Source organism: Calliopsis andreniformis, unplaced genomic scaffold, assembly GCF_051401765.1.
Source record: "Calliopsis andreniformis isolate RMS-2024a unplaced genomic scaffold, iyCalAndr_principal scaffold0047, whole genome shotgun sequence".
Taxonomy (NCBI): domain Eukaryota; kingdom Metazoa; phylum Arthropoda; class Insecta; order Hymenoptera; family Andrenidae; genus Calliopsis; species Calliopsis andreniformis.
Window position 1 is genome coordinate 2,634,012 of NW_027480456.1, and position 144,179 is coordinate 2,778,190.

Here is a 144,179-nt window from a genome sequence, read left to right on the forward strand (position 1 = left end):
AGCCATTGCCATAGCCATAGCAGCCATAGCCATGGCCATAGTAGCCATTGCCATAGCCATACCAGCCATAGCCATAGCCATAGCAGCCATATCCATAGCCATAGCCATAGCCATCGCATACATAGCCATCGCAGCCATACCCATAGCCATAGCAGCCATAGCCATAGCAAAAATGGCCATAGCCATAGCAGCCATAGCCATGGCCATAGCCATAGCAGTCATAGCCATAGCCATAGCCATAGCAGCCATAGCCATAGCCATAGCAGCCATAGCCATAGCAGCCATAGCCATTGCCATAGCAGCCATAGCCATAGCAGCCACAGACGTAACAATAGCCATAGCAGCCATAGCCATAGCCATAGCAGATATAGCCATAAACATAGCTATAGCAGCCATAGCCATAGCCATAGCAGCCATAGCCATAGCCATAGCAGCCATAACCATAGCCATTGCCATAGCAGCCATAGCCACAGCGATAGCCATAAAAGCCATAGCGATAGAAGCGATAGGCATAGCAGCCATAGCCATAGCCATAGCCATAGCAGCCATAGCCATAGCAGCCATTGCCATAGCCATAGCAGCCATAGCCATAGCAGCCATAGCCTTTGCCATAGCAGCTATAGCCATAACCATAGCCATAGCAGCCATAGCCATAACCATAGCAGCCTTAGCCATAGACATAGCCATAGAAGCCATAGCAATAGCCATAGCCTTAGCAGATGGACGCAATAGCCATAGCAACCATAGCCATAGCCATAGTCGCAATAGACATAGCCATAGCCATATCAGCCATAGCCGTAGCCATAGCAGCCATTGCCATAGCCGTTGCTGCCATAGCTATTTCCATAGCAGCCATAGCCATAGCCACAGCCATAGCAGCCATAGACATAGCCATAGCCACAGCAGCCAATGCAGCTAAAGCCATAGCCAAAGCAGCCATAGCCATAGCGATAGCCATAGAAGCCATAGCCATAAAAGGCATAGCCATGGCAGCCATAGCCATAGCCATTGCAGACATAGCCATAGCCATAGCCAGAGCAGCAGTAACCACAGCCATAGCAGCCATAGCCATAGCCACAGCAGCCATAGCCACAGCAGCCACAGCCATTGTCATAGCGATAGCAGCCAGAGCAATAGCAGCCATAGCCATAGCACTAGCAGCCATAGCCTTAGCAGCCATAGCCATAGCCATAGCAGTCAAAGCCATGGCCATAGTAGCCCTTGCCATAGCCATAGCAGCCATACCCATAGCCATAGCCATATCAGCCATAGCCAAAGCCATAGCAGCCATAGCCATAGCCATAGCCATTGCCATACCTGCCATAGCTATATCCATAGCACGCATAGTCATAGCCATAGCTGCCATAGCTATATCCATAGCAGCCATAGCCAGAGCCACAGCCATAGCAGCCATAGACATAGCCATAGCCACAGCAGCCAATGCAGCTATAGCCCTGGCGAAAGCAGCCATAGCCATAGCCATAGCAGCCATAGCCATAGCAGTCGCAGCTATAGCCATAGCCGAAGCACCCATAGCCATAGCCATAGCAGCCATAGCCATAGCCATAGCAGCCATAGATATTTTCATAGCCATAGCAGCCATAGCAGTATCCATAGCGATAGCCATAGCAGCCATAGGCATAGCCATAGCAGCCATGGCCATAGCCATAGCATATATAGCCATAGCAGCCATAGCCATAGCCATAGCCATAGCAACCATAGCCATAGCAGCCATAGGCATAGCAGCAATGGCCATAGCAGCCATAGCCATAGACATAGCAGCCAAAGCCATAGCCATAGCCATAGTAGCCATAGCAGCCATAGCCATTGCAGCCATAGCCATAGCCATAGCCATAGAAGACATAGCCACAGCAGCCATAGCCATTGCAGCCATAGCCATAGCCATAGCCATAGAAGACATAGCCACAGCAGCCATAGCCGTTGCCATAGCCATAGCAGCAATAGCCATAGCCATAGCCATAGCAGCTATAGCCATATCCAAACCAGTCACGGCCATAGCCATAGCACGCATAGCCATTGTCATGGCGGCCATAGCCATAGCCATAGCAGCCATACCTATAGCAGACGCAGCGATAGCCATAGCCATTGCAGACGTAGACATAGCCATAGCAGCCATAGAGGCGCCATAGAACCTATAGCCACAGCCACAGTAGTAGCCATAGCAGCCGTATCCATAGCCATAGTAGCCATAGCCATAGAAGCCATAGCCATAGCCATAGCAGCCATAGCCATAGCCATAGCAGCCATAGCCATAGCCAGAGCAGCCATAGCCATAGCCATAGCAGCCATAGCCAAGCCATAGCAGCCTTAGCCATAGACATAGCCATAGAAGCCATAGCCATAGCCATAGCGATATCCATAGCAGCCATAGGCATAGCCATAGCAGCCATAGCCATAACCATAGCCATAGCAGACATAGCCATGGCCATACCATACATAGCCGTGGCCATAGCAGCCAAATGCATTGCCATAGCCATAGCAGCCATAGCCATAGCCATAGCAGCCATCGTAGCCACAGCCAAAGCCACAGCAGCCATAGCCATAGCCATAGCAGCCATAGCTATAGCCAGAGCAGCCATAGCCATAGCCATAGCAGCCATAGCCATAGCCATAGCCATAGCAGCCATAGGCAAAGCCATAGCAGCCATAGCCATAGCAGCCACAGACGTAGCCATAGTCAGAACAGCCATAGCCACAGCCATAGCAGCCATAGACATAGCCATAGCCACAGCAGCCAATGCAGCTATAGCCATAGCCAAAGCAGCCATAGCCATTGCCATAGCAGCCATAGCCATAGACATAGCAGCCATAGCCATAGCCATAGCAGCCATAGCCTTAGCCATAGCCATAGCCATAGCAGCTATAGCCAGAGCCATAGCCGCCATAGATATTTCCATAGCAGCCATAGCCATAGCCACAGCCATAGCAGCCATAGACATAGCCATAGCCACAGCAGCCAATGTAGCTAAAGCCATAGCCAAAGCAGCCATAGCCATAGCGACAGCCATAGAAGCCATAGGCACAAAAGGCACAGCCATGGCAGCCATAGACATAGCCATAGCAGACATAGCCATAGCCATAGCCAGAGCAGCCGTATCCATAGCCATAGTAGCCATAGCCATAGCAATAACAGCCATAGTAGCCATAGCCAAAGCCAGAGCAGGGATAGCCATAGCCATAGTAGCCATAGCCATAGCAATAACAGCCATAGTAGCCATAGCCGAAGCCAGAGCAGCCATAGCCATGGCCATAGCAGACATAGCCATAGCCAGAGCAGCCATAGACATAGCCATAGAAGCCGTAACCACAGCCATAGCAGCCATAGCCATAGCCACAGCAGCCATAGCCATAGCAGCCATAGCCATGGCCATAGCCATTGCAGCCAGAGCAATAGCAGCCATAGCCATAGCCCTAGAAGCCATAGCTATAGCAGCCATAGCCATAGCCATAGCAGTCATAGCCATAGCAGCCACAGACGTAGCCATAGCCATAGCAGCCATAGCCATAGCCATAGCAGCTATAGCCATAACCATAGCTATAGCAGCCATTGCCATAGCCATAGCAGCCATAGCCATGGCCATAGTAGCCATTGCCATAGCCATACCAGCCATAGCCATAGCCATAGCAGCCATAGCCATAGCCATAGCCATAGCCATCGCATACATAGCCATCGCAGCCATAGCCATAGCCATAGCAGCCATAGCCATAGCAACCATAGCCATAGCCATAGCAGCCATAGCCATGGCCATAGCCATAGCAGTCATAGCCATAGCCATTGCCAGAGCAGCCATAGCCATAGCGATAGCCATAAAAGCCATAGCGATAGAAGCGATAGGCATAGCGGCCATAGCCATAGCCATAGCCATAGCAGCCATAGCCATAGCCATAGCAGCCATAGCCATAGCAGCCATAGCCATAGCCATAGCAGCTATAGCCATAAACATAGCTATAGCAGCCATTGCCATAGCCATAGCAGCCATAGCCATGGCCGTAGTAGCCATTGCCATAGCCATACCAGCCATAGCCATAGCCATAGCAGCTATAGCCATAAACATAGCTATAGCAGCCATTGCCATAGCCATAGCAGCCATAGCCATGGCCATAGTAGCCATTGCCATAGCCATACCAGCCATAGCCATAGCCATAGCAGCCATATCCATGGCCATAGCCATAGCCATCGCATACATAGCCATCGCAGCCATACCCATAGCCATAGCAGCCATAGCCATAGCAAAAATGGCCATAGCCATAGCAGCCATAGCCATGGCCATAGCCATAGCAGTCATAGCCATAGCCATAGCCATAGCAGCCATAGCCATAGCCATAGCAGCCATAGCCATAGCAGCCATAGCCATTGCCATAGCAGCCATAGCCATAGCAGCCACAGACGTAACAATAGCCATAGCAGCCATAGCCATAGCCATAGCAGATATAGCCATAAACATAGCTATAGCAGCCATAGCCATAGCCATAGCAGCCATAGCCATAGCCATAGCAGCCATAACCATAGCCATTGCCATAGCAGCCATAGCCACAGCGATAGCCATAAAAGCCATAGCGATAGAAGCGATAGGCATAGCAGCCATAGCCATAGCCATAGCCATAGCAGCCATAGCCATAGCAGCCATTGCCATAGCCATAGCAGCCATAGCCATAGCAGCCATAGCCTTTGCCATAGCAGCTATAGCCATAACCATAGCCATAGCAGCCATAGCCATAACCATAGCAGCCTTAGCCATAGACATAGCCATAGAAGCCATAGCAATAGCCATAGCCTTAGCAGATGGACGCAATAGCCATAGCAACCATAGCCATAGCCATAGTCGCAATAGACATAGCCATAGCCATAGCAGTCATAGACATAGCCAGAGCCATAGTAGCCATAGCCATAGCCATATCCAGAGCCATAGCAGCCATAGCCATAGCAGCCACAGACGTAGCCATAGCCATTAGAGCCATAGCCATAGCCATAGCAGCCATAGCCATTGCCACAGCCATAGCAGCCATAGCCATAGCAGCCATAGCCATAGCCATAGCAGCCATAGCCATAGCAGCCATAGCCATTGCCATAGCCATAGCATACATAGCCATCGCAGCCATAGCCAAAGCCACAGCAGCCACAGCCATAGCAACCACAGACGTAGCCATAGCCATAGCAGCCATAGCCATAGACATAGCAGCCATAGCCATAGCCATAGCAGTCATAGCCATGGCCATAGTAGCCATTGCCATAGCCATAGCAGTCATAGCCATAGCCATAGCAGCCAAAGCCATAGCCGCCATAGCCATAGCCATAGCCATAGCAGCAATAGTCATAGCCATAGCCATAGCCATAGCAGCCATAGCCATAGCAGCCATAGCCATTGCCATAGCCATAGCATACATAGCCATCGTAGCCATAGCCACAGCCATAGCAGGCATAGCCATAGCAGCCATGGCCATAGCCATAGCCATAGCCATAGCAGCCATAGCCATAGCCATAGCCATAGCAGCAATAGTCATAGCCATAGCCATAGCACCCATAAACATAGCCACAGCCATAGTAGCCATAGCCATAGCTATAGCCAATACAAGCCATAGCCAAAGCCATAGCAGCCATAGCCATAGCAGACATAGCCATAGCTACAGCAGTTATAGCCATACCCACAGCCATAGCAGCCATAGCCATAGCCATAGCAGTCATAGCCATGGCCATAGTAGCCATTGCCATAGCCATAGCAGCCATAGCCATAGCCATAGCAGCCAAAGCCATAGCCATAGCAGCCATACCCATAGCCATAGTCATAGCAGCCATAACCATAGCCATAGCAGCCATAGCCATAGCCATAGCCATAGCAGCCATAGCAGCCATAGCCATAGCAGTCATAGACATAGCCATAGCCATAGCTTATAGACGCAATAGCCATAGCCACCATAACCATAGCTATAGCAGCCATAGCCATAGCCATAGCCAGAGCCATAGCAGCCATAGCCATAGCCATAGCCATAGCAGTCATAGCCATAGCGATAGCCATAGAAGCCATAGCCATAGAAACCATAGCCATCGCAGCCATAGCCATAGCCATAGCAGCCATAGCCATAGCAGCCATAGCCATAGCAACCATAGCCATAGCCATAGCCATAGCAGCCATAGCCATGGCCATAGCCATAGCACCCATAACCATAGCCATTGCCATAGCAGCCATAGCCATAGCGATAGCCATAAAAGCCATAGCGATAGAAGCGATAGGCATAGCAGCCATAGCCATAGCCATAGCCATAGCAGCCATAGCCATAGCAGAGATAGCCACAGCCATAGCAGCCATAGCCATAGCAGCCATAGCCATAGCCACAGACGGCATAGACATAGCCATAGCAGGCTTAGTCACAGCCATAGCAGCCATATCCGTAGCCATAGCAGCCATAGACGTAGCAGCCGCAGCCATAGCCATAGCCATCGCAGCCATTGCCATAGCCGTAGCCATAGCCATAGCCATAGCAGACATAGCCATAGCTATAGCAGCCATAGCCATAGCCATAGCCATAGCCATAGCAGCCATAGCTATTTCCATGGCAGCCGTAGCCATAGGCACAGCCATAGCAGCGATAGACATAGCCATAGCCACAGCAGCCAATGCAGCTATAGCCATAGCCAAAGCAGACATAGCCATAGCCATAGCAGCCTTAGCCATAGACATAGCCATAGAAGCCATAGCCATATCCATAGGAGTCATAGCCATAGCCATAGAAGCCATAGCCATAGCCATAGCAGCCATAGCCATAGCCATAGCCAAAGCCATAGCAGCCATAGCCATAGTCATAGCCATAGCACTCATAGCCATAGCGATAGAAGCCATAGCCATAGCAGCCATAGCCATAGCAATAGCCATAGTAGCCATAGCAGCCATAGCCATAGCAGCCAGTGCCATAGCCATAGCAGCCATAGCCGTAGCCATAGCCATACCAGCCATAGCCATAGCAATAGCCATAGCAGTCATAGCCGTAGCGATAGCCATAAAAGCCATAGCCATAGCAGCCGCAGCCATAGCCATAGCCATAGCAGCCATAGCCAAGCCATAGCCATATCAGCCATAACCATAGCCATAGCAGCCATAGCCATAGCCATAGCAGCCATAGACATGGTCATAGCCATAGCAGCCATAGCTGTAGCCATGGCGGTAGCCATAGCAGCCATAGCCATAGCCATAGCAGGCATAGCCATAGCCATAGCAGCCATAGCCATAGCCATAGCGATATCCATAGCAGCTATAGGCATGGCCATAGCAGCCATAGCCATAACCATAGCCATAGCAGCCATAGCCATAGCCATTGCAGCCATAGACATTTTCATACCCATAGCAGCCATAGAAGTAGCAATAGCGATAGCCATAGCAGCCATAGGCATAGCCATAGCAGCCATGGCCATAGTCATAGCATACATAGCCATAGCAGTCATAGCCATAGCCATAGCAGTCACGGCCATAGCCATAGCACGCGTAGCCATTGTCATGGCGGCTATAGCCATAGCCGTAGCAGCCATAGCCATAGCAGACGCAGCGATAGCCATAGCCATAGCAGACGTAGACATAGCCATAGCAGCCATAGCCATAGCAATAGCCATAGCAGCCAGAGCCATAGCCATAGCCATAGCAGTCCTCGCGGTAGCCGTAGCAGCCATAGCCAAAGCCATAGCAGCCATAGCCATAGCCATAGCAGCCATAGCCATAGCCATAGCAGACATAGCCATGGCCATACCAGACATAGCCGTAGCCATAGCAGCCATATCCATAGCCATAGCAATAGCAGCCATAGCCATAGCCATAGCAGCCATAGTAGACATAGCCAAAGCCACAGCAGCTATAGCCATAGCAATAGCCATAGCAGTCATAGCCATAGCGAAAGCCATAAAAGCCATAGCCATAGAAGCCATAACCATAGCCAAAGCAGCCATAGCCATTGCAGCCGCAGCCATAGCCATAGCCATAGCAGCCATTGCCTTAGCCATGGTGGCCCTAGCAGCCATAGCCGTAGCCATAGCCATTGCCATAGCAGCCATAGCAATAGCCACAGCAGCCATGGCCATGGCCATACCAGCCATAGACTTAGCCATAGCCATATCAGAAATAGCCACAGCCACAGCAGCCATAGCAATAGCCATAGCCATAGCAGCTATAGCCATAGCCATAGCCGCCATAGATATTTCCATAGCAGACATAGCCATAGCCACAGCCATAGCAGCCATAGACATAGCCATAGCCATAGCAGCCAATGCAGCTATAGCCATAGCGATATCCGCCATAGTTATTTCCATAGAAGCCATAGTCATAACCACAGCCATAGCAGCCATAGACATAGCCATAGCCACAGCAGCCAATGTAGCTATAGCCATAGCCATAGCAGCCATAGCCAAGCCATAGCAGCCATAGACAATCCATAGCAGCCTTAGCCATAGACATAGCCATAGAAGCCATATCCACAGCCATAGCCATAGCAGATAGAAGCAATAGCCATTGCAACCACAACCATAGCCATAGCAGCCACAGCCATAGCCATAGCAGACATAGCCATAGCAGCCATAGCCATAGCCATAGCAGCCGTATCCATAGCCATAGTAGCCATAGTCATTGCCATAGCAGCCATAGTAGACATAGCCATAGCCATAGCAGACATAGGCATAGCCATAGCAGCCATAGCCATAGCCATAGCCATAGCAGCCATAGCCATAGCCATAGCCGTAGCCTTAGCCGCCATAGCTAATTCTATAGCAGACATAGCGATAGCCACAGCCATAGCAGCCATATACATAGCCATAGCCACAGCAGCCAATGCAGCTACAGCCATAGCCAAAGCAGCCATAGCCATAGCCATAGCAGCCATAGCCATAGCAGCCATAGCCATAGCCATAGCAGCAGTATCCATAGCCATAGTAGCCATAGTCATAGCCATAGCAGCCATAGTAGACATAGCCATAGCCATAGCAGACATAGCCATAGCCATAGCAGCCATAGCCGCAGCCATAGCAGCCAAAGCCATAGCCATAGCCATAGTAGCCATAGCAGCCATAGCCATAGCAGCCATAGCCATAGCCATAGCAGATAGACGCAATAGCCATAGCAACCATAGCCATAGCCATAGTAGCAATAGCCATAGCCGTAGCCATAGCAGCCATAGACATAGCCATAGCCATAGCAGCCACAGCCATAGCCATCGCCATAGCCATTGCAGCCATAGCCAAAGCCATAGCAGCCATAGCCATAGCAGCCACAGACGTAGCCATAGCCATAGCAGACATAGCTATAGCCATAGCAGCTATAGCCATAACCATAGCGATAGCAGACATAGCCATAGCCATAGCAGTCATAACCATAGCCATAGTAGCCATTGCCATAGCCATAGCAGCCATAGACATAGCCATAGCCATAGCAGCCATAGCAGTATCCATAGCGATAGCCATAGCAGCCATAGGCATAGCCATAGCAGCCATGGCCATAGCCATAGCATATATAGCCATAGCAGCCATAGCCATGGCCATAGCAACCATAGCCATAGCAGCCATAGGCATAGCAGCAATGGCCATAGCAGCCATAGCCATAGACATAGCAGCCAAAGCCATAGCCATAGCCATAGTAGCCATAGCAGCCATAGCCATTGCAGCCATAGCCATAGCCATAGCCATAGAAGACATAGCCACAGCAGCCATAGCCATTGCAGCCATAGCCATAGCCATAGCCATAGAAGACATAGCCACAGCAGCCATAGCCGTTGCCATAGCCATAGCAGCAATAGCCATAGCCATAGCCATAGCAGCTATAGCCATATCCAAACCAGTCACGGCCATAGCCATAGCACGCATAGCCATTGTCATGGCGGCCATAGCCATAGCCATAGCAGCCATACCTATAGCAGACGCAGCGATAGCCATAGCCATTGCAGACGTAGACATAGCCATAGCAGCCATAGAGGCGCCATAGAACCTATAGCCACAGCCACAGTAGTAGCCATAGCAGCCGTATCCATAGCCATAGTAGCCATAGCCATAGAAGCCATAGCCATAGCCATAGCAGCCATAGCCATAGCCATAGCAGCCATAGCCATAGCCAGAGCAGCCATAGCCATAGCCATAGCAGCCATAGCCAAGCCATAGCAGCCTTAGCCATAGACATAGCCATAGAAGCCATAGCCATAGCCATAGCGATATCCATAGCAGCCATAGGCATAGCCATAGCAGCCATAGCCATAACCATAGCCATAGCAGACATAGCCATGGCCATACCATACATAGCCGTGGCCATAGCAGCCAAATCCATTGCCATAGCCATAGCAGCCATAGCCATAGCCATAGCAGCCATCGTAGCCACAGCCAAAGCCACAGTAGCCATAGCCATAGCCATAGCAGCCATAGCTATAGCCAGAGCAGCCATAGCCATAGCCATAGCAGCCATAGCCATAGCCATAGCCATAGCAGCCATAGGCAAAGCCATAGCAGCCATAGCCATAGCAGCCTCAGACGTAGCCATAGTCAGAACAGCCATAGCCACAACCATAGCAGCCATAGACATAGCCATAGCCACAGCAGCCAATGCAGCTATAGCCATAGCCAAAGCAGCCATAGCCATTGCCATAGCAGCCATAGCCATAGACATAGCAGCCATAGCCATAGCCATAGCAGCCATAGCCTTAGCCATAGCCATAGCCATAGCAGCTATAGCCAGAGCCATAGCCGCCATAGATATTTCCATAGCAGCCATAGCCATAGCCACAGCCATAGCAGCCATAGACATAGCCATAGCCATAGCAGCCGATGCAGCTATAGCCATAGCGATATCCGCCATAGCTATTTCCATAGAAGCCGTAGCCATAACCACAGCCATAGCAGCCATAGACATAGCCATAGCCACAGCAGCCAATGTAGCTATAGCCATAGCCAAAGCAGCCATAGCCATAGCGACAGCCATAGAAGCCATAGGCACAAAAGGCACAGCCATGGCAGCCATAGACATAGCCATAGCAGACATAGCCATAGCCATAGCCAGAGCAGCCGTATCCATAGCCATAGTAGCCATAGCCATAGCAATAACAGCCATAGTAGCCATAGCCAAAGCCAGAGCAGGGATAGCCATAGCCATAGTAGCCATAGCCATAGCAATAACAGCCATAGTAGCCATAGCCGAAGCCAGAGCAGCCATAGCCATGGCCATAGCAGACATAGCCATAGCCAGAGCAGCCATAGACATAGCCATAGAAGCCGTAACCACAGCCATAGCAGCCATAGCCATAGCCACAGCAGCCATAGCCATAGCAGCCATAGCCATGGCTACAGCCATTGCAGCCAGAGCAATAGCAGCCATAGCCATAGCCCTAGAAGCCATAGCTATAGCAGCCATAGCCATAGCCATAGCAGTCATAGCCATGGCCATAGTAGCCATTGCCATAGCCATAGCAGCCATAGCCATGGCCATAGCCATTGCAGCCAGAGCAATAGCAGCCATAGCCATAGCCCTAGAAGCCATAGCTATAGCAGCCATAGCCATAGCCATAGCAGTCATAGCCATGGCCATAGTAGCCATTGCCATAGCCATAGCAGCCATACACGTAGGCATAGACATATCAGCCATAGCCAAAGCCTTAGCAGCCATAGACATAGACATAGCCATATCAGCCATAGCCATAGCCATACCTGCCATAGCTATATCCATAGCAGGCATAGTCATAGCTATAGCTGCTATAGCTATATCCATAGCAGCCATAGCCAGAGCCACAGCCATAGCAGCCATAGACATAGCCATGGTGGCCATAGCAGCCATAGCCATAGCCATAGCAGCCATAGCCATAGCCATTGCTGCCATAACTATTTCCATAGCAGCCATAGTCATAGCCATAGCCATAGCAGCCATAGCCATAGCCATAGCCATAGCAGTCATAGCCATAGCGATAGCTATTGTAGTCATAGCCATAGTAGACATAGCCATAGCAGCCGTAGCCATTGCCATAGCCATAGCAGCCATAGCCATAGCAGCCATACCCATAGCCATAGCAGCCATATCCATAGCAGCCATAGCCATTGCCATAGCCATAGCAAACATAGCCATCGCAGCCATAGCCATAGCCATAGCAGGCATAGCCATAGCAGCCATAGCCATAGCAACCATAGCCATAGCCATAGCCATAGCAGCCATAGCCATGGCCATAGCCATTGCGGCCATAGCCATAGCAGCCATTGCCATAGCCATAGCAGCCACAGCCATAGCGGCCACAGCCACAGCCATAGCAGCCATAGCCATAGCCATAGCCATAGCAGACATAGCTATAGCCATAGCAGCTATAGCCATAACCATAGCGATAGCAGACATAGCCATAGCCATAGCAGTCATAACCATAGCCATAGTAGCCATTGCCATAGCCATAGCAGCCATAGACATAGCCATAGCCATATCAGCCATAGCCGTAGCCATAGCAGCCATTGCCATAGCCGTTGCTGCCATAGCTATTTCCATAGCAGCCATAGCCATAGCCACAGCCATAGCAGCCATAGACATAGCCATAGCCACAGCAGCCAATGCAGCTAAAGCCATAGCCAAAGCAGCCATAGCCATAGCGATAGCCATAGAAGCCATAGCCATAAAAGGCATAGCCATGGCAGCCATAGCCATAGCCATTGCAGACATAGCCATAGCCATAGCCAGAGCAGCAGTAACCACAGCCATAGCAGCCATAGCCATAGCCACAGCAGCCATAGCCACAGCAGCCACAGCCATTGTCATAGCGATAGCAGCCAGAGCAATAGCAGCCATAGCCATAGCACTAGCAGCCATAGCCTTAGCAGCCATAGCCATAGCCATAGCAGTCAAAGCCATGGCCATAGTAGCCCTTGCCATAGCCATAGCAGCCATACCCATAGCCATAGCCATATCAGCCATAGCCAAAGCCATAGCAGCCATAGCCATAGCCATAGCCATTGCCATACCTGCCATAGCTATATCCATAGCACGCATAGTCATAGCCATAGCTGCCATAGCTATATCCATAGCAGCCATAGCCAGAGCCACAGCCATAGCAGCCATAGACATAGCCATAGCCACAGCAGCCAATGCAGCTATAGCCCTGTCGAAAGCAGCCATAGCCATAGCCATAGCAGCCATAGCCATAGCAGTCGCAGCTATAGCCATAGCCGAAGCACCCATAGCCATAGCCATAGCAGCCATAGCCATAGCCATAGCAGCCATAGATATTTTCATAGCCATAGCAGCCATAGCAGTATCCATAGCGATAGCCATAGCAGCCATAGGCATAGCCATAGCAGCCATGGCCATAGCCATAGCATATATAGCCATAGCAGCCATAGCCATAGCCATAGCAACCATAGCCATAGCAGCCATAGGCATAGCAGCAATGGCCATAGCAGCCATAGCCATAGACATAGCAGCCAAAGCCATAGCCATAGCCATAGTAGCCATAGCAGCCATAGCCATTGCAGCCATAGCCATAGCCATAGCCATAGAAGGTATAGCCACAGCAGCCATAGCCATTGCAGCCATAGCCATAGCCATAGCCATAGAAGACATAGCCACAGCAGCCATAGCCGTTGCCATAGCCATAGCAGCAATAGCCATAGCCATAGCCATAGCAGCTATAGCCATATCCAAACCAGTCACGGCCATAGCCATAGCACGCATAGCCATTGTCATGGCGGCCATAGCCATAGCCATAGCAGCCATACCTATAGCAGACGCAGCGATAGCCATAGCCATTGCAGACGTAGACATAGCCATAGCAGCCATAGAGGCGCCATAGAACCTATAGCCACAGCCACAGTAGTAGCCATAGCAGCCGTATCCATAGCCATAGTAGCCATAGCCATAGAAGCCATAGCCATAGCCATAGCAGCCATAGCCATAGCCATAGCAGCCATAGCCATAGCCAGAGCAGCCATAGCCATAGCCATAGCAGCCATAGCCAAGCCATAGCAGCCTTAGCCATAGACATAGCCATAGAAGCCATAGCCATAACCATAGCGATATCCATAGCAGCCATAGGCATAGCCATAGCAGCCATAGCCATAACCATAGCCATAGCAGACATAGCCAAGGCCATACCATACATAGCCGTGGCCATAGCAGCCAAATCCATTGCCATAGCCATAGCAGCCATAGCCATAGCCATAGCAGCCATCGTAGCCACAGCCAAAGCCACAGCAGCCATAGCCATAGCCATAGCAGCCATAGCTATAGCCAGAGCAGCCATAGCCATAGCCATAGCAGCCATAGCCATAGCCATAGCCATAGCAGCCATAGGCAAAGCCATAGCAGCCATAGCCATAGCAGCCACAGACGTAGCCATAGTCAGAACAGCCATAGCCACAGCCATAGCAGCCATAGACATAGCCATAGCCACAGCAGCCAATGCAGCTATAGCCATAGCCAAAGCAGCCATAGCCATTGCCATAGCAGCCATAGCCATAGACATAGCAGCCATAGCCATAGCCATAGCAGCCATAGCCTTAGCCATAGCCATAGCCATAGCAGCTATAGCCAGAGCCATAGCCGCCATAGATATTTCCATAGCAGCCATAGCCATAGCCACAGCCATAGCAGCCATAGACATAGCCATAGCCATAGCAGCCGATGCAGCTATAGCCATAGCGATATCCGCCATAGCTATTTCCATAGAAGCCGTAGCCATAACCACAGCCATAGCAGCCATAGACATAGCCATAGCCACAGCAGCCAATGTAGCTATAGCCATAGCCATAGCAGCCATAGCCAAGCCATAGCAGCCTTAGCCATAGACATAGCCATAGAAGCCATATCCACAGCCATAGCCATAGCAGATAGACGCAATAGCCATTGCAACCACAACCATAGCCATAGCAGCCATAGCCATAGCCGTAGCAGACATAGCCATTGCCATAGCCATAGCAGCCATAGCCATAGCCATAGCCATAGCTGCCATAGCCGTAGCCATAGCGATAGCCATAGCAGCCATAGCCATAGCCATAGCAGCAATAGCCATAGCCATAGCAGCCATAGCCATAGCCACAGCCATAGCAGCCATAGACATAGCCATAGCCACAGCAGCCAATGTAGCTAAAGCCATAGCCAAAGCAGCCATAGCCATAGCGACAGCCATAGAAGCCATAGGCACAAAAGGCACAGCCATGGCAGCCATAGACATAGCCATAGCAGACATAGCCATAGCCATAGCCAGAGCAGCCGTATCCATAGCCATAGTAGCCATAGCCATAGCAATAACAGCCATAGTAGCCATAGCCAAAGCCAGAGCAGGGATAGCCATAGCCATAGTAGCCATAGCCATAGCAATAACAGCCATAGTAGCCATAGCCGAAGCCAGAGCAGCCATAGCCATGGCCATAGCAGACATAGCCATAGCCAGAGCAGCCATAGACATAGCCATAGAAGCCGTAACCACAGCCATAGCAGCCATAGCCATAGCCACAGCAGCCATAGCCATAGCAGCCATAGCCATGGCCATAGCCATTGCAGCCAGAGCAATAGCAGCCATAGCCATAGCCCTAGAAGCCATAGCTATAGCAGCCATAGCCATAGCCATAGCAGTCATAGCCATGGCCATAGTAGCCATTGCCATAGCCATAGCAGCCATAGCCATGGCCATAGCCATTGCAGCCAGAGCAATAGCAGCCATAGCCATAGCCCTAGAAGCCATAGCTATAGCAGCCATAGCCATAGCCATAGCAGTCATAGCCATGGCCATAGTAGCCATTGCCATAGCCATAGCAGCCATACACGTAGGCATAGACATATCAGCCATAGCCAAAGCCTTAGCAGCCATAGACATAGACATAGCCATATCAGCCATAGCCATAGCCATACCTGCCATAGCTATATCCATAGCAGGCATAGTCATAGCTATAGCTGCTATAGCTATATCCATAGCAGCCATAGCCAGAGCCACAGCCATAGCAGCCATAGACATAGCCATGGTGGCCATAGCAGCCATAGCCATAGCCATAGCAGCCATAGCCATAGCCATTGCTGCCATAACTATTTCCATAGCAGCCATAGTCATAGCCATAGCCATAGCAGCCATAGCCATAGCCATAGCCATAGCAGTCATAGCCATAGCGATAGCTATTGTAGTCATAGCCATAGTAGACATAGCCATAGCAGCCGTAGCCATTGCCATAGCCATAGCAGCCATAGCCATAGCAGCCATACCCATAGCCATAGCAGCCATATCCATAGCAGCCATAGCCATTGCCATAGCCATAGCAAACATAGCCATCGCAGCCATAGCCATAGCCATAGCAGGCATAGCCATAGCAGCCATAGCCATAGCAACCATAGCCATAGCCATAGCCATAGCAGCCATAGCCATGGCCATAGCCATTGCGGCCATAGCCATAGCAGCCATTGCCATAGCCATAGCAGCCACAGCCATAGCGGCCACAGCCACAGCCATAGCAGCCATAGCCATAGCCATAGCCATAGCAGACATAGCTATAGCCATAGCAGCTATAGCCATAACCATAGCGATAGCAGACATAGCCATAGCCATAGCAGTCATAACCATAGCCATAGTAGCCATTGCCATAGCCATAGCAGCCATAGACATAGCCATAGCCATATCAGCCATAGCCGTAGCCATAGCAGCCATTGCCATAGCCGTTGCTGCCATAGCTATTTCCATAGCAGCCATAGCCATAGCCACAGCCATAGCAGCCATAGACATAGCCATAGCCACAGCAGCCAATGCAGCTAAAGCCATAGCCAAAGCAGCCATAGCCATAGCGATAGCCATAGAAGCCATAGCCATAAAAGGCATAGCCATGGCAGCCATAGCCATAGCCATTGCAGACATAGCCATAGCCATAGCCAGAGCAGCAGTAACCACAGCCATAGCAGCCATAGCCATAGCCACAGCAGCCATAGCCACAGCAGCCACAGCCATTGTCATAGCGATAGCAGCCAGAGCAATAGCAGCCATAGCCATAGCACTAGCAGCCATAGCCTTAGCAGCCATAGCCATAGCCATAGCAGTCAAAGCCATGGCCATAGTAGCCCTTGCCATAGCCATAGCAGCCATACCCATAGCCATAGCCATATCAGCCATAGCCAAAGCCATAGCAGCCATAGCCATAGCCATAGCCATTGCCATACCTGCCATAGCTATATCCATAGCACGCATAGTCATAGCCATAGCTGCCATAGCTATATCCATAGCAGCCATAGCCAGAGCCACAGCCATAGCAGCCATAGACATAGCCATAGCCACAGCAGCCAATGCAGCTATAGCCCTGTCGAAAGCAGCCATAGCCATAGCCATAGCAGCCATAGCCATAGCAGTCGCAGCTATAGCCATAGCCGAAGCACCCATAGCCATAGCCATAGCAGCCATAGCCATAGCCATAGCAGCCATAGATATTTTCATAGCCATAGCAGCCATAGCAGTATCCATAGCGATAGCCATAGCAGCCATAGGCATAGCCATAGCAGCCATGGCCATAGCCATAGCATATATAGCCATAGCAGCCTTAGCCATAGCCATAGCAACCATAGCCATAGCAGCCATAGGCATAGCAGCAATGGCCATAGCAGCCATAGCCATAGACATAGCAGCCAAAGCCATAGCCATAGCCATAGTAGCCATAGCAGCCATAGCCATTGCAGCCATAGCCATAGCCATAGCCATAGAAGGTATAGCCACAGCAGCCATAGCCATTGCAGCCATAGCCATAGCCATAGCCATAGAAGACATAGCCACAGCAGCCATAGCCGTTGCCATAGCCATAGCAGCAATAGCCATAGCCATAGCCATAGCAGCTATAGCCATATCCAAACCAGTCACGGCCATAGCCATAGCACGCATAGCCATTGTCATGGCGGCCATAGCCATAGCCATAGCAGCCATACCTATAGCAGACGCAGCGATAGCCATAGCCATTGCAGACGTAGACATAGCCATAGCAGCCATAGAGGCGCCATAGAACCTATAGCCACAGCCACAGTAGTAGCCATAGCAGCCGTATCCATAGCCATAGTAGCCATAGCCATAGAAGCCATAGCCATAGCCATAGCAGCCATAGCCATAGCCATAGCAGCCATAGCCATAGCCAGAGCAGCCATAGCCATAGCCATAGCAGCCATAGCCAAGCCATAGCAGCCTTAGCCATAGACATAGCCATAGAAGCCATAGCCATAACCATAGCGATATCCATAGCAGCCATAGGCATAGCCATAGCAGCCATAGCCATAACCATAGCCATAGCAGACATAGCCAAGGCCATACCATACATAGCCGTGGCCATAGCAGCCAAATCCATTGCCATAGCCATAGCAGCCATAGCCATAGCCATAGCAGCCATCGTAGCCACAGCCAAAGCCACAGCAGCCATAGCCATAGCCATAGCAGCCATAGCTATAGCCAGAGCAGCCATAGCCATAGCCATAGCAGCCATAGCCATAGCCATAGCCATAGCAGCCATAGGCAAAGCCATAGCAGCCATAGCCATAGCAGCCACAGACGTAGCCATAGTCAGAACAGCCATAGCCACAGCCATAGCAGCCATAGACATAGCCATAGCCACAGCAGCCAATGCAGCTATAGCCATAGCCAAAGCAGCCATAGCCATTGCCATAGCAGCCATAGCCATAGACATAGCAGCCATAGCCATAGCCATAGCAGCCATAGCCTTAGCCATAGCCATAGCCATAGCAGCTATAGCCAGAGCCATAGCCGCCATAGATATTTCCATAGCAGCCATAGCCATAGCCACAGCCATAGCAGCCATAGACATAGCCATAGCCATAGCAGCCGATGCAGCTATAGCCATAGCGATATCCGCCATAGCTATTTCCATAGAAGCCGTAGCCATAACCACAGCCATAGCAGCCATAGACATAGCCATAGCCACAGCAGCCAATGTAGCTATAGCCATAGCCATAGCAGCCATAGCCAAGCCATAGCAGCCTTAGCCATAGACATAGCCATAGAAGCCATATCCACAGCCATAGCCATAGCAGATAGACGCAATAGCCATTGCAACCACAACCATAGCCATAGCAGCCATAGCCATAGCCGTAGCAGACATAGCCATTGCCATAGCCATAGCAGCCATAGCCATAGCCATAGCCATAGCTGCCATAGCCGTAGCCATAGCGATAGCCATAGCAGCCATAGCCATAGCCATAGCAGCAATAGCCATAGCCATAGCAGCCATAGCCATAGCCACAGCCATAGCAGCCATAGACATAGCCATAGCCACAGCAGCCAATGTAGCTAAAGCCATAGCCAAAGCAGCCATAGCCATAGCGACAGCCATAGAAGCCATAGGCACAAAAGGCACAGCCATGGCAGCCATAGACATAGCCATAGCAGACATAGCCATAGCCATAGCCAGAGCAGCCGTATCCATAGCCATAGTAGCCATAGCCATAGCAATAACAGCCATAGTAGCCATAGCCAAAGCCAGAGCAGGGATAGCCATAGCCATAGTAGCCATAGCCATAGCAATAACAGCCATAGTAGCCATAGCCGAAGCCAGAGCAGCCATAGCCATGGCCATAGCAGACATAGCCATAGCCAGAGCAGCCATAGACATAGCCATAGAAGCCGTAACCACAGCCATAGCAGCCATAGCCATAGCCACAGCAGCCATAGCCATAGCAGCCATAGCCATGGCCATAGCCATTGCAGCCAGAGCAATAGCAGCCATAGCCATAGCCCTAGAAGCCATAGCTATAGCAGCCATAGCCATAGCCATAGCAGTCATAGCCATGGCCATAGTAGCCATTGCCATAGCCATAGCAGCCATAGCCATGGCCATAGCCATTGCAGCCAGAGCAATAGCAGCCATAGCCATAGCCCTAGAAGCCATAGCTATAGCAGCCATAGCCATAGCCATAGCAGTCATAGCCATGGCCATAGTAGCCATTGCCATAGCCATAGCAGCCATACACGTAGGCATAGACATATCAGCCATAGCCAAAGCCTTAGCAGCCATAGACATAGACATAGCCATATCAGCCATAGCCATAGCCATACCTGCCATAGCTATATCCATAGCAGGCATAGTCATAGCTATAGCTGCTATAGCTATATCCATAGCAGCCATAGCCAGAGCCACAGCCATAGCAGCCATAGACATAGCCATGGTGGCCATAGCAGCCATAGCCATAGCCATAGCAGCCATAGCCATAGCCATTGCTGCCATAACTATTTCCATAGCAGCCATAGTCATAGCCATAGCCATAGCAGCCATAGCCATAGCCATAGCCATAGCAGTCATAGCCATAGCGATAGCTATTGTAGTCATAGCCATAGTAGACATAGCCATAGCAGCCGTAGCCATTGCCATAGCCATAGCAGCCATAGCCATAGCAGCCATACCCATAGCCATAGCAGCCGTAGCCATTGCCATAGCCATAGCAGCCATAGCCATAGCAGCCATACCCATAGCCATAGCAGCCATATCCATAGCAGCCATAGCCATTGCCATAGCCATAGCAAACATAGCCATCGCAGCCATAGCCATAGCCATAGCAGGCATAGCCATAGCAGCCATAGCCATAGCAACCATAGCCATAGCCATAGCCATAGCAGCCATAGCCATGGCCATAGCCATTGCGGCCATAGCCATAGCAGCCATTGCCATAGCCATAGCAGCCACAGCCATAGCGGCCACAGCCACAGCCATAGCAGCCATAGCCATAGCCATAGCAGCCATAGCCATGACCATACTAGCCATTGCCATAGCCATAGCAGCCATACACGTAGGCATAGACATATCAGCCATAGCCAAAGCCATAGCAGCCATAGACATAGACATAGCCATATCAGCCATAGCAGCCATAGCCATTGCAGCCATAGCCATAGCCATAGCCATAGAAGACATAGCCACAGCAGCCATAGCCGTTGCCATAGCCATAGCAGCAATAGCCATAGCCATAGCCATAGCAGCTATAGCCATATCCAAACCAGTCACGGCCATAGCCATAGCACGCATAGCCATTGTCATGGCGGCCATAGCGATAGCCATAGCAGCCATACCTATAGCAGACGCAGCGATAGCCATAGCCATTGCAGACGTAGACATAGCCATAGCAGCCATAGAGGCGGCCATAGAACATATAGCCACAGCCACAGTAGTAGCCATAGCAGCCGTATCCATAGCCATAGTAGCCATAGCCATAGAAGCCATAGCCATAGCCATAGCAGCCATAGCCATAGCCATAGCAGCCATAGCCATAGCCAGAGCAGCCATAGCCATAGCCATAGCAGCCATAGCCAAGCCATAGCAGCCTTAGACATAGACATAGACATAGAAGCCATAGCCATAGCCATAGCGATATCCATAGCAGCCATAGGCATAGCCATAGCAGCCATAGCCATAACCATAGCCATAGCAGCCATAGCCATGGCCATACCATACATAGCCGTGGCCATAGCAGCCAAATCCATTGCCATAGCCATAGCAGCCATAGCCATAGCCATAGCAGCCATCGTAGCCACAGCCAAAGCCACAGCAGCCATAGCCATAGCCATAGCAGACATAGCTATAGCCAGAGCAGCCATAGCCATAGCCATAGCAGCCATAGCCATAGCCATAGCCATAGCAGCCATAGGCAAAGCCATAGCAGCCATAGCCATAGCAGCCACAGACGTAGCCATAGTCAGAACAGCCATAGCCACAGCCATAGCAGCCATAGACATAGCCATAGCCACAGCAGCCAATGCAGCTATAGCCATAGCCAAAGCAGCCATAGCCATAGCCATAGCAGCCATAGCCATAGCCATAGCAGCCATATCCATAGCCATAGCCATAGCAGCCATAGCCATAGCCATAGCAGCCATAGGCAAAGCCACAGCAGCCATAGCCAAAGCAGCCACAGACGTAGCCATTGCCATAGCAGCCATAGCCATAGACATAGCAGCCATAGCCATAGCCATAGCAGCCATAGCCTTAGCCATAGCCATAGCCATAGCAGCTATAGCCAGAGCCATAGCCGCCATAGATATTTCCATAGCAGCCATAGCCATAGCCACAGCCATAGCAGCCATAGACATAGCCATAGCCATAGCAGCCGATGCAGCTATAGCCATAGCCATAGCAGCCGATGCAGCTATAGCCATAGCGATATCCGCCATAGCTATTTCCATAGAAGCCGTAGCCATAACCACAGCCATAGCAGCCATAGACATAACCATAGCCACAGCAGCCAATGTAGCTATAGCCATAGCCATAGCAGCCATAGCCAAGCCATAGCAGCCTTAGCCATAGACATAGCCATAGAAGCCATATCCACAGCCATAGCCATAGCAGATAGACGCAATAGCCATTGCAACCACAACCATAGCCATAGCAGCCATAGCCATAGCCGTAGCAGACATAGCCATTGCCATAGCCATAGCAGCCATAGCCATAGCCATAGCCATAGCTGCCATAGCCGTAGCCATAGCGATAGCCATAGCAGCCATAGCCATAGCCATAGCAGCAATAGCCATAGCCATAGCAGCCATAGCCACAGCCATAGCAGCCATAGACATAGCCATAGCCACAGCAGCCAATGTAGCTAAAGCCATAGCCAAAGCAGCCATAGCCATAGCGACAGCCATAGAAGCCATAGCCACAAAAGGCACAGCCATGGCAGCCATAGACATAGCCATAGCAGACATAGCCATAGCCATAGCCAGAGCAGCCGTATCCATAGCCATAGTAGCCTTAGCCATAGCAATAACAGCCATAGTAGCCATAGCCAAAGCCAGAGCAGGGATAGCCATAGCCATAGTAGCCATAGCCATAGCAATAACAGCCATAGTAGCCATAGCCGAAGCCAGAGCAGCCATAGCCATGGCCATAGCAGACATAGCCATAGCCAGAGCAGCCATAGACATAGCCATAGAAGCCGTAACCACAGCCATAGCAGCCATAGCCATAGCCACAGCAGCCATAGCCATAGCAGCCATAGCCATGGCCATAGCCATTGCAGCCAGAGCAATAGCAGCCATAGCCATAGCCCTAGAAGCCATAGCTATAGCAGCCATAGCCATAGCCATAGCAGTCATAGCCATGGCCATAGTAGCCATTGCCATAGCCATAGCAGCCATACACGTAGGCATAGACATATCAGCCATAGCCAAAGCCTTAGCAGCCATAGACATAGACATAGCCATATCAGCCATAGCCATAGCCATACCTGCCATACCTATATCCATAGCAGGCATAGTCATAGCTATAGCTGCTATAGCTATATCCATAGCAGCCATAGCCAGAGCCACAGCCATAGCAGCCATAGACATAGCCATGGTGGCCATAGCAGCCATAGCCATAGCCATAGCAGCCATAGCCATAGCCATTGCTGCCATAACTATTTCCATAGCAGCCATAGTCATAGCCATAGCCATAGCAGCCATAGCCATAGCCATAGCCATAGCAGTCAGAGCCATAGCGATAGCTATTGTAGTCATAGCCATAGAAGACATAGCCATAGCAGCCGTAGCCATTGCCATAGCCATAGCAGCCATAGCCATAGCAGCCATACCCATAGCCATAGCAGCCATATCCATAGCAGCCATAGCCATTGCCATAGCCATAGCAAACATAGCCATCGCAGCCATAGCCATAGCCATAGCAGGCATAGCCATAGCAGCCATAGCCATAGCAACCATAGCCATAGCCATAGCCATAGCAGCCATAGCCATGGCCATAGCCATTGCGGCCATAGCCATAGCAGCCATTGCCATAGCCATAGCAGCCACAGCCATAGCGGCCACAGCCACAGCCATAGCAGCCATAGCCATAGCCATAGCAGCCATAGCCATGACCATACTAGCCATTGCCATAGCCATTGCAGCCGTAGCCATAGCCATAGCAGCCATAGCCATAGGCATAGCAGCGATAGCCATAACCATAGCCATAGCAGCCATAGCCATAGCCATAGGAGTCATAGCCATAGCCATAGAAGCCATAGCCATAGCCATAGGCATAGCAGCTATAGCCATAACCATAGCCATAGAAGCCATAGCCATAGAAGCCATAGCCAAAGCCACAGCAGCCACAGCCATAGCAACCACAGACGTAGCCATAGCCATAGCAGCCATAGCCATAGCCATAGCAGTTATAGCCATAACCATAGCCATAGCAGCCAATGCAGCTATAGCCATAGCCAAAGCAGACATAGCCATAGCCATAGCAGCCTTAGCCATAGACATAGCCATAGAAGCCATAGCCATATCCATCGGAGTCATAGCCATAGCCATAGAAGCCATAGCCATAGCCATAGCAGCCATAGCCATATCAGCCATAGCCATAGCCACAGTAGCCATAGCCATAGCCATAGCCATAGCAGCCATAGCCATAGCCATAGCTGCCATAGCTATTTCCATGGCAGCCGTAGCCATAGGCACAGCCATAGCAGCGATAGACATAGCCATAGCCACAGCAGCCAATGCAGCTATAGCCATAGCCAAAGCAGACATAGCCATAGCCATAGCAACCTTAGCCATAGACATAGCCATAGAAGCCATAGCCATATCCATAGGAGTCATAGCCATAGCCATAGAAGCCATAGCCATAGCCATAGCAGCCATAGCCATAGCAGCCATAGCCATAGCCATAGCCAAAGCCATAGCAGCCATACCCATAGCCATATCCATAGCACTCATAGCCATAGCGATAGAAGCCATAGCCATAGAAGCCATAGCCAAAGCCACAGCAGCCATAGCCATAGCAGCCACAGACGTAGCCATAGCCATAGCAGCCATAGCCATAGCCACAGCAGCCAAAGCCATAGCCATAGCAGCCATACCCATAGCGGTAGTCATAGCAGCCATAACCATAGCCATAGCAGCCATAGCCATAGCCATAGCAGATACAGCCATAGCAATAGCAGCCATAGCCATAACCATAGCCATAGCAGCCATAGCCATAGCAATAGCCATAGTAGCCATAGCAGCCATAGCCATGGCAGCCAGTGCCATAGCCATAGCAGCCATAGCCATAGCCATAGCCATAGCAGCCATAGCCATAGCAATAGCCATAGCAGTCATAGCCGTAGCGATAGCCATAAAAGCCATAGCCACAGCAGCGAATGCAGCTATAGCCATAGCCAATATAGCCATAGCCATAGCCACAGCAGCCAATGCAGCTATAGCCATATCCAAAGCAGCCATAGCAATAGCCATAGCAGCCTTAGCCATAGACATAGCCATAGAAGCCATAGCCATAGCCATAGCAGCTATAGCCATAACCATAGCCATAGCAGCCATAGCCATAGCCATAGCAGCCATAGCCATAGCCATAGCCAAAGCCATAGCAGCCATACCCATAGCCATATCCATAGCACTCATAGCCATAGCGATAGAAGCCATAGCCATAGAAGCCATAGCCAAAGCCACAGCAGCCATAGCCATGGCAGCCAGTGCCATAGCCATAGCAGCCATAGCCATAGCCATAGCCATAGCAGCCATAGCCATAGCAATAGCCATAGCAGTCATAGCCGTAGCGATAGCCATAAAAGCCATAGCCATAGCAGCCGCAGCCATAGCCATAGCCATAGCAGCCATAACCAAGCCATAGCCATATCAGCCATAGCCACAGCCACAGCAGCCATAGCCATAGTCATAGCCATAGCAGCCATAGCCCTAGCCATAGCCGCCATAGCTGTTTCCATAGCAGCTGAGCCATAGCCACAGCCATAGAAGCCATAGCCATAGCAGCCATAGCCATTGCCATAGCCATAGCAGCCATAGGCAAAGCCATAGCAGCCATAGCCATAGCAGCCACAGACGTAGCCATAGTCAGAACAGCCATAGCCACAGCCATAGCAGCCATAGACATAGCCATAGCCACAGCAGCCAATGCAGCTATAGCCATAGCCAAAGCAGCCATAGCCATAGCCATAGCAGCCATAGCCATAGCCATAGCAGCCATATCCATAGCCATAGCCATAGCAGCCATAGCCATAGCCATAGCAGCCATAGGCAAAGCCACAGCAGCCATAGCCAAAGCAGCCACAGACGTAGCCATTGCCATAGCAGCCATAGCCATAGACATAGCAGCCATAGCCATAGCCATAGCAGCCATAGCCTTAGCCATAGCCATATCAGCAATAGCCACAGCCACAGCAGCCATAGCCATAGCCATAGCCATAGCCATAGCAGCTATAGCCAGAGCCATAGCCGCCATAGATATTTCCATAGCAGCCACAGCCATAGCCACAGCCATAGCAGCCATAGACATAGCCATAGCCATAGCAGCCAATGCAGCTATAGCCATAGCGATATCCGCCATAGCTATTTCCATAGAAGCCGTAGCCATAACCACAGCCATAGCAGCCATAGACATAGCCATAGCCACAGCAGCCAATGTAGCTATAGCCATAGCCATAGCAGCCATAGCCAAGCCATAGCAGCCTTAGCCATAGACATAGCCATAGAAGCCATATCCACAGCCATAGCCATAGCAGATAGACGCAATAGCCATTGCAACCACAACCATAGCCATAGCAGCCATAGCCATAGCCGTAGCAGACATAGCCATTGCCATAGCCATAGCAGCCATAGCCATAGCCATAGCAGCCATAGCCATAGCAGCCATTGCCATAGCCATAGCAGCCATTGCCTTAGCCGTAGCAGCCATAGCCATAGCCATAGCCATAGCAGCCATAGCCATAGCCATAGCTGCCATAGCTACTTCCTTTGCAGCCATAGCCATAGCCACAGCCAAAGCAGCCATAGACATTGACATAGCCTCAGCAGACAATGCAGCTATAGCCATAGACAAAGCAGCCAGAGCCACAGACATAGCAGCCATAGACATAGCCATAGCCACAGCAGCGAATGCAGCTATAGCCATAGCCAATGCAGCCATAGCCATAGCCACAGCAGCCAATGCAGCTATAGCCATATCCAAAGCAGCCATAGCAATAGCCATAGCAGCCTTAGCCATAGACATAGCCATAGAAGCCATAGCCATAGCCATAGCAGCTATAGCCATAACCATAGCCATAGCAGCCATAGCCATAGCCATAGCAGCCATGGCCATAGCCATAGCTGCCATAGCCATAGCAGCCATAGCCATTGCCATAGCCATAGCATACATAACAATAGCAGCCATAGCCATAGCCATAGCAGTCATACCCATAGCGATAGCCATAAAAGCCATAGCCATAGCAGCCCCAGCCATAGCCATAGCCATAGCAGGCATTGCCATAGCAACGGTGGCGATAGCAGTCATGGCCGTAGCCATAGCCATAGCCATAGCAGCAATAGCCATAGCCATAGCAGCCATAGCCATAGCCATAGCAGCCATTGCCATGGCCATGGTGGCCATAGCAGCCATAGCCATAGCCATAGCAGAAATAGCCATAGCCATTGCTGCCATAGATATTTCCATAGCAGCCATAGCCATAGCCACAGCCATAGCAGCCATAGCCATAGCCATAGCCAGAGCAGCCGTATCCATAGCCATAGTAGCCATAGCCATAGCAATAACAGCCATAGTAGCCATAGCCAAAGCCATAGCAGCCATGGCCATAGCCATAGCTGCCATAGCCATAGCAGCCATAGCCATTGCCATAGCCATAGCATACATAACAATAGCAGCCATAGCCATAGCCATAGCAGTCATACCCATAGCGATAGCCATAAAAGCCATAGCCATAGCAGCCCCAGCCATAGCCATAGCCATAGCAGGCATTGCCATAGCAACGGTGGCGATAGCAGTCATGGCCGTAGCCATAGCCATAGCCACAGCAGCAATAGCCATAGCCATAGCAGCCATAGCCATAGCCATAGCAGCCATTGCCATGGCCATGGTGGCCATAGCAGCCATAGCCATAGCCATAGCAGAAATAGCCATAGCCATTGCTGCCATAGATATTTCCATAGCAGCCATAGCCATAGCCACAGCCATAGCAGCCATAGCCATAGCCATAGCCAGAGCAGCCGTATCCATAGCCATAGTAGCCATAGCCATAGCAATAACAGCCATAGTAGCCATAGCCAAAGCCAGAGCAGGGATAGCCATAGCCATAGTAGCCATAGCCATAGCAATAACAGCCATAGTAGCCATAGCCAAAGCCAGAGCAGCCATAGCCATAGCCATAGCAGACATAGCCATAGCCAGAGCAGCCATAGACATAGCCATAGAAGCCGTAACCACAGCCATAGCAGCCATAGCCATAGCCACAGCAGCCATAGCCATAGCAGCCATAGCCATTGCCATAGCCATTGCAGCCAGAGCAATAGCAGCCATAGCCATAGCCCTAGAAGCCATAGCTATAGCAGCCATAGCCATAGCCATAGCGGTCATAGCCATGGCCATAGTAGCCATTGCCATAGCCATAGCAGCCATACACGTAGGCATAGACATATCAGCCATAGCCAAAGCCATAGCAGCCATAGACATAGACATAGCCATATCAGCCATAGCCATAGCCATACCTGCCATAGCTATATCCATAGCAGGCATAGTCATAGCTATAGCTGCTATAGCTATATCCATAGCAGCCATAGCCAGAGCCACAGCCATAGCAGCCATAGACATAGCCATGGTGGCCATAGCAGCCATAGCCATAGCCATAGCAGCCATAGCCATAGCCATTGCTGCCATAACTATTTCCATAGCAGCCATAGCCACAGCCATAGCAGCCATAGCAGCCATAGACATAGCCATAGCCACAGCAGCCAATGCAGCTATAGCCATAGCTAATGCAGCCATAGCCATAGCAGCCATATCCATAGCCATAGCCATAGCCACCATAACCATAGCCAAAGCAGCCATAGCCATTGCAGCCGCAGCCATAGCCATAGCCATAGCAGCCATTGCCTTAGCCATGGTGGCCCTAGCAGCCATAGCCGTAGCCATAGCCATTGCCATAGCAGCCATAGCAATAGCCATAGCAGCCATGGCCATAGCCATAGCAGCCATAGCCTTAGCCATAGCCATATCAGCAATAGCCACAGCCACAGCAGCCATAGCCATTGCCATAGCCATAGCAGCTATAGCCATAGCCATAGCCGCCATAGATATTTCCTTAGCAGCCATAGCCATAGCCACATCCATAGCAGCCATAGCCATAGCAATAGCCATAGCAGTCATAGCCATAGCGATAGCCATAAAAGCCATAGCCGTAGAAGCCATAGCCATAGCAGCCATAGCCATTGCCATAGCAGGCATAGCCATAGCAGCCATAGCCATAGCAACCATAGCCATAGCCATAGCCATAGCAGCCATAGCCATGGCCATAGCCATAGCAGCCATAGCCATAGCCATTGCCATAGCAGCCATAGCTATAGCGATAGACATAAAAGCCATAGCGATAGAAGCGACAGGCATAGCAGCCATAGCCATAGCCATAGCCATTGCAGCCATAGCCATACCAGCCATAGCCATAGCAGCCACAGCCAAATCCATAGCAGCCATAGCCATAGCAGCCACAGACGTAGCCATAGCCATAGCAGCCATAGCCATAGCCATAGCAGCTATAGCCATAACCATAGCTATAGCAGCCATTGCCATAGCCATAGCAGCCATAGCCATGGCCATAGTAGCCATTGCCATAGCCATACCAGCCATAGCCATAGCCATAGCAGCCATAGCCATAGCCATAGCCATAGCCATCGCATACATAGCCATCGCAGCCATAGCCATAGCCATAGCAGCCATAGCCATAGCAACCATAGCCATAGCCATAGCAGCCATAGCCATGGCCATAGCCATAGCAGTCATAGCCATAGCCATTGCCAGAGCAGCCATAGCCATAGCGATAGCCATAAAAGCCATAGCGATAGAAGCGATAGGCATAGCGGCCATAGCCATAGCCATAGCCATAGCAGCCATAGCCATAGCCATAGCAGCTATAGCCATAAACATAGCTATAGCAGCCATTGCCATAGCCATAGCAGCCATAGCCATGGCCGTAGTAGCCATTGCCATAGCCATACCAGCCATAGCCATAGCCATAGCAGCTATAGCCATAAACATAGCTATAGCAGCCATTGCCATAGCCATAGCAGCCATAGCCATGGCCATAGTAGCCATTGCCATAGCCATACCAGCCATAGCCATAGCCATAGCAGCCATATCCATAGCCATAGCCATAGCCATCGCATACATAGCCATCGCAGCCATAGCCATAGCCATAGCAGCCATAGCCATAGCAAAAATGGCCATAGCCATAGCAGCCATAGCCATGGCCATAGCCATAGCAGTCATAGCCATAGCCATTGCCAGAGCAGCCATAGCCATAGCGATAGCCATAAAAGCCATAGCGATAGAAGCGATAGGCATAGCGGCCATAGCCATAGCCATAGCCATAGCAGCCGTAGCCATAGCCATAGCAGCCATAGCCATAGCAGCTATAGCCACACCCACAGCCATAGCAGCCATAGCCATTGCCATAGCAGCCATAGCCATGGCCATACTAGCCATTGCCATAGCCATAGCAGCCATAGCCATAGCCATAGCAGCCATAGCCATAGCCATAGCAGCCATAGCCATAGCAACCATAGCCATAGCAGCCATAGCCATAGCCATAGCCATAGCAGCCATAGCCATAGCAGCCATAGCCGTAGCAGCCATAGCCATAGCCATAGCAGCCATAGCCATAGCAGAAACAGCCATAGCCATAGCAGCCGTACCCATAGCCATAGTAGCCATAGTCGTAGCCATAGCAGTCATAGTAGACATAGCCATAGCCATAGCAGACATAGACGTAGCCATAGCAGCCATAGCCATAGCCATAGCAGCCATAGACATAGCCATAGCAGCCATAGACACAGCCATAGCAGCCATATCCATTGCCATAGCAGCCATAGCCGTAGCCATAGCCATATCAGTCATAGCCATAGCGATAGCATTAGAAGCCATAGCCATAGAAGCCATAGCCATCGCAGCCATAGTCATAGCCATAGCAGCCATAGCCATAGCAGCCATAGCCATAGCAACCATAGCCATAGCCATAGCCATAGCAGCCATAGCCATAGCAGCTGCAGCCATAGCCATAGCCATCGCAGCCATTGCCATAGCCGTAGCCATAGCCATAGCCATAGCAGTCATAGCCATAGCGATAGCCATAGTAGTCGTAGCCATAGAAGACATAGCCATAGCAGCCGTAGCCATTGCCATAGGCATAGCAGCCATAGCCATAGCAGCCATAGCCATAGCCGTAGCAGCCATAGCCATAGCAGCCATAGCCATTGCCATAGCCATAGCATACATAGCCATCGCAGCCATAGCCATAGCCATAGCAGGCATAGCCATAGCAGCCATAGCCATAGCAACCATAGCCATAGCCATAGCCATAGCAGCCATAGCCATGGCCATAGCCATAGCAGCCATAGCCATAGCCATTGCCATAGCAGCCATAGCCATAGCAGCCACAGACGTAACAATAGCCATAGCAGCCATAGTCATAGCCATAGCAGATATATCCATAAACATAGCTATAGCAGCCATTGCCATAGCCATAGCAGCCATAGCCATAGCCATAGCAGCCATAACCATAGCCATTGCCATAGCAGCCATAGCCACAGCGATAGCCATAAAAGCCATAGCGATAGAAGCGATAGACATAGCAGCCATAGCCATAGCCATAGCCATAGCATCCATAGCCATAGCAGCCATTGCCATAGCCATAGCAGCCATAGCCATAGCAGCCATAGCCTTTGCCATAGCAGCTATAGCCATAACCATAGCCATAGCAGCCATAGCCATAACCATAGCAGCCTTAGCCATAGACATAGCCATAGAAGCCATAGCAATAGCCATAGCCATAGCAGATGGACGCAATAGCCATAGCAACCATAGCCATAGCCATAGTCGCAATAGACATAGCCATAGCCATAGCAGACATAGACATAGCCAGAGCCATAGTAGCCATAGCCATAGCCATATCCAGAGCCATAGCAGCCATAGCCATAGCAGCCACAGACGTAGCCATAGCCATTAGAGCCATAGCCATAGCCATAGCAGCCATAGCCATTGCCACAGCCATAGCAGCCATAGCCATAGCAGCCATAGCCATAGCCATAGCAGCCATAGCCATAGCAGCCATAGCCATTGCCATAGCCATAGCATACATAGCCATCGCAGCCATAGCCAAAGCCACAGCAGCCACAGCCATAGCAACCACTGACGTAGCCATAGCCATAGCAGCCATAGCCATAGACATAGCAGCCATAGCCATAGCCATAGCAGTCATAGCCATGGCCATAGTAGCCATTGCCATAGCCATAGCAGCCATAGCCATAGCCATAGCAGCCAAAGCCATAGCAGCCATAGCCATAGCCATAGCCATAGCAGCAATAGTCATAGCCATAGCCATAGCCATAGCAGCCATAGCCATAGCAGCCATAGCCATTGCCATAGCCATAGCATACATAGCCATCGTAGCCATAGCCACAGCCATAGCAGGCATAGCCATAGCAGCCATAGCCATAGCCATAGCCATAGCCATAGCAGCCATAGCCATAGCCATAGCCATAGCAGCAATAGTCATAGTCATAGCCATAGCACCCATAAACATAGCCACAGCCATAGTAGCCATAGCCATAGCTATAGCCAATACAAGCCATAGCCAAAGCCATAGCAGCCATAGCCATAGCAGACATAGCCATAGCTACAGCAGTTATAGCCATACCCACAGCCATAGCAGCCATAGCCATAGCCATAGCAGTCATAGCCATGGCCATAGTAGCCATTGCCATAGCCATAGCAGCCATAGCCATAGCCATAGCAGCCAAAGCCATAGCCATAGCAGCCATACCCATAGCCATAGTCATAGCAGCCATAACCATAGCCATAGCAGCCATAGCCATAGCCATAGCCATAGCAGCCATAGCAGCCATAGCCATAGCAGTCATAGACATACCCATAGCCATAGCTTATAGACGCAATAGCCATAGCCACCATAACCATATCTATAGCAGCCATAGCCATAGCCATAGCCAGAGCCATAGCAGCCATAGCCATAGCCATAGCCATAGCAGTCATAGCCATAGCGATAGCCATAGAAGCCATAGCCATAGAAACCATAGCCATCGCAGCCATAGCCATAGCCATAGCAGCCATAGCCATAGCAGCCATAGCCATAGCAACCATAGCCATAGCCATAGCCATAGCAGCCATAGCCATGGCCATAGCCATAGCAGCCATAACCATAGCCATTGCCATAGCAGCCATAGCCATAGCGATAGCCATAAAAGCCATAGCGATAGAAGCGATAGGCATAGCAGCCATAGCCATAGCCATAGCCATAGCAGCCATAGCCATAGCAGCGATAGCCACAGCCATAGCAGCCATAGCCATAGCAGCCATAGCCATAGCCACAGACGCCATAGACATAGCCATAGCAGGCTTAGTCACAGCCATAGCAGCCATATCCGTAGCCATAGCAGCCATAGACGTAGCAGCCGCAGCCATAGCCATAGCCATCGCAGCCATTGCCATAGCCGTAGCCATAGCCATAGCCATAGCAGACATAGCCATAGCTATAGCAGCCATAGCCATAGCCATAGCCATAGCCATAGCAGCCATAGCTATTTCCATGGCAGCCGTAGCCATAGGCACAGCCATAGCAGCGATAGACATAGCCATAGCCACAGCAGCCAATGCAGCTATAGCCATAGCCAAAGCAGACATAGCCATAGCCATAGCAGCCTTAGCCATAGACATAGCCATAGAAGCCATAGCCATATCCATAGGAGTCATAGCCATAGCCATAGAAGCCATAGCCATAGCCATAGCAGCCATAGCCATAGCCATAGCCAAAGCCATAGCAGCCATAGCCATAGTCATAGCCATAGCACTCATAGCCATAGCGATAGAAGCCATAGCCATAGCAGCCATAGCCATAGCAATAGCCATAGTAGCCATAGCAGCCATAGCCATAGCAGCCAGTGCCATAGCCATAGCAGCCATAGCCGTAGCCATAGCCATACCAGCCATAGCCATAGCAATAGCCATAGCAGTCATAGCCGTAGCGATAGCCATAAAAGCCATAGCCATAGCAGCCGCAGCCATAGCCATAGCCATAGCAGCCATAGCCAAGCCATAGCCATATCAGCCATAACCATAGCCATAGCAGCCATAGCCATAGCCATAGCAGCCATAGCCATGGTCATAGCCATAGCAGCCATAGCTGTAGCCATGGCGGTAGCCATAGCAGCCATAGCCATAGCCATAGCAGGCATAGCCATAGCCATAGCAGCCATAGCCATAGCCATAGCGATATCCATAGCAGCTATAGGCATGGCCATAGCAGCCATAGCCATAACCATAGCCATAGCAGCCATAGCCATAGCCATTGCAGCCATAGACATTTTCATACCCATAGCAGCCATAGCAGTAGCAATAGCGATAGCCATAGCAGCCATAGGCATAGCCATAGCAGCCATGGCCATAGTCATAGCATACATAGCCATAGCAGTCATAGCCATAGCCATAGCAGTCACGGCCATAGCCATAGCACGCGTAGCCATTGTCATGGCGGCTATAGCCATAGCCATAGCAGCCATAGCCATAGCAGACGCAGCGATAGCCATAGCCATAGCAGACGTAGACATAGCCATAGCAGCCATAGCCATAGCAATAGCCATAGCAGCCAGAGCCATAGCCATAGCCATAGCAGTCCTCGCGGTAGCCGTAGCAGCCATAGCCAAAGCCATAGCAGCCATAGCCATAGCCATAGCAGCCATAGCCATAGCCATAGCAGACATAGCCATGGCCATACCAGACATAGCCGTAGCCATAGCAGCCATATCCATAGCCATAGCAATAGCAGCCATAGCCATAGCCATAGCAGCCATAGTAGACATAGCCAAAGCCACAGCAGCTATAGCCATAGCAATAGCCATAGCAGTCATAGCCATAGCGAAAGCCATAAAAGCCATAGCCATAGAAGCCATAACCATAGCCAAAGCAGCCATAGCCATTGCAGCCGCAGCCATAGCCATAGCCATAGCAGCCATTGCCTTAGCCATGGTGGCCCTAGCAGCCATAGCCGTAGCCATAGCCATTGCCATAGCAGCCATAGCAATAGCCACAGCAGCCATGGCCATGGCCATACCAGCCATAGACTTAGCCATAGCCATATCAGAAATAGCCACAGCCACAGCAGCCATAGCAATAGCCATAGCCATAGCAGCTATAGCCATAGCCATAGCCGCCATAGATATTTCCATAGCAGACATAGCCATAGCCACCGCCATAGCAGCCATAGACATAGCCATAGCCATAGCAGCCAATGCAGCTATAGCCATAGCGATATCCGCCATAGTTATTTCCATAGAAGCCATAGTCATAACCACAGCCATAGCAGCCATAGACATAGCCATAGCCACAGCAGCCAATGTAGCTATAGCCATAGCCATAGCAGCCATAGCCAAGCCATAGCAGCCATAGACAATCCATAGCAGCCTTAGCCATAGACATAGCCATAGAAGCCATATCCACAGCCATAGCCATAGCAGATAGAAGCAATAGCCATTGCAACCACAACCATAGCCATAGCAGCCACAGCCATAGCCATAGCAGACATAGCCATAGCAGCCATAGCCATAGCCATAGCAGCCGTATCCATAGCCATAGTAGCCATAGTCATTGCCATAGCAGCCATAGTAGACATAGCCATAGCCATAGCAGACATAGGCATAGCCATAGCAGCCATAGCCATAGCCATAGCCATAGCAGCCATAGCCATAGCCATAGCCGTAGCCTTAGCCGCCATAGCTAATTCTATAGCAGACATAGCGATAGCCACAGCCATAGCAGCCATATACATAGCCATAGCCACAGCAGCCAATGCAGCTACAGCCATAGCCAAAGCAGCCATAGCCATAGCCATAGCAGCCATAGCCATAGCAGCCATAGCCATAGCCATAGCAGCAGTATCCATAGCCATAGTAGCCATAGTCATAGCCATACCAGCCATAGTAGACATAGCCATGGCCATAGCAGACATAGCCATAGCCATAGCAGCCATAGCCGCAGCCATAGCAGCCAAAGCCATAGCCATAGCCATAGTAGCCATAGCAGCCATAGCCATAGCAGCCATAGCCATAGCCATAGCAGATAGACGCAATAGCCATAGCAACCATAGCCATAGCCATAGTAGCAATAGCCATAGCCGTAGCCATAGTAGCCATAGACATAGCCATAGCCATAGCAGCCACAGCCATAGCCATCGCCATAGCCATAGCAGCCATAGCCAAAGCCATAGCAGCCATAGCCATAGCAGCCACAGACGTAGCCATAGCCATAGCAGACATAGCTATAGCCATAGCAGCTATAGCCATAACCATAGCGATAGCAGACATAGCCATAGCCATAGCAGTCATAACCATAGCCATAGTAGCCATTGCCATAGCCATAGCAGCCATAGACATAGCCATAGCCATATCAGCCATAGCCATAGCCATAGCAGCCATTGCCATAGCCGTTGCTGCCATAGCTATTTCCATAGCAGCCATAGCCATAGCCACAGCCATAGCAGCCATAGACATAGCCATAGCCACAGCAGCCAATGCAGCTAAAGCCATAGTCAAAGCAGCCATAGCCATAGCGATAGCCATAGAAGCCATAGCCATAAAAGGCATAGCCATGGCAGCCATAGCCATAGCCATTGCAGACATAGCCATAGCCATAGCCAGAGCAGCAGTAACCACAGCCATAGCAGCCATAGCCATAGCCACAGCAGCCATAGCCACAGCAGCCACAGCCATTGTCATAGCGATAGCAGCCAGAGCAATAGCAGCCATAGCCATAGCACTAGCAGCCATAGCCTTAGCAGCCATAGCCATAGCCATAGCAGTCAAAGCCATGGCCATAGTAGCCCTTGCCATAGCCATAGCAGCCATACCCATAGCCATAGCCATATCAGCCATAGCCAAAGCCATAGCAGCCATAGCCATAGCCATAGCCATTGCCATACCTGCCATAGCTATATCCATAGCACGCATAGTCATAGCCATAGCTGCCATAGCTATATCCATAGCAGCCATAGCCAGAGCCACAGCCATAGCAGCCATAGACATAGCCATAGCCACAGCAGCCAATGCAGCTATAGCCCTGGCGAAAGCAGCCATAGCCATAGCCATAGCAGCCATAGCCATAGCAGTCGCAGCTATAGCCATAGCCGAAGCACCCATAGCCATAGCCATAGCAGCCATAGCCATAGCCATAGCAGCCATAGATATTTTCATAGCCATAGCAGCCATAGCAGTATCCATAGCGATAGCCATAGCAGCCATAGGCATAGCCATAGCAGCCATGGCCATAGCCATAGCATATATAGCCATAGCAGCCATAGCCATAGCCATAGCAACCATAGCCATAGCAGCCATAGGCATAGCAGCAATGGCCATAGCAGCCATAGCCATAGACATAGCAGCCAAAGCCATAGCCATAGCCATAGTAGCCATAGCAGCCATAGCCATTGCAGCCATAGCCATAGCCATAGCCATAGAAGACATAGCCACAGCAGCCATAGCCGTTGACATAGCCATAGCAGCAATAGCCATAGCCATAGCCATAGCAGCTATAGCCATATCCAAACCAGTCACGGCCATAGCCATAGCACGCATAGCCATTGTCATGGCGGCCATAGCCATAGCCATAGCAGCCATACCTATAGCAGACGCAGCGATAGCCATAGCCATTGCAGACGTAGACATAGCCATAGCAGCCATAGAGGCGGCCATAGAACCTATAGCCACAGCCACAGTAGTAGCCATAGCAGCCGTATCCATAGCCATAGTAGCCATTGCCATAGAAGCCATAGCCATAGCCATAGCAGCCATAGCCATAGCCATAGCAGCCATAGCCATAGCCAGAGCAGCCATAGCCATAGCCATAGCAGCCATAGCCAAGCCATAGCAGCCTTAGCCATAGACATAGCCATAGAAGCCATAGCCATAGCCATAGCAGCCATAGCCATAGCAGCCACAGACGTAGCCATAGTCAGAACAGCCATAGCCACAGGCATAGCAGCCATAGTAATAGCCATAGCCACAGCAGCCAATGCAGCTATAGCCATAGCCAAAGCAGCCATAGCCATAGCCATAGCAGCCATAGCCATAGCCATAGCAGCCATATCCATAGCCATAGCCATAGCAGCCATAGCCATAGCCATAGCAGCCATAGGCAAAGCCACAGCAGCCATAGCCAAAGCAGCCACAGACGTAGCCATTGCCATAGCAGCCATAGCCATAGACATAGCAGCCATAGCCATAGCCATAGCAGCCATAGCCTTAGCCATAGCCATATCAGCAATAGCCACAGCCACAGCAGCCATAGCCATAGCCATAGCCATAGCCATAGCAGCTATAGCCAGAGCCATAGCCGCCATAGATATTTCCATAGCAGCCATAGCCATAACCACAGCCATAGCAGCCATAGACATAGCCATAGCCATAGCAGCCGATGCAGCTATAGCCATAGCGATATCCGCCATAGCTATTTCCATAGAAGCCGTAGCCATAACCACAGCCATAGCAGCCATAGACATAGCCATAGCCACAGCAGCCAATGTAGCTATAGCCATAGCCAAAGCAGCCATAGCCATAGCCATAGCAGCCATAGCCATAGCCATAGCAGCCATAGCCATAGCCATAGCAGCCATAGCCATAGCCATAGCCATAGCAGCCATAGGCAAAGCCATAGCAGCCATAGCCATAGCAGCCACAGACGTAGCCATTGCCATAGCAGCCATAGCCATAGACATAGCAGCCATAGCCATAGCCATAGCAGCCATAGCCTTAGCCATAGCCATATCAGCAATAGCCACAGCCACAGCAGCCATAGCCATAGCCATAGCCATAGCCATAGCAGCTATAGCCAGAGCCATAGCCGCCATAGATATTTCCATAGCAGCCATAGCCATAACCACAGCCATAGCAGCCATAGACATAGCCATAGCCATAGCAGCCGATGCAGCTCTAGCCATAGCGATATCCGCCATAGCTATTTCCATAGAAGCCGTAGCCATAACCACAGCCATAGCAGCCATAGACATAGCCATAGCCACAGCAGCCAATGTAGCTATAGCCATAGCCAAAGCAGCCATAGCCATAGCCATAGCAGCCATAGCCATAGCCATAGCAGCCATAGCCATAGCCATAGCAGCCATAGCCATAGCCATAGCCATAGCAGCCATAGGCAAAGCCATAGCAGCCATAGCCATAGCAGCCACAGACGTAGCCATAGTCAGAACAGCCATAGCCACAGCCATAGCAGCCATAGACATAGCCATAGCCACAGCAGCCAATGCAGCTATAGCCATAGCCAAAGCAGCCATAGCCATAGCCATAGCAGCCATAGCCGTAGCCATAGCAGCCATATCCATAGCCATAGCCATAGCAGCCATAGCCATAGCAATAGCAGCCTTAGGCAAAGCCACAGCAGCCATAGCCAAAGCAGCCACAGACGTAGCCATTGCCATAGCAGCCATAGCCATAGACATAGCTGCCATAGCCATAGCCATAGCAGCCATAGCCTTAGCCATAGCCATATCAGCAATAGCCACAGCCACAGCAGCCATAGCCATAGCCATAGCCATAGCCATAGCAGCTATAGCCAGAGCCATAGCCGCCATAGATATTTCCATAGCTGCCATAGCCATAACCACAGCCATAGCAGCCATAGACATAGCCATAGCCATAGCAGCCGATGCAGCTATAGCCATAGCGATATCCGCCATAGCTGTTTCCATAGAAGCCGTAGCCATAACCACAGCCATAGCAGCCATAGACATAGCCATAGCCACAGCAGCCAATGTAGCTAAAGCCATAGCCATAGCAGCCATAGCCAAGCCATAGCAGCCTTAGCCATAGACATAGCCATAGAAGCCATATCCACAGCCATAGCCATAGCAGATAGACGCAATAGCCATTGCAACCACAACCATAGCCATAGCAGCCATAGCCATAGCCGTAGCAGACATAGCCATTGCCATAGCCATAGCAGCCATAGCCATAGCCATAGCCATAGCAGCCATAGCCGTAGCCATAGCGATAGCCATAGCAGCCATAGCCATAGCCATAGCCATAGCAGTCATAGCCATAGCGATAGCTATTGTAGTCATAGCCATAGAAGACATAGCCATAGCAGCCGTAGCCATTGCCATAGCCATAGCAGCCATAGCCATAGCAGCCATAGCCATAGCCATAGCAGCCATATCCATAGCAGCCACAGCCACAGCCATAGCAGCCATAGCCATAGCCATAGCAGCCATAGCCATGACCATACTAGCCATTGCCATAGCCATTGCAGCCGTAGCCATAGCCATTGCTGCCATAACTATTTCCATAGCAGCCATAGCCATAGCCATAGCCATAGCAGCCATAGCCATAGCCATAGCCATAGCAGTCATAGCCATAGCGATAGCTATTGTAGTCATAGCCATAGAAGACATAGCCATAGCAGCCGTAGCCATTGCCATAGCCATAGCAGCCATAGCCATAGCAGCCATAGCCATAGCCATTGCAGCCATATCCATAGCAGCCATAGCCATTGCCATAGCCATAGCATACATAGCCATCGCAGCCATAGCCATAGCCATAGCAGGCATAGCCATAGCAGCCATAGCCATAGCAACCATAGCCATAGCCATAGCCATAGCAGCCATAGCCATGGCCATAGCCATTGCAGCCATAGCCATAGCAGCCATTGCCATAGCCATAGCAGCCACAGCCATAGCAGCCACAGCCACAGCCATAGCAGCCATAGCCATAGCCATAGCAGCCATAGCCATGACCATACTAGCCATTGCCATAGCCATTGCAGCCGTAGCCATAGCCATAGCAGCCATAGCCACAGGCATAGCAGCTATAGCCATAACCATAGCCATATCAGCCATAGCCAAAGCCATAGCAGCCATAGCCATAGCCATAGCCATTGCCATACCTGCCATAGCTATATCCATAGCACGCATAGTCATAGCCATAGCTGCCATAGCTATATCCATAGCAGCCATAGCCAGAGCCACAGCCATAGCAGCCATAGACATAGCCATAGCCACAGCAGCCAATGCAGCTATAGCCCTGGCGAAAGCAGCCATAGCCATAGCCATAGCAGCCATAGCCATAGCAGTCGCAGCTATAGCCATAGCCGAAGCACCCATAGCCATAGCCATAGCAGCCATAGCCATAGCCATAGCAGCCATAGATATTTTCATAGCCATAGCAGCCATAGCAGTATCCATAGCGATAGCCATAGCAGCCATAGGCATAGCCATAGCAGCCATGGCCATAGCCATAGCATATATAGCCATAGCAGCCATAGCCATAGCCATAGCAACCATAGCCATAGCAGCCATAGGCATAGCAGCAATGGCCATAGCAGCCATAGCCATAGACATAGCAGCCAAAGCCATAGCCATAGCCATAGTAGCCATAGCAGCCATAGCCATTGCAGCCATAGCCATAGCCATAGAAGACATAGCCACAGCAGCCATAGCCGTTGCCATAGCCATAGCAGCAATAGCCATAGCCATAGCCATAGCAGCTATAGCCATATCCAAACCAGTCACGGCCATAGCCATAGCACGCATAGCCATTGTCATGGCGGCCATAGCCATAGCCATAGCAGCCATACCTATAGCAGACGCAGCGATAGCCATAGCCATTGCAGACGTAGACATAGCCATAGCAGCCATAGAGGCGGCCATAGAACCTATAGCCACAGCCACAGTAGTAGCCATAGCAGCCGTATCCATAGCCATAGTAGCCATAGCCATAGAAGCCATAGCCATAGCCATAGCAGCCATAGCCATAGCCATAGCAGCCATAGCCATAGCCAGAGCAGCCATAGCCATAGCCATAGCAGCCATAGCCAAGCCATAGCAGCCTTAGCCATAGACATAGCCATAGAAGCCATAGCCATAGCCATAGCGATATCCATAGCAGCCATAGGCATAGCCATAGCAGCCATAGCCATAACCATAGCCATAGCAGCCATAGCCATGGCCATACCATACATAGCCGTGGCCATAGCAGCCAAATCCATTGCCATAGCCATAGCAGCCATAGCCATAGCCATAGCAGCCATCGTAGCCACAGCCAAAGCCACAGCAGCCATAGCCATAGCCATAGCAGCCATAGCTATAGCCAGAGCAGCCACAGCCATAGCCATAGCAGCCATAGCCATAGCCATAGCCATAGCAGCCATAGGCAAAGCCATAGCAGCCATAGCCATAGCAGCCACAGACGTAGCCATAGTCAGAACAGCCATAGCCACAGGCATAGCAGCCATAGTAATAGCCATAGCCACAGCAGCCAATGCAGCTATAGCCATAGCCAAAGCAGCCATAGCCATAGCCATAGCAGCCATAGCCATAGCCATAGCAGCCATATCCATAGCCATAGCCATAGCAGCCATAGCCATAGCCATAGCAGCCATAGGCAAAGCCACAGCAGCCATAGCCAAAGCAGCCACAGACGTAGCCATTGCCATAGCAGCCATAGCCATAGACATAGCAGCCATAGCCATAGCCATAGCAGCCATAGCCTTAGCCATAGCCATATCAGCAATAGCCACAGCCACAGCAGCCATAGCCATAGCCATAGCCATAGCCATAGCAGCTATAGCCAGAGCCATAGCCGCCATAGATATTCCCATAGCAGCCATAGCCATAACCACAGCCATAGCAGCCATAGACATAGCCATAGCCATAGCAGCCGATGCAGCTATAGCCATAGCGATATCCGCCATAGCTATTTCCATAGAAGCCGTAGCCATAACCACAGCCATAGCAGCCATAGACATAGCCATAGCCACAGCAGCCAATGTAGCTATAGCCATAGCCAAAGCAGCCATAGCCATAGCCATAGCAGCCATAGCCATAGCCATAGCAGCCATAGCCATAGCCATAGCAGCCATAGCCATAGCCATAGCCATAGCAGCCATAGGCAAAGCCATAGCAGCCATAGCCATAGCAGCCACAGACGTAGCCATTGCCATAGCAGCCATAGCCATAGACATAGCAGCCATAGCCATAGCCATAGCAGCCATAGCCTTAGCCATAGCCATATCAGCAATAGCCACAGCCACAGCAGCCATAGCCATAGCCATAGCCATAGCCATAGCAGCTATAGCCAGAGCCATAGCCGCCATAGATATTTCCATAGCAGCCATAGCCATAACCACAGCCATAGCAGCCATAGACATAGCCATAGCCATAGCAGCCGATGCAGCTATAGCCATAGCGATATCCGCCATAGCTATTTCCATAGAAGCCGTAGCCATAACCACAGCCATAGCAGCCATAGACATAGCCATAGCCACAGCAGCCAATGTAGCTATAGCCATAGCCAAAGCAGCCATAGCCATAGCCATAGCAGCCATAGCCATAGCCATAGCAGCCATAGCCATAGCCATAGCAGCCATAGCCATAGCCATAGCCATAGCAGCCATAGGCAAAGCCATAGCAGCCATAGCCATAGCAGCCACAGACGTAGCCATAGTCAGAACAGCCATAGCCACAGCCATAGCAGCCATAGACATAGCCATAGCCACAGCAGCCAATGCAGCTATAACCATAGCCAAAGCAGCCATAGCCATAGCCATAGCAGCCATAGCCGTAGCCATAGCAGCCATATCCATAGCCATAGCCATAGCAGCCATAGCCATAGCAATAGCAGCCATAGGCAAAGCCACAGCAGCCATAGCCAAAGCAGCCACAGACGTAGCCATTGCCATAGCAGCCATAGCCATAGACATAGCTGCCATAGCCATAGCCATAGCAGCCATAGCCTTAGCCATAGCCATATCAGCAATAGCCACAGCCACAGCAGCCATAGCCATAGCCATAGCCATAGCCATAGCAGCTATAGCCAGAGCCATAGCCGCCATAGATATTTCCATAGCAGCCATAGCCATAACCACAGCCATAGCAGCCATAGACATAGCCATAGCCATAGCAGCCGATGCAGCTATAGCCATAGCGATATCCGCCATAGCTATTTCCATAGAAGCCGTAGCCATAACCACAGCCATAGCAGCCATAGACATAGCCATAGCCACAGCAGCCAATGTAGCTAAAGCCATAGCCATAGCAGCCATAGCCAAGCCATAGCAGCCTTAGCCATAGACATAGCCATAGAAGCCATATCCACAGCCATAGCCATAGCAGATAGACGCAATAGCAATTGCAACCACAACCATAGCCATAGCAGCCATAGCCATAGCCGTAGCAGACATAGCCATTGCCATAGCCATAGCAGCCATAGCCATAGCCATAGCCATAGCAGCCATAGCCGTAGCCATAGCGATAGCCATAGCAGCCATAGCCATAGCCATAGCCATAGCAGTCATAGCCATAGCGATAGCTATTGTAGTCATAGCCATAGAAGACATAGCCATAGCAGCCGTAGCCATTGCCATAGCCATAGCAGCCATAGCCATAGCAGCCATAGCCATAGCCATAGCAGCCATATCCATAGCAGCCACAGCCACAGCCATAGCAGCCATAGCCATAGCCATAGCAGCCATAGCCATGACCATACTAGCCATTGCCATAGCCATTGCAGCCGTAGCCATAGCCATTGCTGCCATAACTATTTCCATAGCAGCCATAGCCATAGCCATAGCCATAGCAGCCATAGCCATAGCCATAGCCATAGCAGTCATAGCCATAGCGATAGCTATTGTAGTCATAGCCATAGAAGACATAGCCATAGCAGCCGTAGCCATTGCCATAGCCATTGCAGCCGTAGCCATAGCCATAGCAGCCATAGCCACAGGCATAGCAGCTATAGCCATAACCATAGCCATAGCAGCCATAGCCATAGCCAATGGAGTCATAGCCATAGCCATAGAAGCCATAGCCATTGCCATAGGCATAGCAGCTATAGCCATAACCATAGCCATAGAAGCCATAGCCATAGAAGCCATAGCCAAAGCCACAGCAGCCACAGCCATAGCAACCACAGACGTAGCCATAGTCAGAACAGCCATAGCCACAGCCATAGCAGCCATAGTCATAGCCATAGCCACAGCAGCCAATGCAGCTATAGCCATAGCCAAAGCAGCCATAGCCATAGCCATAGCAGCCATAGCCATAGCCATAGCAGCCATATCCATAGCCATAGCCATAGCAGCCATAGCCATAGCCATAGCAGCCATAGGCAAAGCCACAGCAGCCATAGCCAAAGCAGCCACAGACGTAGCCATTGCCATAGCAGCCATAGCCATAGACATAGCAGCCATAGCCATAGCCATAGCAGCCATAGCCTTAGCCATAGCCATATCAGCAATAGCCACAGCCACAGCAGCCATAGCCATAGCCATAGCCATAGCCATAGCAGCTATAGCCAGAGCCATAGCCGCCATAGATATTTCCATAGCAGCCACAGCCATAGCCACAGCCATAGCAGCCATAGACATAGCCATAGCCATAGCAGCCAATGCAGCTATAGCCATAGCGTTATCCGACATAGCTATTTCCATAGAAGCCGTAGCCATAACCACAGCCATAGCAGCCATAGACATAGCCATAGCCACAGCAGCCAATGTAGTTATAGCCATAGCCATAGCAGCCATAGCCAAGCCATAGCAGCCTTAGCCATAGACATAGCCATAGAAGCCATATCCACAGCCATAGCCATAGCAGATAGACGCGATAGCCATTGCAACCACAACCATAGCCATAGCAGCCATAGCCATAGCCGTAGCAGACATAGCCATTGCCATAGCCATAGCAGCCATAGCCATAGCCATAGCAGCCATAGCCATAGCAGCCATTGCCATAGCCATAGCAGCCATTGCCATAGCCGTAGCAGCCATAGCCATAGCCATAGCCATAGCAGCCATAGCCATAGCCATAGCTGCCATAGCTACTTCCTTTGCAGCCATAGCCATAGCCACAGCCAAAGCAGCCATAGACATTGACATAGCCTCAGCAGACAATGCAGCTATAGCCATAGACAAAGCAGCCAGAGCCACAGACATAGCAGCCATAGACATAGCCATAGCCACAGCAGCGAATGCAGCTATAGCCATAGCCAATGCAGCCATAGCCATAGCCACAGCAGCCAATGCAGCTACAGCCATAGCCAAAGCAGCCATAGACATAGCCATAGCAGCCATAGCCATAGCAGCCATAGCCCTAGCCATAGCCGCCATAGCTATTTCCATAGCAGACGAGCCGTAGCCACAGCAATAGCAGCTATACACATAGCCATAGCCACAGCAGCCAATGTAGCTATAGCCATAGCCATAGCAGCCATAGCAGTAGCCATAGCGACAGCCATAGCAGCCATAGGCATAGCCATAGCAGCCATGGCCATAGCCATAGCATACATAGCCATAGCAGCCATAGCCACAGCCATAGCAGCCATAGACATAGCCATAGCCACAGCAGCCAATGCAGCTATAGCCATAGCTAATGCAGCCATAGCCATAGCAGCCATATCCATAGCCATAGCCATAGCCACCATAACCATAGCCAAAGCAGCCATAGCCATTGCAGCCGCAGCCATAGCCATAGCCATAGCAGCCATTGCCTTAGCCATGGTGGCCCTAGCAGCTATAGCCGTAGCCATAGCCATTGCCATAGCAGCCATAGCAATAGCCATAGCAGCCATGGCCATAGCCATAGCAGCCATAGCCTTAGCCATAGCCATATCAGCAATAGCCACAGCCACAGCAGCCATAGCCATTGCCATAGCCATAGCAGCTATAGCCATAGCCATAGCCGCCATAGATATTTCCTTAGCAGCCATAGCCATAGCCACATCCATAGCAGCCATAGCCATAGCAATAGCCATAGCAGTCATAGCCATAGCGATAGCCATAAAAGCCATAGCCGTAGAAGCCATAGCCATAGCAGCCATAGCCATTGCCATAGCCATAGCAGCCATAGCCATAGCCATAGCCGTAGCCTTAGCCGCCATAGCTAATTCTATAGCAGACATAGCGATAGCCACAGCCATAGCAGCCATATACATAGCCATAGCCACAGCAGCCAATGCAGCTACAGCCATAGCCAAAGCAGCCATAGCCATAGCCATAGCAGCCATAGCCATAGCAGCCATAGCCATAGCCATAGCAGCCGTATCCATAGCCATAGTAGCCATAGTCATAGCCATAGCAGCCATAGTAGACATAGCCATAGCCATAGCAGACATAGCCATAGCCATAGCAGCCATAACCGCAGCCATAGCAGCCAAAGCCATAGCCATAGCCATAGTAGCCATAGCAGCCATAGCCATAGCAGCCACAGACGTAGCCATAGCCATAGCAGACATAGCTATAGCCATAGCAGCTATAGCCATAACCATAGCGATAGCAGATATAGCCATAGCCATAGCAGTCATAACCATAGCCATAGTAGCCATTGCCATAGCCATAGCAGCCATAGACATAGCCATAGCCATATCAGCCATAGCCATAGCCATAGCAGCCATTGCCATAGCCGTTGCTGCCATAGCTATTTCCATAGCAGCCATAGCCATAGCCACAGCCATAGCAGCCATAGACATAGCCATAGCCACAGCAGCCAATGCAGCTAAAGCCATAGCCAAAGCAGCCATAGCCATAGCGATAGCCATAGAAGCCATAGCCATAAAAGGCATAGCCATGGCAGCCATAGCCATAGCCATTGCAGACATAGCCATAGCCATAGCCAGATTAGCCGTATCCATAGCCATAGTAGCCATAGCCATAGCAATAACAGCCATAGTAGCAATAGCCAAAGCCACAGCAGCCATAGCCATGGCCATAGCAGACATAGCCATAGCCAGAGCAGCCATAGCCATAGCCATAGCAGCAGTAACCACAGCCATAGCAGCCATAGCCATAGCCACAGCAGCCATAGCCACAGCAGCCACAGCCATTGTCATAGCGATAGCAGCCAGAGCAATAGCAGCCATAGCCATAGCACTAGCAGCCATAGCCATAGCAGCCATAGCCATAGCCATAGCAGTCAAAGCCATGGCCATAGTAGCCATTGCCATAGCCATAGCAGCCATACCCATAGCCATAGCCATATCAGCCATAGCCAAAGCCATAGCAGCCATAGCCATAGCCATAGCCATTGCCATACCTGCCATAGCTATATCCATAGCACGCATAGTCATAGCCATAGCTGCCATAGCTATATCCATAGCAGCCATAGCCAGAGCCACAGCCATAGCAGCCATAGACATAGCCATAGCCACAGCAGCCAATGCAGCTATAGCCCTGGCGAAAGCAGCCATAGCCATAGCCATAGCAGCCATAGCCATAGCAGCCGCAGCTATAGCCATAGCCGAAGCACCCATAGCCATAGCCATAGCAGCCATAGCCATAGCCATAGCAGCCATAGATATTTTCATAGCCATAGCAGCCATAGCAGTATCCATAGCGATAGCCATAGCAGCCATAGGCATAGCCATAGCAGCCATGGCCATAGCCATAGCATATATAGCCATAGCAGCCATAGCCATAGCCATAGCAACCATAGCCATAGCAGCCATAGGCATAGCAGCAATGGCCATAGCAGCCATAGCCATAGACATAGCAGCCAAAGCCATAGCCATAGCCATAGTAGCCATAGCAGCCATAGCCATTGCAGCCATAGCCATAGCCATAGCCATAGAAGACATAGCCACAGCAGCCATAGCCGTTGCCATAGCCATAGCAGCAATAGCCATAGCCATAGCCATAGCAGCTATAGCCATATCCAAACCAGTCACGGCCATAGCCATAGCACGCATAGCCATTGTCATGGTGGCCATAGCCATAGCCATAGCAGCCATACCTATAGCAGACGCAGCGTTAGCCATAGCCATTGCAGACGTAGACATAGCCATAGCAGCCATAGAGGCGGCCATAGAACCTATAGCCACAGCCACAGTAGTAGCCATAGCAGCCGTATCCATAGCCATAGTAGCCATAGCCATAGAAGCCATAGCCATAGCCATAGCAGCCATAGCCATAGCCATAGCAGCCATAGCCATAGCCAGAGCAGCCATAGCCATAGCCATAGCAGCCATAGCCAAGCCATAAAAGCCTTAGCCATAGACATAGCCATAGAAGACATAGCCATAGCCATAGCGATATCCATAGCAGCCATAGGCATAGCCATAGCAGCCATAGCCATAACCATAGCCATAGCAGCCATAGCCATGGCCATACCATACATAGCCGTGGCCATAGCAGCCAAATCCATTGCCATAGCCATAGCAGCCATAGCCATAGCCATAGCAGCCATCGTAGCCACAGCCAAAGCCACAGCAGCCATAGCCATAGCCATAGCAGCCATAGCTATAGCCAGAGCAGCCATAGCCATAGCCATAGCAGCCATAGCCATAGCCATAGCCATAGCAGCCATAGGCAAAGCCATAGCAGCCGTAGCCATAGCAGCCACAGACGTAGCCATAGTCAGAACAGCCATAGCCACAGCCATAGCAGCCATAGACATAGCCATAGCCACAGCAGCCAATGCAGCTATAGCCATAGCCAAAGCAGCCATAGCCATAGCCATAGCAGCCATAGCCATAGCCATAGCAGCCATATCCATAGCCATAGCCATAGCAGCCATAGCCATAGCCATAGCAGCCATAGGCAAAGCCACAGCAGCCATAGCCAAAGCAGCCACAGACGTAGCCATTGCCATAGCAGCCATAGCCATAGACATAGCAGCCATAGCCATAGCCATAGCAGCCATAGCCTTAGCCATAGCCATATCAGCAATAGCCACAGCCACAGCAGCCATAGCCATAGCCATAGCCATAGCCATAGCAGCTATAGCCAGAGCCATAGCCGCCATAGATATTTCCATAGCAGCCATAGCCATAACCACAGCCATAGCAGCCATAGACATAGCCATAGCCATAGCAGCCGATGCAGCTATAGCCATAGCGATATCCGCCATAGCTATTTCCATAGAAGCCGTAGCCATAACCACAGCCATAGCAGCCATAGACATAGCCATAGCCACAGCAGCCAATGTAGCTATAGCCATAGCCAAAGCAGCCATAGCCATAGCCATAGCAGCCATAGCCATAGCCATAGCAGCCATATCCATAGCCATAGCCATAGCAGCCATAGCCATAGCCATAGCAGCCATAGGCAAAGCCACAGCAGCCATAGCCAAAGCAGCCACAGACGTAGCCATTGCCATAGCAGCCATAGCCATAGACATAGCAGCCATAGCCATAGCCATAGCAGCCATAGCCTTAGCCATAGCCATATCAGCAATAGCCACAGCCACAGCAGCCATAGCCATAGCCATAGCCATAGCCATAGCAGCTATAGCCAGAGCCATAGCCGCCATAGATATTTCCATAGCAGCCATAGCCATAACCACAGCCATAGCAGCCATAGACATAGCCATAGCCATAGCAGCCGATGCAGCTATAGCCATAGCGATATCCGCCATAGCTATTTCCATAGAAGCCGTAGCCATAACCACAGCCATAGCAGCCATAGACATAGCCATAGCCACAGCAGCCAATGTAGCTATAGCCATAGCCATAGCAGCCATAGCCAAGCCATAGCAGCCTTAGCCATAGACATAGCCATAGAAGCCACATCCACAGCCATAGCCATAGCAGATAGACGCAATAGCCATTGCAACCACAACCATAGCCATAGCAGCCATAGCCATAGCCGTAGCAGACATAGCCATTGCCATAGCCATAGCAGCCATAGCCATAGCCATAGCCATAGCAGCCATAGCCGTAGCCATAGCGATAGCCATAGCAGCCATAGCCATAGCCATAGCAGCAATAGCCATAGCCATAGCAGCTATAGCCATAGCCACAGCCATAGCAGCCATAGACATAGCCATAGCCACAGCAGCCAATGTAGCTAAAGCCATAGCCAAAGCAGCCATAGCCATAGCGACAGCCATAGAAGCCATGGCCACAAAAGGCACAGCCATCGCAGCCATAGCCATAGCCATAGCAGACATAGCCATAGCCATAGCCAGAGCAGCCGTATCCATAGCCATAGTAGCCATAGCCATAGCAATAACAGCCATAGTAGCCATAGCCAAAGCCAGAGCAGGGATAGCCATAGCCATAGTAGCCATAGCCATAGCAATAACAGCCATAGTAGCCATAGCCGAAGCCAGAGCAGCCATAGCCATGGCCATAGCAGACATAGCCATAGCCAGAGCAGCCATAGACATAGCCATAGAAGCCGTAACCACAGCCATAGCAGCCATAGCCATAGCCACAGCAGCCATAGCCATAGCAGCCATAGCCATTGCCATAGCCATTGCAGCCAGAGCAATAGCAGCCATAGCCATAGCCCTAGAAGCCATAGCTATAGCAGCCATAGCCATAGCCATAGCAGTCATAGCCATGGCCATAGTAGCCATTGCCATAGCCATAGCAGCCATACACGTAGGCATAGACATATCAGCCATAGCCAAAGCCATAGCAGCCATAGACATAGACATAGCCATATCAGCCATAGCCATAGCCATAGCAGCCATACACGTAGGCATAGACATATCAGCCATAGCCAAAGCCATAGCAGCCATAGACATAGACATAGCCATATCAGCCATAGCCATAGCCATACCTGCCATAGCTATATCCATAGCAGGCATAGTCATAGCTATAGCTGCTATAGCTATATCCATAGCAGCCATAGCCATTGCCATAGCCATAGCATACATAGCCATAGCGATAGCTATTGTAGTCATAGCCATAGAAGACATAGCCATAGCAGCCGTAGCCATTGCCATAGCCATAGCAGCCATAGCCATAGCAGCCATAGCCATAGCCATAGCAGCCATATCCATAGCAGCCATAGCCATTGCCATAGCCATAGCATACATAGCCATCGCAGCCATAGCCATAGCCATAGCAGGCATAGCCATAGCAGCCATAGCCATAGCAACCATAGCCATAGCCATAGCCATAGCAGCCATAGCCATGGCCATAGCCATTGCAGCCATAGCCATAGCAGCCATTGCCATAGCCATAGCAGCCACAGCCATAGCAGCCACAGCCACAGCCATAGCAGCCATAGCCATAGCCATAGCAGCCATAGCCATGACCATGCTAGCCATTGCCATAGCCATTGCAGCCGTAGCCATAGCCATAGCAGCCATAGCCATAGGCATAGCAGCTATAGCCATAACCATAGCCGTAGCAGCCATAGCCATAGCCATAGGAGTCATAGCCATAGCCATAGAAGCCATAGCCATAGCCATAGGCATAGCAGCTATAGCCATAACCATAGCCATAGAAGCCATAGCCATAGAAGCCCTAGCCAAAGCCACAGCAGCCACAGCCATAGCAACCACAGACGTAGCCATAGCCATAGCAGCCATAGCCATAGCCATAGCAGTTATAGCCATAACCATAGCCATAGCAGCCAATGCAGCTATAGCCATAGCCAAAGCAGACATAGCCATAGCCATAGCAGCCTTAGCCATAGACATAGCCATAGAAGCCATAGCCATATCCATAGGAGTCATAGCCATAGCCATAGAAGCCATAGCCATAGCCATAGCAGCCATAGCCATATCAGCCATAGCCATAGCCACAGTAGCCATAGCCATTGCCATAGCCATAGCAGCCATAGCCATAGCCATAGCTGCCATAGCTATTTCCATGGCAGCCGTAGCCATAGGCACAGCCATAGCAGCGATAGACATAGCCATAGCCACAGCAGCCAATGCAGCTATAGCCATAGCCAAAGCAGACATAGCCATAGCCATAGCAGCCTTAGCCATAGACATAGCCATAGAAGCCATAGCCATATCCATAGGAGTCATAGCCATAGCCATAGAAGCCATAGCCATGGCCATAGCAGCCATAGCCATAGCCATAGCCAAAGCCATAGCAGCCATACCCATAGCCATAGCCATAGCACTCATAGCCATAGCGATAGAAGCCATAGCCATAGAAGCCATAGCCAAAGCCACAGCAGCCATAGCCATAGCAGCCACAGACGTAGCCATAGCCATAGCAGCCATAGCCATAGCCACAGCAGCCAAAGCCATAGCCATAGCAGCCATACCCATAGCGATAGTCATAGCAGCCATAACCATAGCCATAGCAGCCATAGCCATAGCCATAGCAGATACAGCCATAGCTATAGCAGCCATAGCCATAACCATAGCCATAGCAGCCATAGCCATAGCAATAGCCATAGTAGCCATAGCAGCCATAGCCATGGCAGCCAGTGCCATAGCCATAGCAGCCATAGCCATAGCCATAGCCATAGCAGCCATAGCCATAGCAATAGCCATAGCAGTCATAGCCGTAGCGATAGCCATAAAAGCCATAGCCATAGCAGCCGCAGCCATAGCCATAGCCATAGCAGCCATAACCAAGCCATAGCCATATCAGCCATAGCCACAGCCACAGCAGCCATAGCCATAGTCATAGCCATAGCAGCCATAGCCCTAGCCATAGCCGCCATAGCTGTTTCCATAGCAGCCGAGCCATAGCCACAGCCATAGAAGCCATAGCCATAGCAGCCATAGCCATTGCCATAGCCATAGCAGCCATAGGCATAGCCATAGCAGCCATAGCCATAGCAGCCACAGACGTAGCCATAGTCAGAACAGCCATAGCCACAGCCACAGCAGCCATAGACATAGCCATAGCCACAGCAGCCAATGCAGCTATAGCCATAGCCAAAGCAGCCATAGCCATAGCCATAGCAGCCATAGCCGTAGCCATAGCAGCCATATCCATAGCCATAGCCATAGCAGCCATAGCCATAGCCATAGCAGCCATAGGCAAAGCCACAGCAGCCATAGCCAAAGCAGCCACAGACGTAGCCATTGCCATAGCAGCCATAGCCATAGACAAAGCAGCCAGAGCCACAGACATAGCAGCCATAGACATAGCCATAGCCACAGCAGCGAATGCAGCTATAGCCATAGCCAATGCAGCCATAGCCATAGCCACAGCAGCCAATGCAGCTATAGCCATATCCAAAGCAGCCATAGCAATAGCCATAGCAGCCTTAGCCATAGACATAGCTGCCATAGCCATAGCAGCCATAGCCATTGCCATAGCCATAGCATACATAACAATAGCAGCCATAGCCATAGCCATAGCAGTCATACCCATAGCGATAGCCATAAAAGCCATAGCCATAGCAGCCCCAGCCATAGCCATAGCCATAGCAGGCATTGCCATAGCAACGGTGGCGATAGCAGTCATGGCCGTAGCCATAGCCATAGCCATAGCAGCAATAGCCATAGCCATAGCAGCCATAGCCATAGCCATAGCAGCCATTGCCATGGCCATGGTGGCCATAGCAGCCATAGCCATAGCCATAGCAGACATAGCCATAGCCATTGCTGCCATAGCTATTTCCATAGCAGCCATAGCCATAGCCACCGCCATAGCAGCCATAGCCATAGCCATAGCCAGAGCAGCCGTATCCATAGCCATAGTAGCCATAGCCATAGCAATAACAGCCATAGTAGCCATAGCCAAAGCCAGAGCAGGGATAGCCATAGCCATAGTAGCCATAGCCATAGCCATAACAGCCATAGCAGCCATAGCCATAGCCACAGCAGCCATAGCCATAGCAGCCATAGCCATTGCCATAGCCATTGCAGCCAGAGCAATAGCAGCCATAGCCATAGCCCTAGAAGCCATAGCTATAGCAGCCATAGCCATAGCCATAGCGGTCATAGCCATGGCCATAGTAGCCATTGCCATAGCCATAGCAGCCATACACGTAGGCATAGACATATCAGCCATAGCCAAAGCCATAGCAGCCATAGACATAGACATAGCCATATCAGCCATAGCCATAGCCATACCTGCCATAGCTATATCCATAGCAGGCATAGTCATAGCTATAGCTGCTATAGCTATATCCATAGCAGCCATAGCCAGAGCCACAGCCATAGCAGCCATAGACATAGCCATGGTGGCCATAGCAGCCATAGCCATAGCCATAGCAGCCATAGCCATAGCCATTGCTGCCATAACTATTTCCATAGCAGCCATAGCCATAGCAACAGCCATAGCAGACATAGACACAGCCATAGCCACAGCAGCCAATGCAGCTAAAGCCATAGCCAAAGCAGCCATAGCCATAGCAGCCATAGCCATAGCCATAGCAGCCATAGGCAAAGCCACAGCAGCCATAGCCAAAGCAGCCACAGACGTAGCCATTGCCATAGCAGCCATAGCCATAGACATAGCAGCCATAGCCATAGCCATAGCAGCCATAGCCTTAGCCATAGCCATATCAGCAATAGCCACAGCCACAGCAGCCATAGCCATAGCCATAGCCATAGCCATAGCAGCTATAGCCAGAGCCATAGCCGCCATAGATATTTCCATAGCAGCCATAGCCATAACCACAGCCATAGCAGCCATAGACATAGCCATAGCCATAGCAGCCGATGCAGCTATAGCCATAGCGATATCCGCCATAGCTATTTCCATAGAAGCCGTAGCCATAACCACAGCCATAGCAGCCATAGACATAGCCATAGCCACAGCAGCCAATGTAGCTATAGCCATAGCCATAGCAGCCATAGCCAAGCCATAGCAGCCTTAGCCATAGACATAGCCATAGAAGCCACATCCACAGCCATAGCCATAGCAGATAGACGCAATAGCTATTGCAACCACAACCATAGCCATAGCAGCCATAGCCATAGCCGTAGCAGACATAGCCATTGCCATAGCCATAGCAGCCATAGCCATAGCCATAGCCATAGCAGCCATAGCCGTAGCCATAGCGATAGCCATAGCAGCCATAGCCATAGCCATAGCAGCAATAGCCATAGCCATAGCAGCTATAGCCATAGCCACAGCCATAGCAGCCATAGACATAGCCATAGCCACAGCAGCCAATGTAGCTAAAGCCATAGCCAAAGCAGCCATAGCCATAGCGACAGCCATAGAAGCCATGGCCACAAAAGGCACAGCCATCGCAGCCATAGCCATAGCCATAGCAGACATAGCCATAGCCATAGCCAGAGCAGCCGTATCCATAGCCATAGTAGCCATAGCCATAGCAATAACAGCCATAGTAGCCATAGCCAAAGCCAGAGCAGGGATAGCCATAGCCATAGTAGCCATAGCCATAGCAATAACAGCCATAGTAGCCATAGCCGAAGCCAGAGCAGCCATAGCCATGGCCATAGCAGACATAGCCATAGCCAGAGCAGCCATAGACATAGCCATAGAAGCCGTAACCACAGCCATAGCAGCCATAGCCATAGCCACAGCAGCCATAGCCATAGCAGCCATAGCCATTGCCATAGCCATTGCAGCCAGAGCAATAGCAGCCATAGCCATAGCCCTAGAAGCCATAGCTATAGCAGCCATAGCCATAGCCATAGCAGTCATAGCCATGGCCATAGTAGCCATTGCCATAGCCATAGCAGCCATACACGTAGGCATAGACATATCAGCCATAGCCAAAGCCATAGCAGCCATAGACATAGACATAGCCATATCAGCCATAGCCATAGCCATAGCAGCCATACACGTAGGCATAGACATATCAGCCATAGCCAAAGCCATAGCAGCCATAGCCTTAGCCATAGCCATATCAGCAATAGCCACAGCCACAGCAGCCATAGCCATAGCCATAGCCATAGCCATAGCAGCTATAGCCAGAGCCATAGCCGCCATAGATATTTCCATAGCAGCCATAGCCATAACCACAGCCATAGCAGCCATAGACATAGCCATAGCCATAGCAGCCGATGCAGCTATAGCCATAGCGATATCCGCCATAGCTATTTCCATAGAAGCCGTAGCCATAACCACAGCCATAGCAGCCATAGACATAGCCATAGCCACAGCAGCCAATGTAGCTATAGCCATAGCCATAGCAGCCATAGCCAAGCCATAGCAGCCTTAGCCATAGACATAGCCATAGAAGCCACATCCACAGCCATAGCCATAGCAGATAGACGCAATAGCTATTGCAACCACAACCATAGCCATAGCAGCCATAGCCATAGCCGTAGCAGACATAGCCATTGCCATAGCCATAGCAGCCATAGCCATAGCCATAGCCATAGCAGCCATAGCCGTAGCCATAGCGATAGCCATAGCAGCCATAGCCATAGCCATAGCAGCAATAGCCATAGCCATAGCAGCTATAGCCATAGCCACAGCCATAGCAGCCATAGACATAGCCATAGCCACAGCAGCCAATGTAGCTAAAGCCATAGCCAAAGCAGCCATAGCCATAGCGACAGCCATAGAAGCCATGGCCACAAAAGGCACAGCCATCGCAGCCATAGCCATAGCCATAGCAGACATAGCCATAGCCATAGCCAGAGCAGCCGTATCCATAGCCATAGTAGCCATAGCCATAGCAATAACAGCCATAGTAGCCATAGCCAAAGCCAGAGCAGGGATAGCCATAGCCATAGTAGCCATAGCCATAGCAATAACAGCCATAGTAGCCATAGCCGAAGCCAGAGCAGCCATAGCCATGGCCATAGCAGACATAGCCATAGCCAGAGCAGCCATAGACATAGCCATAGAAGCCGTAACCACAGCCATAGCAGCCATAGCCATAGGCATAGCAGCTATAGCCATAACCATAGCCGTAGCAGCCATAGCCATAGCCATAGGAGTCATAGCCATAGCCATAGAAGCCATAGCCATAGCCATAGGCATAGCAGCTATAGCCATAACCATAGCCATAGAAGCCATAGCCATAGAAGCCCTAGCCAAAGCCACAGCAGCCACAGCCATAGCAACCACAGACGTAGCCATAGCCATAGCAGCCATAGCCATAGCCATAGCAGTTATAGCCATAACCATAGCCATAGCAGCCAATGCAGCTATAGCCATAGCCAAAGCAGACATAGCCATAGCCATAGCAGCCTTAGCCATAGACATAGCCATAGAAGCCATAGCCATATCCATAGGAGTCATAGCCATAGCCATAGAAGCCATAGCCATAGCCATAGCAGCCATAGCCATATCAGCCATAGCCATAGCCACAGTAGCCATAGCCATTGCCATAGCCATAGCAGCCATAGCCATAGCCATAGCTGCCATAGCTATTTCCATGGCAGCCGTAGCCATAGGCACAGCCATAGCAGCGATAGACATAGCCATAGCCACAGCAGCCAATGCAGCTATAGCCATAGCCAAAGCAGACATAGCCATAGCCATAGCAGCCTTAGCCATAGACATAGCCATAGAAGCCATAGCCATATCCATAGGAGTCATAGCCATAGCCATAGAAGCCATAGCCATGGCCATAGCAGCCATAGCCATAGCCATAGCCAAAGCCATAGCAGCCATACCCATAGCCATAGCCATAGCACTCATAGCCATAGCGATAGAAGCCATAGCCATAGAAGCCATAGCCAAAGCCACAGCAGCCATAGCCATAGCAGCCACAGACGTAGCCATAGCCATAGCAGCCATAGCCATAGCCACAGCAGCCAAAGCCATAGCCATAGCAGCCATACCCATAGCGATAGTCATAGCAGCCATAACCATAGCCATAGCAGCCATAGCCATAGCCATAGCAGATACAGCCATAGCTATAGCAGCCATAGCCATAACCATAGCCATAGCAGCCATAGCCATAGCAATAGCCATAGTAGCCATAGCAGCCATAGCCATGGCAGCCAGTGCCATAGCCATAGCAGCCATAGCCATAGCCATAGCCATAGCAGCCATAGCCATAGCAATAGCCATAGCAGTCATAGCCGTAGCGATAGCCATAAAAGCCATAGCCATAGCAGCCGCAGCCATAGCCATAGCCATAGCAGCCATAACCAAGCCATAGCCATATCAGCCATAGCCACAGCCACAGCAGCCATAGCCATAGTCATAGCCATAGCAGCCATAGCCCTAGCCATAGCCGCCATAGCTGTTTCCATAGCAGCCGAGCCATAGCCACAGCCATAGAAGCCATAGCCATAGCAGCCATAGCCATTGCCATAGCCATAGCAGCCATAGGCATAGCCATAGCAGCCATAGCCATAGCAGCCACAGACGTAGCCATAGTCAGAACAGCCATAGCCACAGCCACAGCAGCCATAGACATAGCCATAGCCACAGCAGCCAATGCAGCTATAGCCATAGCCAAAGCAGCCATAGCCATAGCCATAGCAGCCATAGCCGTAGCCATAGCAGCCATATCCATAGCCATAGCCATAGCAGCCATAGCCATAGCCATAGCAGCCATAGGCAAAGCCACAGCAGCCATAGCCAAAGCAGCCACAGACGTAGCCATTGCCATAGCAGCCATAGCCATAGACAAAGCAGCCAGAGCCACAGACATAGCAGCCATAGACATAGCCATAGCCACAGCAGCGAATGCAGCTATAGCCATAGCCAATGCAGCCATAGCCATAGCCACAGCAGCCAATGCAGCTATAGCCATATCCAAAGCAGCCATAGCAATAGCCATAGCAGCCTTAGCCATAGACATAGCTGCCATAGCCATAGCAGCCATAGCCATTGCCATAGCCATAGCATACATAACAATAGCAGCCATAGCCATAGCCATAGCAGTCATACCCATAGCGATAGCCATAAAAGCCATAGCCATAGCAGCCCCAGCCATAGCCATAGCCATAGCAGGCATTGCCATAGCAACGGTGGCGATAGCAGTCATGGCCGTAGCCATAGCCATAGCCATAGCAGCAATAGCCATAGCCATAGCAGCCATAGCCATAGCCATAGCAGCCATTGCCATGGCCATGGTGGCCATAGCAGCCATAGCCATAGCCATAGCAGACATAGCCATAGCCATTGCTGCCATAGCTATTTCCATAGCAGCCATAGCCATAGCCACCGCCATAGCAGCCATAGCCATAGCCATAGCCAGAGCAGCCGTATCCATAGCCATAGTAGCCATAGCCATAGCAATAACAGCCATAGTAGCCATAGCCAAAGCCAGAGCAGGGATAGCCATAGCCATAGTAGCCATAGCCATAGCCATAACAGCCATAGCAGCCATAGCCATAGCCACAGCAGCCATAGCCATAGCAGCCATAGCCATTGCCATAGCCATTGCAGCCAGAGCAATAGCAGCCATAGCCATAGCCCTAGAAGCCATAGCTATAGCAGCCATAGCCATAGCCATAGCGGTCATAGCCATGGCCATAGTAGCCATTGCCATAGCCATAGCAGCCATACACGTAGGCATAGACATATCAGCCATAGCCAAAGCCATAGCAGCCATAGACATAGACATAGCCATATCAGCCATAGCCATAGCCATACCTGCCATAGCTATATCCATAGCAGGCATAGTCATAGCTATAGCTGCTATAGCTATATCCATAGCAGCCATAGCCAGAGCCACAGCCATAGCAGCCATAGACATAGCCATGGTGGCCATAGCAGCCATAGCCATAGCCATAGCAGCCATAGCCATAGCCATTGCTGCCATAACTATTTCCATAGCAGCCATAGCCATAGCAACAGCCATAGCAGACATAGACACAGCCATAGCCACAGCAGCCAATGCAGCTAAAGCCATAGCCAAAGCAGCCATAGCCATAGCGATAGCCATAGAAGCCATAGCCACAAAAGGCAAAGCCATGGCAGCCATAGCCATAGCCATAGCAGACATAGCCATAGCCATAGCCAGAGCAGCCGTATCCATAGCCATAGTAGCCATAGCCATAGCAATAACAGCCATAGTAGCCATAGCCAAAGCCACAGCAGCCATAGCCATAGCAGCCATAGCCATAGCCAGAGCAGCCATAGCCATAGCCATAGCAGCCGTAACCACAGCCATAGCAGCCACAGCCATAGCCACAGCAGCCATAGCCATAGCAGCCATAACCATTGCCATAGCCATAGCAGCCAGAGCAATAGCAGCCATAGCCATAGCCCTAGCAGCCATAGCTATAGCAGCCATAGCCATAACCATACCAGTCATAGCCATGGCCATAGTAGCCATTGCCATAGCCATAGCAGCCATACCCATAGCCATAGCTATAGCAGCCATAGGCAGAGCCACAGCAGCCATAGCCATAGCCATAGCCATAGCAGCCATAGCCCTAGCCATAGCCGCCATAGCTATTTCCATAGCAGCCGAGCCATAGCCATAGCCATACCAGCTATACACATAGCCATAGCCACAGCAGCCAATGTAGCTATAGCCATAGCCGTATCAGCCATAGCCAAAGCTATAGCATACATAGCCATAGCACCCATAGCCATAGCCATAGCAACCATAGACATAGCAGCCATAGCCATAGCAGCAATGGCCATAGCACCCATAGCCATAGCCCTAGCAGCCACAGCCATAACCGTAGCCATAGCAGCCATAGCCATAGCAATAGCCATAGCAGACATAGCGGTAGCGATAGCCATAAAAGCCATAGCCATAGCAGCCGCAGCCATAGACATAGCCATAGCAGCCATAGCCATAGTCATAGCCATATCAGCAATTGCAATAGCCACAGCAGCCGTACCCATAGCCATAGCCATTGCAGCCATAGCCATAGCCTTAGCCGCCATAGCTAATTCTATAGCAGACATAGCGATAGCCACAGCCATACCAGCCATATACATAGCCATAGCCACAGCAGCCAATGCAGCTATAGCCATAGCCAAAGCAGCCATAGACATAGCCACAGCAGCCATAGCCATAGCAGCCATAGCCATAGCCATAGCAGCCGTATCCATAGCCATAGTAGCCATAGTCATAGCCATAGCAGCCATAGTAGACATAGCCATAGCCACAGCAGACATAGCCATAGCCATAGCAGCCGTAGCCATAGTCATAGCCATATCAGCCATAGCCACAGCCACAGCAGCAATAGCCATAGTCATAGCCACAGCAGCCATAGCCATAGCCATAGCCATAGCAGCCATAGCCCTAGCCATAGCCGCCATAGCTATTTCCATAGCAGCCGAGCCATAGCCATAGCCATACCAGCTATACACATAGCCATAGCCACAGCAGCCAATGTAGCTATAGCCATAGCCGTATCAGCCATAGCCAAAGCTATAGCATACATAGCCATAGCACCCATAGCCATAGCCATAGCAACCATAGACATAGCAGCCATAGCCATAGCAGCAATGGCCATAGCACCCATAGCCATAGCCCTAGCAGCCACAGCCATAACCGTAGCCATAGCAGCCATAGCCATAGCAATAGCCATAGCAGACATAGCGGTAGCGATAGCCATAAAAGCCATAGCCATAGCAGCCGCAGCCATAGACATAGCCATAGCAGCCATAGCCATAGTCATAGCCATATCAGCAATTGCAATAGCCACAGCAGCCGTACCCATAGCCATAGCCATTGCAGCCATAGCCATAGCCTTAGCCGCCATAGCTAATTCTATAGCAGACATAGCGATAGCCACAGCCATACCAGCCATATACATAGCCATAGCCACAGCAGCCAATGCAGCTATAGCCATAGCCAAAGCAGCCATAGACATAGCCACAGCAGCCATAGCCATAGCAGCCATAGCCATAGCCATAGCAGCCGTATCCATAGCCATAGTAGCCATAGTCATAGCCATAGCAGCCATAGTAGACATAGCCATAGCCACAGCAGACATAGCCATAGCCATAGCAGCCGTAGCCATAGTCATAGCCATATCAGCCATAGCCACAGCCACAGCAGCAATAGCCATAGTCATAGCCATAGCAGCCATAGCCCTAGCCATAGCCGCCATAGCTATTTCCATAGCAGACGAGCCGTAGCCACAGCAATAGCAGCTATACACATAGCCATAGCCACAGCAGCCAATGTAGCTATAGCCATAGCCATAGCAGCCATAGCAGTAGCCATAGCGACAGCCATAGCAGCCATAGGCATAGCCATAGCAGCCATGGCCATAGCCATAGCATACATAGCCATAGCAGCCATAGCCACAGCCATAGCAGCCATAGACATAGCCATAGCCACAGCAGCCAATGCAGCTATAGCCATAGCTAATGCAGCCATAGCCATAGCAGCCATATCCATAGCCATAGCCATAGCCACCATAACCATAGCCAAAGCAGCCATAGCCATTGCAGCCGCAGCCATAGCCATAGCCATAGCAGCCATTGCCTTAGCCATGGTGGCCCTAGCAGCCATAGCCGTAGCCATAGCCATTGCCATAGCAGCCATAGCAATAGCCATAGCAGCCATGGCCATAGCCATAGCAGCCATAGCCTTAGCCATAGCCATATCAGCAATAGCCACAGCCACAGCAGCCATAGCCATTGCCATAGCCATAGCAGCTATAGCCATAGCCATAGCCGCCATAGATATTTCCTTAGCAGCCATAGGCATAGCCACATCCATAGCAGCCATAGCCATAGCAATAGCCATAGCAGTTATAGCCATAGCGATAGCCATAAAAGCCATAGCCGTAGAAGCCATAGCCATAGCAGCCATAGCCATTGCCATAGCCATAGCAGCCATAGCCATAGCGGCCATAGCCATAGCCATAGCAGCCATAGCCATTGCCATAGCCATAGCAGCCATAGCCACAGCAGCCATAGCCATAGCCATAGCAGCTATAACCATAGCAGCCATAGCCATTGCCATAGCCATAGCATACATAGCCATAGCAGCCATAGCCATAGCCATAGCAGCCATAGCCATAGCAGCCATAGCCATAGCCACAGCAGCTATAGCCATCCCCACAGCCATAGCAGCCATAGCCATAGCCATAGCAGTCATAGCCACGGCCATAGTAGCCATTGCCATAGCCATAGCAGACATAGCCATAGCCATAGCAGTCATAGCCATAGCCATAGCAGCCATATCCATAGCCATAGCAATAGCAGCCATAACCATAGCCAAAGCAGCCATAGCCATTGCAGCCGCAGACATAGCCATACCCATAGCAGCCGTTGCCTTAGCCATGGTGGCCCTAGCAGACATAGCCGTATCCATAGCCATTGCCATAGCAGCCATAGCAATAGCCATAGCAGCCATGGCCATAGCCATAGCAGCCATAGCCTTAGCCATAGCCGTATCAGCCATAGACATAGCCATAGCCATAGCAGCCAATGCAGCTATAGCCATACCGATATCCGCCATAGTTAATTCCATAGAAGCCATAGCCATAACCACAGCCATGGCAGCCATAGACATAGCCATAGCCACAGCAGCCAATGCAGCTATAGCCATAGCCATAGCAGCCATAGCCATGCCATAGCAGCCTTTGGCATAGACATAGCCATAGAAGCCATATCCATAGCCATAGCCATAGCAGCCATAGCCATAGCCATAGCTGCCATAGCCATAACCATAGCCATAGCAGCCATAGCCATAGCAGCCATAGCCATGGCCATACCAGACATAGCCGTAGCCATAGCAGCCATATCCATAGCCATAGCCATAGCAGCCATAGCCATAGCCATAGCAGCCATAGTAGCCATAGCCAAAGCCACAGCAGCCATAGCCATAGCCATAGCAGCCATATCCATAGCCATAGCCATAGCAGCCATAACCAAAACCAAAGCAGCCATAGCCATTGCAGCCGCAGACATAGCCATAGCCATAGCAGCCATTGCCTTAGCCATGGTAGCCCTAGCAGCTATAGCCGTAGCCATAGCCATTGCCATAGCAGCCATAGCAATAGCCATAGCAGCCATGTCCATGGCCATACCAGCCATAGCCATAGCCATAGCCATATCAGCAATAGCCACAGCCACAGCAGCCATAGCCATAGCCATAGCCATAGCAGCTATAACCATAGCCATAGCCGCCATAGATATTTCCATAGCAGACATAGCCATAGCCACAGCAGCTATAGTCATACCCACAGCCATAGCAGCCATAGCCATAGCCATAGCAGTCGTAACCATGGCCATAGTAGCCATTGCCATAGCCATAGCAGCCATAGCCATAGCCATAGCAGCCAAAGCCATTGCCATAGCAGCCATACCCATAGCCATAGTCATAGCAGCCATAACCATAGCCATAGCAGACATATCCGAAGCCATAGCCATAGCCATAGCAGCCATAGCCATAGCCATTGCCATATCAGCCATTGCCATAGCCACAGCAGCCATAGCCATAGCAGCCATAGCCATAGCCACAGCAGCTATAGCCATACCCACAGCCATAGCAGCCATAGCCATAGCCATAGCAGTCATAGCCATGGCCATAGTAGCCATAGCCATAGCCACAGCAGCCTTAGCCATAGCCATAGCCATAGCAGTCATAGCGAGAGCCACAGCAGCCGTAGCTATTTCTATAGCAGCCATAGCGATAGCCACAGCCATAGCAGCCATAGCGATAGCCACAGCCATAGCAGCCATAGACATAGACATAGCCACAGCAGCCAATCCAGCTATAGCCATAGCCAAAGCAGCCAGAGCCATAGCCATAGCAGCCATAGACATAGCCATAGCCATAGCAGCCATAGCCATAGCCATAGCAGCCATAGCCATAGCCATAGCGATATCCATAGCAGACATAGGCATGGCAGCCTTAGCCATTGCCATAGCCATAGCCATAGCCATAGCAGCCATAGCCATAGCCATAGCAGCCATAGCCATAGCCATAGCAGCCATAGCCATAGCAGCCATAGCCATAGCAGCCATAGCCATAGCCATAGCCATAGCAGCCATAGCCATAGCAGCCATAGCCATAGCCATAGCAGCCAAAGCCATAGCAGCCATAGACATAGCCATAGTAGCCATAGTCATTGCCATAGCAGCCATAGTAGACATAGCCATAGCCATAGCAGACATAGCCATAGCCTTAGCAGCCTTAGCCATAGCCATAGCAGCCGTAGCCATAGCAGCCATAGCCATAGCAGCAATAGCCGTAGCAGCCATAGCCATAGCCATAGCAGCCGTAACCATAGCAGCCATAACCATTGCCATAGCCATAGCATACATAGCCATAGCAGCCATAGCCATAGCCACAGCAGCCATAGCCATAGCAGCCATGGCCATAGCCACAGCAGCTATAGCCGTACCCACAGCCATAGCAGCCATAGCCATAGCCATAGCAGCCATAGCCATAGCCATAGCAACGACAGCCATAGCCATAGCCATAGCAGTCATAGCCATAACCATAGCCATAGCAGCCATAGCCATAGTAATAGCCATAGTAGCCATAGCAGCCATAGCCATAGCAGCCAGTGCCATAGCCATAGCAGCCATAGCCATAGCCATAGCAGCCATAGCCATAGCCATAGCCATAGCAGTCATCGCGGTAGCCGTAGCAGCCATAGCCAAAGCCATAGCAGACATAGCCATAGCCATAGCAGCCATAGCCATGGCCATACCAGACATAGCCGCAGCCATAGCAGCCATATCCATAGCCATAGCCATAGCAGCCATAGCCATAGCCATAGCAGCCATAGTAGACATAGCCAAAGCTACAGCAGCCATAGCCATAGCCATAGCAGTCGTAGCCATAGCCGTAGCAGCCATATCCATAGCCATAGCCATAGCAGCCATAACCATAGCCAAAGCAGCCATAGCCATTGCAGCCGCAGCCATAGCCATAGCCATAGCAGCCATAGCCAAGCCATAGCAGCCTTAGCCATAGACATAGCCATAGAAGCCATAGCCATAGCCATAGCAGTCATAGCCGTAGCGATAGCCATAAAAGCCATAGCCATAGCAGCCGCAGCCATAGCCATAGCCATAGCAGCCATAGCCAAGCCATAGCCATATCAGCCATAACCATAGCCATAGCAGCCATAGCCATAGCCATAGCAGCCATAGCCATAGCCATAGCAGACATAGCCATAGCCATAGCAGCCATATCCATAGCCATAGCAATAGCAGCCATAACCATAGCCAAACAAGTCACGGCCATAGCAATAGCACGCGTAGCAATTGTCATGGCGGCTATAGCCATAGCCATAGCAGCCATAGCCATAGGAGACGCAGCGATAGCCATAGCCATAGCAGACGTAGACATAGCCATAGCAGCCATAGCCATAGCAATAGCATTAGCAGACATAGCCATAGCCATAGCCATAGCAGTCATCGCGGTAGCCGTAGCAGCCATAGCCATAGCCATAGCAGCCATAGCCAAGCCATAGCCATATCAGCCATAACCATAGCCATAGCAGCCATAGCCATAGCCATAGCAGCCATAGCCATGGTCATAGCCATAGCAGCCGTAGCTGTAGCCATGGCGGTAGCCATAGCAGCCATAGCCATAGCCATAGCAGCCATAACCATAGCAGCCATAGCCATTGCCATAGCCATAGCATACATAGCCATAGCAGCCATAGCCATAGCCATAGCAGCCATAGCCATAGCCATAGACATAGCAGCCATAACCATAGCCATAGCAGACATAACCGAAGCCATAGCCATAGCCATAGCAGCCATAGCCATAGCCATTGCCATATCAGCCATTGCCATAGCCACAGCAGCCATAGCCATAGCGATAGCCATAGCAGCCATACCCACAGCCATAGCAGCCATAGCCATAGCCATAGCAGTCATAGCCATGGCCATAGTAGCCATACCCATAGCCATAGCCATAGCAGCCATAACCATAGCCATAGCAGACATAGCCGAAGCCATAGCCATAGCCATAGCAGCCATAGCCAAGCCATAGCAGCCATAGCCATAGCCATAGCGATATCCATAGCAGCTATAGGCATGGCCATAGCAGCCATAGCCATAACCATAGCCATAGCAGCCATAGCCATAGCCATTGCAGCCATAGACATTTTCATACCCATAGCAGCCATAGCAGTAGCAATAGCGATAGCCATAGCAGCCATAGGCATAGCCATAGCCACAGCAGCCAATGCAGCTAAAGCCATAGTCAAAGCAGCCATAGCCATAGCGATAGCCATAGAAGCCATAGCCACAAAAGGCATAGCCATGGCAGCCATAGCCATAGCCATTGCAGACATAGCCATAGCCATAGCCAGAGCAGCAGTAACCACAGCCATAGCAGCCATAGCCATAGCCACAGCAGCCATAGCCACAGCAGCCACAGCCATTGTCATAGCGATAGCAGCCAGAGCAATAGCAGCCATAGCCATAGCACTAGCAGCCATAGCCTTAGCAGCCATAGCCATAGCCATAGCAGTCAAAGCCATGGCCATAGTAGCCCTTGCCATAGCCATAGCAGCCATACCCATAGCCATAGCCATATCAGCCATAGCCAAAGCCATAGCAGCCATAGCCATAGCCATAGCCATTGCCATACCTGCCATAGCTATATCCATAGCACGCATAGTCATAGCCATAGCTGCCATAGCTATATCCATAGCAGCCATAGCCAGAGCCACAGCCATAGCAGCCATAGACATAGCCATAGCCACAGCAGCCAATGCAGCTATAGCCCTGGCGAAAGCAGCCATAGCCATAGCCATAGCAGCCATAGCCATAGCAGTCGCAGCTATAGCCATAGCCGAAGCACCCATAGCCATAGCCATAGCAGCCATAGCCATAGCCATAGCAGCCATAGATATTTTCATAGCCATAGCAGCCATAGCAGTATCCATAGCGATAGCCATAGCAGCCATAGGCATAGCCATAGCAGCCATGGCCATAGCCATAGCATATATAGCCATAGCAGCCATAGCCATAGCCATAGCAACCATAGCCATAGCAGCCATAGGCATAGCAGCAATGGCCATAGCAGCCATAGCCATAGACATAGCAGCCAAAGCCATAGCCATAGCCATAGTAGCCATAGCAGCCATAGCCATTGCAGCCATAGCCATAGCCATAGCCATAGAAGACATAGCCACAGCAGCCATAGCCGTTGCCATAGCCATAGCAGCAATAGCCATAGCCATAGCCATAGCAGCTATAGCCATATCCAAACCAGTCACGGCCATAGCCATAGCACGCATAGCCATTGTCATGGCGGCCATAGCCATAGCCATAGCAGCCATACCTATAGCAGACGCAGCGATAGCCATAGCCATTGCAGACGTAGACATAGCCATAGCAGCCATAGAGGCGGCCATAGAACCTATAGCCACAGCCACAGTAGTAGCCATAGCAGCCGTATCCATAGCCATAGTAGCCATAGCCATAGAAGCCATAGCCATAGCCATTGCAGCCATAGCCATAGCCATAGCAGCCATAGCCATAGCCAGAGCAGCCATAGCCATAGCCATAGCAGCCATAGCCAAGCCATAGCAGCCTTAGCCATAGACATAGCCATAGAAGCCATAGCCATAGCCATAGCGATATCCATAGCAGCCATAGGCATAGCCATAGCAGCCATAGCCATAACCATAGCCATAGCAGCCATAGCCATGGCCATACCATACATAGCCGTGGCCATAGCAGCCAAATCCAATGCCATAGCCATAGCAGCCATAGCCATAGCCATAGCAGCCATCGTAGCCACAGCCAAAGCCACAGCAGCCATAGCCATAGCCATAGCAGCCATAGCTATAGCCAGAGCAGCCATAGCCATAGCCATAGCAGCCATAGCCATAGCCATAGCCATAGCAGCCATAGGCAAAGCCATAGCAGCCATAGCCATAGCAGCCACAGACGTAGCCATAGTCAGAACAGCCATAGCCACAGCCATAGCAGCCATAGTAATAGCCATAGCCACAGCAGCCAATGCAGCTATAGCCATAGCCAAAGCAGCCATAGCCATAGCCATAGCAGCCATAGCCATAGCCATAGCAGCCATATCCATAGCCATAGCCATAGCAGCCATAGCCATAGCCATAGCAGCCATAGGCAAAGCCACAGCAGCCATAGCCAAAGCAGCCACAGACGTAGCCATTGCCATAGCAGCCATAGCCATAGACATAGCAGCCATAGCCATAGCCATAGCAGCCATAGCCTTAGCCATAGCCATATCAGCAATAGCCACAGCCACAGCAGCCATAGCCATAGCCATAGCCATAGCCATAGCAGCTATAGCCAGAGCCATAGCCGCCATAGATATTTCCATAGCAGCCATAGCCATAACCACAGCCATAGCAGCCATAGACATAGCCATAGCCATAGCAGCCGATGCAGCTATAGCCATAGCGATATCCGCCATAGCTATTTCCATAGAAGCCGTAGCCATAACCACAGCCATAGCAGCCATAGACATAGCCATAGCCACAGCAGCCAATGTAGCTATAGCCATAGCCAAAGCAGCCATAGCCATAGCCATAGCAGCCATAGCCATAGCCATAGCAGCCATAGCCATAGCCATAGCAGCCATAGCCATAGCCATAGCCATAGCAGCCATAGGCAAAGCCATAGCAGCCATAGCCATAGCAGCCACAGACGTAGCCATAGTCAGAACAGCCATAGCCACAGCCATAGCAGCCATAGACATAGCCATAGTCACAGCAGCCAATGCAGCTATAGCCATAGCCAAAGCAGCCATAGCCATAGCCATAGCAGCCATAGCCGTAGCCATAGCAGCCATATCCATAGCCATAGCCATATCAGCAATAGCCACAGCCCCAGCAGCCATAGCCATAGCCATAGCCATAGCCATAGCAGCTATAGCCAGAGCCATAGCCGCCATAGATATTTCCATAGCAGCCATAGCCATAACCACAGCCATAGCAGCCATAGACATAGCCATAGCCATAGCAGCCGATGCAGCTATAGCCAAAGCGATATCCGCCATAGCTATTTCCATAGAAGCCGTAGCCATAACCACAGCCATAGCAGCCATAGACATAGCCATAGCCACAGCAGCCAATGTAGCTATAGCCATAGCCATAGCAGCCATAGCCAAGCCATAGCAGCCTTAGCCATAGACATAGCCATAGAAGCCATATCCACAGCCATAGCCATAGCAGATAGACGCAATAGCCATTGCAACCACAACCATAGCCATAGCAGCCATAGCCATAGCCGTAGCAGACATAGCCATTGCCATAGCCATAGCAGCCATAGCCATAGCCATAGCCATAGCAGCCATAGCCGTAGCCATAGCGATAGCCATAGCAGCCATAGCCATAGCCATAGCCATAGCAGTCATAGCCATAGCGATAGCTATTGTAGTCATAGCCATAGAAGACATAGCCATAGCAGCCGTAGCCATTGCCATAGCCGTAGCAGCCATAGCCATAGCAGCCATAGCCATAGCCATAGCAGCCATATCCATAGCAGCCACAGCCACAGCCATAGCAGCCATAGCCATAGCCATAGCAGCCATAGCCATATCAGCCATAGCCATAGCCACAGTAGCCATAGCCATAGCCATAGCCATAGCAGCCATAGCCATAGCCATAGCTGCCATAGCTATTTCCATGGCAGCCGTAGCCATAGGCACAGCCATAGCAGCGATAGACATAGCCATAGCCACAGCAGCCAATGCAGCTATAGCCATAGCCAAAGCAGACATAGCCATAGCCATAGCAGCCTTAGCCATAGACATAGCCATAGAAGCCATAGCCATATCCATAGGAGTCATAGCCATAGCCATAGAAGCCATTGCCATAGCCATAGCTGCCATAGCCATATCAGCCATAGCCATAGCCACAGTAGCCATAGCCATAGCCATAGCCATAGCAGCCATAGCCATAGCCATAGCTGCCATAGCTATTTCCATGGCAGCCGTAGCCATAGGCACAGCCATAGCAGCGATAGACATAGCCATAGCCACAGCAGCCAATGCAGCTATAGCCATAGCCAAAGCAGACATAGCCATAGCCATAGCAGCCTTAGCCATAAACATAGCCATAGAAGCCATAGCCATATCCATAGGAGTCATAGCCATAGCCATAGAAGCCATAGCCATGGCCATAGCAGCCATAGCCATAGCCATAGCCATAGCCATAGCAGCCACAGACGTAGCCATAGCCATAGCAGCCATAGCCATAGCCACAGCAGCCAAAGCCATAGCCATAGCAGCCATACCCATAGCGATAGTCATAGCAGCCATAACCATAGCCATAGCAGCCATAGCCATAGCCATAGCAGATACAGCCATAGCTATAGCAGCCATAGCCATAACCATAGCCATAGCAGCCATAGCCATAGCAATAGCCATAGTAGCCATAGCAGCCATAGCCATGGCAGCCAGTGCCATAGCCATAGCAGCCATAGCCATAGCCATAGCCATACCAGCCATAGCCATAGCAATAGCCATAGCAGTCATAGCCGTAGCGATAGCCATAAAAGCCATAGCCATAGCAGCCGCAGCCATAGCCATAGCCATAGCAGCCATAACCAAGCCATAGCCATATCAGCCATAGCCACAGCCACAGCAGCCATAGCCATAGTCATAGCCATAGCAGCCATAGCCCTAGCCATAGCCGCCATAGCTGTTTCCATAGCAGCCGAGCCATAGCCACAGCCATAGAAGCCATAGCCATAGCAGCCATAGCCATTGCCATAGCCATAGCAGCCATAGGCAAAGCCATAGCAGCCATAGCCATAGCAGCCACAGACGTAGCCATAGTCAGAACAGCCATAGCCACAGCCATAGCAGCCATAGTCATAGCCATAGCCACAGCAGCCAATGCAGCTATAGCCATAGCCAAAGCAGCCATAGCCATAGCCATAGCAGCCATAGCCATAGCCATAGCAGCCATATCCATAGTCATAGCCATAGCAGCCATAGCCATAGCCATAGCAGCCATAGGCAAAGCCACAGCAGCCATAGCCAAAGCAGCCACAGACGTAGCCATTGCCATAGCAGCCATAGCCATAGACATAGCAGCCATAGCCATAGCCATAGCAGCCATAGCCTTAGCCATAGCCATATCAGCAATAGCCACAGCCACAGCAGCCATAGCCATAGCCATAGCCATAGCCATAGCAGCTATAGCCAGAGCCATAGCCGCCATAGATATTTCCATAGCAGCCACAGCCATAGCCACAGCCATAGCAGCCATAGACATAGCCATAGCCATAGCAGCCAATGCAGCTATAGCCATAGCGTTATCCGACATAGCTATTTCCATAGAAGCCGTAGCCATAACCACAGCCATAGCAGCCATAGACATAGCCATAGCCACAGCAGCCAATGTACCTATAGCCATAGCCATAACAGCCATAGCCAAGCCATAGCAGCCTTAGCCATAGACATAGCCATAGAAGCCATATCCACAGCCATAGCCATAGCAGATAGACGCGATAGCCATTGCAACCACAACCATAGCCATAGCAGCCATAGCCATAGCCGTAGCAGACATAGCCATTGCCATAGCCATAGCAGCCATAGCCATAGCCATAGCAGCCATAGCCATAGCAGCCATTGCCATAGCCATAGCAGCCATTGCCATAGCCGTAGCAGCCATAGCCATAGCCATAGCCATAGCAGCCATAGCCATAGCCATAGCTGCCATAGCTACTTCCTTTGCAGCCATAGCCATAGCCACAGCCAAAGCAGCCATAGACATTGACATAGCCTCAGCAGACAATGCAGCTATAGCCATAGACAAAGCAGCCAGAGCCACAGACATAGCAGCCATAGACATAGCCATAGCCACAGCAGCGAATGCAGCTATAGCCATAGCCAATGCAGCCATAGCCATAGCCACAGCAGCCAATGCAGCTACAGCCATAGCCAAAGCAGCCATAGACATAGCCATAGCAGCCATAGCCATAGCAGCCATAGCCATAGCCATAGCAGCCGTATCCACAGCCATAGTAGCCATAGTCATAGCCATAGCAGCCATAGTAGACATAGCCATAGCCACAGCAGACATAGCCATAGCCATAGCAGCCGTAGCCATAGTCATAGCCATATCAGCCATAGCCACAGCCACAGCAGCAATAGCCATAGTCATAGCCATAGCAGCCATAGCCCTAGCCATAGCCGCCATAGCTATTTCCATAGCAGACGAGCCGTAGCCACAGCAATAGCAGCTATACACATAGCCATAGCCACAGCAGCCAATGTAGCTATAGCCATAGCCATAGCAGCCATAGCAGTAGCCATAGCGACAGCCATAGCAGCCATAGGCATAGCCATAGCAGCCATGGCCATAGCCATAGCATACATAGCCATAGCAGCCATAGCCACAGCCATAGCAGCCATAGACATAGCCATAGCCACAGCAGCCAATGCAGCTATAGCCATAGCTAATGCAGCCATAGCCATAGCAGCCATATCCATAGCCATAGCCATAGCCACCATAACCATAGCCAAAGCAGCCATAGCCATTGCAGCCGCAGCCATAGCCATAGCCATAGCAGCCATTGCCTTAGCCATGGTGGCCCTAGCAGCTATAGCCGTAGCCATAGCCATTGCCATAGCAGCCATAGCAATAGCCATAGCAGCCATGGCCATAGCCATAGCAGCCATAGCCTTAGCCATAGCCATATCAGCAATAGCCACAGCCACAGCAGCCATAGACATTGCCATAGCCATAGCAGCTATAGCCATAGCCATAGCCGCCATAGATATTTCCTTAGCAGCCATAGCCATAGCCACATCCATAGCAGCCATAGCCATAGCAGTCATAGCCATAGCGATAGCCATAAAAGCCATAGCCGTAGAAGCCATAGCCATAGCAGCCATAGCCATTGCCATAGCCATAGCAGCCATAGCCATAGCGGCCATAGCCATAGCCATAGCAGCCATAGCCATTGCCATAGCCATAGCAGCCATAGCCACAGCAGCCATAGCCATAGCCATAGCAGCTATAACCATAGAAGCCATAGCCATTGCCATAGCCATAGCATACATAGCCATAGCAGCCATAGCCATAGCCATAGCAGCCATAGCCATAGCAGCCATAGCCATAGCCACAGCAGCTATAGCCATCCCCACAGCCATAGCAGCCATAGCCATAGCCATAGCAGTCATAGCCACGGCCATAGTAGCCATTGCCATAGCCATAGCAGACATAGCCATAGCAGCCAAAGCCATAGCCATAGCAGCGATACGCATAGCCATAGTCATAGCAGCCATAACCATAGCCATAGCAGACATAGCCGTCGCCATAGCCATAGGCATAGCAGCCATAGCCATAGCCATAGCCATATCTGCCATTGCAATAGCCTCAGCAGCCATACCCATAGCCATAGCCATTGCAGCCATAGCCATAGCCTTAGCCGCCATAGCTATTTCTATAGCAGACATAGAGATAGCCACAGCCATAGCAGCCATATACATAGCCATAGCCACAGCAGCCAATGCAGCTACAGCCATAGCCAAAGCAGCCATAGCCATAGCCATAGCAGCCATAGCCATAGCTGCCATAGCCATAGCCATAGCAGCCGTATCGATAGCCATAGTAGCCTCAGTCATAGCCATAGCAGCCATAGTAGACATAGCCATAGCAATAGCAGACATAGCCATAGCCATAGCAGCCATAGCCGCAGCCATAGCAGCCAAAGCCATAGCCATAGCCATAGTAGCCATAGCAGCAATGGCCATAGCAGCCATAGCCATAGCCATAGCAGATAGACGCAACAGCCATAGCAACCATAGCCATAGCCATAGCAGCAATAGCCATAGCCGTAGCCATAGCAGCCATAGACATAGCCATAGCCATATCAGCCATAGCCATAGCCATAGCCATAGCCATAGCAGCCACAGCCAAAGCCATAGCAGCCATAGCCATAGCAGCCACAGACGTAGCCATAGCCATAGCAGACATAGCTATAGCCATAGCAGCTATTGCCATAACCATAGCATCAGCATCCATAGCCATAACCATAGCAGTCATAACCATAGCCATAGTAGCCATTGCCATAGCCATAGCAGACATAGCCATAGCAGCCAGTGCCATAGCCATAGCAGCCATAGCCATAGCCATAGCCATAGCAGCCATAGCCATAGCCATAGCAGCCATAGCCATAGCCATAGCGATATCCATAGCAGCTATAGGCATGGCCATAGCAGCCATAGCCATAACCATAGCCATAGCAGCCATAGCCATAGCCATTGCAGCCATAGACATTTTCATACCCATAGCAGCCATAGCAGTAGCAATAGCGATAGCCATAGCAGCCATAGGCATAGCCATAGCAGCCATGGCCATAGTCATAGCATACATAGCCATAGCAGTCATAGCCATAGCCATAGCAGCCATAGCCATAGCAGCCATAGCCATAGCAGCAATGGCCATAGCAGCCATAGCCATAGCCATGGCAGCCAAAGCCATAGCCATAGCCATAGTAGCCATAGCAGCCATAGCCATAGCAGCCATAGCCATAGCCATAGCCATAGCCATAGAAGCCATAGCCATAGCAGCCATGGCCATTGCCATAGCCATAGCAGCCATAGCCATAGCCATAGCCATAGCAGCTATAGCCATAGCCAAACCAGTCACGGCCATAGCCATAGCACGCGTAGCCATTGTCATGGCGGCTATAGCCATAGCCATAGCAGCCATAGCCATAGAAGACGCAGCGATAGCCATAGCCATAGCAGACGTAGACATAGCCATAGCAGCCATAGCCATAGCAATAGCCATAGCAGCCAGAGCCATAGCGATAGCCATAGCAGTCCTCGCGGTAGCCGTAGCAGCCATAGCCAAAGCCATAGCAGCCATAGCCATAGCCATAGCAGCCATAGCCATAGCCATAGCAGACATAGCCATGGCCATACCAGACATAGCCGTAGCCATAGCAGCCATATCCATAGCCATAGCAATAGCAGCCATAGCCATAGTCATAGCAGCCATAGTAGCCATAGCCAAAGCCACAGCAGCTATAGCCATAGCAATAGCCATAGCAGTCATAGCCATAGCGAAAGCCATAAAAGCCATAGCCATAGAAGCCATAACCATAGCCAAAGCAGCCATAGCCATTGCAGCCGCAGCCATAGCCATAGACATAGCAGCCATTGCCTTAGCCATGGTGGCCCTAGCAGCCATAGCCGTAGCCATAGCCATTGCCATAGCAGCCATAGCAATAGCCACAGCAGCCATGGCCATGGCCATACCAGCCATAGACTTAGCCATAGCCATATCAGAAATAGCCACAGCCACAGCAGCCATAGCAATAGCCATAGCGATAGCAGCTATAGCCATAGCCATAGCCGCCATAGATATTTCCATAGCAGACATAGCCATAGCCACAGCCATAGCAGCCATAGACATAGCCATAGCCATAGCAGCCAATGCAGCTATAGCCATAGCGATATCCGCCATAGTTATTTCCATAGAAGCCATAGTCATAACCACAGCCATAGCAGCCATAGACATAGCCATAGCCACAGCAGCCAATGTAGCTATAGCCATAGCCATAGCAGCCATAGCCAAGCCATAGCAGCCATAGCCAATCCATAGCAGCCTTAGCCATAGACATAGCCATAGAAGCCATATCCACAGCCATAGCCATAGCAGATAGAAGCAATAGCCATTGCAACCACAACCATAGCCATAGCAGCCACAGCCATAGCCATAGCAGACATAGCCATAGCAGCCATAGCCATAGCCATAGCAGCCGTATCCATAGCCATAGTAGCCATAGTCATTGCCATAGCAGCCATAGTAGACATAGCCATAGCCATAGCAGACATAGGCATAGCCATAGCAGCCATAGCCATAGCCATAGCCATAGCAGCCATAGCCATAGCCATAGCCGTAGCCTTAGCCGCCATAGCTAATTCTATAGCAGACATAGCGATAGCCACAGCCATAGCAGCCATATACATAGCCATAGCCACAGCAGCCAATGCAGCTACAGCCATAGCCAAAGCAGCCATAGCCATAGCCATAGCAGCCATAGCCATAGCAGCCATAGCCATAGCCATAGCAGCCGTATCCATAGCCATCGTAGCCATAGTCATAGCCATAGCAGACATAGTAGACATAGCCATAGCCATAGCAGACATAGCCATAGCCATAGCAGCCATAGCCGCAGCCATAGCAGCCAAAGCCATAGCCATAGCCATAGTAGCCATAGCAGCCATAGCCATAGCAGCCATAGCCATAGCCATAGCAGATAGACGCAATAGCCATAGCAACCATAGCCATAGCCATAGTAGCAATAGCCATAGCCGTAGCCATAGCAGCCATAGACATAGCCATAGCCATAGCAGCCACAGCCATAGCCATCGCCATAGCCATAGCAGCCATAGCCAAAGCCATAGCAGCCATAGCCATAGCAGCCACAGACGTAGCCATAGCCATAGCAGACATAGCTATAGCCATAGCAGCTATAGCCATAACCATAGCGATAGCAGACATAGCCATAGCCATAGCAGTCATAACCATAGCCATAGTAGCCATTGCCATAGCCATAGCAGCCATAGACATAGCCATAGCCATATCAGCCATAGCCATAGCCATAGCAGCCATTGCCATAGCCGTAGCTGCCATAGCTATTTCCATAGCAGCCATAGCCATAGCCACAGCCATAGCAGCCATAGCCATAGCCTTAGCCGCCATAGCTATTTCTATAGCAGACATAGAGATAGCCACAGCCATAGCAGCCATATACATAGCCATAGCCACAGCAGCCAATGCAGCTACAGCCATAGCCAAAGCAGCCATAGCCATAGCCATAGCAGCCATAGCCATAGCTGCCATAGCCATAGCCATAGCAGCCGTATCGATAGCCATAGTAGCCTCAGTCATAGCCATAGCAGCCATAGTAGACATAGCCATAGCAATAGCAGACATAGCCATAGCCATAGCAGCCATAGCCGCAGCCATAGCAGCCAAAGCCATAGCCATAGCCATAGTAGCCATAGCAGCAATGGCCATAGCAGCCATAGCCATAGCCATAGCAGATAGACGCAACAGCCATAGCAACCATAGCCATAGCCATAGCAGCAATAGCCATAGCCGTAGCCATAGCAGCCATAGACATAGCCATAGCCATATCAGCCATAGCCATAGCCATAGCCATAGCCATAGCAGCCACAGCCAAAGCCATAGCAGCCATAGCCATAGCAGCCACAGACGTAGCCATAGCCATAGCAGACATAGCTATAGCCATAGCAGCTATTGCCATAACCATAGCATCAGCATCCATAGCCATAACCATAGCAGTCATAACCATAGCCATAGTAGCCATTGCCATAGCCATAGCAGACATAGCCATAGCAGCCAGTGCCATAGCCATAGCAGCCATAGCCATAGCCATAGCCATAGCAGCCATAGCCATAGCCATAGCAGCCATAGCCATAGCCATAGCGATATCCATAGCAGCTATAGGCATGGCCATAGCAGCCATAGCCATAACCATAGCCATAGCAGCCATAGCCATAGCCATTGCAGCCATAGACATTTTCATACCCATAGCAGCCATAGCAGTAGCAATAGCGATAGCCATAGCAGCCATAGGCATAGCCATAGCAGCCATGGCCATAGTCATAGCATACATAGCCATAGCAGTCATAGCCATAGCCATAGCAGCCATAGCCATAGCAGCCATAGCCATAGCAGCAATGGCCATAGCAGCCATAGCCATAGCCATGGCAGCCAAAGCCATAGCCATAGCCATAGTAGCCATAGCAGCCATAGCCATAGCAGCCATAGCCATAGCCATAGCCATAGCCATAGAAGCCATAGCCATAGCAGCCATGGCCATTGCCATAGCCATAGCAGCCATAGCCATAGCCATAGCCATAGCAGCTATAGCCATAGCCAAACCAGTCACGGCCATAGCCATAGCACGCGTAGCCATTGTCATGGCGGCTATAGCCATAGCCATAGCAGCCATAGCCATAGCAGACGCAGCGATAGCCATAGCCATAGCAGACGTAGACATAGCCATAGCAGCCATAGCCATAGCAATAGCCATAGCAGCCAGAGCCATAGCGATAGCCATAGCAGTCCTCGCGGTAGCCGTAGCAGCCATAGCCAAAGCCATAGCAGCCATAGCCATAGCCATAGCAGCCATAGCCATAGCCATAGCAGACATAGCCATGGCCATACCAGACATAGCCGTAGCCATAGCAGCCATATCCATAGCCATAGCAATAGCAGCCATAGCCATAGCCATAGCAGCCATAGTAGCCATAGCCAAAGCCACAGCAGCTATAGCCATAGCAATAGCCATAGCAGTCATAGCCATAGCGAAAGCCATAAAAGCCATAGCCATAGAAGCCATAACCATAGCCAAAGCAGCCATAGCCATTGCAGCCGCAGCCATAGCCATAGACATAGCAGCCATTGCCTTAGCCATGGTGGCCCTAGCAGCCATAGCCGTAGCCATAGCCATTGCCATAGCAGCCATAGCAATAGCCACAGCAGCCATGGCCATGGCCATACCAGCCATAGACTTAGCCATAGCCATATCAGAAATAGCCACAGCCACAGCAGCCATAGCAATAGCCATAGCCATAGCAGCTATAGCCATAGCCATAGCCGCCATAGATATTTCCATAGCAGACATAGCCATAGCCACAGCCATAGCAGCCATAGACATAGCCATAGCCATAGCAGCCAATGCAGCTATAGCCATAGCGATATCCGCCATAGTTATTTCCATAGAAGCCATAGTCATAACCACAGCCATAGCAGCCATAGACATAGCCATAGCCACAGCAGCCAATGTAGCTATAGCCATAGCCATAGCAGCCATAGCCAAGCCATAGCAGCCATAGCCAATCCATAGCAGCCTTAGCCATAGACATAGCCATAGAAGCCATATCCACAGCCATAGCCATAGCAGATAGAAGCAATAGCCATTGCAACCACAACCATAGCCATAGCAGCCACAGCCATAGCCATAGCAGACATAGCCATAGCAGCCATAGCCATAGCCATAGCAGCCGTATCCATAGCCATAGTAGCCATAGTCATTGCCATAGCAGCCATAGTAGACATAGCCATAGCCATAGCAGACATAGGCATAGCCATAGCAGCCATAGCCATAGCCATAGCCATAGCAGCCATAGCCATAGCCATAGCCGTAGCCTTAGCCGCCATAGCTAATTCTATAGCAGACATAGCGATAGCCACAGCCATAGCAGCCATATACATAGCCATAGCCACAGCAGCCAATGCAGCTACAGCCATAGCCAAAGCAGCCATAGCCATAGCCATAGCAGCCATAGCCATAGCAGCCATAGCCATAGCCATAGCAGCCGTATCCATAGCCATCGTAGCCATAGTCAAAGCCATAGCAGACATAGTAGACATAGCCATAGCCATAGCAGACATAGCCATAGCCATAGCAGCCATAGCCGCAGCCATAGCAGCCAAAGCCATAGCCATAGCCATAGTAGCCATAGCAGCCATAGCCATAGCAGCCATAGCCATAGCCATAGCAGATAGACGCAATAGCCATAGCAACCATAGCCTTAGCCATAGTAGCAATAGCCATAGCCGTAGCCATAGCAGCCATAGACATAGCCATAGCCATAGCAGCCACAGCCATAGCCATCGCCATAGCCATAGCAGCCATAGCCAAAGCCATAGCAGCCATAGCCATAGCAGCCACAGACGTAGCCATAGCCATAGCAGACATAGCTATAGCCATAGCAGCTATAGCCATAACCATAGCGATAGCAGACATAGCCATAGCCATAGCAGTCATAACCATAGCCATAGTAGCCATTGCCATAGCCATAGCAGCCATAGACATAGCCATAGCCATATCAGCCATAGCCATAGCCATAGCAGCCATTGCCATAGCCGTTGCTGCCATAGCTATTTCCATAGCAGCCATAGCCATAGCCACAGCCATAGCAGCCATAGACATAGCCATAGCCACAGCAGCCAATGCAGCTAAAGCCATAGCCAAAGCAGCCATAGCCATAGCGATAGCCATAGAAGCCATAGCCATAAAAGGCATAGCCATGGCAGCCATAGCCATAGCCATTGCAGACATAGCCATAGCCATAGCCAGAGCAGCCGTATCCATAGCCATAGTAGCCATAGCCATAGCAATAACAGCCATAGCAGCAATAGCCAAAGCCACAGCAGCCATAGCCATGGCCATAGCAGACATAGCCATAGCCAGAGCAGCCATAGCCATAGCCATAGCAGCAGTAACCACAGCCATAGCAGCCATAGCCATAGCCACAGCAGCCATAGCCACAGCAGCCACAGCCATTGTCATAGCGATAGCAGCCAGAGCAATAGCAGCCATAGCCATAGCACTAGCAGCCATAGCCATAGCAGCCATAGCCATAGCCATAGCAGTCAAAGCCATGGCCATAGTAGCCATTGCCATAGCCATAGCAGCCATACCCATAGCCATAGCCATATCAGCCATAGCCAAAGCCATAGCAGCCATAGCCATAGCCATAGCCATTGCCATACCTGCCATAGCTATATCCATAGCACGCATAGTCATAGCCATAGCTGCCATAGCTATATCCATAGCAGCCATAGCCAGAGCCACAGCCATAGCAGCCATAGACATAGCCATAGCCACAGCAGCCAATGCAGCTATAGCCCTGGCGAAAGCAGCCATAGCCATAGCCATAGCAGCCATAGCCATAGCAGCCGCAGCTATAGCCATAGCCGAAGCACCCATAGCCATAGCCATAGCAGCCATAGCCATAGCCATAGCAGCCATAGATATTTTCATAGCCATAGCAGCCATAGCAGTATCCATAGCGATAGCCATAGCAGCCATAGGCATAGCCATAGCAGCCATGGCCATAGCCATAGCATATATAGCCATAGCAGCCATAGCCATAGCCATAGCAACCATAGCCATAGCAGCCATAGGCATAGCAGCAATGGCCATAGCAGCCATAGCCATAGACATAGCAGCCAAAGCCATAGCCATAGCCATAGTAGCCATAGCAGCCATAGCCATTGCAGCCATAGCCATAGCCATAGCCATAGAAGACATAGCCACAGCAGCCATAGCCGTTGCCATAGCCATAGCAGCAATAGCCATAGCCATAGCCATAGCAGCTATAGCCATATCCAAACCAGTCACGGCCATAGCCATAGCACGCATAGCCACTGTCATGGTGGCCATAGCCATAGCCATAGCAGCCATACCTATAGCAGACGCAGCGATAGCCATAGCCATTGCAGACGTAGACATAGCCATAGCAGCCATAGAGGCGGCCATAGAACCTATAGCCACAGCCACAGTAGTAGCCATAGCAGCCGTATCCATAGCCATAGTAGCCATAGCCATAGAAGCCATAGCCATAGCCATAGCAGCCATAGCCATAGCCATAGCAGCCATAGCCATAGCCAGAGCAGCCATAGCCATAGCCATAGCAGCCATAGCCAAGCCATAACAGCCTTAGCCATAGACATAGCCATAGAAGCCATAGCCATAGCCATAGCGATATCCATAGCAGCCATAGGCATAGCCATAGCAGCCATAGCCATAACCATAGCCATAGCAGCCATAGCCATGGCCATACCATACATAGCCGTGGCCATAGCAGCCAAATCCATTGCCATAGCCATAGCAGCCATAGCCATAGCCATAGCAGCCATCGTAGCCACAGCCAAAGCCACAGCAGCCATAGCCATAGCCATAGCAGCCATAGCTATAGCCAGAGCAGACATAGCCATAGCCATAGCAGCCATAGCCATAGCCATAGCCATAGCAGCCATAGGCAAAGCCATAGCCATAGCCATAGCAGCTATAGCCAGAGCCATAGCCGCCATAGATATTTCCATAGCAGCCATAGCCATAACCACAGCCATAGCAGCCATAGACATAGCCATAGCCATAGCAGCCGATGCAGCTATAGCCATAGCGATATCCACCATTGCTATTTCCATAGAAGCCGTAGCCATAACCACAGCCATAGCAGCCATAGACATAGCCATAGCCACAGCAGCCAATGTAGCTATAGCCATAGCCAAAGCAGCCATAGCCATAGCCATAGCAGCCATAGCCATAGCCATAGCAGCCATATCCATAGCCATAGCCATAGCAGCCATAGCCATAGCCATAGCAGCCATAGGCAAAGCCACAGCAGCCATAGCCAAAGCAGCCACAGACGTAGCCATTGCCATAGCAGCCATAGCCATAGACATAGCAGCCATAGCCATAGCCATAGCAGCCATAGCCTTAGCCATAGCCATATCAGCAATAGCCACAGCCACAGCAGCCATAGCCATAGCGATAGCCATAGCCATAGCAGCTATAGCCAGAGCCATAGCCGCCATAGATATTTCCATAGCAGCCATAGCCATAACCACAGCCATAGCAGCCATAGACATAGCCATAGCCATAGCAGCCGATGCAGCTATAGCCATAGCGATATCCACCATTGCTATTTCCATAGAAGCCGTAGCCATAACCACAGCCATAGCAGCCATAGACATAGCCATAGCCACAGCAGCCAATGTAGCTATAGCCATAGCCATAGCAGCCATAGCCATAGCCATAGCAGCCATAGCCATAGCCATAGCAGCCATATCCATAGCCATAGCCATAGCAGCCATAGCCATAGCCATAGCAGCCATAGGCAAAGCCACAGCAGCCATAGCCAAAGCAGCCACAGACGTAGCCATTGCCATAGCAGCCATAGCCATAGACATAGCAGCCATAGCCATAGCCATAGCAGCCATAGCCTTAGCCATAGCCATATCAGCAATAGCCACAGCCACAGCAGCCATAGCCATAGCGATAGCCATAGCCATAGCAGCTATAGCCAGAGCCATAGCCGCCATAGATATTTCCATAGCAGCCATAGCCATAACCACAGCCATAGCAGCCATAGACATAGCCATAGCCATAGCAGCCGATGCAGCTATAGCCATAGCGATATCCACCATTGCTATTTCCATAGAAGCCGTAGCCATAACCACAGCCATAGCAGCCATAGACATAGCCATAGCCACAGCAGCCAATGTAGCCACATCCACAGCCATAGCCATAGCAGATAGACGCAATAGCCATTGCAACCACAACCATAGCCATAGCAGCCATAGCCATAGCCGTAGCAGACATAGCCATTGCCATAGCCATAGCAGCCATAGCCATAGCCATAGCCATAGCAGCCATAGCCGTAGCCATAGCGATAGCCATAGCAACCATAGCCATAGCCATAGCAGCAATAGCCATAGCCATAGCAGCCATAGCCATAGCCACAGCCATAGCAGCCATAGACATAGCCATAGCCACAGCAGCCAATGTAGCTAAAGCCATAGCCAAAGCAGCCATAGCCATAGCGACAGCCATAGAAGCCATAGCCACAAAAGGCACAGCCATGGCAGCCATAGCCATAGCCATAGCAGACATAGCCACAGCCATAGCCAGAGCAGCCGTATCCATAGACATAGTAGCCATAGCCATAGCAATAACAGCCATAGTAGCCATAGCCAAAGCCAGAGCAGGGATAGCCGTAGCCATAGTAGCCATAGCCATAGCAATAACAGCCATAGTAGCCATAGCCGAAGCCAGAGCAGCCATAGCCATGGCCATAGCAGACATAGCCATAGCCAGAGCAGCCATAGACATAGCCATAGAAGCCGTAACCACAGCCATAGCAGCCATAGCCATAGCCACAGCAGCCATAGCCATAGCAGCCATAGCCATTGCCATAGCCATTGCAGCCAGAGCAATAGCAGCCATAGCCATAGCCCTAGAAGCCATAGCTATAGCAGCCATAGCCATAGCCATAGCAGTCATAGCCATGGCCATAGTAGCCATTGCCATAGCCATAGCAGCCATACACGTAGGCATAGACATATCAGCCATAGCCAAAGCCATAGCAGCCATAGACATAGACATAGCCATATCAGCCATAGCCATAGCCATAGCAGCCATACACGTAGGCATAGACATATCAGCCATAGCCATAGCCATAGCAGCCATAGACATAGACATAGCCATATCAGCCATAGCCATAGCCATACCTGCCATAGCTATATCCATAGCAGGCATAGTCATAGCTATAGCTGCTATAGCTATATCCATAGCAGCCATAGCCAGAGCCACAGCCATAGCAGCCATAGACATAGCCATGGTGGCCATAGCAGCCATAGCCATAGCCATAGCAGCCATAGCCATAGCCATTGCTGCCATAACTATTTCCATAGCAGCCATAGCCATAGCAACAGCCATAGCAGACATAGACACAGCCATAGCCACAGCAGCCAATGCAGCTAAAGCCATAGCCAAAGCAGCCATAGCCATAGCGATAGCCATAGAAGCCATAGCCACAAAAGGCAAAGCCATGGCAGCCATAGCCATAGCCATAGCGCACATAGCCATAGCCATAGCCAGAGCAGCCGTATCCATAGCCATAGTAGCCATAGCCATAGCAATAACAGCCATAGTAGCCATAGCCAAAGCCACAGCAGCCATAGCCATAGCAGCCATAGCCATAGCCAGAGCAGCCATTGCCATAGCCATTGCAGCCAGAGCAATAGCAGCCATAGCCATAGCCCTAGAAGCCATAGCTATAGCAGCCATAGCCATAGCCATAGCAGTCATAGCCATGGCCATAGTAGCCATTGCCATAGCCATAGCAGCCATACACGTAGGCATAGACATATCAGCCATAGCCAAAGCCATAGCAGCCATAGACATAGACATAGCCATATCAGCCATAGCCATAGCCATAGCAGCCATACACGTAGGCATAGACATATCAGCCATAGCCAAAGCCATAGCAGCCATAGACATAGACATAGCCATATCAGCCATAGCCATAGCCATACCTGCCATAGCTATATCCATAGCAGGCATAGTCATAGCTATAGCTGCTATAGCTATATCCATAGCAGCCATAGCCATTGCCATAGCCATAGCATACATAGCCATAGCGATAGCTATTGTAGTCATAGCCATAGAAGACATAGCCATAGCAGCCGTAGCCATTGCCATAGCCATAGCAGCCATAGCCATAGCAGCCATAGCCATAGCCATAGCAGCCATATCCATAGCAGCCATAGCCATTGCCATAGCCATAGCATACATAGCCATCGCAGCCATAGCCATAGCCATAGCAGGCATAGCCATAGCAGCCATAGCCATAGCAACCATAGCCATAGCCATAGCCATAGCAGCCATAGCCATGGCCATAGCCATTGCAGCCATAGCCATAGCAGCCATTGCCATAGCCATAGCAGCCACAGCCATAGCAGCCACAGCCACAGCCATAGCAGCCATAGCCATAGCCATAGCAGCCATAGCCATGACCATACTAGCCGTTGCCATAGCCATTGCAGCCGTAGCCATAGCCATAGCAGCCATAGCCATAGGCATAGCAGCTATAGCCATAACCATAGCCATAGCAGCCATAGCCATAGCCATAGGAGTCATAGCCATAGCCATAGAAGCCATAGCCATAGCCATAGGCATAGCAGCTATAGCCATAACCATAGCCATAGAAGCCATAGCCATAGAAGCCCTAGCCAAAGCCACAGCAGCCACAGCCATAGCAACCACAGACGTAGCCATAGCCATAGCAGCCATAGCCATAGCCATAGCAGTTATAGCCATAACCATAGCCATAGCAGCCAATGCAGCTATAGCCATAGCCAAAGCAGACATAGCCATAGCCATAGCAGCCTTAGCCATAGACATAGCCATAGAAGCCATAGCCATATCCATAGGAGTCATAGCCATAGCCATAGAAGCCATAGCCATAGCCATAGCAGCCATAGCCATATCAGCCATAGCCATAGCCACAGTAGCCATAGCCATAGCCATAGCCATAGCAGCCATAGCCATAGCCATAGCTGCCATAGCTATTTCCATGGCAGCCGTAGCCATAGGCACAGCCATAGCAGCGATAGACATAGCCATAGCCACAGCAGCCAATGCAGCTATAGCCATAGCCAAAGCAGACATAGCCATAGCCATAGCAGCCTTAGCCATAGACATAGCCATAGAAGCCATAGCCATATCCATAGGAGTCATAGCCATAGCCATAGAAGCCATAGCCATGGCCATAGCAGCCTTAGCCATAGCCATAGCCAAAGCCATAGCAGCCATACCCATAGCCATAGCCATAGCACTCATAGCCATAGCGATAGAAGCCATAGCCATAGCCATAGCAGCCATACCCATAGCGATAGTCATAGCAGCCATAACCATAGCCATAGCAGCCATAGCCATAGCCATAGCAGATACAGCCATAGCTATAGCAGCCATAGCCATAACCATAGCCATAGCAGCCATAGCCATAGCAATAGCCATAGTAGCCATAGCAGCCATAGCCATGGCAGCCAGTGCCATAGCCATAGCAGCCATAGCCATAGCCATAGCCATAGCAGCCATAGCCATAGCAATAGCCATAGCAGTCATAGCCGTAGCGATAGCCATAAAAGCCATAGCCATAGCAGCCGCAGCCATAGCCATAGCCATAGCAGCCATAACCAAGCCATAGCCATATCAGCCATAGCCACAGCCACAGCAGCCATAGCCATAGTCATAGCCATAGCAGCCATAGCCCTAGCCATAGCCGCCATAGCTGTTTCCATAGCAGCCGAGCCATAGCCACAGCCATAGAAGCCATAGCCATAGCAGCCATAGCCATTGCCATAGCCATAGCAGCCATAGGCATAGCCATAGCAGCCATAGCCATAGCAGCCACAGACGTAGCCATAGTCAGAACAGCCATAGCCACAGCCACAGCAGCCATAGACATAGCCATAGCCACAGCAGCCAATGCAGCTATAGCCATAGCCAAACCAGCCATAGCCATAGCCATAGCAGCCATAGCCATAGCCATAGCAGCCATATCCATAGCCATAGCCATAGCAGCCATAGCCATAGCCATAGCAGCCATAGGCAAAGCCACAGCAGCCATAGCCAAAGCAGCCACAGACGTAGCCATTGCCATAGCAGCTATAGCCATAGACAAAGCAGCCAGAGCCACAGACATAGCAGCCATAGACATAGCCATAGCCACAGCAGCGAATGCAGCTATAGCCATAGCCAATGCAGCCATAGCCATAGCCACAGCAGCCAATGCAGCTATAGCCATATCCAAAGCAGCCATAGCAATAGCCATAGCAGCCTTAGCCATAGACATAGCTGCCATAGCCATAGCAGCCATAGCCATTGCCATAGCCATAGCATACATAACAATAGCAGCCATAGCCATAGCCATAGCAGTCATACCCATAGCGATAGCCATAAAAGCCATAGCCATAGCAGCCCCAGCCATAGCCATAGCCATAGCAGGCATTGCCACAGCAACGGTGGCGATAGCAGTCATGGCCGTAGCCATAGCCATAGCCATAGCAGCAATAGCCATAGCCATAGCAGCCATAGCCATAGCCATAGCAGCCATTGCCATGGCCATGGTGGCCATAGCAGCCATAGCCATAGCCATAGCAGACATAGCCATAGCCATTGCTGCCATAGCTATTTCCATAGCAGCCATAGCCATAGCCACCGCCATAGCAGCCATAGCCATAGCCATAGCCAGAGCAGCCGTATCCATAGCCATAGTAGCCATAGCCATAGCAATAACAGCCATAGTAGCCATAGCCAAAGCCAGAGCAGGGATAGCCATAGCCATAGTAGCCATAGCCATAGCCATAACAGCCATAGTAGCCATAGCCAAAGCCAGAGCAGCCATAGCCATAGCCATAGCAGACATAGCCATAGCCAGAGCAGCCATAGACATAGCCATAGAAGCCGTAACCACAGCCATAGCAGCCATAGCCATAGCCACAGCAGCCATAGCCATAGCAGCCATAGCCATTGCCATAGCCATTGCAGCCAGAGCAATAGCAGCCATAGCCATAGCCCTAGAAGCCATAGCTATAGCAGCCATAGCCATAGCCATAGCGGTCATAGCCATGGCCATAGTAGCCATTGCCATAGCCATAGCAGCCATACACGTAGGCATAGACATATCAGCCATAGCCAAAGCCATAGCAGCCATAGACATAGACATAGCCATATCAGCCATAGCCATAGCCATACCTGCCATAGCTATATCCATAGCAGGCATAGTCATAGCTATAGCTGCTATAGCTATATCCATAGCAGCCATAGCCAGAGCCACAGCCATAGCAGCCATAGACATAGCCATGGTGGCCATAGCAGCCATAGCCATAGCCATAGCAGCCATAGCCATAGCCATAGCGATATCCATAGCAGACATAGGCATGGCAGCCTTAGCCATTGCCATAGCCATAGCATACATAGCCATAGCAGCCATAGCCATAGCCATAGCAGCCATAGCCATAGCCATAGCAGCCATAGCCATAGCAGCCATAGCCATAGCCATAGCCATAGCAGCCATAGCCATAGCAGCCATAGCCATAGCCATAGCAGCCAAAGCCATAGCAGCCATAGACATAGCCATAGTAGCCATAGTCATTGCCATAGCAGCCATAGTAGACATAGCCATAGCCATAGCAGACATAGCCATAGCCTTAGCAGCCTTAGCCATAGCCATAGCAGCCGTAGCCATAGCAGCCATAGCCATAGCAGCAATAGCCGTAGCAGCCATAGCCATAGCCATAGCAGCCGTAACCATAGCAGCCATAACCATTGCCATAATCATAGCATACATAGCCATAGCAGCCATAGCCATAGCCACAGCAGCCATAGCCATAGCAGCCATGGCCATAGCCACAGCAGCTATAGCCGTACCCACAGCCATAGCAGCCATAGCCATAGCCATAGCAGTCATAGCCATGGCCATAGTAGCCATTGCCATAGCCATTGCAGCCATAGCCATGGCCATAGCCACAGCAGCTATAGCCATACCCACAGCCATAGCAGCCATAGCCATAGCCATAGCAGTCATAGCCATGGCCATAGTAGCCATTGCCATAGCCATAGCAGCCATGGCCATAGCCATAGCAGCCAAAGCCATAGCCATAGCAGCCGTACCCATAGCCATAGCCATTGCAGCCATAGCCATAGCCTTAGCCGCCATAACTATTTCTATAGCAGCCATAGCGATAGCCACAGCCATAGCAGCCATAGACATAGACATAGCCACAGCAGCCAATCCAGCTATAGCCATAGCCAAAGCAGCCAGAGCCACAGCCATAGCAGCCATAGACATAGCCACAGCAGTCTTAGCCATAGCCATAGCCATAGCAGCCATAGCGAGAGCCACAGCAGCCGTAGCCATAGCCACAGCAGTCATAGTCATAGCGATAGCCATAGAATCCATAGCCATAAAGGGCATAGCCATAGCAGCCGTATCCATAGCCATAGCAGCTGTAGCCATTGCGATAGCCATAGAAGCCATAGCCATAAAAGGCACAGCCATGGCAGCCATTGCCATAGCCATTGCAGCCATAGCCATAGCCATAGCCATACCAGCCATAGCCATAGCCATAGCAGCCATTGCCTTAGCCATGGCGGCCCTAGCAGACATAGCCGTATCCATAGCCATTGCCATAGCAGCCATAGCAATAGCCATAGCAGCCATGGCCATAGCCATAGCAGCCATAGCCTTAGCCATAGCCATATCAGCCATAGACATAGCCATAGCCATAGCAGCCAATGCAGCTATAGCCATACCGATATCCGCCATAGTTATTTCCATAGAAGACATAGCCATAACCACAGCCATAGCAGCCATAGACATAGCCATAGCCACAGCAGCCAATGCAGCTATAGCCATAGCCATAGCAGCCATAGCCAAGCCATAGCAGCCTTTGGCATAGACATAGCCATAGAAGCCATGTCCACAGCCATAGCCATAGCAGATAGACGCAATAGCCATTGCAACCACAACCATAGCCATAGCAGCCATAGCCATAGCCATAGCAGCCATAGCCATAGCCATAGCAGACATAGCCATAGCCATAGCAGCCATATCCATAGCCATAGCAATAGCAGCCATAACCATAGCCAAACAAGTCACGGCCATAGCAATAGCACGCGTAGCCATTGTCATGGCGGCTATAGCCATAGCCATAGCAACCATAGCCATAGGAGACGCAGCGATAGCCATAGCCATAGCAGACGTAGACATAGCCATAGCAGGCATAGCCATAGCAATAGCATTAGCAGACTTAGCCATAGCCATAGCCATAGCAGTCATCGCGGTAGCCGTAGCAGCCATAGCCATAGCCATAGCAGCCATAGCCATGGCCATACCAGACCTAGCCGTAGCCATAGCAGCCATATCCATAGCCATAGCCATAGCAGCCATAGCCATAGCCATAGCAGCCATAGTAGCCATAGCCAAAGCCACAGCAGCCATAGCCATAGCCATAGCAGTCATAGCCATAGCCATAGCAGCCATAGCCATAGCCATAGCAGACATAGCCATTGCCATAGCAATCATTGCCATAGCCATAGCAGCCGTAGCCATAGCCATAGCCATAGCAGCCATAGCCATAGCCATAGCTGCCATAGCTACTTCCATAGCAGCCATAGACATAGGCATAGCCACAGCAGCCAATGCAGCTATAGCCATAGACAAAGCAGCCAGAGCCACAGCCATAGCAGCCATAGACATAGCCAAAGCCACAGCAGCCAATGCAGCTATAGCCATAGCCAATGCAGCCATAGCCATAGCAGCCATAGACATAGCCATAGCAGCCATAGCCATAGCCATAGCCATAGCAGCCATAGCCATTGCAGCCATAGCCATAGCCGTAGCAGCCATAGCCATAGCAGCCATAGCCATAGCCATAGCAACGACAGCCATAGCCATAGCCATAGCAGTCATAGCCATAACCATAGCCATAGCAGCCATAGCCATAGTAATAGCCATAGTAGCCATAGCAGCCATAGCCATAGCAGCCAGTGCCATAGCCATAGCAGCCATAGCCATAGCCATAGCAGCCATAGCCATAGGCATAGCCATAGCAGTCATCGCGGTAGCCGTAGCAGCCATAGCCAAAGCCATAGCAGACATAGCCATAGCCATAGCAGCCATAGCCATGGCCATACCAGACATAGCCGCAGCCATAGCAGCCATATCCATAGCCATAGCCATAGCAGCCATAGCCATAGCCATAGCAGCCATAGTAGACATAGCCAAAGCTACAGCAGCCATAGCCATAGCCATAGCAGTCGTAGCCATAGCCGTAGCAGCCATATCCATAGCCATAGCCATAGCAGCCATAACCATAGCCAAAGCAGCCATAGCCATTGCAGCCGCAGCCATAGCCATAGCCATAGCAGCCATAGCCAAGCCATAGCAGCCTTAGCCATAGACATAGCCATAGAAGCCATAGCCATAGCCATAGCAGTCATAGCCGTAGCGATAGCCATAAAAGCCATAGCCATAGCAGCCGCAGCCATAGCCATAGCCATAGCAGCCATAGCCAAGCCATAGCCATATCAGCCATAACCATAGCCATAGCAGCCATAGCCATAGCCATAGCAGCCATAGCCATAGCCATAGCAGACATAGCCATAGCCATAGCAGCCATATCCATAGCCATAGCAATAGCAGCCATAACCATAGCCAAACAAGTCACGGCCATAGCAATAGCACGCGTAGCAATTGTCATGGCGGCTATAGCCATAGCCATAGCAGCCATAGCCATAGGAGACGCAGCGATAGCCATAGCCATAGCAGACGTAGACATAGCCATAGCAGCCATAGCCATAGCAATAGCATTAGCAGACATAGCCATAGCCATAGCCATAGCAGTCATCGCGGTAGCCGTAGCAGCCATAGCCATAGCCATAGCAGCCATAGCCAAGCCATAGCCATATCAGCCATAACCATAGCCATAGCAGCCATAGCCATAGCCATAGCAGCCATAGCCATGGTCATAGCCATAGCAGCCGTAGCTGTAGCCATGGCGGTAGCCATAGCAGCCATAGCCATAGCCATAGCAGCCATAACCATAGCAGCCATAGCCATTGCCATAGCCATAGCATACATAGCCATAGCAGCCATAGCCATAGCCATAGCAGCCATAGCCATAGCCATAGCCATAGCAGCCATAACCATAGCCATAGCAGACATAGCCGAAGCCATAGCCATAGCCATAGCAGCCATAGCCATAGCCATTGCCATATCAGCCATTGCCATAGCCACAGCAGCCATAGCCATAGCCATAGCCATAGCAGCCATACCCACAGCCATAGCAGCCATAGCCATAGCCATAGCAGTCATAGCCATGGCCATAGTAGCCATACCCATAGCCATAGCCATAGCAGGCATAACCATAGCCATAGCAGACATAGCCGAAGCCATAGCCATAGCCATAGCAGCCATAGCCAAGCCATAGCAGCCATAGCCATAGCCATAGCGATATCCATAGCAGCTATAGGCATGGCCATAGCAGCCATAGCCATAACCATAGCCATAGCAGTCATAGCCATAGCCATTGCAGCCATAGACATTTTCATACCCATAGCAGCCATAGCAGTAGCAATAGCGATAGCCATAGCAGCCATAGGCATAGCCATAGCAGCCATGGCCATAGTCATAGCATACATAGCCATAGCAGTCATAGCCATAGCCATAGCAGTCACGGCCATAGCCATAGCACGCGTAGCCATTGTCATGGCGGCTATAGCCATAGCCATAGCAGCCATAGCCATAGCAGACGCAGCGATAGCCATAGCCATAGCAGACGTAGACATAGCCATAGCAGCCATAGCCATAGCAATAGCCATAGCAGCCAGAGCCATAGCCATAGCCATAGCAGTCCTCGCGGTAGCCGTAGCAGCCATAGCCAAAGCCATAGCAGCCATAGCCATAGCCATAGCAGCCATAGCCATAGCCATAGCAGACATAGCCATGGCCATACCAGACATAGCCGTAGCCATAGCAGCCATATCCATAGCCATAGCAATAGCAGCCATAGCCATAGCCATAGCAGCCATAGTAGACATAGCCAAAGCCACAGCAGCTATAGCCATAGCAATAGCCATAGCAGTCATAGCCATAGCGAAAGCCATAAAAGCCATAGCCATAGAAGCCATAACCATAGCCAAAGCAGCCATAGCCATTGCAGCCGCAGCCATAGCCATAGCCATAGCAGCCATTGCCTTAGCCATGGTGGCCCTAGCAGCCATAGCCGTAGCCATAGCCATTGTCATAGCAGCCATAGCAATAGCCACAACAGCCATGGCCATGGCCATACCAGCCATAGACTTAGCCATAGCCATATCAGAAATAGCCACAGCCACAGCAGCCATAGCAATAGCCATAGCCATAGCAGCTATAGCCATAGCCATAGCCGCCATAGATATTTCCATAGCAGACATAGCCATAGCCACAGCCATAGCAGCCATAGACATAGCCATAGCCATAGCAGCCAATGCAGCTATAGCCATAGCGATATCCGCCATAGTTATTTCCATAGAAGCCATAGTCATAACCACAGCCATAGCAGCCATAGACATAGCCATAGCCACAGCAGCCAATGTAGCTATAGCCATAGCCATAGCAGCCATAGCCAAGCCATAGCAGCCATAGACAATCCATAGCAGCCTTAGCCATAGACATAGCCATAGAAGCCATATCCACAGCCATAGCCATAGCAGATAGAAGCAATAGCCATTGCAACCACAACCATAGCCATAGCAGCCACAGCCATAGCCATAGCAGACATAGCTATAGCAGCCATAGCCATAGCCATAGCAGCCGTATCCATAGCCATAGTAGCCATAGTCATTGCCATAGCAGCCATAGTAGACATAGCCATAGCCATAGCAGACATAGGCATAGCCATAGCAGCCATAGCCATAGCCATAGCCATAGCAGCCATAGCCATAGCCATAGCCGTAGCCTTAGCCGCCATTGCTAATTCTATAGCAGACATAGCGATAGCCACAGCCATAGCAGCCATATACATAGCCATAGCCACAGCAGCCAATGCAGCTACAGCCATAGCCAAAGCAGCCATAGCCATAGCCATAGCAGCCATAGCCATAGCAGCCATAGCCATAGCCATAGCAGCAGTATCCATAGCCATAGTAGCCATAGTCATAGCCATAGCAGCCATAGTAGACATAGCCATAGCCATAGCAGACATAGCCATAGCCATAGCAGCCATAGCCGCAGCCATAGCAGCCAAAGCCATAGCCATAGCCATAGTAGCCATAGCAGCCATAGCCATAGCAGCCATAGCCATAGCCATAGCAGATAGACGCAATAGCCATAGCAACCATAGCCATAGCCATAGTAGCAATAGCCATAGCCGTAGCCATAGCAGCCATAGACATAGCCATAGCCATAGCAGCCACAGCCATAGCCATCGCCATAGCCATAGCAGCCATAGCCAAAGCCATAGCAGCCATAGCCATAGCAGCCACAGACGTAGCCATAGCCATAGCAGACATAGCTATAGCCATAGCAGCTATAGCCATAACCATAGCGATAGCAGACATAGCCATAGCCATAGCAGTCATAACCATAGCCATAGTAGCCATTGCCATAGCCATAGCAGCCATAGACATAGCCATAGCCATATCAGCCATAGCCATAGCCATAGCAGCCATTGCCATAGCCGTTGCTGCCATAGCTATTTCCATAGCAGCCATAGCCATAGCCACAGCCATAGCAGCCATAGACATAGCCATAGCCACAGCAGCCAATGCAGCTAAAGCCATAGTCAAAGCAGCCATAGCCATAGCGATAGCCATAGAAGCCATAGCCACAAAAGGCATAGCCATGGCAGCAATAGCCATAGCCATTGCAGACATAGCCATAGCCATAGCCAGAGCAGCAGTAACCACAGCCATAGCAGCCATAGCCATAGCCACAGCAGCCATAGCCACAGCAGCCACAGCCATTGTCATAGCGATAGCAGCCAGAGCAATAGCAGCCATAGCCATAGCACTAGCAGCCATAGCCTTAGCAGCCATAGCCATAGCCATAGCAGTCAAAGCCATGGCCATAGTAGCCCTTGCCATAGCCATAGCAGCCATACCCATAGCCATAGCCATATCAGCCATAGCCAAAGCCATAGCAGCCATAGCCATAGCCATAGCCATTGCCATACCTGCCATAGCTATATCCATAGCACGCATAGTCATAGCCATAGCTGCCATAGCTATATCCATAGCAGCCATAGCCAGAGCCACAGCCATAGCAGCCATAGACATAGCCATAGCCACAGCAGCCAATGCAGCTATAGCCCTGGCGAAAGCAGCCATAGCCATAGCCATAGCAGCCATAGCCATAGCAGTCGCAGCTATAGCCATAGCCGAAGCACCCATAGCCATAGCCATAGCAGCCATAGCCATAGCCATAGCAGCCATAGATATTTTCATAGCCATAGCAGCCATAGCAGTATCCATAGCGATAGCCATAGCAGCCATAGGCATAGCCATAGCAGCCATGGCCATAGCCATAGCATATATAGCCATAGCAGCCATAGCCATAGCCATAGCAACCATAGCCATAGCAGCCATAGGCATAGCAGCAATGGCCATAGCAGCCATAGCCATAGACATAGCAGCCAAAGCCATAGCCATAGCCATAGTAGCCATAGCAGCCATAGCCATTGCAGCCATAGCCATAGCCATAGCCATAGAAGACATAGCCACAGCAGCCATAGCCGTTGCCATAGCCATAGCAGCAATAGCCATAGCCATAGCCATAGCAGCTATAGCCATATCCAAACCAGTCACGGCCATAGCCATAGCACGCATAGCCATTGTCATGGCGGCCATAGCCATAGCCATAGCAGCCATACCTATAGCAGACGCAGCGATAGCCATAGCCATTGCAGACGTAGACATAGCCATAGCAGCCATAGAGGCGGCCATAGAACCTATAGCCACAGCCACAGTAGTAGCCATAGCAGCCGTATCCATAGCCATAGTAGCCATAGCCATAGAAGCCATAGCCATAGCCATAGCAGCCATAGCCATAGCCATAGCAGCCATAGCCATAGCCAGAGCAGCCATAGCCATAGCCATAGCAGCCATAGCCAAGCCATAGCAGCCTTAGCCATAGACATAGCCATAGAAGACATAGCCATAGCCATAGCGATATCCATAGCAGCCATAGGCATAGCCATAGCAGCCATAGCCATAACCATAGCCATAGCAGCCATAGCCATGGCCATACCATACATAGCCGTGGCCATAGCAGCCAAATCCATTGCCATAGCCATAGCAGCCATAGCCATAGCCATAGCAGCCATCGTAGCCACAGCCAAAGCCACAGCAGCCATAGCCATAGCCATAGCAGCCATAGCTATAGCCAGAGCAGCCATAGCCATAGCCATAGCAGCCATAGCCATAGCCATAGCCATAGCAGCCATAGGCAAAGCCATAGCAGCCATAGCCATAGCAGCCACAGACGTAGCCATAGTCAGAACAGCCATAGCCACAGCCATAGCAGCCATAGTAATAGCCATAGCCACAGCAGCCAATGCAGCTATAGCCATAGCCAAAGCAGCCATAGCCATAGCCATAGCAGCCATAGCCATAGCCATAGCAGCCATATCCATAGCCATAGCCATAGCAGCCATAGCCATAGCCATAGCAGCCATAGGCAAAGCCACAGCAGCCATAGCCAAAGCAGCCACAGACGTAGCCATTGCCATAGCAGCCATAGCCATAGACATAGCAGCCATAGCCATAGCCATAGCAGCCATAGCCTTAGCCATAGCCATATCAGCAATAGCCACAGCCACAGCAGCCATAGCCATAGCCATAGCCATAGCCATAGCAGCTATAGCCAGAGCCATAGCCGCCATAGATATTTCCATAGCAGCCATAGCCATAACCACAGCCATAGCAGCCATAGACATAGCCATAGCCATAGCAGCCGATGCAGCTATAGCCATAGCGATATCCGCCATAGCTATTTCCATAGAAGCCGTAGCCATAACCACAGCCATAGCAGCCATAGACATAGCCATAGCCACAGCAGCCAATGTAGCTATAGCCATAGCCAAAGCAGCCATAGCCATAGCCATAGCAGCCATAGCCATAGCCATAGCAGCCATAGCCATAGCCATAGCAGCCATAGCCATAGCCATAGCCATAGCAGCCATAGGCAAAGCCATAGCAGCCATAGCCATAGCAGCCACAGACGTAGCCATAGTCAGAACAGCCATAGCCACAGCCATAGCAGCCATAGACATAGCCATAGCCACAGCAGCCAATGCAGCTATAGCCATAGCCATAGCAGCCATAGCCATAGACATAGCTGCCATAGCCATAGCCATAGCAGCCATAGCCTTAGCCATAGCCATATCAGCAATAGCCACAGCCACAGCAGCCATAGCCATAGCCATAGCCATAGCCATAGCAGCTATAGCCAGAGCCATAGCCGCCATAGGTATTTCCATAGCAGCCATAGCCATAACCACAGCCATAGCAGCCATAGACATAGCCATAGCCATAGCAGCCGATGCAGCTATAGCCAAAGCGATATCCGCCATAGCTATTTCCATAGAAGCCGTAGCCATAACCACAGCCATAGCAGCCATAGACATAGCCATAGCCACAGCAGCCAATGTAGCTATAGCCATAGCCATAGCAGCCATAGCCAAGCCATAGCAGCCTTAGCCATAGACATAGCCATAGAAGCCATATCCACAGCCATAGCCATAGCAGATAGACGCAATAGCCATTGCAACCACAACCATAGCCATAGCAGCCATAGCCATAGCCGTAGCAGACATAGCCATTGCCATAGCCATAGCAGCCATAGCCATAGCCATAGCCATAGCAGCCATAGCCGTAGCCATAGCGATAGCCATAGCAGCCATAGCCATAGCCATAGCCATAGCCATAGCAGTCATAGCCATAGCGATAGCTATTGTAGTCATAGCCATAGAAGACATAGCCATAGCAGCCGTAGCCATTGCCATAGCCATAGCAGCCATAGCCATAGCAGCCATAGCCATAGCCATAGCAGCCATATCCATAGCAGCCACAGCCACAGCCATAGCAGCCATAGCCATAGCCATAGCAGCCATAGCCATGACCATTCTAGCCATTGCCATAGCCATTGCAGCCGTAGCCATAGCCATTGCTGCCATAACTATTTCCATAGCAGCCATAGCCATAGCCATAGCCATAGCAGCCATAGCCATAGCCATAGCCATAGCAGTCATAGCCATAGCGATAGCTATTGTAGTCATAGCCATAGAAGACATAGCCATAGCAGCCGTAGCCATTGCCATAGCCATAGCAGCCATAGCCATAGCAGCCATAGCCATAGCCATAGCAGCCATATCCATAGCAGCCATAGCCATTGCCATAGCCATAGCATACATAGCCATCGCAGCCATAGCCATAGCCATAGCAGGCATAGCCATAGCAGCCATAGCCATAGCAACCATAGCCATAGCCATAGCCATAGCAGCCATAGCCATGGCCATAGCCATTGCAGCCATAGCCATAGCAGCCATTGCCATAGCCATAGCAGCCACAGCCATAGCAGCCACAGCCACAGCCATAGCAGCCATAGCCATAGCCATAGCAGCCATAGCCATGACCATACTAGCCATTGCCATAGCCATTGCAGCCGTAGCCATAGCCATAGCAGCCATAGCCACAGGCATAGCAGCTATAGCCATAACCATAGCCATAGCAGCCATAGCCATAGCCAATGGAGTCATAGCCATAGCCATAGAAGCCATAGCCATAGCCATAGGCATAGCAGCTATAGCCATAACCATAGCCATAGAAGCCATAGCCATAGAAGCCATAGCCAAAGCCACAGCAGCCACAGCCATAGCAACCACAGACGTAGCCATAGCCATAGCAGCCATAGCCATAGCCATAGCAGTTATAGCCATAACCATAGCCATAGCAGCCAATGCAGCTATAGACATAGCCAAAGCAGACATAGCCATAGCCATAGCAGCCTTAGCCATAGACATAGCCATAGAAGCCATAGCCATATCCATAGGAGTCATAGCCATAGCCATAGAAGCCATTGCCATAGCCATAGCTGCCATAGCCATATCAGCCATAGCCATAGCCACAGTAGCCATAGGCATAGCCATAGCCATAGCAGCCATAGCCATAGCCATAGCTGCCATAGCTATTTCCATGGCAGCCGTAGCCATAGGCACAGCCATAGCAGCGATAGACATAGCCACAGCCACAGCAGCCAATGCAGCTATAGCCATAGCCAAAGCAGACATAGCCATAGCCATAGCAGCCTTAGCCATAGACATAGCCATAGAAGCCATAGCCATATCCATAGGAGTCATAGCCATAGCCATAGAAGCCATAGCCACAGCCATAGCAGCCATAGCCATAGACATAGCAGCCATAGCCATAGCCATAGCAGCCATAGCCTTAGCCATAGCCATATCAGCAATAGCCACAGCCACAGCAGCCATAGCCATAGCCATAGCCATAGCCATAGCAGCTATAGCCAGAGCCATAGCCGCCATAGATATTTCCATAGCAGCCGTAGCCATAACCACAGCCATAGCAGCCATAGACATAGCCATAGCCACAGCAGCCAATGTAGCTATAGCCATAGCCATAGCAGCCATAGCCAAGCCATAGCAGCCTTAGCCATAGACATAGCCATAGAAGCCATATCCACAGCCATAGCCATAGTAGATAGACGCGATAGCCATTGCAACCACAACCATAGCCATAGCAGCCATAGCCATAGCCGTAGCAGACATAGCCATTGCCATAGCCATAGCAGCCATAGCCATAGCCATAGCAGCCATAGCCATAGCAGCCATTGCCATAGCCATAGCAGCCATTGCCATAGCCGTAGCAGCCATAGCCATAGCCATAGCCATAGCAGCCATAGCCATAGCCACAGCTGCCATAGCTACTTCCTTTGCAGCCATAGCCATAGCCACAGCCAAAGCAGCCATAGACATTGACATAGCCTCAGCAGACAATGCAGCTATAGCCATAGACAAAGCAGCCAGAGCCACAGACATAGCAGCCATAGACATAGCCATAGCCACAGCAGCGAATGCAGCTATAGCCATAGCCAATGCAGCCATAGCCATAGCCACAGCAGCCAATGCAGCTACAGCCATAGCCAAAGCAGCCATAGACATAGCCATAGCAGCCATAGCCATAGCAGCCATAGCCATAGCCATAGCAGCCGTATCCACAGCCATAGTAGCCATAGTCATAGCCATAGCAGCCATAGTAGACATAGCCATAGCCACAGCAGACATAGCCATAGCCATAGCAGCCGTAGCCATAGTCATAGCCATATCAGCCATAGCCACAGCCACAGCAGCAATAGCCATAGTCATAGCCATAGCAGCCATAGCCCTAGCCATAGCCGCCATAGCTATTTCCATAGCAGACGAGCCGTAGCCACAGCAATAGCAGCTATACACATAGCCATAGCCACAGCAGCCAATGTAGCTATAGCCATAGCCATAGCAGCCATAGCAGTAGCCATAGCGACAGCCATAGCAGCCATAGGCATAGCCATAGCAGCCATGGCCATAGCCATAGCATACATAGCCATAGCAGCCATAGCCACAGCCATAGCAGCCATAGACGTAGCCATAGCCACAGCAGCCAATGCAGCTATAGCCATAGCTAATGCAGCCATAGCCATAGCAGCCATATCCATAGCCATAGCCATAGCCACCATAACCATAGCCAAAGCAGCCATAGCCATTGCAGCCGAAGCCATAGCCATAGCCATAGCAGCCATTGCCTTAGCCATGGTGGCCCTAGCAGCTATAGCCGTAGCCATAGCCATTGCCATAGCAGCCATAGCAATAGCCATAGCAGCCATGGCCATAGCCATAGCAGCCATAGCCTTAGCCATAGCCATATCAGCAATAGCCACAGCCACAGCAGCCATAGCCATTGCCATAGCCATAGCAGCTATAGCCATAGCCATAGCCGCCATAGATATTTCCTTAGCAGCCATAGCCATAGCCACATCCATAGCAGCCATAGCCATAGCAATAGCCATAGCAGTCATAGCCATAGCGATAGCCATAAAAGCCATAGCCGTAGAAGCCATAGCCATAGCAGCCATAGCCATTGCCATAGCCATAGCAGCCATAGCCATAGCGGCCATAGCCATAGCCATAGCAGCCATAGCCATTGCCATAGCCATAGCAGCCATAGCCACAGCAGCCATAGCCATAGCCATAGCAGCTATAAAAATAGAAGCCATAGCCATTGCCATAGCCATAGCATACATAGCCATAGCAGCCATAGCCATAGCCATAGCAGCCATAGCCATAGCAGCCATAGCCATAGCCACAGCAGCTATAGCCATCCCCACAGCCATAGCAGCCATAGCCATAGCCATAGCAGTCATAGCCACGGCCATAGTAGCCATTGCCATAGCCATAGCAGACATAGCCATAGCCATAGCAGCCAAAGCCATAGCCATAGCAGCGATACGCATAGCCATAGTCATAGCAGCCATAACCATAGCCATAGCAGACATAGCCGTCGCCATAGCCATAGGCATAGCAGCCATAGCCATAGCCATAGCCATATCTGCCATTGCAATAGCCTCAGCAGCCATACCCATAGCCATAGCCATTGCAGCCATAGCCATAGCCTTAGCCGCCATAGCTATTTCTATAGCAGACATAGAGATAGCCACAGCCATAGCAGCCATATACATAGCCATAGCCACAGCAGCCAATGCAGCTACAGCCATAGCCAAAGCAGCCATAGCCATAGCCATAGCAGCCATAGCCATAGCTGCCATAGCCATAGCCATAGCAGCCGTATCGATAGCCATAGTAGCCTCAGTCATAGCCATAGCAGCCATAGTAGACATAGCCATAGCAATAGCAGACATAGCCATAGCCATAGCAGCCATAGCCGCAGCCATAGCAGCCAAAGCCATAGCCATAGCCATAGTAGCCATAGCAGCAATGGCCATAGCAGCCATAGCCATAGCCATAGCAGATAGACGCAACAGCCATAGCAACCATAGCCATAGCCATAGCAGCAATAGCCATAACCGTAGCCATAGCAGCCATAGACATAGCCATAGCCATATCAGCCATAGCCATAGCCATAGCCATAGCCATAGCAGCCACAGCCAAAGCCATAGCAGCCATAGCCATAGCAGCCACAGACGTAGCCATAGCCATAGCAGACATAGCTATAGCCATAGCAGCTATTGCCATAACCATAGCATCAGCATCCATAGCCATAACCATAGCAGTCATAACCATAGCCATAGTAGCCATTGCCATAGCCATAGCAGACATAGCCATAGCAGCCAGTGCCATAGCCATAGCAGCCATAGCCATAGCCATAGCCATAGCAGCCATAGCCATAGCCATAGCAGCCATAGCCATAGCCATAGCGATATCCATAGCAGCTATAGGCATGGCCATAGCAGCCATAGCCATAACCATAGCCATAGCAGCCATAGCCATAGCCATTGCAGCCATAGACATTTTCATACCCATAGCAGCCATAGCAGTAGCAATAGCGATAGCCATAGCAGCCATAGGCATAGCCATAGCAGCCATGGCCATAGTCATAGCATACATAGCCATAGCAGTCATAGCCATAGCCATAGCAGCCATAGCCATAGCAGCCATAGCCATAGCAGCAATGGCCATAGCAGCCATAGCCATAGCCATGGCAGCCAAAGCCATAGCCATTGCCATATCAGCCATTGCCATAGCCACAGCAGCCATAGCCATAGCCATAGCCATAGCAGCCATACCCACAGCCATAGCAGCCATAGCCATAGCCATAGCAGTCATAGCCATGGCCATAGTAGCCATACCCATAGCCATAGCCATAGCAGGCATAACCATAGCCATAGCAGACATAGCCGAAGCCATAGCCATAGCCATAGCAGCCATAGCCAAGCCATAGCAGCCATAGCCATAGCCATAGCGATATCCATAGCAGCTATAGGCATGGCCATAGCAGCCATAGCCATAACCATAGCCATAGCAGTCATAGCCATAGCCATTGCAGCCATAGACATTTTCATACCCATAGCAGCCATAGCAGTAGCAATAGCGATAGCCATAGCAGCCATAGGCATAGCCATAGCAGCCATGGCCATAGTCATAGCATACATAGCCATAGCAGTCATAGCCATAGCCATAGCAGTCACGGCCATAGCCATAGCACGCGTAGCCATTGTCATGGCGGCTATAGCCATAGCCATAGCAGCCATAGCCATAGCAGACGCAGCGATAGCCATAGCCATAGCAGACGTAGACATAGCCATAGCAGCCATAGCCATAGCAATAGCCATAGCAGCCAGAGCCATAGCCATAGCCATAGCAGTCCTCGCGGTAGCCGTAGCAGCCATAGCCAAAGCCATAGCAGCCATAGCCATAGCCATAGCAGCCATAGCCATAGCCATAGCAGACATAGCCATGGCCATACCAGACATAGCCGTAGCCATAGCAGCCATATCCATAGCCATAGCAATAGCAGCCATAGCCATAGCCATAGCAGCCATAGTAGACATAGCCAAAGCCACAGCAGCTATAGCCATAGCAATAGCCATAGCAGTCATAGCCATAGCGAAAGCCATAAAAGCCATAGCCATAGAAGCCATAACCATAGCCAAAGCAGCCATAGCCATTGCAGCCGCAGCCATAGCCATAGCCATAGCAGCCATTGCCTTAGCCATGGTGGCCCTAGCAGCCATAGCCGTAGCCATAGCCATTGTCATAGCAGCCATAGCAATAGCCACAACAGCCATGGCCATGGCCATACCAGCCATAGACTTAGCCATAGCCATATCAGAAATAGCCACAGCCACAGCAGCCATAGCAATAGCCATAGCCATAGCAGCTATAGCCATAGCCATAGCCGCCATAGATATTTCCATAGCAGACAAAGCCATAGCCACAGCCATAGCAGCCATAGACATAGCCATAGCCATAGCAGCCAATGCAGCTATAGCCATAGCGATATCCGCCATAGTTATTTCCATAGAAGCCATAGTCATAACCACAGCCATAGCAGCCATAGACATAGCCATAGCCACAGCAGCCAATGTAGCTATAGCCATAGCCATAGCAGCCATAGCCAAGCCATAGCAGCCATAGACAATCCATAGCAGCCTTAGCCATAGACATAGCCATAGAAGCCATATCCACAGCCATAGCCATAGCAGATAGAAGCAATAGCCATTGCAACCACAACCATAGCCATAGCAGCCACAGCCATAGCCATAGCAGACATAGCTATAGCAGCCATAGCCATAGCCATAGCAGCCGTATCCATAGCCATAGTAGCCATAGTCATTGCCATAGCAGCCATAGTAGACATAGCCATAGCCATAGCAGACATAGGCATAGCCATAGCAGCCATAGCCATAGCCATAGCCATAGCAGCCATAGCCATAGCCATAGCCGTAGCCTTAGCCGCCATTGCTAATTCTATAGCAGACATAGCGATAGCCACAGCCATAGCAGCCATATACATAGCCATAGCCACAGCAGCCAATGCAGCTACAGCCATAGCCAAAGCAGCCATAGCCATAGCCATAGCAGCCATAGCCATAGCAGCCATAGCCATAGCCATAGCAGCAGTATCCATAGCCATAGTAGCCATAGTCATAGCCATAGCAGCCATAGTAGACATAGCCATAGCCATAGCAGACATAGCCATAGCCATAGCAGCCATAGCCGCAGCCATAGCAGCCAAAGCCATAGCCATAGCCATAGTAGCCATAGCAGCCATAGCCATAGCAGCCATAGCCATAGCCATAGCAGATAGACGCAATAGCCATAGCAACCATAGCCATAGCCATAGTAGCAATAGCCATAGCCGTAGCCATAGCAGCCATAGACATAGCCATAGCCATAGCAGCCACAGCCATAGCCATCGCCATAGCCATAGCAGCCATAGCCAAAGCCATAGCAGCCATAGCCATAGCAGCCACAGACGTAGCCATAGCCATAGCAGACATAGCTATAGCCATAGCAGCTATAGCCATAACCATAGCGATAGCAGACATAGCCATAGCCATAGCAGTCATAACCATAGCCATAGTAGCCATTGCCATAGCCATAGCAGCCATAGACATAGCCATAGCCATATCAGCCATAGCCATAGCCATAGCAGCCATTGCCATAGCCGTTGCTGCCATAGCTATTTCCATAGCAGCCATAGCCATAGCCACAGCCATAGCAGCCATAGACATAGCCATAGCCACAGCAGCCAATGCAGCTAAAGCCATAGTCAAAGCAGCCATAGCCATAGCGATAGCCATAGAAGCCATAGCCACAAAAGGCATAGCCATGGCAGCAATAGCCATAGCCATTGCAGACATAGCCATAGCCATAGCCAGAGCAGCAGTAACCACAGCCATAGCAGCCATAGCCATAGCCACAGCAGCCATAGCCACAGCAGCCACAGCCATTGTCATAGCGATAGCAGCCAGAGCAATAGCAGCCATAGCCATAGCACTAGCAGCCATAGCCTTAGCAGCCATAGCCATAGCCATAGCAGTCAAAGCCATGGCCATAGTAGCCCTTGCCATAGCCATAGCAGCCATACCCATAGCCATAGCCATATCAGCCATAGCCAAAGCCATAGCAGCCATAGCCATAGCCATAGCCATTGCCATACCTGCCATAGCTATATCCATAGCACGCATAGTCATAGCCATAGCTGCCATAGCTATATCCATAGCAGCCATAGCCAGAGCCACAGCCATAGCAGCCATAGACATAGCCATAGCCACAGCAGCCAATGCAGCTATAGCCCTGGCGAAAGCAGCCATAGCCATAGCCATAGCAGCCATAGCCATAGCAGTCGCAGCTATAGCCATAGCCGAAGCACCCATAGCCATAGCCATAGCAGCCATAGCCATAGCCATAGCAGCCATAGATATTTTCATAGCCATAGCAGCCATAGCAGTATCCATAGCGATAGCCATAGCAGCCATAGGCATAGCCATAGCAGCCATGGCCATAGCCATAGCATATATAGCCATAGCAGCCATAGCCATAGCCATAGCAACCATAGCCATAGCAGCCATAGGCATAGCAGCAATGGCCATAGCAGCCATAGCCATAGACATAGCAGCCAAAGCCATAGCCATAGCCATAGTAGCCATAGCAGCCATAGCCATTGCAGCCATAGCCATAGCCATAGCCATAGAAGACATAGCCACAGCAGCCATAGCCGTTGCCATAGCCATAGCAGCAATAGCCATAGCCATAGCCATAGCAGCTATAGCCATATCCAAACCAGTCACGGCCATAGCCATAGCACGCATAGCCATTGTCATGGCGGCCATAGCCATAGCCATAGCAGCCATACCTATAGCAGACGCAGCGATAGCCATAGCCATTGCAGACGTAGACATAGCCATAGCAGCCATAGAGGCGGCCATAGAACCTATAGCCACAGCCACAGTAGTAGCCATAGCAGCCGTATCCATAGCCATAGTAGCCATAGCCATAGAAGCCATAGCCATAGCCATAGCAGCCATAGCCATAGCCATAGCAGCCATAGCCATAGCCAGAGCAGCCATAGCCATAGCCATAGCAGCCATAGCCAAGCCATAGCAGCCTTAGCCATAGACATAGCCATAGAAGACATAGCCATAGCCATAGCGATATCCATAGCAGCCATAGGCATAGCCATAGCAGCCATAGCCATAACCATAGCCATAGCAGCCATAGCCATGGCCATACCATACATAGCCGTGGCCATAGCAGCCAAATCCATTGCCATAGCCATAGCAGCCATAGCCATAGCCATAGCAGCCATCGTAGCCACAGCCAAAGCCACAGCAGCCATAGCCATAGCCATAGCAGCCATAGCTATAGCCAGAGCAGCCATAGCCATAGCCATAGCAGCCATAGCCATAGCCATAGCCATAGCAGCCATAGGCAAAGCCATAGCAGCCATAGCCATAGCAGCCACAGACGTAGCCATAGTCAGAACAGCCATAGCCACAGCCATAGCAGCCATAGTAATAGCCATAGCCACAGCAGCCAATGCAGCTATAGCCATAGCCAAAGCAGCCATAGCCATAGCCATAGCAGCCATAGCCATAGCCATAGCAGCCATATCCATAGCCATAGCCATAGCAGCCATAGCCATAGCCATAGCAGCCATAGGCAAAGCCACAGCAGCCATAGCCAAAGCAGCCACAGACGTAGCCATTGCCATAGCAGCCATAGCCATAGACATAGCAGCCATAGCCATAGCCATAGCAGCCATAGCCTTAGCCATAGCCATATCAGCAATAGCCACAGCCACAGCAGCCATAGCCATAGCCATAGCCATAGCCATAGCAGCTATAGCCAGAGCCATAGCCGCCATAGATATTTCCATAGCAGCCATAGCCATAACCACAGCCATAGCAGCCATAGACATAGCCATAGCCATAGCAGCCGATGCAGCTATAGCCATAGCGATATCCGCCATAGCTATTTCCATAGAAGCCGTAGCCATAACCACAGCCATAGCAGCCATAGACATAGCCATAGCCACAGCAGCCAATGTAGCTATAGCCATAGCCAAAGCAGCCATAGCCATAGCCATAGCAGCCATAGCCATAGCCATAGCAGCCATAGCCATAGCCATAGCAGCCATAGCCATAGCCATAGCCATAGCAGCCATAGGCAAAGCCATAGCAGCCATAGCCATAGCAGCCACAGACGTAGCCATAGTCAGAACAGCCATAGCCACAGCCATAGCAGCCATAGACATAGCCATAGCCACAGCAGCCAATGCAGCTATAGCCATAGCCATAGCAGCCATAGCCATAGACATAGCTGCCATAGCCATAGCCATAGCAGCCATAGCCTTAGCCATAGCCATATCAGCAATAGCCACAGCCACAGCAGCCATAGCCATAGCCATAGCCATAGCCATAGCAGCTATAGCCAGAGCCATAGCCGCCATAGGTATTTCCATAGCAGCCATAGCCATAACCACAGCCATAGCAGCCATAGACATAGCCATAGCCATAGCAGCCGATGCAGCTATAGCCAAAGCGATATCCGCCATAGCTATTTCCATAGAAGCCGTAGCCATAACCACAGCCATAGCAGCCATAGACATAGCCATAGCCACAGCAGCCAATGTAGCTATAGCCATAGCCATAGCAGCCATAGCCAAGCCATAGCAGCCTTAGCCATAGACATAGCCATAGAAGCCATATCCACAGCCATAGCCATAGCAGATAGACGCAATAGCCATTGCAACCACAACCATAGCCATAGCAGCCATAGCCATAGCCGTAGCAGACATAGCCATTGCCATAGCCATAGCAGCCATAGCCATAGCCATAGCCATAGCAGCCATAGCCGTAGCCATAGCGATAGCCATAGCAGCCATAGCCATAGCCATAGCCATAGCCATAGCAGTCATAGCCATAGCGATAGCTATTGTAGTCATAGCCATAGAAGACATAGCCATAGCAGCCGTAGCCATTGCCATAGCCATAGCAGCCATAGCCATAGCAGCCATAGCCATAGCCATAGCAGCCATATCCATAGCAGCCACAGCCACAGCCATAGCAGCCATAGCCATAGCCATAGCAGCCATAGCCATGACCATACTAGCCATTGCCATAGCCATTGCAGCCGTAGCCATAGCCATTGCTGCCATAACTATTTCCATAGCAGCCATAGCCATAGCCATAGCCATAGCAGCCATAGCCATAGCCATAGCCATAGCAGTCATAGCCATAGCGATAGCTATTGTAGTCATAGCCATAGAAGACATAGCCATAGCAGCCGTAGCCATTGCCATAGCCATAGCAGCCATAGCCATAGCAGCCATAGCCATAGCCATAGCAGCCATATCCATAGCAGCCATAGCCATTGCCATAGCCATAGCATACATAGCCATCGCAGCCATAGCCATAGCCATAGCAGGCATAGCCATAGCAGCCATAGCCATAGCAACCATAGCCATAGCCATAGCCATAGCAGCCATAGCCATGGCCATAGCCATTGCAGCCATAGCCATAGCAGCCATTGCCATAGCCATAGCAGCCACAGCCATAGCAGCCACAGCCACAGCCATAGCAGCCATAGCCATAGCCATAGCAGCCATAGCCATGACCATACTAGCCATTGCCATAGCCATTGCAGCCGTAGCCATAGCCATAGCAGCCATAGCCACAGGCATAGCAGCTATAGCCATAACCATAGCCATAGCAGCCATAGCCATAGCCAATGGAGTCATAGCCATAGCCATAGAAGCCATAGCCATAGCCATAGGCATAGCAGCTATAGCCATAACCATAGCCATAGAAGCCATAGCCATAGAAGCCATAGCCAAAGCCACAGCAGCCACAGCCATAGCAACCACAGACGTAGCCATAGCCATAGCAGCCATAGCCATAGCCATAGCAGTTATAGCCATAACCATAGCCATAGCAGCCAATGCAGCTATAGACATAGCCAAAGCAGACATAGCCATAGCCATAGCAGCCTTAGCCATAGACATAGCCATAGAAGCCATAGCCATATCCATAGGAGTCATAGCCATAGCCATAGAAGCCATTGCCATAGCCATAGCTGCCATAGCCATATCAGCCATAGCCATAGCCACAGTAGCCATAGGCATAGCCATAGCCATAGCAGCCATAGCCATAGCCATAGCTGCCATAGCTATTTCCATGGCAGCCGTAGCCATAGGCACAGCCATAGCAGCGATAGACATAGCCACAGCCACAGCAGCCAATGCAGCTATAGCCATAGCCAAAGCAGACATAGCCATAGCCATAGCAGCCTTAGCCATAGACATAGCCATAGAAGCCATAGCCATATCCATAGGAGTCATAGCCATAGCCATAGAAGCCATAGCCACAGCCATAGAAGCCATAGCCATAGCAGCCATAGCCATTGCCATAGCCATAGCAGCCATAGGCAAAGCCATAGCAGCCATAGCCATAGCAGCCACAGACGTAGCCATAGTCAGAACAGCCATAGCCACAGCCATAGCAGCCATAGTCATAGCCATAGCCACAGCAGCCAATGCAGCTATAGCCATAGCCAAAGCAGCCATAGCCATAGCCATAGCAGCCATAGCCATAGCCATAGCAGCCATATCCATAGCCATAGCCATAGCAGCCATAGCCATAGCCATAGCAGCCATAGGCAAAGCCACAGCAGCCATAGCCAAAGCAGCCACAGACGTAGCCATTGCCATAGCAGCCATAGCCATAGACATAGCAGCCATAGCCATAGCCATAGCAGCCATAGCCTTAGCCATAGCCATATCAGCAATAGCCACAGCCACAGCAGCCATAGCCATAGCCATAGCCATAGCCATAGCAGCTATAGCCAGAGCCATAGCCGCCATAGATATTTCCATAGCAGCCACAGCCATAGCCACAGCCATAGCAGCCATAGACATAGCCATAGCCATAGCAGCCAATGCAGCTATAGCCATAGCGTTATCCGACATAGCTATTTCCATAGAAGCCGTAGCCATAACCACAGCCATAGCAGCCATAGACATAGCCATAGCCACAGCAGCCAATGTAGCTATAGCCATAGCCATAGCAGCCATAGCCAAGCCATAGCAGCCTTAGCCATAGACATAGCCATAGAAGCCATATCCACAGCCATAGCCATAGTAGATATACGCGATAGCCATTGCAACCACAACCATAGCCATAGCAGCCATAGCCATAGCCGTAGCAGACATAGCCATTGCCATAGCCATAGCAGCCATAGCCATAGCCATAGCAGCCATAGCCATAGCAGCCATTGCCATAGCCATAGCAGCCATTGCCATAGCCGTAGCAGCCATAGCCATAGCCATAGCCATAGCAGCCATAGCCATAGCCACAGCTGCCATAGCTACTTCCTTTGCAGCCATAGCCATAGCCACAGCCAAAGCAGCCATAGACATTGACATAGCCTCAGCAGACAATGCAGCTATAGCCATAGACAAAGCAGCCAGAGCCACAGACATAGCAGCCATAGACATAGCCATAGCCACAGCAGCGAATGCAGCTATAGCCATAGCCAATGCAGCCATAGCCATAGCCACAGCAGCCAATGCAGCTACAGCCATAGCCAAAGCAGCCATAGACATAGCCATAGCAGCCATAGCCATAGCAGCCATAGCCATAGCCATAGCAGCCGTATCCACAGCCATAGTAGCCATAGTCATAGCCATAGCAGCCATAGTAGACATAGCCATAGCCACAGCAGACATAGCCATAGCCATAGCAGCCGTAGCCATAGTCATAGCCATATCAGCCATAGCCACAGCCACAGCAGCAATAGCCATAGTCATAGCCATAGCAGCCATAGCCCTAGCCATAGCCGCCATAGCTATTTCCATAGCAGACGAGCCGTAGCCACAGCAATAGCAGCTATACACATAGCCATAGCCACAGCAGCCAATGTAGCTATAGCCATAGCCATAGCAGCCATAGCAGTAGCCATAGCGACAGCCATAGCAGCCATAGGCATAGCCATAGCAGCCATGGCCCATAGCCATAGCATACATAGCCATAGCAGCCATAGCCACAGCCATAGCAGCCATAGACGTAGCCATAGCCACAGCAGCCAATGCAGCTATAGCCATAGCTAATGCAGCCATAGCCATAGCAGCCATATCCATAGCCATAGCCATAGCCACCATAACCATAGCCAAAGCAGCCATAGCCATTGCAGCCGAAGCCATAGCCATAGCCATAGCAGCCATTGCCTTAGCCATGGTGGCCCTAGCAGCTATAGCCGTAGCCATAGCCATTGCCATAGCAGCCATAGCAATAGCCATAGCAGCCATGGCCATAGCCATAGCAGCCATAGCCTTAGCCATAGCCATATCAGCAATAGCCACAGCCACAGCAGCCATAGCCATTGCCATAGCCATAGCAGCTATAGCCATAGCCATAGCCGCCATAGATATTTCCTTAGCAGCCATAGCCATAGCCACATCCATAGCAGCCATAGCCATAGCAATAGCCATAGCAGTCATAGCCATAGCGATAGCCATAAAAGCCATAGCCGTAGAAGCCATAGCCATAGCAGCCATAGCCATTGCCATAGCCATAGCAGCCATAGCCATAGCGGCCATAGCCATAGCCATAGCAGCCATAGCCATTGCCATAGCCATAGCAGCCATAGCCACAGCAGCCATAGCCATAGCCATAGCAGCTATAAAAATAGAAGCCATAGCCATTGCCATAGCCATAGCATACATAGCCATAGCAGCCATAGCCATAGCCATAGCAGCCATAGCCATAGCAGCCATAGCCATAGCCACAGCAGCTATAGCCATCCCCACAGCCATAGCAGCCATAGCCATAGCCATAGCAGTCATAGCCACGGCCATAGTAGCCATTGCCATAGCCATAGCAGACATAGCCATAGCCATAGCAGCCAAAGCCATAGCCATAGCAGCGATACGCATAGCCATAGTCATAGCAGCCATAACCATAGCCATAGCAGACATAGCCGTCGCCATAGCCATAGGCATAGCAGCCATAGCCATAGCCATAGCCATATCTGCCATTGCAATAGCCTCAGCAGCCATACCCATAGCCATAGCCATTGCAGCCATAGCCATAGCCTTAGCCGCCATAGCTATTTCTATAGCAGACATAGAGATAGCCACAGCCATAGCAGCCATATACATAGCCATAGCCACAGCAGCCAATGCAGCTACAGCCATAGCCAAAGCAGCCATAGCCATAGCCATAGCAGCCATAGCCATAGCTGCCATAGCCATAGCCATAGCAGCCGTATCGATAGCCATAGTAGCCTCAGTCATAGCCATAGCAGCCATAGTAGACATAGCCATAGCAATAGCAGACATAGCCATAGCCATAGCAGCCATAGCCGCAGCCATAGCAGCCAAAGCCATAGCCATAGCCATAGTAGCCATAGCAGCAATGGCCATAGCAGCCATAGCCATAGCCATAGCAGATAGACGCAACAGCCATAGCAACCATAGCCATAGCCATAGCAGCAATAGCCATAACCGTAGCCATAGCAGCCATAGACATAGCCATAGCCATATCAGCCATAGCCATAGCCATAGCCATAGCCATAGCAGCCACAGCCAAAGCCATAGCAGCCATAGCCATAGCAGCCACAGACGTAGCCATAGCCATAGCAGACATAGCTATAGCCATAGCAGCTATTGCCATAACCATAGCATCAGCATCCATAGCCATAACCATAGCAGTCATAACCATAGCCATAGTAGCCATTGCCATAGCCATAGCAGACATAGCCGTAGCAGCCAGTGCCATAGCCATAGCAGCCATAGCCATAGCCATAGCCATAGCAGCCATAGCCATAGCCATAGCAGCCATAGCCATAGCCATAGCGATATCCATAGCAGCTATAGGCATGGCCATAGCAGCCATAGCCATAACCATAGCCATAGCAGCCATAGCCATAGCCATTGCAGCCATAGACATTTTCATACCCATAGCAGCCATAGCAGTAGCAATAGCGATAGCCATAGCAGCCATAGGCATAGCCATAGCAGCCATGGCCATAGTCATAGCATACATAGCCATAGCAGTCATAGCCATAGCCATAGCAGCCATAGCCATAGCAGCCATAGCCATAGCAGCAATGGCCATAGCAGCCATAGCCATAGCCATGGCAGCCAAAGCCATAGCCATAGCCATAGTAGCCATAGCAGCCATAGCCATAGCAGCCATAGCCATAGCCATAGCCATAGCCATAGAAGCCATAGCCATAGCAGCCATGGCCATTGCCATAGCCATAGCAGCCATAGCCATAGCCATAGCCATAGCAGCTATAGCCATAGCCAAACCAGTCACGGCCATAGCCATAGCACGCGTAGCCATTGTCATGGCGGCTATAGCCATAGCCATAGCAGCCATAGCCATAGCAGACGCAGCGATAGCCATAGCCATAGCAGACGTAGACATAGCCATAGCAGCCATAGCCATAGCAATAGCCATAGCAGCCAGAGCCATAGCGATAGCCATAGCAGTCCTCGCGGTAGCCGTAGCAGCCATAGCCAAAGCCATAGCAGCCATAGCCATAGCCATAGCAGCCATAGCCATAGCCATAGCAGACATAGCCATGGCCATACCAGACATAGCCGTAGCCATAGCAGCCATATCCATAGCCATAGCAATAGCAGCCATAGCCATAGCCATAGCAGCCATAGTAGCCATAGCCAAAGCCACAGCAGCTATAGCCATAGCAATAGCCATAGCAGTCATAGCCATAGCGAAAGCCATAAAAGCCATAGCCATAGAAGCCATAACCATAGCCAAAGCAGCCATAGCCATTGCAGCCGCAGCCATAGCCATAGACATAGCAGCCATTGCCTTAGCCATGGTGGCCCTAGCAGCCATAGCCGTAGCCATAGCCATTGCCATAGCAGCCATAGCAATAGCCACAGCAGCCATGGCCATGGCCATACCAGCCATAGACTTAGCCATAGCCATATCAGAAATAGCCACAGCCACAGCAGCCATAGCAATAGCCATAGCCATAGCAGCTATAGCCATAGCCATAGCCGCCATAGATATTTCCATAGCAGACATAGCCATAGCCACAGCCATAGCAGCCATAGACATAGCCATAGCCATAGCAGCCAATGCAGCTATAGCCATAGCGATATCCGCCATAGTTATTTCCATAGAAGCCATAGTCATAACCACAGCCATAGCAGCCATAGACATAGCCATAGCCACAGCAGCCAATGTAGCTATAGCCATAGCCATAGCAGCCATAGCCAAGCCATAGCAGCCATAGCCAATCCATAGCAGCCTTAGCCATAGACATAGCCATAGAAGCCATATCCACAGCCATAGCCATAGCAGATAGAAGCAATAGCCATTGCAACCACAACCATTGCCATAGCAGCCACAGCCATAGCCATAGCAGACATAGCCATAGCAGCCATAGCCATAGCCATAGCAGCCGTATCCATAGCCATAGTAGCCATAGTCATTGCCATAGCAGCCATAGTAGACATAGCCATAGCCATAGCAGACATAGGCATAGCCATAGCAGCCATAGCCATAGCCATAGCCAAAGCAGCCATAGCCATAGCCATAGCCGTAGCCTTAGCCGCCATAGCTAATTCTATAGCAGACATAGCGATAGCCACAGCCATAGCAGCCATATACATAGCCATAGCCACAGCAGCCAATGCAGCTACAGCCATAGCCAAAGCAGCCATAGCCATAGCCATAGCAGCCATAGCCATAGCAGCCATAGCCATAGCCATAGCAGCCGTATCCATAGCCATCGTAGCCATAGTCATAGCCATAGCAGCCATAGTAGACATAGCCATAGCCATAGCAGACATAGCCATAGCCATAGCAGCCATAGCCGCAGCCATAGCAGCCAAAGCCATAGCCATAGCCATAGTAGCCATAGCAGCCATAGCCATAGCAGCCATAGCCACAGCCATAGCAGATAGACGCAATAGCCATAGCAACCATAGCCATAGCCATAGTAGCAATAGCCATAGCCGTAGCCATAGCAGCCATAGACATAGCCATAGCCATAGCAGCCACAGCCATAGCCATCGCCATAGCCATAGCAGCCATAGCCAAAGCCATAGCAGCCATAGCCATAGCAGCCACAGACGTAGCCATAGCCATAGCAGACATAGCTATAGCCATAGCAGCTATAGCCATAACCATAGCGATAGCAGACATAGCCATAGCCATAGCAGTCATAACCATAGCCATAGTAGCCATTGCCATAGCCATAGCAGCCATAGACATAGCCATAGCCATATCAGCCATAGCCATAGCCATAGCAGCCATTGCCATAGCCGTTGCTGCCATAGCTATTTCCATAGCAGCCATAGCCATAGCCACAGCCATAGTAGCCATAGACATAGCCATAGCCACAGCAGCCAATGCAGCTAAAGCCATAGCCAAAGCAGCCACAGCCATAGCGATAGCCATAGAAGCCATAGCCATAAAAGGCATAGCCATGGCAGCCATAGCCATAGCCATTGCAGACATAGCCATAGCCATAGCCAGAGCAGCCGTATCCATAGCCATAGTAGCCATAGACATAGCAATAACAGCCATAGCAGCAATAGCCAAAGCCACAGCAGCCATAGCCATGGCCATAGCAGACATAGCCATAGCCAGAGCAGCCATAGCCATAGCCATAGCAGCAGTAACCACAGCCATAGCAGCCATAGCCATAGCCACAGCAGCCATAGCCACAGCAGCCACAGCCATTGTCATAGCGATAGCAGCCAGAGCAATAGCAGCCATAGCCATAGCACTAGCAGCCATAGCCATAGCAGCCATAGCCATAGCCATAGCAGTCAAAGCCATGGCCATAGTAGCCATTGCCATAGCCATAGCAGCCATACCCATAGCCATAGCCATATCAGCCATAGCCAAAGCCATAGCAGCCATAGCCATAGCCATAGCCATTGCCATACCTGCCATAGCTATATCCATAGCACGCATAGTCATAGCCATAGCTGCCATAGCTATATCCATAGCAGTAATAGCCAGAGCCACAGCCATAGCAGCCATAGACATAGCCATAGCCACAGCAGCCAATGCAGCTATAGCCCTGGCGAAAGCAGCCATAGCCATAGCCATAGCAGTCATAGCCATAGCAGCCGCAGCTATAGCCATAGCCGAAGCACCCATAGCCATAGCCATAGCAGCCATAGCCATAGCCATAGCAGCCATAGATATTTTCATAGCCATAGCAGCCATAGCAGTATCCATAGCGATAGCCATAGCAGCCATAGGCATAGCCATAGCAGCCATGGCCATAGCCATAGCATATATAGCCATAGCAGCCATAGCCATAGCCATAGCAACCATAGCCATAGCAGCCATAGCCATAGCCATAGCAGCCATATCCATAGCCATAGCCATAGCAGCCATAGCCATAGCCATAGCAGCCATAGGCAAAGCCACAGCAGCCATAGCCAAAGCAGCCACAGACGTAGCCATTGCCATAGCAGCCATAGCCATAGACATAGCAGCCATAGCCATAGCCATAGCAGCCATAGCCTTAGCCATAGCCATATCAGCAATAGCCACAGCCACAGCAGCCATAGCCATAGCCATAGCCATAGCCATAGCAGCTATAGCCAGAGCCATAGCCGCCATAGATATTTCCATAGCAGCCATAGCCATAACCACAGCCATAGCAGCCATAGACATAGCCATAGCCATAGCAGCCGATGCAGCTATAGCCATAGCGATATCCGCCATAGCTATTTCCATAGAAGCCGTAGCCATAACCACAGCCATAGCAGCCATAGACATAGCCATAGCCACAGCAGCCAATGTAGCTATAGCCATAGCCAAAGCAGCCATAGCCATAGCCATAGCAGCCATAGCCATAGCCATAGCAGCCATATCCATAGCCATAGCCATAGCAGCCATAGCCATAGCCATAGCAGCCATAGGCAAAGCCACAGCAGCCATAGCCAAAGCAGCCACAGACGTAGCCATTGCCATAGCAGCCATAGCCATAGACATAGCAGCCATAGCCATAGCCATAGCAGCCATAGCCTTAGCCATAGCCATATCAGCAATAGCCACAGCCACAGCAGCCATAGCCATAGCCATAGCCATAGCCATAGCAGCTATAGCCAGAGCCATAGCCGCCATAGATATTTCCATAGCAGCCATAGCCATAACCACAGCCATAGCAGCCATAGACATAGCCATAGCCATAGCAGCCGATGCAGCTATAGCCATAGCGATATCCACCATAGCTATTTCCATAGAAGCCGTAGCCATAACCACAGCCATAGCAGCCATAGACATAGCCATAGCCACAGCAGCCAATGTAGCTATAGCCATAGCCATAGCAGCCATAGCCAAGCCATAGCAGCCTTAGCCATAGACATAGCCATAGAAGCCACATCCACAGCCATAGCCATAGCAGATAGACGCAATAGCCATTGCAACCACAACCATAGCCATAGCAGCCATAGCCATAGCCGTAGCAGACATAGCCATTGCCATAGCCATAGCAGCCATAGCCATAGCCATAGCCATAGCAGCCATAGCCGTAGCCATAGCGATAGCCATAGCAACCATAGCCATAGCCATAGCAGCAATAGCCATAGCCATAGCAGCCATAGCCATAGCCACAGCCATAGCAGCCATAGACATAGCCATAGCCACAGCAGCCAATGTAGCTAAAGCCATAGCCAAAGCAGCCATAGCCATAGCGACAGCCATAGAAGCCATAGCCACAAAAGGCACAGCCATGGCAGCCATAGCCATAGCCATAGCAGACATAGCCACAGCCATAGCCAGAGCAGCCGTATCCATAGACATAGTAGCCATAGCCATAGCAATAACAGCCATAGTAGCCATAGCCAAAGCCAGAGCAGGGATAGCCATAGCCATAGTAGCCATAGCCATAGCAATAACAGCCATAGTAGCCATAGCCGAAGCCAGAGCAGCCATAGCCATGGCCATAGCAGACATAGCCATAGCCAGAGCAGCCATAGACATAGCCATAGAAGCCGTAACCACAGCCATAGCAGCCATAGCCATAGCCACAGCAGCCATAGCCATAGCAGCCATAGCCATTGCCATAGCCCTAGAAGCCATAGCTATAGCAGCCATAGCCATAGCCATAGCAGTCATAGCCATGGCCATAGTAGCCATTGCCATAGCCATAGCAGCCATACACGTAGGCATAGACATATCAGCCATAGCCAAAGCCATAGCAGCCATAGACATAGACATAGCCATATCAGCCATAGCCATAGCCATAGCAGCCATACACGTAGGCATAGACATATCAGCCATAGCCAAAGCCATAGCAGCCATAGACATAGACATAGCCATATCAGCCATAGCCATAGCCATACCTGCCATAGCTATATCCATAGCAGGCATAGTCATAGCTATAGCTGCTATAGCTATATCCATAGCAGCCATAGCCAGAGCCACAGCCATAGCAGCCATAGACACAGCCATGGTGGCCATAGCAGCCATAGCCATAGCCATAGCAGCCATAGCCATAGCCATTGCTGCCATAACTATTTCCATAGCAGCCATAGCCATAGCAACAGCCATAGCAGACATAGACACAGCCATAGCCACAGCAGCCAATGCAGCTAAAGCCATAGCCAAAGCAGCCATAGCCATAGCGATAGCCATAGAAGCCATAGCCACAAAAGGCAAAGCCATGGCAGCCATAGCCATAGCCATAGCAGACATAGCCATAGCCATAGCCAGAGCAGCCGTATCCATAGCCATAGTAGCCATAGCCATAGCAATAACAGCCATAGTAGCCATAGCCAAAGCCACAGCAGCCATAGCCATAGCAGCCATAGCCATAGCCAGAGCAGCCATTGCCATAGCCATTGCAGCCAGAGCAATAGCAGCCATAGCCATAGCCCTAGAAGCCATAGCTATAGCAGCCATAGCCATAGCCATAGCAGTCATAGCCATGGCCATAGTAGCCATTGCCATAGCCATAGCAGCCATACACGTAGGCATAGACATATCAGCCATAGCCAAAGCCATAGCAGCCATAGACATAGACATAGCCATATCAGCCATAGCCATAGCCATAGCAGCCATACACGTAGGCATAGACATATCAGCCATAGCCAAAGCCATAGCAGCCATAGACATAGACATAGCCATATCAGCCATAGCCATAGCCATACCTGCCATAGCTATATCCATAGCAGGCATAGTCATAGCTATAGCTGCTATAGCTATATCCATAGCAGCCATAGCCATTGCCATAGCCATAGCATACATAGCCATAGCGATAGCTATTGTAGTCATAGCCATAGAAGACATAGCCATAGCAGCCGTAGCCATTGCCATAGCCATAGCAGCCATAGCCATAGCAGCCATAGCCATAGCCATAGCAGCCATATCCATAGCAGCCATAGCCATTGCCATAGCCATAGCATACATAGCCATCGCAGCCATAGCCATAGCCATAGCAGGCATAGCCATTGCAGCCATAGCCATAGCAGCCATTGCCATAGCCATAGCAGCCACAGCCATAGCAGCCACAGCCACAGCCATAGCAGCCGTAGCCATAGCCATAGCAGCCATAGCCATAGGCATAGCAGCTATAGCCATAACCATAGCCATAGCAGCCATAGCCAAAGCCATAGGAGTCATAGCCATAGCCATAGAAGCCATAGCCATACCCATAGGCATAGCAGCTATAGCCATAACCATAGCCATAGAAGCCATAGCCATAGAAGCCCTAGCCAAAGCCACAGCAGCCACAGCCATAGCAACCACAGACGTAGCCATAGCCATAGCAGCCATAGCCATAGCCATAGCAGTTATAGCCATAACCATAGCCATAGCAGCCAATGCAGCTATAGCCACAGCCAAAGCAGACATAGCCATAGCCATAGCAGCCTTAGCCATAGACATAGCCATAGAAGCCATAGCCATAGCAGCCATAGCCATTGCCATAGCCATAGCAGCCATAGGCATAGCCATAGCAGCCATAGCCATAGCAGCCACAGACGTAGCCATAGTCAGAACAGCCATAGCCACAGCCACAGCAGCCATAGACATAGCCATAGCCACAGCAGCCAATGCAGCTATAGCCATAGCCAAAGCAGCCATAGCCATAGCCATAGCAGCCATAGCCATAGCCATAGCAGCCATATCCATAGCCATAGCCATAGCAGCCATAGCCATAGCCATAGCAGCCATAGGCAAAGCCACAGCAGCCATAGCCAAAGCAGCCACAGACGTAGCCATTGCCATAGCAGCCATAGCCATAGCCACCGCCATAGCAGCCATAGCCATAGCCATAGCCAGAGCAGCCGTATCCATAGCCATAGTAGCCATAGCCATAGCAATAACAGCCATAGTAGCCATAGCCAAAGCCAGAGCAGGGATAGCCATAGCCATAGTAGCCATAGCCATAGCCATAACAGCCATAGTAGCCATAGCCAAAGCCAGAGCAGCCATAGCCATAGCCATAGCAGCCATAGCCATTGCCATAGCCATAGCAGCCATAGCCACAGCAGCCATAGCCATAGCCATAGCAGCTATAACCATAGCAGCCATAGCCATTGCCATAGCCATAGCATACATAGCCATAGCAGCCATAGCCATAGCCATAGCAGCCATAGCCATAGCAGCCATAGCCATAGCCACAGCAGCTATAGCCATCCCCACAGCCATAGCAGCCATAGCCATAGCCATAGCAGTCATAGCCACGGCCATAGTAGCCATTGCCATAGCCATAGCAGACATAGCCATAGCCATAGCAGTCATAGCCATAGCCATAGCAGCCATATCCATAGCCATAGCAATAGCAGCCATAACCATAGCCAAAGCAGCCATAGCCATTGCAGCCGCAGACATAGCCATACCCATAGCAGCCGTTGCCTCAGCCATGGTGGCCCTAGCAGACATAGCCGTATCCATAGCCATTGCCATAGCAGCCATAGCAATAGCCATAGCAGCCATGGCCATAGCCATAGCAGCCATAGCCTTAGCCATAGCCGTATCAGCCATAGACATAGCCATAGCCATAGCAGCCAATGCAGCTATAGCCATACCGATATCCGCCATAGTTAATTCCATAGAAGCCATAGCCATAACCACAGCCATGGCAGCCATAGACATAGCCATAGCCACAGCAGCCAATGCAGCTATAGCCATAGCCATAGCAGCCATAGCCATGCCATAGCAGCCTTTGGCATAGACATAGCCATAGAAGCCATATCCATAGCCATAGCCATAGCAGCCATAGCCATAGCCATAGCTGCCATAGCCATAACATAGCCATAGCAGCCATAGCCATAGCAGCCATAGCCATGGCCATACCAGACATAGCCGTAGCCATAGCAGCCATATCCATAGCCATAGCCATAGCAGCCATAGCCATAGCCATAGCAGCCATAGTAGCCATAGCCAAAGCCACAGCAGCCATAGCCATAGCCATAGCAGCCATATCCATAGCCATAGCCATAGCAGCCATAACCAAAACCAAAGCAGCCATAGCCATTGCAGCCGCAGACATAGCCATAGCCATAGCAGCCATTGCCTTAGCCATGGTAGCCCTAGCAGCTATAGCCGTAGCCATAGCCATTGCCATAGCAGCCATAGCAATAGCCATAGCAGCCATGTCCATGGCCATACCAGCCATAGCCATAGCCATAGCCATATCAGCAATAGCCACAGCCACAGCAGCCATAGCCATAGCCATAGCCATAGCAGCTATAACCATAGCCATAGCCGCCATAGATATTTCCATAGCAGACATAGCCATAGCCACAGCAGCTATAGTCATACCCACAGCCATAGCAGCCATAGCCATAGCCATAGCAGTCGTAACCATGGCCATAGTAGCCATTGCCATAGCCATAGCAGCCATAGCCATAGCCATAGCAGCCAAAGCCATTGCCATAGCAGCCATACCCATAGCCATAGTCATAGCAGCCATAACCATAGCCATAGCAGACATATCCGAAGCCATAGCCATAGCCATAGCAGCCATAGCCATAGCCATTGCCATATCAGCCATTGCCATAGCCACAGCAGCCATAGCCATAGCAGCCATAGCCATAGCCACAGCAGCTATAGCCATACCCACAGCCATAGCAGCCATAGCCATAGCCATAGCAGTCATAGCCATGGCCATAGTAGCCATTGCCATAGCCATAGAAGCCATAGCCATAGCCATAGCAGCCAAAGCCATTGCCATAGCAGCCATACCCATAGCCATAGTCATAGCAGCCATAACCATAGCCATAGCAGACATAGCCGAAGCCATAGCCATAGCCATAGCAGCCATAGACATAGACATAGCCACAGCAGCCAATCCAGCTATAGCCATAGCCAAAGCAGCCAGAGCCACAGCCATAGCAGCCATAGACATAGTCATAGCCACAGCAGCCAATGCAGCTATAGCCGTAGCCAATGCAGCCATAGCCATAGCCAAAGCAGCCTTAGCAATAGCCATAGCCATAGCAGTCATAGCGAGAGCCACAGCAGCCGTAGCTATTTCTATAGCAGCCATAGCGATAGCCACAGCCATAGCAGCCATAGCGATAGCCACAGCCATAGCAGCCATAGACATAGACATAGCCACAGCAGCCAATCCAGCTATAGCCATAGCCAAAGCAGCCAGAGCCATAGCCATAGCAGCCATAGACATAGCCATAGCCATAGCAGCCATAGCCATAGCCATAGCAGCCATAGCCATAGCCATAGCGATATCCATAGCAGACATAGGCATCGCAGCCTTAGCCATTGCCATAGCCATAGCATACATAGCCATAGCAGCCATAGCCATAGCCATAGCAGCCATAGCCATAGACATAGCAGCCATAGCCATAGCAGCCATAGCCATAGCAGCCATAGCCATAGCCATAGCCATAGCAGCCATAGCCATAGCAGCCATAGCCATAGCCATAGCAGCCAAAGCCATAGCAGCCATAGACATAGCCATAGTAGCCATAGTCATTGCCATAGCAGCCATAGTAGACATAGCCATAGCCATAGCAGACATAGCCATAGCCTTAGCAGCCTTAGCCATAGCCATAGCAGCCGTAGCCATAGCAGCCATAGCCATAGCAGCAATAGCCGTAGCAGCCATAGCCATAGCCATAGCAGCCGTAACCATAGCAGCCATAACCATTGCCATAGCCATAGCATACATAGCCATAGCAGCCATAGCCATAGCCATAGCAGCCATAGCCATAGCAGCCATGGCCATAGCCACAGCAGCTATAGCCGTACCCACAGCCATAGCAGCCATAGCCATAGCCATAGCAGTCATAGCCATGGCCATAGTAGACATTGCCATAGCCATTGCAGCCATAGCCATGGCCATAGCCACAGCAGCTATAGCCATACCCACAGCCATAGCAGCCATAGCCATAGCCATAGCAGTCATAGCCATGGCCATAGTAGCCATTGCCATAGCCATAGCAGCCATGGCCATAGCCATAGCAGCCAAAGCCATAGCCATAGCAGCCGTACCCATAGCCATAGTCATAGCAGCCATAACCATAGCCATAGCAGACATAGCCGAAGCCATAGCCATAGCCATTGCAGCCATAGCCATAGCCATTGCCATATCAGCCATTGCCATAGCCACAACAGCCATACCCATAGCCATAGCCATTGCAGCCATAGCCATAGCCATAGCCGTCATAGCCATGGCCATAGTAGCCATTGCTATAGCCATAGCAGCCATAGACAAGCCATAGCAGCCATAGCCATAGCCATAGCAGCCATAGCCATGGTCATAGCCATAGCAGCCATAGCTGTAGCCATAGCGGTAGCCATAGCAGCCAAAGCCATTGCCATAGCAGCCATACCCATAGCCATAGTCATAGCAGCCATAACCATAGCCATAGCAGACATAGCCGAAGCCATAGCCATAGCCATAGCAGCCATAGCCACAGCCATTGCCATATCAGCCATTGCCATAGCCACAGCAGCCATACCCATAGCCATAGCCATTGCAGCCATAGCCATAGCCTTAGCCGCCATAGCTATTTCTATAGCAGCCATAGCGATAGCCACAGCCATAGCAGCCATAGACATAGACATAGCCACAGCAGCCAATCCAGTATAGCCATAGCCAAAGCAGCCAGAGCCACAGCCATAGCAGCCATAGACATAGTCATAGCCACAGCAGCCAATGCAGCTATAGCCGTAGCCAATGCAGCCATAGCCATAGCCACAGCAGCCTTAGCCATAGCCATAGCCATAGCAGTCATAGCGAGAGCCACAGCAGCCGTAGCTATTTCTATAGCAGCCATAGCGATAGCCACAGCCATAGCAGCCATAGACATAGACATAGCCACAGCAGCCAATCCAGCTATAGCCATAGCCAAAGCAGCCAGAGCCATAGCCATAGCAGCCATGGACATAGCCATAGCCATAGCAGCCATAGCCATAGCCATAGCAGCCATAGCCATAGCCATAGCGATATCCATAGCAGACATAGGCATGGCAGCCTTAGCCATTGCCATAGCCATAGCATACATAGCCATAGCAGCCATAGCCATAGCCATAGCAGCCATAGCCATAGCCATAGCAGCCATAGCCATAGCAGCCATAGCCATAGCAGCCATAGCCATAGCCATAGCCATAGCAGCCATAGCCATAGCAGCCATAGCCATAGCCATAGCAGCCAAAGCCATAGCAGCCATAGACATAGCCATAGTAGCCATAGTCATTGCCATAGCAGCCATAGTAGACATAGCCATAGCCATAGCAGACATAGCCATAGCCTTAGCAGCCTTAGCCATAGCCATAGCAGCCGTAGCCATAGCAGCCATAGCCATAGCAGCAATAGCCGTAGCAGCCATAGCCATAGCCATAGCAGCCGTAACCATAGCAGCCATAACCATTGCCATAGCCATAGCATACATAGCCATAGCAGCCATAGCCATAGCCATAGCAGCCATAGCCATAGCAGCCATGGCCATAGCCACAGCAGCTATAGCCGTACCCACAGCCATAGCAGCCATAGCCATAGCCATAGCAGTCATAGCCATGGCCATAGTAGCCATTGCCATAGCCATTGCAGCCATAGCCATGGCCATAGCCACAGCAGCTATAGCCATACCCACAGCCATAGCAGCCATAGCCATAGCCATAGCAGTCATAGCCATGGCCATAGTAGCCATTGCCATAGCCATAGCAGCCATGGCCATAGCCATAGCAGCCAAAGCCATAGCCATAGCAGCCGTACCCATAGCCATAGCCATTGCAGCCATAGCCATAGCCTTAGCCGCCATAACTATTTCTATAGCAGCCATAGCGATAGCCACAGCCATAGCAGCCATAGACATAGACATAGCCACAGCAGCCAATCCAGCTATAGCCATAGCCAAAGCAGCCAGAGCCACAGCCATAGCAGCCATAGACATAGCCACAGCAGTCTTAGCCATAGCCATAGCCATAGCAGCCATAGCGAGAGCCACAGCAGCCGTAGCCATAGCCACAGCAGTCATAGTCATAGCGATAGCCATAGAATCCATAGCCATAAAGGGCATAGCCATAGCAGCCGTATCCATAGCCATAGCAGCTGTAGCCATTGCGATAGCCATAGAAGCCATAGCCATAAAAGGCACAGCCATGGCAGCCATTGCCATAGCCATTGCAGTCATGGCCATAGCCATAGCCATACCAGCCATAGCCATAGCCATAGCAGCCATAGCCATAGCGATATCCATAGCAGCCATAGGCATGGCCACAGCAGCCATAGCCATAACCATAGCCATAGCAGGCATAGCCATAGCCATAGCCATAGAAGCCATAGCCATAGCAGCCATAGCCATTGCCATAGCCATAGCAGCCATAGCCGTAGCCATAGCCATAGCAGCTATTGCCATAGCCAAACAAGTCACGGCCATAGCAATAGCACGCGTAGCCATTGTCATTTCGACTATAGCCATAGCCATAGCAGCCATAACCATAGCAGCCATAGCCATTGCCATAGCCATAGCATACACAGCCATAGCAGCCATAGCCATAGCCATAGCAGCCATAGCCATAGCCATAGCCATAGCAGCCATAACCATAGCCATAGCAGACATAGCCGAAGCCATAGCCATAGCCATAGCAGCCATAGCCATAGCCATTGCCATATCAGCCATTGCCATAGCCACAGCAGCCATAGCCATAGCCATAGCCATAGCAGCCATACCCACAGCCATAGCAGCCATAGCCATAGCCATAGCAGTCATAGCCATGGCCATAGTAGCCATTGCCATAGCCATAGCAGCCATAGCCATAGCCATAGCAGCCAAAGCCATTGCCATAGCAGCCATACCCATAGCCATAGCCATAGCAGCCATAGCCATAGCCATAGCAGACATAGCCGAAGCCATAGCCATAGCCATAGCAGCCATAGCCATAGCCATTGCCATATCAGCCATTGCCATAGCCACAGCAGCCATACCCATAGCCATAGCCATTGCAGCCATAGCCATAGTCTTAGCCATCATAGCTATTTCTATAGCAGCCATAGCGATAGCCACAGCCATAGCAGCCATAGACATAGACATAGCCACAGCAGCCGATCCAGCTAAAGCCATAGCCAAAGCAGCCAGAGCCACAGCCATAGCAGCCATAGACATAGCCATAGCCACAGCAGCCAATGCAGCTATAGCCGTAGCCAATGCAGCCATAGCCATAGCCACAGCAGCCTTAGCCATAGTCATAGCCATAGCAGCCATAGCGAGAACCACAGCAGCCGTAGCCATAGCCACAGCAGTCATAGCCATAGCGATAGCCATACAAGCCATAGCCATAAAAGGCATTGCCATGGCAGCCATAGCCATAGCCATAGCAGTCATAGCCATGGCCATAGTAGCCATTGCCATAGCCATTGCAGCCATAGCCATAGCCATAGCCATAGCAGCCATAGCCATAGCCATAGCAGACATAGCCATAGCCATAGCGATATCCATAGCAGCCATAGGCATGGCCATAGCAGCCATAGCCATAACCATAGCCATAGCAGCCATAGCCATAGCCATTGCAGCCATAGACATTTTCATACCCATAGGAGCCATAGCAGTAGCCATAGCGATAGCCATAGCAGCCATAGGCATAGCCATAGCAGCCATGGCCATAGTCATAGCATACATAGCCATAGCAGCCATAGCCATAGCCATAGCAGCCATAGCCATAGCAGCCATAGCCATAGCCATGGCAGCCAAAGCCATAGCCATAGCCATAGTAGCCATAGCAGCCATAGCCATAGCAGCCATAGCCATAGCCATAGCCATAGAAGCCATAGCCATAGCAGCCATGGCCATTGCCATAGCCATAGCAGCCATAGCCATAGCCATAGGCATAGCAGCTATAGCCATAGCCAAACCAGTCACGGCCATAGCCATAGCACGCGTAGCCATTGTCATGGCGGCTATAGCCATAGCCATAGCAGCCATAGCCATAGCAGACGACGCGATAGCCATAACCATAGCAGACGTAGACATAGCCACAGCAGCCATAGCCATAGCAATAGCCATAGCAGCCAGAGCCATAGCCATAGCCATAGCAGTCCTCGCGGTAGCCGTAGGAGCCATAGCCAAAGCCATAAAAGCCATAGCCATAGCCATAGCAGCCATAGCCATAGCCATAGCAGACATAGCCATAGCTATAGCAGCCATATCCATAGCCATAGCAATAGCAGCCATAACCATAGCCAAACAAGTCACGGCCACAGCAATAGCACGCGTAGCCATTGTCATGGCGGCTATAGCCATAGCCATAGCAGCCATAGCCATAGGAGACGCAGCGATAGCCATAGCCATAGCAGACGTAGACATAGCCATAGCAGCCATAGCCATAGCAATAGCCATAGCAGACATAGCCATAGCCATAGCCATAGCAGTCATCGCGGTAGCCGTAGCAGCCATAGCCATAGCCATAGCAGCCATAGCCATGGCCATACCAGACCTAGCCGTAGCCATAGCAGCCCTATCCATAGCCATAGCCATAGCAGCCATAGCCATAGCCATAGCAGCCATAGTAGCCATAGCCAAAGCCACAGCAGCCATAGCCATAGCCATAGCAGCCATAGCCATAGCCATAGCAGCCATATCCATAGCCATAGCAATAGCAGCCATAACCATAGCCAAAGCAGCCATAGCCATTGCAGCCGCAGCCATAGCCATAGCCATAGCAGCCATTGCCTTAGCCATGGCGGCCCTAGCAGACATAGCCGTATCCATAGCCATTGCCATAGCAGCCATAGCAATAGCCATAGCAGCCATAGCCAATCCATAGCAGCCTTAGCCATAGACATAGCCATAGAAGCCATATCCACAGTCATAGCCATAGCAGATAGACGCAATAGCCATTGCAACCACAACCATAGCCATAGCAGCCACAGCCATAGCCATAGCAGACATAGCCATTGCCATACCCATAGCAGCCATAGCCATAGCAATAGCCATAGCAGTCATAGCCATAGCGATAGCCATAAAAGCCATAGCCATAGAAGCCATAGCCATAGCAGCCATAGCCGTAGCCATAGCCATAGCAGCCATAGCCATAGCAGCCATAGCCATAGCCATAGCAGCCATAGCCATAGCAGCCATAGCCATAGCCATAGCAGCCATTGCCATAGCCATAGCAGCCATAGCCATAGCAATAGCCATAGCAGCCATAGCCATAGCCATAGCTGCCATATCTACTTCCATAGCAGCCATAGCCATAGCCGGAGCCATAGCAGCCATAGACATAGACATAGCCACAGCAGCCAATGCAGCTATAGCCATAGACAAAGCAGCCAGAGCCACAGCCATAGCAAAAATAGACATAGCCATAGCCACAGCAGCCAATGCAGCTATAGCCATAGCCAATGCAGCCATAGCCATAGCAGCCATAGACATAGCCATAGCAGCCGTATCCATAGCCATAGTAGCCATAGCAGCCGTATCCATAGCCATAGTAGCCATAGTCATTGCCATAGCAGCCATAGTAGACATAGCCATAGCCATACCAGACATAGCCATAGCCATAGCAGCCATAGCCATAGCCATAGCAGCCATAGCCATAGTCATTGCCATAGCAGCCATAGTAGACATAGCCATAGCCATGCCAGACATAGCCATAGCCGTAGCAGCCATAGCCAAAGCCATAGCAGCCATAGCCATAGCCATAGCAGCCGTAGCCATGGCCATACCAGACATAGCCGTAGCCATAGCAGCCATATCCGTATCCATAGCCATAGCAGCCATAGTCATAGCCATAGCAGCCATAGTAGCCATAGCGAAAGCCACAGCAGCCATAGCCACAGCCATAGCAGACATAGCCATAGCCATAGCCAGAGCAGCCGTATCCATAGCCATAGTAGCCATAGCCATAGCAATAACAGCCATAGTAGCCATAGCCAAAGCCAGAGCAGCCATAGCCATAGCAGCCATAGCCATAGCCATAGCAATCATTGCCATAGCCATAGCAGCCGTAGCCATAACCATAGCCATAGCAGCCATAGCCATAGCCATAGCAGCCATAGCCATGGTCATAGCCATAGCAGCCATAGCTGTAGCCATGGCGGTAGCCAGAGCAGCCATAGCCATAGCCATAGCAGCCATAACCATAGCAGCCATAGCCATTGCCATAGCCATAGCATACATAGCCATAGCAGCCATAGCCATAGCCATAGCAGCCATAGCCATAGCCATAGCCATAGCATCCATAACCATAGCCATAGCAGACATAGCCGAAGCCATAGCCATAGCCATAGCAGCCATAGCCATAGCCATTGCCATATCAGCCATTGCCATAGCCACAGCAGCCATAGCCATAGCCATAGCCATAGCAGCCATACCCACAGCCATAGCAGCCATAGCCATAGCCTTAGCAGTCATAGCCATGGCCATAGTAGCCATTGCCATAGCCATAGCAGCCATAGCCATAGCCATAGCAGCCAAAGCCATTGCCATAGCAGCCATACCCATTGCCATAGCCATAGCAGCCATAACCATAGCCATAGCAGACATAGCCGAAGCCATAGCCATAGCCATAGCAGCCATAGCCATAGCCATTGCCATATCAGCCATTGCCATAGCCACAGCAGCCATACCCATAGCCATAGCCATTGCAGCCATAGCCATAGTCTTAGCCATCATAGCTATTTCTATAGCAGCCATAGCGATACCCACAGCCATAGCAGCCATAGACATAGACATAGCCACAGCAGCCAATCCAGCTATAGCCATAGCCAAAGCAGCCAGAGCCACAGCCATAGCAGCCATAGACATAGCCATAGCCACAGCAGCCAATGCAGCTATAGCCGTAGCCAATGCAGCCACAGCCATAGCCACAGCAGCCTTAGCCATAGCCATAGCCATAGCAGCCATAGCGAGAGCCACAGTAGCCGTAGCCATAGCCACAGCAGTCATAGCCATAGCGATAGCCATAGAAGCCATAGCCATAAAAGGCATAGCCATGGCAGCCATAGCCATAGCCATAGCAGTCATAGCCATGGCCATAGTAGCCATTGCCATAGCCATTGCAGCCATAGCCATAGCCATAGCCATAGCAGCCATAGCCATAGCCATAGCAGACATAGCCATAGCCATAGCGATATCCATAGCAGCCATAGGCATGGCCATAGCAGCCATAGCCATAACCATAGCCATAGCAGCCATAGCCATAGCCATTGCAGCCATAGACATTTTCATACCCATAGCAGCCATAGCAGTAGCCATAGCGATAGCCATAGCAGCCATAGGCATAGCCATAGCAGCCATGGCCACAGTCATAGCATACATAGCCATAGCAGCCATAGCCATAGCCATAGCAGCCATAGCCATAGTAGCCATAGCCATAGCAGCAATGGCCATAGCAGCCATAGCCATAGCCATGGCAGCCAAAGCCATAGCCATAGCCATAGTAGCCATAGCAGCCATAGCCATAGCAGCCATAGCTATAGCCATTGCCATAGAAGCCATAGCCATAGCAGCCATGGCCATTGCCATAGCCATAGCAGCCATAGCCATAGCCATAGCCATAGCAGCTATAGCCATAGCCAAACCAGTCACGGCCATAGTCATAGCACGCGTAGCCATTGTCATGGCGGCTATAGCCATAGCCATAGCAGCCATAGCCATAGCAGACGCAGCGATAGCCATAGCCATAGCAGACGTAGACATAGCCATAGCAGCCATAGCCATAGCAATAGCCATAGCAGCCAGAGCCATAGCTATAGCCATAGCAGTCCTCGCGGTAGACGTAGCAGCCATAGCCAAAGCCATAGCAGCCATAGCCATAGCCATAGCAGCCATAGCCATAGCCATAGCAGACATAGCCATGGCCATACCAGACATAGCCGGAGCCATAGAAGCCATATCCATAGCCATAGCAATAGCAGCCATAGCCATAGCCATAGCAGCCATAGTAGCCATAGCCAAAGCCACAGCAGCCATAGCCATAGCCATAGCAGTCATAGCCATAGCCATAGCAGCCATATCCAAAGCCATAGCCATAGCAGCCATAACCATAGCCAAAGCAGCCATAGCCATTGCAGCCGCAGCCATAGCCATAGCCATAGCAGCCATTGCCTTAGCCATGGTGGCCCTAGCAGCCATAGCCGTAGCCATAGCCATTGCCATAGCAGCCATAGCAATAGCCACAGCAGCCATGGCCATGGCCATACCAGCCATAGCCTTAGCCATAGCCATATCAGCAATAGCCACAGCCACAGCAGCCATAGCAATAGCCATAGCCATAGCAGCCATAGCCATAGCCATAGCCATAGCAGCTATAGCCATAGCCAAACCAGTCACGGCCATAGTCATAGCACGCGTAGCCATTGTCATGGCGGCTATAGCCATAGCCATAGCAGCCATAGCCATAGCAGACGCAGCGTTAGCCATAGCCATAGCAGACGTAGACATAGCCATAGCAGCCATAGCCATAGCAATAGCCATAGCAGCCAGAGCCATAGCTATAGCCATAGCAGTCCTCGCGGTAGACGTAGCAGCCATAGCCAAAGCCATAGCAGCCATAGCCATAGCCATAGCAGCCATAGCCATAGCCATAGCAGACATAGCCATGGCCATACCAGACATAGCCGTAGCCATAGAAGCCATATCCATAGCCATAGCAATAGCAGCCATAGCCATAGCCATAGCAGCCATAGTAGCCATAGCCAAAGCCACAGCAGCCATAGCCATAGCCATAGCAGTCATAGCCATAGCCATAGCAGCCATATCCAAAGCCATAGCCATAGCAGCCATAACCATAGCCAAAGCAGCCATAGCCATTGCAGCCGCAGCCATAGCCATAGCCATAGCAGCCATTGCCTTAGCCATGGTGGCCCTAGCAGCCATAGCCGTAGCCATAGCCATTGCCATAGCAGCCATAGCAATAGCCACAGCAGCCATGGCCATGGCCACACCAGCCATAGCCTTAGCCATAGCCATATCAGCAATAGCCACAGCCACAGCAGCCATAGCAATAGCCATAGCCATAGCAGCTATAGCCATAGCCATAGCCGCCATAGATATTTCCATAGCAGACATAGCCATAGCCACAGCCATAGCAGCCATAGACATAGCCATAGCCATAGCAGCCAATGCAGCTATAGCCATAGCGATATCCGCCATAGTTATTTCCATAGAAGCCATAGTCATAACCACAGCCATAGCAGCCATAGACATAGCCATAGCCACAGCAGCCAATGCAGCTATAGCCATAGCCATAGCAGCCATAGCCAAGCCATAGCAGCCATAGCCAATCCATAGCAGCCTTAGCCATAGACATAGCCATAGAAGCCATATCCACAGCCATAGCCATAGCAGATAGACGCAATAGCCATTGCAACCACAACCATAGCCATAGCAGCCACAGCCATAGCCATAGCAGACATAGCCATTGCCATACCCATAGCAGCCATAGCCATAGCAATAGCCATAGCAGTCATAGCCATAGCGATAGCCATAAAAGCCATAGCCATAGAAGCCATAGCCATAGCAGCCATAGCCGTAGCCATAGCCATAGCAGCCATAGCCATAGCAGCCATAGCCATAGCCATAGCCATAGCCATAGCAGCCATAGCCATAGCCATAGCAGCCATAGCCATAGCCATAGCAGCCATAGTAGCCATAGCCAAAGCCACAGCAGCCATAGCCATAGCCATAGCAGTCATAGCCATAGCCATAGCAGCCATAGCCATAGCCATAGCAGACATAGCCATTGCCATAGCCATAGCAGCCATAGCCATAGCAATAGCCATAGCAGTCATAGCCATAGCGATAACCACAAGAGCCATAGCCTTAGAAGCCATAGCCATAGCAACCATAGCCATAGCCATAGCCATAGCAGCCATAGCCATAGCAGCCATAGCCATAGCCATAGCAGCCATAGCCATAGCAGCCATAGCCATAGCCATAGCAATCATTGCCATAGCCATAGCAGCCGTAGCCATAGCCATAGCCATAGCAGCCATAGCCATAGCCATAGCTGCCATAGCTACTTCCATAGCAGCCATAGCCATAGCCACAGCCATAGCAGCCATAGACATAGGCATAGCCACAGCAGCCAATGCAGCTATAGCCATAGACAAAGCAGCCAGAGCCACAGCCATAGCAGCCATAGACATAGCCATAGCCACAGCAGCCAATGCAGCTATAGCCATAGCCAATGCAGCCATAGCCATAGCAGCCATAGACATAGCCAAAGCAGCCATAGCCATAGCCATAGCAGCCATAGCCATTGCAGCCATAGCCATAGCCGTAGCAGCCATAGCCATAGCAGCCATAGCCATAGCCATAGCAGCGACAGCCATAGCCATAGCCATAGCAGCCATAGCCATAACCATAGCCATAGCAGCCATAGCCATAGTAATAGCCATAGTAGCCATAGCAGCCATAGCCATAGCAGCCAGTGCCATAGCCATAGCAGCCATAGCCATAGCCATAGCAGCCATAGCCATAGCCATAGCCATAGCAGTCATCGCGGTAGCCGTAGCAGCCATAGCCAAAGCCATAGCAGACATAGCCATAGCCATAGCAGCCATAGCCATGGCCATACCAGACATAGCCGCAGCCATAGCAGCCATATCCATAGCCATAGCCATAGCAGCCATAGCCATAGCCATAGCAGCCATAGTAGACATAGCCAAAGCCACAGCAGCCATAGCCATAGCCATAGCAGTCGTAGCCATAGCCGTAGCAGCCATATGCATAGCCATAGCCATAGCAGCCATAACCATAGCCAAAGCAGCCATAGCCATTGCAGCCGCAGCCATAGCCATAGCCATAGCAGCCATAGCCAAGCCATAGCAGCCTTAGCCATAGACATAGCCATAGAAGCCATAGCCATAGCCATAGCAGTCATAGCCGTAGCGATAGCCATAAAAGCCATAGCCATAGCAGCCGCAGCCATAGCCATAGCCATAGCAGCCATAGCCAAGCCATAGCCATATCAGCCATAACCATAGCCATAGCAGCCATAGTCATAGCCATAGCAGCCATAGCCATGGTCATAGCCATAGCAGCCATAGCTGTAGCCATGGCGGTAGCCATAGCAGCCATAGCCATAGCCATAGCAGCCATAACCATAGCAGCCATAGCCATTGCCATAGCCATAGCATACATAGCCATAGCAGCCATAGCCATAGCCATAATAGCCATAGCCATAGCCATAGCCATAGCAGCCATAACCATAGTCATAGCAGACATAGCCGAAGCCATAGCCATAGCCATAGCAGCCATAGCCATTGCCATTGCCATATCAGCCATTGCCATAGCCACAGCAGCCATAGCCATAGCCATAGCCATAGCAGCCATACCCACAGCCATAGCAGCCATAGCCATAGCCATAGCAGCCATAACCATAGCCATAGCAGACATAGCCGAAGCCATAGCCATAGCCATAGCAGCCATAGCCATAGCCATTGCCATATCAGCCATTGCCATAGCCACAGCAGCCATACCCATAGCCATAGCCATTGCAGCCATAGCCATAGTCTTAGCCATCATAGCTATTTCTATAGCAGCCATAGCGATACCCACAGCCATAGCAGCCATAGACATAGACATAGCCACAGCAGCCAATCCAGCTATAGCCATAGCCAAAGCAGCCAGAGCCACAGCCATAGCAGCCATAGACATAGCCATAGCCACAGCAGCCAATGCAGCTATAGCCGTAGCCAATGCAGCCACAGCCATAGCCACAGCAGCCTTAGCCATAGCCATAGCCATAGCAGCCATAGCGAGAGCCACAGCAGCCGTAGCCATAGCCACAGCAGTCATAGCCATAGCGATAGCCATAGAAGCCATAGCCATAAAAGGCATAGCCATGGCAGCCATAGCCATAGCCATAGCAGTCATAGCCATGGCCATAGTAGCCATTGCCATAGCCATTGCAGCCATAGTAGACATAGCCAAAGCCACAGCAGCCATAGCAATAGCCATAGCAGTCGTAGCCATAGCCGTAGCAGCCATATCCATAGCCATAGCCATAGCAGCCATAACCATAGCCAAAGCAGCCATAGCCATTGCAGCCGCAGCCATAGCCATAGCCATAGCAGCCATAGCCAAGCCATAGCAGCCTTAGCCATAGACATAGCCATAGAAGCCATAGCCATAGCCATAGCAGTCATAGCCGTAGCGATAGCCATAAAAGCCATAGCCATAGCAGCCGCAGCCATAGCCATAGCCATAGCAGCCATAGCCAAGCCATAGCCATATCAGCCATAACCATAGCCATAGCAGCCATAGCCATAGCCATAGCAGCCATAGCCATGGTCATAGCCATAGCAGCCATAGCTGTAGCCATGGCGGTAGCCATAGCAGCCATAGCCATAGCCATAGCAGCCATAACCATAGCAGCCATAGCCATTGCCATAGCCATAGCATACATAGCCATAGCAGCCATAGCCATAGCCATAGCAGACATAGCCATAGCCATAGCCATAGCAGCCATAACCATAGCCATAGCAGACATAGCCGAAGCCATAGCCATAGCCATAGCAGCCATAGCCATAGCCATTGCCATATCAGCCATTGCCATAGCCACAGCAGCCATAGCCATAGCCATAGCCATAGCAGCCATACCCACAGCCATAGCAGCCATAGCCATAGCCATAGCAGTCATAGCCATGGCCATAGTAGCCATTGCCATAGCCATAGCAGCCATAGCCATAGCCATAGCAGCCAAAGCCATTGCCATAGCAGCCATACCCATAGCCATAGCCATAGCAGCCATAACCATAGCCATAGCAGACATAGCCGAAGCCATAGCCATAGCCATAGCAGCCATAGCCATAGCCATTGCCATATCAGCCATTGCCATAGCCACAGCAGCCATACCCATAGCCATAGCCATTGCAGCCATAGCCATAGTCTTAGCCATCATAGCTATTTCTATAGCAGCCATAGCGATACCCACAGCCATAGCAGCCATAGACATAGACATAGCCACAGCAGCCAATCCAGCTATAGCCATAGCCAAAGCAGCCAGAGCCACAGCCATAGCAGCCATAGATATAGCCATAGCCACAGCAGCCAATGCAGCTATAGCCGTAGCCAATGCAGCCACAGCCATAGCCACAGCAGCCTTAGCCATAGCCATAGCCATAGCAGCCATAGCGAGAGCCACAGCAGCCGTAGCCATAGCCACAGCAGTCATAGCCATAGCGATAGCCATAGAAGCCATAGCCATAAAAGGCATAGCCATGGCAGCCATAGCCATAGCCATAGCAGTCATAGCCATGGCCATAGTAGCCATTGCCATAGCCATTGCAGCCATAACCATAGCCATAGCCATAGCAGCCATAGCCATAGCCATAGCAGACATAGCCATAGCCATAGCGATATCCATAGCAGCCATAGCCATAGCCATAGCAGCCATAGCCATTGCAGCCATAGCCATAGCCGTAGCAGCCATAGCCATAGCAGCCATAGCCATAGCCATAGCAGCGACAGCCATACGCATAGCCATAGCAGCCATAGCCATAACCATAGCCATAGCAGCCATAGCCATAGTAATAGCCATAGTAGCCATAGCAGCCATAGCCATAGCAGCCAGTGCCATAGCCATAGCAGCCATAGCCATAGCCATAGCAGCCATAGCCATAGCCATAGCCATAGCAGTCATCGCGGTAGCCGTAGCAGCCATAGCCAAAGCCATAGCAGACATAGCCATAGCCATAGCAGCCATAGCCATGGCCATACCAGACATAGCCGCAGCCATAGCAGCCATATCCATAGCCATAGCCATAGCAGCCATAGCCATAGCCATAGCAGCCGTAGTAGACATAGCCAAAGCCACAGCAGCCATAGCCATAGCCATAGCAGTCGTAGCCATAGCCGTAGCAGCCATATCCATAGCCATAGCCATAGCAGCCATAACCATAGCCAAAGCAGCCATAGCCATTGCAGCCGCAGCCATAGCCATAGCCATAGCAGCCATAGCCAAGCCATAGCAGCCTTAGCCATAGACATAGCCATAGAAGCCATAGCCATAGCCATAGCAGTCATAGCCGTAGCGATAGCCATAAAAGCCATAGCCATAGCAGCCGCAGCCATAGCCATAGCCATAGCAGCCATAGCCAAGCCATAGCCATATCAGCCATAACCATAGCCATAGCAGCCATAGCCAAAGCCATAGCAGCCATAGCCATGGTCATAGCCATAGCAGGCATAGCTGTAGCCATGGCGGTAGCCAGAGCAGCCATAGCCATAGCCATAGCAGCCTTAACCATAGCAGCCATAGCCATTGCCATAGCCATAGCATACATAGCCATAGCAGCCATAGCCATAGCCATAGCAGACATAGCCATAGCCATAGCCATAGCAGCCATAACCATAGCCATAGCAGACATAGCCGAAGCCATAGCCATAGCCACAGCAGCCATAGCCATAGCCATTGCCATATCAGCCATTGCCATAGCCACAGCAGCCATAGCCATAGCCATAGCCATAGCAGCCATACCCACAGCCATAGCAGCCATAGCCATAGCCATAGCAGTTATAGCCATGGCCATAGTAGCCATTGCCATAGCCATAGCAGCCATAGCCATAGCCATAGCAGCCAAAGCCATTGCCATAGCAGCCATACCCATAGCCATAGCCATAGCAGCCATAACCATAGCCATAGCAGACATAGCCGAAGCCATAGCCATAGCCATAGCAGCCAAAGCCATAGCCATTGCCATATCAGCCATTGCCATAGCCACAGCAGCCATACCCATAGCCATAGCCATTGCAGCCATAGCCATAGTCTTAGCCATCATAGCTATTTCTATAGCAGCCATAGCGATACCCACAGCCATAGCAGCCATAGACATAGACATAGCCACAGCAGCCAATCCAGCTATAGCCATAGCCAAAGCAGCCAGAGCCACATCCATAGCAGCCATAGACATAGCCATAGCCACAGCAGCCAATGCAGCTATAGCCGTAGCCAATGCAGCCACAGCCATAGCCACACTAGCCTTAGCCATAGCCATAGCCATAGCAGCCATACCGAGAGCCACAGCAGCCGTAGCCATAGCCACAGCAGTCATAGCCATAGCGATAGCCATAGAAGCCATAGCCATAAAAGGCATAGCCATGGCAGCCATAGCCATAGCCATAGCAGTCATAGCCATGGCCATAGTAGCCATTGCCATAGCCATTGCAGCCATAGCCATAGCCATAGCCATAGCAGCCATAGCCATAGCCATAGCAGACATAGCCATAGCCATAGCGATATCCATAGCAGCCATAGGCATGGCCATAGCAGCCATAGCCATAACCATAGCCATAGCAGCCATAGCCATAGCCATTGCAGCCACAGACATTTTCATACCCATAGCAGCCATAGCAGTAGCCATAGCGATAGCCATAGCAGCCATAGGCATAGCCATAGCAGCCATGGCCACAGTCATAGCATACATAGCCATAGCAGCCATAGCCATAGCCATAGCAGCCATAGCCATAGCAGCCATAGCCATAGCAGCAATGGCCATAGCAGCCATAGCCATAGCCATGGCAGCCAAAGCCATAGCCATAGCCATAGTAGCCATAGCAGCCATAGCCATAGCAGCCATAGCCATAGCCATTGCCATAGAAGCCATAGCCATAGCAGCCATGGCCATTGCCATAGCCATAGCAGCCATAGCCATAGCCATAGCCATAGCAGCTATAGCCATAGCCAAACCAGTCACGGCCATAGTCATAGCACGCGTAGCCATTGTCATGGCGGCTATAGCCATAGCCATAGCAGCCATAGCCATAGCAGACGCAGCGATAGCCATAGCCATAGCAGACGTAGACATAGCCATAGCAGCCATAGCCATAGCAATAGCCATAGCAGCCAGAGCCATAGCTATAGCCATAGCAGTCCTCGCGGTAGCCGTAGCAGCCATAGCCAAAGCCATAGCAGCCATAGCCATAGCCATAGCAGCCATAGCCATAGCCATAGCAGACATAGCCATGGCCATACCAGACATAGCCGTAGCCGTAGAAGCCATATCCATAGCCATAGCAATAGCAGCCATAGCCATAGCCATAGCAGCCATAGTAGCCATAGCCAAAGCCACAGCAGCCATAGCCATAGCCATAGCAGTCATAGCCATAGCCATAGCAGCCATATCCAAAGCCATAGCCATAGCAGCCATAACCATAGCCAAAGCAGCCATAGCCATTGCAGCCGCAGTCATAGCCATAGCCATAGCAGCCATTGCCTTAGCCATGGTGGCCCTAGCAGCCATAGCCGTAGCCATAGCCATTGCCATAGCAGCCATAGCAATAGCCACAGCAGCCATGGCCATGGCCATACCAGCCATAGCCTTAGCCATAGGCATATCAGCAATAGCCACAGCCACAGCAGCCATAGCAATAGCCATAGCCATAGCAGCTATAGCCATAGCCATAGCCGCCATAGATATTTCCATAGCAGACATAGCCATAGCCACAGCCATAGCAGCCATAGACATAGCCATAGCCATAGCAGCCAATGCAGCTATAGCCATAGCGATATCGGCCATAGTTATTTCCATAGAAGCCATAGTCATAACCACAGCCATAGCAGCCATAGACATAGCCATAGCCACAGCAGCCAATGCAGCTATAGCCATAGCCATAGCAGCCATAGCCAAGCCATAGCAGCCATAGCCAATCCATAGCAGCCTTAGCCATAGACATAGCCATATAAGCCATATCCACAGCCATAGCCATAGCAGATAGACGCAATAGCCATTGCAACCACAACCATAGCCATAGCAGCCACAGCCATAGCCATAGCAGCCATAGCCATAGCCATAGCTGCCACATCTACTTCCATAGCAGCCATAGCCATAGCCGGAGCCATAGCAGCCATAGACATAGCCATAGCCACAGCAGCCAATGCAGCTATAGCCATAGCCAATGCAGCCATAGCCATAGCAGCCATAGACATAGCCATAGCAGCCGTATCCATAGCCATAGTAACCATAGCAGCCGTATCCATAGCCATAGTAGCCATAGTCATTGCCATAGCAGCCATAGTAGACATAGCCATAGCCATACCAGACATAGCCATAGCCATAGCAGCCATAGCCATAGCCATAGCAGCCATAGCCATAGTCATTGCCATAGCAGCCATAGTAGACATAGCCATAGCCATACCAGACATAGCCATAGCCGTAGCAGCCATAGCCAAAGCCATAGCAGCCATAGCCATAGCCATAGCAGCCGTAGCCATGGCCATACCAGACATAGCCGTAGCCATAGCAGCCATATCCGTATCCATAGCCATAGCAGCCATAGCCATAGCCATAGCAGCCATAGTAGCCATAGCCAAAGCCACAGCAGCCATAGCCATAGCCATAGCAGCCGTAGCCATGGCCATACCAGACATAGCCGTAGCCATAGCAGCCATATCCGTATCCATAGCCATAGCAGCCATAGCCATAGCCATAGCAGCCATAGTAGCCATAGCCAAAGCCACAGCAGCCATAGCCATAGCCATAGCAGTCATAGCCATAGCCATAGCAGCCATATCCATAGCCATAGCAATAGCAGCCATAACCATAGCCAAAGCAGCCATAGCCATTGCAGCCGCAGCCATAGCCATAGCCATAGCAGCCATTGCCTTAGCCATAGCCATAGCAGTCCTCGCGGTAGCCGTAGGAGCCATAGCCAAAGCCATAAAAGCCATAGCCATAGCCATAGCAGCCATAGCCATAGCCATAGCAGACATAGCCATAGCCATAGCAGCCATATCCATAGCCATAGCAATAGCAGCCATAACCATAGCCAAACAAGTCACGGCCATAGCAATAGCACGCGTAGCCATTGTCATGGCGACTATAGCCATAGCCATAGCAGCCATAACCATAGCAGCCATAGCCATTGCCATAGCCATAGCATACACAGCCATAGCAGCCATAGCCATAGCCATAGCAGCCATAGCCATAGCCATAGCCATAGCAGCCATAACCATAGCCATAGCAGACATAGCCGAAGCCATAGCCATAGCCATAGCAGCCATAGCCATAGCCATTGCCATATCAGCCATTGCCATAGCCACAGCAGCCATAGCCATAGCCATAGCCATAGCAGCCATACCCACAGCCATAGCAGCCATAGCCATAGCCATAGCAGTCATAGCCATGGCCATAGTAGCCATTGCCATAGCCATAGCAGCCATAGCCATAGCCATAGCAGCCAAAGCCATTGCCATAGCAGCCATACCCATAGCCATAGCCATAGCAGCCATAACCATAGCCATAGCAGACATAGCCGAAGCCATAGCCATAGCCATAGCAGCCATAGCCATAGCCATTGCAGCCATAGCCATAGTCTTAGCCATCATAGCTATTTCTATAGCAGCCATAGCGATAGCCACAGCCATAGCAGCCATAGACATAGACATAGCCACAGCAGCCAATCCAGCTAAAGCCATAGCCAAAGCAGCCAGAGCCACAGCCATAGCAGCCATAGACATAGCCATAGCCACAGCAGCCAATGCAGCTATAGCCGTAGCCAATGCAGCCATAGCCATAGCCACAGCAGCCTTAGCCATAGCCATAGCCATAGCAGCCATAGCGAGAACCACAGCAGCCGTAGCCATAGCCACAGCAGTCATAGCCATAGCGATAGCCATACAAGCCATAGCCATAAAAGGCATTGCCATGGCAGCCATAGCCATAGCCATAGCAGTCATAGCCATGGCCATAGTAGCCATTGCCATAGCCATTGCAGCCATAGCCATAGCCATAGCCATAGCAGCCATAGCCATAGCCATAGCAGACATAGCCATAGCCATAGCGATATCCATAGCAGCCATAGGCATGGCCATAGCAGCCATAGCCATAACCATAGCCATAGCAGCCATAGCCATAGCCATTGCAGCCATAGACATTTTCATACCCATAGGAGCCATAGCAGTAGCCATAGCGATAGCCATAGCAGCCATAGGCATAGCCATAGCAGCCATGGCCATAGTCATAGCATACATAGCCATAGCAGCCATAGCCATAGCCATAGCAGCC